Source organism: Trichosurus vulpecula, chromosome 5 (genome assembly GCF_011100635.1).
Source record: "Trichosurus vulpecula isolate mTriVul1 chromosome 5, mTriVul1.pri, whole genome shotgun sequence".
NCBI classification, from domain to species: Eukaryota; Metazoa; Chordata; class Mammalia; order Diprotodontia; family Phalangeridae; genus Trichosurus; species Trichosurus vulpecula.
In genome coordinates this window covers 102,811,861-102,956,039 of record NC_050577.1, presented here as the reverse complement: position 1 = coordinate 102,956,039, position 144,179 = coordinate 102,811,861, and the positions used below count along the sequence as shown (strand labels likewise).

At 38.6% G+C, this 144,179-nt stretch overlaps 6 protein-coding genes across 6 annotated transcripts; 2 read left to right on the top strand and 4 right to left on the bottom strand.

Moving 5' to 3' along the window:
* Positions 1-5,724: 5,724 nt before the first annotated feature.
* LOC118849905 (taste receptor type 2 member 134-like) lies at positions 5,725-6,627 on the top strand. Its single transcript, XM_036758997.1, has one exon. It carries the CDS (start codon positions 5,725-5,727, stop codon positions 6,625-6,627), a length of 903 nt encoding a protein of 300 aa, XP_036614892.1.
* An 18,185-nt stretch (positions 6,628-24,812) lies between these two features.
* Positions 24,813-25,742, top strand: LOC118850091 (taste receptor type 2 member 41-like). Its single transcript, XM_036759285.1, has one exon. The coding sequence runs from the start codon at positions 24,813-24,815 to the stop codon at positions 25,740-25,742; it is 930 nt and encodes a 309-aa protein (XP_036615180.1).
* Positions 25,743-41,423: 15,681 nt separating this feature from the next.
* Positions 41,424-42,356, bottom strand: LOC118850980 (olfactory receptor-like protein OLF3). Its single transcript, XM_036760583.1, has one exon. It carries the CDS (start codon positions 42,354-42,356, stop codon positions 41,424-41,426), a length of 933 nt encoding a protein of 310 aa, XP_036616478.1.
* A 16,727-nt stretch (positions 42,357-59,083) lies between these two features.
* Positions 59,084-60,016, bottom strand: LOC118850979 (olfactory receptor 2F1-like). The gene has a single exon (XM_036760582.1). The coding sequence runs from the start codon at positions 60,014-60,016 to the stop codon at positions 59,084-59,086; it is 933 nt and encodes a 310-aa protein (XP_036616477.1).
* Positions 60,017-81,932: 21,916 nt separating this feature from the next.
* On the bottom strand, positions 81,933-82,865 carry LOC118850978 (olfactory receptor-like protein OLF3). The gene has a single exon (XM_036760580.1). The coding sequence runs from the start codon at positions 82,863-82,865 to the stop codon at positions 81,933-81,935; it is 933 nt and encodes a 310-aa protein (XP_036616475.1).
* A 34,733-nt stretch (positions 82,866-117,598) lies between these two features.
* Positions 117,599-118,564, bottom strand: LOC118850977 (olfactory receptor 10AC1-like). The gene has a single exon (XM_036760579.1). The coding sequence runs from the start codon at positions 118,562-118,564 to the stop codon at positions 117,599-117,601; it is 966 nt and encodes a 321-aa protein (XP_036616474.1).
* Positions 118,565-144,179: the final 25,615 nt, after the last annotated feature.

Below are 144,179 nucleotides of genomic sequence, written 5' to 3'. Positions count from 1 at the left end.
AAAATTTTAAACAAAATACTAGCGAAGAGATTACAGCAATATATCACCAGGTTCACACACTATAACCAAATGGGATCTATAAGAGGAATGCAGGGTTGGTTCAACATTAGGAAAACTATCAGCATATTTGACCATATCAACAACAAAACCAACAAAAACCATTTGATTATCTCAATAGATGCTGAAAAAGCTTTTGACGCTATATACCACTAATTCCTTTTACAAATACTAGAAAATGTAGAAATAAATGGAGCTTTCCTTAAAAAAAGATAAGTAGTATCTATCTAAAATCATAACCAAGTATCCTTCCTAATAAGATCAGGGATGAAACAAAGACAACCATCATCACCATTATTATTCAATATTCTAGTGCAAATGCCAGCTTTAGCAATAAGAGAAGAAAATGAAATTGAAAGAATTAGAATAGTAATGAGGAAACAAAATTGTCATTCTTTGCAGATGATATGATGGTATAGTTAAAGAATCTTAGAGAATCAACTAAAAACTATTTGAAATAATTAACAACTTTAGTAAAGTTGCAGGCTATAAAATAAACCCACATAAGTGATTAGCATTTCTATATTAATAACAAAACTTAGCAGCAAAAGATAGAAAGGGAAATGCCCTTTTAAATCACTGTAGACAACATAAAATACTTGGAAGTCTACCTGCCAAGACAAACCCAGGAACTACATGAACACATTTACAAAACCCTTTTAAAAAATTGGAAGAAATAGTATTTCCTTATGGGCAGGCCAAGCCAATATAATAAAAATGACAATTCTACTTAATTAACTTACTTTTCCCCTCAATTCACTTAATTTACCACTCAAACTACCAAAAATTATTTTAAGAGCTAGAAAAAAAGTAAAATTCATCAGGAAGAAGAAAAGTCAAGAATATAAATGGAATTCATGAAAAAAATGCAAAGGAAGTTGGCCTAGCTATAACAGATCTCAAAATATGTTATAGAGTAGCAATCATCAAAGCTATCTACTACTGGCTAAGACATACAGTGGTGGATCAGTGGAATAGATTATGTACACAAGATACATTCATAAATGACCATAATAATGTACTGTTTGATAAACCAAAAGTCTCCAGCTTCTGGGATAAGAACTCACTATTTTACAAAAACTCCTGGGAAAATTGGAAACCAGTATGGTGGAAACTAGATATAGAATAACATCTGGCACAATATGCCAAGAGAAGGTCAAAATGGGTACATGAATTAGACATAAAGGATGATCCCATAAGCAAATCAGGAGAGAAAGTAATAGTTTATCTGTCAGAAACATGGAGAAGGGAATAATTTATGAACAAACAAGAGCTAGAAAACATTATGAGATATAAAATGGATAATTTGGATTATATTAATTCAAAAAGATTTTGCACAGATAAAACTGATGCAACCAAAATTAGAAGGAAATTAAAAAGCTGGGAAACAATATTTTTAGCAAGTGTCTCTGATAAAGGTCTCATTTCTCAAGTATGTTGAGAACTGAGTCAAATTTATAAGAATACAAGTCATTCCCAGATTAGTAAATGGTCAAAAGATATGAATGAGCAGGTTTCAGATGAAGAAATCCAAGCTATTTGTAATCATATGAAAAAATGCTCTAAATTGCTATTAATTAGTGAAATGTCAATTAAATCAACTCTGCATTACTGCCTCATACCTATAAGTTTGGCAAATATGACAGAAAAGGAAAATGCTAAATGTTGGAGAGGATGTAGGAAAATTGGGGCATTAATGCACTGTTGGTGGAGTTGTGAACTGATCCAACTATTCTGGAGTACACTTTCTAAACATGCCCCAGGGGCAATCAAACTGTTCATACCCTTTTATCCACCAATACCACTACTAGGTCTATATCCCAAAGAGATAATAAAAGGACCTACATGTACAAAAATATTTATATCATCTCTTTTTGTAGTGGCAAAGAATTGGAAATTGAAGGGATGCCCATCACTCCGGGAATGACCAAACAAATTGTGGTATATAGATGTAATGGATTACTGCTATTTTGTATGAAATAATGGGCAGGAAGATTTCATAAAAACCTAGAAAGACTTATATGAACTGAAGCAATGAAGTGAACAGAACCAGGAAAATGTTGTATCCTGTGACATCAACATTTTGAAATGATAAACTATAATTGACTTAACTTTTCTCAGCAATACAGTGATCCAAGACAATTCCAAAAGAGTCATTATGGAAAATGCTATCCATATCCAGAGGAAGAACTGATAGAATTGGAATATAGATTCAAGCATATTATTTTCACTTTTTTCCCATGGTTTATTTTCCCCACTGCAAACTATATATATATTTTTTCAAATTGTTTCTTCTTTTACAACATGACTAATATAGGAATAGGTTTTATGTGACTGCACATATATAACGTACGTCAAATTGCTTACCATCTTAAGGAGGAGAGAGAAAAGAGAAGGAGAGAGAAAATTTGGAATTAAAATTTTATTAAAATGGATGTTAAAATCGTCTTTACATATATTGCAAAAATACTATTAAAAAAAGAAAAATACTATTAAAGCTAACCAATTGGTATGCAGGTATTTTGTATTTAAGCCTGGGTACCTGCCCCTGGAAAGCTAGGAAAACAGAGAAAGCTGTTCCTGTTACTTATCTAGCCTTGAGTTTTTCTTGGAGCCTGAAAGAGAATCCCAGAATCTCAGAGTTGGAAGAGACCTCAGAGACCATCTAGTCCAACCCATGCTTCCACAAGAATCCCCTTTACAACTTCTGTGATAAATGGTCACCCGGATTTTGTTTGTATGCCTCCAGTGAAGGAGAGCTTACTGCCTCCTCTGCCTCCTCCTCAACAACATCAACTCAAAATCCAACTCATTATTCCACTTTTGGACAGCTTTAAATGTTATGAGGGGGGCAGCTTGGTGGCTCAGTGGATAGAGTGCTGGGCCTGGAGTCATAAACACCTGTCAATTCCAGCTTAAGACACTTACTGTAAGCTGTGTGACTCTGGGCAAGTCATTTCACCTCTGTTTGCCTTAATCCACTGGAGAAGGAAATGGCAAACCATTCCAATATCTTTGCCAAGAAAACTCCATTGACACCATTGGTGTGCTAAGATTCAGAAGATCATGAAGAGTTGGACACAATTAAAAAATAAGAAAAACAAAATTGTTAGGAAGTTTATCTTTACTTTATTCTTGAATTGATAATTTTTGCCAATTCCCCACCCCCTCACCCCATATTCTAGCCTCTGGGTTGAGAGGAACTAATCTAATTCCTCCTGTATGTGCTGGCCATTGAATCACTTCAAGACAGTTACATTGAAGTGTGTCAGTTTATCCTATTTCTATCTTATTAGCACATAGTTGTTTGCAAGTTGTCTCCCCCATTAGAATGTGAGCTCTTTGAGGTCAGGAATTGTCCTTTGCTTTTCTTTGTGTCCTCAGCATTTAGCATAGTGACTGCTTACAAAGTGGGTGATTAATAAATGCTTGTGGTAGTTAGCTCTCATGTCTCTCCCAAGTTTTCTCTTTTCTGAGCTAAACATCACCAGTTCATCAAATAGTCATGGCATCAATCTGAGGCCCTTCACCATCTGGGTTGCTCTCCTCTGGATGCATTCAACTTAAGGCCCCCGATACTGGCCATAGAGTGAAAGGATGAAACCATTCCTTCCTATTTTTCTATCACTAAAACCAAATGAATTTTGACTAATGAATCAATGACCATTGTGCTCCCTCTCCCTTGAATCAACAACATCTTATGGGTTTTGCTAGGGTACTCCGCTCCACTCAAAATCCAACTCATTAAAAAAAAAATTAAAAATAAATTATTAAAGATTTCTTAACAAAAAGGGGTCATGAGTGGAAAAAGTTGAAGAAGCCCTGGAATGAAGAATTAGGGAAAAGAAGTGGAAGACCAGTGGATATCAACTTAGTGAAAGCAATTCAGTAGAGCCCCCTGGAAGGGATCCAGATGGAACTAATAATAGACTCCTAAAGAACCTCAGTTCTGTGGAGGAAGCTGCTCCCCTTATCATACCACCAAAGGGTATTGGTTGGTCTGTAGGGAAACAAGTGTCAGCATTAGAAACATGGGTTACCCTGATGATACACTTTGTGCATACTTTCTCTCAGTGGAGATATGGCAGCTCTGTATATATGAGAATCTTTCTTGTCACTTCTTTTTCTGTGCTATCTGATTAAATGTCCTTTAGTTTGGATGAATGTAATCTCTGATTGGTTGGTAATTTCACAAGATATGATTTTTCCTGGACACTGACCCATGATGTGCCTAGACCTGGCTTAGCTATCAAGACATACATATGAGAGTAGAGAGCCAAGTACTCCCTTTGTCTCCTCCTTATTTCCCCTTTATCCCTGTTTTTTTTTTTAAATTCCCATGTCCTCCCTTAACTCTCTTTCATTGGCATACATAGAATAGGCTATTTGTGCTGACAGACCCTCTTCCACTTTGTTCTCTTGATGTCCTCTCACTCCTCCTATTATACCAGGCCATCTCCTGGCCTATCCATCCTTCTCTCAGTTCCTGAATTGACTGATATGAATTATTATCATAGAACCCCGATGGGACAAAACCATTGATTTAAAGTTGGAAGAGTCATCAGAGATCAGCTAGTTCAACCCCTTCATTGCACAGGTGAGAAAACCGAGGCCTAGAGATGTTGAGAAGTGTAGCTACTGGCAAAGCCAGGATTTGAATCCAGTTCTTCTGATTTCACATCTAGTATGCTTTCTTCTCATTTTCTGTATAGGGTAGAGTTGGCCCTGGGTAAAACGAGGTAGGGGAAATCTGTGCCTTCATTCCATGCCATCCCACACTCCTTTTTTCTTTTGATTACTCAAAACCTTTATATTTACTTATCTCCAGTCACTTTTTTCCCTGAGTAAAAACCTATCCTATCTCTTTCCTTTTCCCTTCATAGAAACTCACCAGTCCTATTTTACATTCCTCTAGGGCCTTGCTATGGACTGGAATCAGGAACAATTTAATGCCAGGTGTTAATATTATTCTTGTGGAAATATGGAGAGATGTGGGTTGAACAATTGTGCAATTAGAGAGATCCAGAAGTGGTTGGATGGTGGGGCTCAAAAAGTTCAATAAGTGGTTCAATGTCAACCTGACACCTGCAAAGTGGGATTTGATATGCTAATCACAGAGAACAAAATAGATACATGAACCCAGGGCATGAATGGACAACTAAGTGTTTACTTTCTAGACAGGAGGATGTTTAATAGTGTGTGTGGAGGAAGGTGGTAGATAAGGGAATCACTACAAGAACAGGAGAGGGGGAAGATCTCAGGGATACTTATAGCTAGACTTAAGGTAGGGAAGCAGGATAGGCAGGGAACAAGTGTGCATTTTTGGGTGGGGTTCATGAAAGGTACCAGGATCAATGGTTTATATATAAATATTTCCATGTCCCTGGCTCTGGTCAGGGGCAGGCAAATCTAGGATAAACAAATAGATACTGGGTTCAGTGAGTGATCTGTGTCAGATTTGCATCCATAGAGGTGTTAGGATTCTTTTCTAATCCACATTAGGCACATATAGTATCCTCCTGCTCATCCTCTGTTTCTTCCAGCTGAGCTCCTGAATGAAGCAAAGAGAATTGCTAAATCCTTGGGGAGTCTGGCTTGCTCTCAAATCTCTTCTGGGTAAGGTGTCCTCTAGCATCTGAGTCTCAGCAGATGCTCAACAGAGAAAGAATGCCCAGCCTACTCCTTCTCCTCTTCATGATCTTCTTTCTCCTGGAGTCTATGGCAGCAATCATAGGAAATGGTTTCATCATCATAGTACTGGGCAAGGAGTGGGTGCAATGTTGGACACTGCCTCCTGGTGACATGATCCTGGCCAGCCTGGGCATTTCTCGCTTCTTTCTACAGTGGGCAACAGTTCTTAGCAACTTCTACATGTATTTCTTCCCATCTAACAAAAAATTATACTTTGGAATTTTCTGGAGTTTTACTAATGTGGCCACATTCTGGTTTACCACCTGGCTTGCTGTTTTCTACTGTGTGAAAATTTCTTCTTTCACTCACCCAATCTTTCTCTGGCTGAAGTGGAGAATTTCCCGATATGTCCCCTGGCTACTGTTGTGGTCCTTAGTGATATGCACTTTGATATGCATCTCATCTTTTTTAAAGACCTATCTTGTTTTCCAACTGCCAGTCACTGGGAATCACTCAGAAAAGACCACTTTGGATGATAGGACACGTGCATTACAGATGCATTTTTTCCTACCATTGCAAATGTTTATTTTGTTAATTCCTTTCTTCTTCTTCCTAGTCTCCATCATCTTGCTCATTTCCTCCCTGTACAGACATATGGGGAATATGCAGCACCACAGTGCTGGGCCTCAGGACCTGAGTATGCAGGTGCACACTACAACCCTGAAGTCACTTTTCTTCTTTCTCATCCTCTATACATCATATGTTCTGCCTCTGATCATTTCCCTCAGAGCACGTATTTCAGTTTGCAGCTCTCAGTTTTGGATATCGCAGGTAGTGATTTATGCTGGCATCTCCATCCATCCTGCCTTCCTGATCCTGAACAACTCGAGACTGAGGAGGGCTCTGAAGAAGATGCTGCATGACCCAGAGGCTGCATGAGGGGAATTCAACTCTGAAGAGATCTATATCAATAACCAATATTGAGCATTACAAATATTGCTGTTTGTGACATGGATGCAGAAGTTAAAAAGCAAGAAAGAAAGAAAGGAAGGAAAAAAGTTCTTTAATTCTGTGCTTGTAATATTTTTGCCCTGTAATAAACATTGAGTATACAAATACAATCACGTAGGCACTGACTTTTCATCTGCTTTTCCTCTGTAATATTTCATAGTTAATTGAAAGGTATTTTGGAGGCTGACTTCCTCATTTTACAGATGAGGTACCAAGGTCATGAGAGATTAAGTAACTTGTTGAGGGCCGAAGAAGTGGTACGTGTCTGAGGCAGAATTTGAACTCGGCTCTTCCTGATTCCAAGTCTGGCATGCACTTCACTATGATTTTACGTTGTCTTATCTTTTATTCTCATACTCACCCCCACAGCCACAGGAATAGCTCTTGTCCTGGGCGCTAAACACCTTGTGCCCATATGGTGGTACGGTCTTTTTTACTGGCCTCTGTGCCCATCCTTCAAAGAATAGTTATATACACGTCAGTTATTGCCAAAGACAACTATGAGGTAGTCACTTAGCAATCTAAGCCTTGCTTATTTCATCTAGGAAAAAAATGTGCTGTGTATATGTGAGTGAGTGTGTGTTTGTGTATGTGTGTGTATGCAAGTTATACTTTATAAATATGTGCAACATGCATATGTGTATACAAGCACACATATGCATACATATATATACATATACCTACACACATATAAACATGGATACACCCATATATTCATATACAATACAGACATGCCCATATACACACAATGGAGATAATAGTATTTTGTCTACCTACCTTAGGAGGTTACCCAGAGAAAAATACTTTGTCCACCTCAAAGTGGAAGAGAAACAAGATTTCTTGCTATTCCATTTTCACCCTCTCCAGAAACCTAGAGTGACTGACTATTGCCTCTCACAGTCCAGCTAAAATGCATCATGGGCTCCAGCTGACCACAACTCCTTCCCATTTGACACAAACTAGACTGTTCTCATTGGATTCACCTCAGATGATTATACTTGAAAGACTTTTTTAATCATGGCCTGACTTTTTTTTTGCTTTCCCATCTTTAAAAACTCAGCTGCAGGGTGAGTTGAATATGAAGGGATGATATCTAAAAAAATAAAATAAAATTAAGGGATGAGAGAGGAATATATTGAGAGAGGGAGAGAAAGAGAGATAGAAGGGGGTAAATTATCTCACATAAAAGTGGCAAGAAAAAGCAGTTCTGTTGGAAGGGAAGAGGGGGCAGGTGAGGGGGAATGAGTGAATTTTGCTCTCATTGGATTTGACCTGAGGAAGGAATACCATACGCACTCAATTGGGTATCTTACCCCACAGGAAATGTTGAATTGCTTGCCTTCTTAGGGAGGGTGGGTGGTAAGGGAAGAGGGGAGAGAATTTGGAACTCAAAGTTTTAAAATCAGATGCTCAAAAGAAAAAGTTGTTTTTGCATCCAACTGAGAAATAAGACATATAAGGAATAGGGCATAGAAATCTATCCTGCCCTATGAGAAAGTAAGGGGAAAGGGGATGGAGGGGAGTAGGGTGACAGAAAGGAGGGATGACTGGGGAATGGGGCAATAAGAATATATGCCATCTTGGAGTGGGGCAGGGGAGGGTAGAAATGGGGAGAAAATCTGTAACTCAAAATCTTGTGGAAATCAATGCTGACAAAAAATATTAAATAAATAAAAAATTAAAAAAAAACTCAGCTGGAAACACACCTTTTATTCCCAGTACAATGTTACATCCTTGAAGACAAAATTTTGGTCACTTCCAGGAGTCAAGATGGCAGAGTAAGGAGTGAGTCACTTTCACCCTCCATAATTGACTTCCGAAAGCCTAGAAAACATTGCTCCTGGAAAAATCCTGTAATAACTGAGCCAGCAGAAAGACAAGGTGTGCCACTCTTGTATCCCAGGAAGCTTGGGAGATTAATGAGAAAGACACTTCTTGCTCTGAGGGAGGGGGGAACAGTACAGGATGGGAGGCATCCCAGCAAGCCAGTGGCAAACCCCACCTCAGCAACATGGGGGGAGATCCTGAGCCCCAAGGTGGTAGAGCAGGCAAGCTCCAACACCAGGATCCTCTGAGTGCCTCAGCACAGCAGGGGAACTGGTAGATGTGAGCTCAGGAACCACCATGCACACCTGTGGTCTCCAGCAGCCAAATCTCCTTGTTTCAGCACAACTCCAGGAAGCACAGCTACAGGCTAGCAGACATCATCCAGCAGCCAAACATTGAAGTGCAAGGCCTGGGTGAGCAAGTGTCCCTCAAGGGTCAGAATACCCACACCAACCTCGAGAGCTCCAGTATTAATGACTCCAGCTCAGCACCAGGGAAGCTGCCAAACTTCTACAGACTCCAGCTGCCTGCACTTCAGGCCCCAGCACACAAAGCCATGAACCAAGTCCCTGGCCCCAGCACAAGAAACTTGGGTCAGTGCCCCCTGCACTCCAGCAGGAGAGCTGAACTTTAAAAGCCAGGAATTAAGCAAATACCATAAGCAAAAGGAAAAATGGACAATGACCATAGATTGTTATTATGGGGACACAGAAGATCAAGGCACAGATTCAGAAGAGGATAACACTGTCAATATACCAATATCAAAACCTCAAAGGGGAATATGAACTGGTCTCAAGCCCAAAAACCTTCTTGGAAGAGCTCAAGAAGGATTTTAAAAGTCAAATAAGAGAGGAAGAAGAAAAATTGGAAAGGAAATGAGAGGTATGCAAGAGAAAGTCAACAGCTTGGAAAAGGAAGGACAAAAACTGACTGTAGAAAACAAGTCCTTAAAAAATAGAATTGGCCAATTGGAAAAGGAGGCACAAAAACTCACTGAAGAGAAGAACTCCTTAAAAACTAAAACGGGCCAAATGGAAAAGGAGGTACAAGATCTAATTAAAAAAAAACAATTTCTTAAAAATTAGAATTGGGCAAGTGGAAGCTCTATGGGACATCAAAAATCAGGCAAATGCATACAAAAGAATCAAAAAATAGAAGAAAATGCAAAATACCTCATTGACAAAACAACTGACCTGGAAAATAGATCCAGGAGAGATAATTTAAAAATTATTGGTCTACCTGAAAGCCATGATGAGAAGAGGAGCCTGGACAGCATCTTTCAGGAAATCACCCAAGAAAACTGCCCTGAGGTCCTAGAACCAGAAGGCAGAATAGTCATCAAAAGAATCCACCAATCACCTCCCCAAAGAGATCCCAAATGGAAAACACCAAAGACTATTGTAAGCAAATTCCAAAATTACTAGGTCAAAGAGAAAATACTGCAAGCAGCCAGAAAGAAACAATTTCAATATGTGGAACCACAGTCAGGATTACACAGGACCTCACAGTTTCTACATTAAAAGATCAGAGGTGTGGAATACAGTATTCCATAAAGGAAAGGAGCTTGAATTACAACCAAAGATCAACTACCAGCAAAACTGAGCATAATCTTTCAGGGGACAAGATCGATATTCAATGAGATAGGTGACTTCCAAACCTTCCTAATGAAAAGACCAAAGCTCAACAGAAATTTGATCTTCAAATACAAAACTCAAGAAAGGCATAAAAAGGTAAACAGGAAAGTAAAAACATGTTATTAATAATGGCAAACTGTTTACATCCCTACAAGGGAAGATGACACTTTTAGCTCTTGTCACCTATATTGTTATTACTCCATTTATTTTTTTTTATTTTGTTTTTTGCAGGGGGGAAGGCAGGGCAATTGGGGCTAAGTGACTTGCCCAAGGTAACACAGCCAGTAAGTATGTCAAGTGTCTGAGGCTGGATTTGAACTCAGGTCCTCCTGACTCCAGGGCTGGTGCTCTATTCACTGTGCCACCTAGCTGCCCCTATTATCCCAATTAAAAGGGGTATATATAGATAGAGGGCATGGGTATAAGTTGACTTTGATGTGATAATAAAAAATTCTAATTAAGTAGTGAAAAGGGATTGTACTGGGAGAAGAGGAAAAGAGGTGGCAGAAAAGGGTAAATTACATCACATGAAAAAGGTACAAAAACCTATTAAAGTAGGGGAAAAGAAGGGAGGGAGATGGGCATTATTTGAACCTTATTCTCATGAGATTTGGCTCCAAGAGGGAATGAAATCAGTTAGTTTTAGAAATCCAACTTACCCTATAGGAAGTAGGAAGGGAAAGGGAAAATAAAAGTAGGGATGAATAGAAGGGAAGGAAGAAGTAGTAAGGGTGATGGGGAAGAAGAAGGAGGGGGCTGATAGAAGGGAGGACAGACTGAGGGAGGTGGTGGTCAAAAGAGAAACTCTAGTGAGGAGAGAAAGGGAGAAAGGAGAGAGAAAAGTATAAACACGGGGAAAATAGGATGGAAAGACGTGGAGAGTAATCATAAATGTGAATGTGAATGGGATGAACTCTCTGTGTTAGGAAGGCATTAATGACAATATAGACGATAATTGTCAAAATGCCTATGTGGTTCTGCACCTCAAAATATAAGAGACTCTCCACATAGAAGGTAGAAGAAGTAAATCATTTATTCAGACACCAGAGAACCACATGCCATAACCAATAAGCCCAATTGATCACAGCAAAGAATTAAATACACAACAAGAGAGAAATAAGAATCTTCAAAGCAGAATGTATGGCCTATACAGGAGAAATAATTGACAGAATTGAAAAACTTGAATCTGCCTTAGCAAATCTCTCCAAAGAAGCAAAAGAGAAAAAGCTTTAATTCTATGAGGAACACAGAATAAAGAAGAAATAAAGATGTCTAAAGACCATGAATGAAAGAATAAAAGTTTAAAATAGAAAAGAGAATTGATGAAGATAATGATGAAGATAATAAGAAATCCTTTTTACAAGAAGACAAAATATTTAAAAACTAATAAAATAAGTTAAATGAGAGAAGAGGAAGGGAGGATTTTAGCCAACTAATGGAGAAAGAAAAAAGAATCAAATCATGTAAAGGGAAGAATGAAAAAAGAATGAATAAACTAAAAACTAATGGAAAAGATGAAAAACAGAGGGGGTGGGGAGAATGGAAGAATATTTATTTATTTATTTGTTTGTTTATTTATTTATGTGTAGCATTAATTTTTTTATATTTTGAGTCATCTTGGGATGGAGCTTTACCATCCCAAAACCATCTGCCTCCCTGCTGAGGCCTTCCCACAAATACACACACTTACAGCACAGCTAGCTCACCTGCATCTGCTCTCTCCCTCAGTTCTAACTGCTCTCTCTCTATTTCCTGTAACACATTTTCCTTTTCCTCTCAGCAAACTCCTCCCACCACATGTGACTTAAGCTTCCTGTGATGTAAGCAGTCATGTGGCCTATTAATGGGAAATTAATGGGAAAGATCTTCAAATCAAAATTGTCATTACATTTGGCCCCAAGATCTTTCTTATCCATTACATAGGTCAATGGGGCAATCAACAGGAGTTTTGGGATAACTGGTGTTGACAGAACTTTACAACAATATAACAGGGATAACACAAGATAAGAATATAAAACAATATCATCATTCCACCCTCAGACAAATGGTCCTCCACAGCTTCTTCCTGTTGAAATTGGATTTAGAGGTGTCCCTGCCCAAGAGGCAAAGAGTCCTATTCGAGAGGTCAGTTCTTTTGCAAGCTGGCATCTGGAACTCAGTCAATGCCAGGTCCAGGGATGAAGCATCATAGTTGTGGACAGGTCCAGAGATGACATTTGAACACATCAGAGGGTGACATCTGGCTTAAGCAATCAGGCATCTGCAGGTGGATGATACTAAGCCTGCAGGAAACAAATCTCACAAACAAATTTAACAGACAAAAGCCAAAAAGAAATGAGGAAACAATCATAGCCTCATTCACAATAGAATACATGAGTCAAGGATACAATTTGACAATGATTTTCTCCTGGGTAAACAACAGTTACAGTATTATCCTTCCCATGTACCATAATTTCTGCAGCCTTTGGAACCTCGTTCAGCTTCCATTTTGCCCATACTTTAGCTCCCAATTTTATTCTATCAATAGAACCAAACCCTTCATTGCCTGATAATTATTTCAAGAGGAGGGTCAGTTTTCACAAGGGGTATTGTTTCACAATGAATAATAATCACTTGAAATATTCTTTCATTTTTACAAAACCGTATGGGTTCTTTACTCAAATTCTGGAATGTCACAATAATTTCTCCTTGATAGTTAGAATCTATCACTCCAGCCAATACATATATTCCTCATCACCAAATGTATCAGCAAGGCAATAGTAACAATACAGATGATAATTGTCAAAATTCCTATGTGGTTCTGTATCATAAAATATGAGACTCTTCACATAGAAGGTACAAAAAGTAAACTATTTATTCAGACACAAGAGAACCAGATCCCATAACCAATAAACCCAATCCATCACAGCAGCAAAGAACTCAATATGCAACATCACAGCTTGGAGCTTCACCATCCCAAAATCATCTGCCAACCTGCTGGGGCCTTCCCACAAATACACACACTGACAGCACAGCTAGATCACCTGTATCTGCTCTCGCCCTCAGTTCTAACTGCTCTCTCTCTATTTCCTGAAACACACTTTCCTTTTCCTCTCAGCAAGCTCCTCCCACCACATGTGACATAGGCTTCCTGTGATGTAAGCAGTTAATATGGCCTATTAATGGGAAATTAATGGGAAAGATCTCCAAATCTAAATTGTCATTATACTCTCCCATAAAACAGAAGCAGAAAGCAGAGTGGATTAAGAACCATAATCCTACAATATGTTATTTACAAGAACACATTTGAAGCAGAGGGATATACACAGAGTAAAGGTAAAAGACTGGAGCAGAATATGTTATGCTTCAGTTGAGGTAAGAAAAGCAGGGGTAGCAATCCTGATCTCTGACAAAGCAAAAGCAAAAATAGATCTAATTAAAAGAGATAAGGAAGTAAACTACATCCTGCTAAAAGGTACCATAGACAATGGAGTAATATCATTACTAAACATACAGGCACCAAATGGTGTAACATCCAAATTCTTAGAGGAGGAGTTAAGGGAGTTACAGGAAGAAATAGATAACAAAACTATACTAATGGGGGACCTCCTCCTCCTCCTTTCAGAACTAGATAAATCTAACCACAAAATAAATAAGAAAGAAGTTAAGGAAATGAATAGAATTTTAGAAAAGTTAGATATGGTTGACCTCTAGAGCAAATTGCATGGGGATAGGAAGGAATACACCTTTTTCTCAGCAGTACATGGAACCTACCAAAAAATTGACTATGTATTATGGCATAAAAACCTCACAATCCAATGCAGAAAGGCAGAAATATTAAAGGCATCCTTTTCAGATCGTGATGCAATAAAAATTACATGTAATAAAGGGCCATGGAAAGATAGACTTAAAATTAATTAAAAACTAAATAATCTAATCCTAAAGAATGAGTGGGTGAAACAACAAATCTTAGAAACAATAAATAACTTCATCCAAGAAAATAACAATAATTAGATAACATACCAAAACTTATGGGATGCAGCCAAAGTGGTTCTTAGGGGAAGTTTTATATCTCTAAATGCTTATATGACTAAAATAGAGAAAGAAGAGATCATTGAATTGGGCATGCAATTAAAAATGATAGAATTAAATATCAAATTTGAAATTCTGAAAACCAAAGGAGAGATTAATAAAATTGAAATTAAGAAAACTATTGAACTAATAAATAAAGCTAAGAGCTGATTTTATGAACAAAAATAAATACATAAATCTTTGGTTAATTTGATTAAAAAGAAAGAAGAAAATTAAATTACCAGCATCAAAAATGAAAAGGGTGAATTCACCAACAATGAAGAAGAAATCAAAACAATAATTAGGCTAATTTTGCCCAACTGTATGTCAATAAATTTGACAATCTTAGTGGATGCAGAAAAAGCTTTAGACAAAATAAAACACCTATTCCTATTAAAAACACTAGAGAGTATTAGGAATATACACATGCTTGCTGATGGTTTTGGATAGACACTACATAACATTTTAATGAAGACTCCATTTACTCCTGTGCTAATAAGTCCTAATATTGAACCAGCCCTGCATTCCTAGTATAAATCCTGCCTGGTCATAGCATATTATCCTTATGAAACCTTCCTTAATCTCTTTGTTAATTCTATATTTAATATTTTTTCACCTACATTTGTTAGGGAAGTTGGTCTATAATTGTCTTTCTATGTTTTGGCTCTTCCCAGTTTAGGTACCAGCACCATATTTGTACCATAAAAAGAATTTGGTAGTACTCCTTCATCTATTTTCCCAAATAGTTTATATAATATTGGAGTTAATGGTTCTTTAAATGTTTGATAGAATTCACTTGTAAATCCATCTGGCACTGGTGATTTTTCTTAGAGAGCTCATTAATAGCTTGTCTGATTTCCTTTTTCTGAATGGGGGTTATTTAAATATTTTATTTCCTCTTCTGTTGATCTGGGCAATTTATGTTTTTGTAAATATTCATCTATTTCACTAAGATTGTCAAATTTATTGGCATAGAGTTGGGTAAAATAGCCTCTAATTACTGTTTTGATTTCCTTTTCACTGGTGGTGAATTTACTCTTTACATTTTTGATACTGGTAATTTGGTTTTCTTCTTTCTTCTTTTTAATCAATTTAACCAAAGATTTATATGTTTTATTGTTTTATTTTCATAAAACGAGCTCTTAGTTTTATTTATTAGTTCAATAGTTTTCTTAATTTCAATTTTATTAATCTCCCCTTTGGTTTTCAGAATTTCTAATTGGTATTTAAAGGGGATTTTTAAATTGTTCTGTTTCTGGCTTTTTTAGTTGCATGCTCAGTTCATTGATCTCCTCTTCCTCTATTTTATTCCTGTAAGCATTTAAAGATATAAAACTTTCCCTGAGAACTGCTTTCACTGAATCTCATAAGTTTTGGTATGTTGTCTCATTATTGTCATTCTCTTGGATGAAGTTATTGATTGTTTCTATGATGTGTTTTTACCCACTTATTCTTTAGGATTAGATTATTCAGTTTCCAATTAACTTTTAGTCTATCTTTCCGTGGCCATGTATTACATGCAATTTTTATTGCATCATAATCTGAAAAGGATGCATTAGATTGTGAGATTTTTATGCCATAATACATGCCCTAATACCTTTATGTCCTGATATATATGTATCTAATACATTTTTGTGTAGGTGCCGCGTACTGTTGAGAAAAAGTTATATTCATTTTTATCACTATTCAGTTTTCTCCAAAGGTCTATCATGTTTAAATTTTCTGAAATTGTATTCCCTTTCTTAAATTCTTTCTTGTTTATTACATACTTAGATTTATCTAGTTTTGGGGGGGGGGGGGTTGAGGTTTCCCACTACTATAGTTTTGTTATCTGTTCCTTCCTGTGAATCCCCAAACTTCTCCTCTAAGAGTGTGGATGCTATACCACTTGGTGTATATATGTTTAGTAATGATATAACTTCATTGTCTATGGTATGTTTTAGCAGAATGTAGTTTCCTTCCTTATCTCTTTTAATTAGATCTATTTTTGCTTTTGCTTTGTCTGAGATCAGGATTGCTACTCTTGCTTTTTTTAAAATTTAAGCTGAAGCATAATATACTCTGCTCCAGCCTTTTACCTTTACTCCATGTACTCTGTTTCAAATGTGTTGCTTGTAAAGAATATATTTTAGGATTATGGTTGTTAACTCATTCTGCTTTCCACTTCAATTTTATGGGAGAGTTCATGCCATTCACATTCAGAGCTATGATTACTATCTGTGTCTTTCTCTCCATCTTATTTTTCCCCATGTTTATGCTTTTCTCTCTCCTTTTTCCCTTTCCTTCCTCACTAGAGGGTTGCTTTTGACCACCACCTCCCTTAGTACTGCCCTCCCTTCTATCAGCCCCCTTCCTTTTCATTCCCTTTTCTCCTCCTACTTTTCCCCTCCCTTCTATCCACCCCTCCATTTTCTTTCCCCTTTCCTCTCCTACTTCCTATAGGATAAGTTAAATTTCTATACATGAATATGCTATTCCCTCTTTGAGCCAACTCTGTTGAGAGTAAGGTTCAAACAATGCTCATCTCCCTCCCTTCTTCCCTGTAAAGAGCTGTAATAGTTTTTTGTGCCTTTTCATATGATGCAATTTACCCTTTTCTGCCTCCTCCTTTCCTCTTCTCCCAGAGCAATCCCTTTGCACTCCTTAATTATATTTTTTTATCACATCAAAGTGAACTTATACCTATGCTTCTGTTTATGTATACTCTTTCTAAATGTCATCATAAAGATCCAATTCTCAAGAATTACAAGCATCATCTTCCCATGCAAGGATGCAAACAGTTTGCCCTTATTGAATAACATGGTTTTCCTTTTCTTTTTTCTTTCCTGTTTACCTTTTTATGCCTCCCTTGAGTTTTATATTTGAACATCTAATTTTCTGTTGAGTTCTAGTCTTCTCATCAGGAAGGTTTGGAAGTCACCTATTTAATTGAATATCCATCTTCTCCCCTGAAAGATTATGCTCAATTTTGTGGAGTTGTTGATTCTTGGTTGTAATCAAAACTCCTTTACTTTATGGAATATTGTATGCCATGCATCCAATTTTTTTTTTTAGATAATAATATTTTTTATTTATTTATTTATTTTTTAATTTAAATTTATTTATTTGACATATTTAGTTTTCAGCATTGATTTTCACAATAGTTTGAATTACAAATTTTCTCCCCATTTCTACCCTCCCCCCCACTCCAAGATGGCATATATTCTGGTTGCTCTGTTCCCCAGTCAGCCCTCCCCTCAATCTCCCCCCTCCCCTCTCATCTCCTTTTCCCTTCCTTTCTTGTAGGGTAAGATAAATTTCTACGCCCCATTGCCTGTGTATCTTATTTTTTAATTGCATGCAAAAACTTTTTTTTGTTTGTTTTTGAACATCTGATTTTAAAACTTTGAGTTCCAAATTCTCTCCCCTCTTCCCTTCCCACCCACCCTCCCTAAGAAGTCAAGCAATTCAACCTAGGCCACATGTGTATCATTATGTGTAACCCTTCCATAATACTCATGTTGTGAAAGACTAACTACATTTTGCTCCTTCCCAACCCATCCCGCTTTACTGAATTTTCTCCCTTGACCCTGTCCCCTTTCCAAAGTGTTTGTTTTTGATTACCTTCACCCCCATCTGCCCTCCCCTCCATCATCCCCCCCTTTTATTTTTTTTCTTCCTCCCTCTTCTTTCCTGTGGGGTAAGATACACAACTGAGTATGTATGGTATTCCCTCCTCAGGCCAAATCTGATGAGCGCAAGGTTCACCCATTCCCCCCTCACCTGCCCTCTCCCCTCCTCCCACAGGACTGCTTCCTCTTGCCACCTTTATGTGAGATAATCCACCCCATTCTATCTCTCCCTATCTCCCTCTCTCAGTATGATGCTCTCTCATCCCTTAATTTCATTTTATTTCTTTTAGATATCTTGCCTTCATCTTCAACTCACCCTGTGTCACACATATATATACACATAGATATATACATACATACACATTCATTTATATATATACATAAACATATATATATATATATATATATATGCATATTCCCTTCAGCTACCCTAATACTGAGGTCTCATGAATCATCCATGTCCTCTTTCCATGTAGGAATGTAAACAAAACAGTTCAACTTTAGTAAGTCCCTTGCAATTTCTGTTTCTTGATTACCTTCTCATGCTTCTCTTGATTCTTATGTTTGAAAGTCAAATTTTCTATTCAGTTCTGGTCTTTTCACTGAGAAAGCTTGAAAGTCCTCTATTTTATTGAAAATCCATATTTTGCCTTGGAGCATGATACTCAGTTTTGCTGGGTAGGTGATTCGAGGTTTTAATCCTAGCTCCATTGACCTCCGGAATATCGCATTCCAAGCCCTTCGATCTCTTAATGTAGAAGCTGCCAGATCCTGGGTTATTCTGATTGGGTTTCCACAATACTCAAATTGTTTCTTTCTGGCTGCTTGCAGTATTTTCTCCTTGATCTGGGAGCTCTGGAATTTGGCGACAATATTCCTAGGAGATTTCTTTTTTGGATCTATTTGAGGAGGCGATCGATGGATTCTTTCAATTTCTATTTTGCCCTGTGGCTCTAGAATATCAGGGCAGTTCTCCTTCATAATTTCTTGAAAGATGATATCTAGGCTCTTGTTTTGATCATGGCTTTCAGGTAGTCCAATAATTTTTAAATTATTTCTCCTGGATCTATTTTCCAGGTCAGTGGTTTTTCCAAGGAGATATTTCACATTGTCTTCCATTTTTTCATTCCTTTGGTTCTGTTTTATAATATCCTGGTTTCTCATAAAGTCACTAGCTTCCACTTGCTCCAATCTAATTTTTAAAGTAGTATTTTCTTCAGTGGTCTTTTGGACCTCCTTTTCCATTTCGCTAATTCTGCCTTTCAAGGCATTCTTCTCCTCATTGGCTTTTTGGAGCTCTTTTGCCATTTGAGTTAATCTGTTTTTTAAGGTGTTGTTTTCTTCAGTGTGTTTTTCAGTATTTTTTGGGGTCTCCTTTAGCAAGTCATTGACCTGTTTTTCATGGTTTTCTCGCATCCTTCTCATTTCTCTTCCCAATTTTTCCTCTACTTCTCTAACTTGCTTTTCCAAATCCTTTTTGAGCTCTTCCATGGCCTGGGACCAGTTCATGTTTTTCTTGGAGGTTTCTGTTGTAGGCTCTTTGACTTTATTAATTTCTTCTGTCTGTATGTTTTGGTCTTCTTTGTCAGCAAAGAAAGAATGCAGAGTCTGAGACTGAATCTTGGTGCGTTTTCACTGCCTGGCCATAATCCCAGCCAACTAACTTGACCTTTGAGTTTTTCAGTGGGGTATGACTGCTTGTAGACTACAGAGTTCTATGTTCCACGTTTGGGGGGGAGGTGCCAGCTCTGCCGCACCAGCACTGCTCCTTCCCCAAGGACCCCCAACCTGAACTGGGCTCAGATCTTCGGCAGGCTGTGCACCCCTGCTCTGATCCGCCACTTAATTCCTCCCACCAGGTGGGCCTGGAGCTGGAAGCAGCAGCAGCCGTAGCTGCCCCACCTCCGCTGCCCCCGGGGCTGGAAGCCGAACTGCGAACTCCTTCCACTCCCGCAGCTTTTCCCACTAACCTTCTCAGCAGTCTTTGGTGTTTGTGGTTTGAGAAGTCTCGTAACTGCCGCAGCTCACTGAATCAGGGCGCTAGGGCCCCCTCCGCCCGGCTTCTGGTCTGGATGGTCCAAGTCGCTCAGGCTGGGCTCTGCTCCACTCCGTTCCCAGCTCCCAGCTCTGTGTGGGATAGACCTCACCCAGAGACCATCCAGGCTGCCCTGGGCTGGAGCCCTGCTTCCCTCTGCTGTTCTGTGGGTTCTGCCGTTCTAGAATTGGTTCAGAGCCATTTTTTATAGGTTTTTGGAGGGGCTCGGCAGGGAGCTCAGGCTGGTCCCTGCTTTCCAGCCGCCATCTTGGCTCCGCCCCCCTGCCTCCAATTTTTTAATGTAGAAACTGCAAGGTCCTGCCTAATCCTGAACTATGGTTCCATGACACTGAAATTGTTTCTTTCTGGTTGTTTGCAGTATTTTCTCTTTGACCTCATAATTTTGGAATTTGGTTACAATAGTGCTTTGTGTTTTCGATTTGGGATCTCTTTCAGGAGGTGATTGGGGGATTCTTTCAATGACTAATTTACCCTCTGGTTCTAGGACCTCAGGGAAGTTTTCCTTGATGATTTCCTGAAAGATGCTGTCCAGGCTGTTTTTTCCTCCATGGCTTTCAGGTAAACCAATAATTTTTAAATTACCTCTCCTGGATCTATTTTCCAGGTTAGTTGTTTTGTCAATGAGGTATTTTACTTTTTCTTCTTTTTTTAAATTCTTTTGATTTTGTTTGACTGATTCTTGATGTCTCATAGAATCTTGAATTTCCCAATTCTAATTTTTAATGAATTGTTTTCTTCAGTTAGCTTTTGTACCACATTTTATATTTGACTAATTCTACTTTTTAAGGAGTTCTCTTCAGTGAGTTTTTGTGCCTCCTTTTCCATTTGGCCAATTCTATTTTTTTAAGAAGTTGTTTTCTTCAGTGTACTTTTTTTTTATTTGACCAACTGTGTCTTTTAAGGAATTGTTTTCTACATTCAATTTTTTGTCATTTTTCCAAGCTGTTGACACTCTCTTGTATACCTCTCATTTCTTTTCCCAATTTTTCTTCTACCTCTCTTATTTGACTTTTAAAATCCTTCTTGAGCTCTTCCAAGAAGGCTTTTTGGCCTTGAGGCCAGTTCATATTCCTCTTTGAGGCTGTGGATATGGGCATATTAACAATGTTTTCTTCTTCTGAATTTGTGTTTTAATCTTCCCTGTACCTAGGGAAAGAATCTATGGTCATTGTCCATTTCTGCTTTTTGTTCACAGTATTTGCCTAATTCCTGGCTTTCAAAGTTGAGCTCTCCTGGTGGAGTGCAGGGGGCATTGACCCAAGCTTCTTGTGCTTGGGGCCGGGGACCTGGTCCCTGGCTTTGTGTGCTGGGGCCTCAGATGTTGACAGCTGGAGGCTGTAGCAGTCTGGCAGCTAAACCTGATACTGAACTGGGGTCCTAGTGGTGGTGGCTGGTGTGTGCTGAGTCCAGATAAGGTTTTTCTGTGTTTCCCTGGACTTACATTGAAATTCTCAGGGTAGGCATGAGCATATGCCCTTTCAAGGATGCCTGCTCACTGGGTCTGTGCTGAAGCACAGGAAGGTTTGGCTGCTGGAGGATGCCTGCCTGCCCACCTGGAATTGCACTGAAGCATTCTGAGGTTCATCTGCTGGAGGAGGCCAGACCACTGGCACATGTGGTGATTCTCCAAGCTGTAGTCTGCCAGTGACATTGGCCATTCCAAGGCACTCAGGGGTATGGGTCCTGGTGTTAGCACTACCCTGCTCTACTACCCTGGAGCTCAGGATCTCCCATTAGTTTGCTGAGGTGGGGTTTGACACTGGCTTGCTGGGACACCTCCCATCCCGTATTGCTCCCCTTCCTACAGAGCAAAAGGGGCCTTCCCCGTTAATTCCCTGAGCCTCCAGGGCTAATAGACCGCTATACTCTGTGTTTTTGCTGGTTCTTCTGTTTCAGGTTTTCTTGGGAGCTATATTTTCTGGGTTTTTAGAGGTCAATAAAGGAGAGTGAGAATTGCTTACTGCTTACTCCACCATCTTGGCTCCTAGAAATTCCTGGCATATTTCTTCTAAAGCTTCCTGGGTAGGACTTTGATAACCAGCTCATGGTAGGAAATTCCTCCTCTCACTTGCTTGGTTTGAGAGAATCAGAGACATGAAGGAATTGAGTTCAATGGAATCAATAACTAGGAAGTACAGCAGAGGTTGTCTGGAGCTGAGAGACAAAGTAGACATAATTTGTTTGTGTACAATCCCTTAGTCCCAACCCCATTCACCTAGAGAGGGGAAGGTTTCAGTGGTGTGAACACTGATCTACATAAGAGGGGTTGCTGTGAGTGAAAACCTAGGGCACTATCAGCTCCTAGTGGGGAGTGGCTCAATTGAACTGAACTTCTGACTGTTGGCATAACTGAGGGTTGGGAGAAGGGGAGATAATGGAGATGGGGCAGCTCAGGAACATTCTTTCGGGGTGTATCACTGTTATTTTTTTTTCATTCGTTTCTAATAGTCTGATTACAAACATTAGTAAACCACCATGCTTTGAGAAGGGGAATCCACCAGCATGGGAACTTTAATCTATTTATCCAATTAGATAATCCACATGACAAACCATAAACTAATATGAGTCTGGGATAGCTCCCACAAAAGGGTGGCATCCAGAGGAGGGTGATAGCTGGCTCCTTAAAAGCATGAAAGATGCCCAAGGAGCTGGGATGACTCTGGGCACCTTCAGCTGTTGGGTGGTTCATATGACATGTATTGAAAGGATTTGATAGTATATGGAACATGAACCTTGCTACCAAGCAGTCTAAGGCACTGGTCACAGTACCCAACTTAGTGTCATATTAGTTACCGAGGATTTACCTGTTTGAATTTATCTGTCATTGTTGAATATAATAATGTCTGTATAGCTTATAAATACTCAAATAGTTCTGTGATCTTATCCAAAAGCAAAGGTTAAGTGACTTTCTCAGAGTCACGCAGATAGTAAGTGTCTAAAGCTGTACTTGAATTCAGGTCCACTTGACTGCAGCCCCAGCACTCTATTGTGGTACCAGCTGCCTCTTAAGGACAAAGATGGGCACCAGGGCACCAATTCCTGTGGCCTCAGAGGAGCAGAGCAAAAACCTAGCTAGTCATTATACAAGACAAACTTCAAAGCTTCTTAGCTTTTCTGTCCCTCATTCTGTCCCTTAGTTCCAAGTGTGTGCACCCAAGCTTGAAACTGGTGTTGTCCGTTCTGGTCTAAATGTTTAGATATTTAGAGTTTGAAGGGATCTCAGGGACTGCCCATGACAACTTACACCTGAGTAGGAACGCCTACTAAAATTTACCTGACAAATAATCTTCCAGCCTGTGTTTTAAGACTTTCACTTGTTTAGAACTCATCACCTCTTAAGGCAGTCTATTTAATTTTGAGATATCGTTATTTTTTAGGAAATTGTTCTTTCCATCAAAACAAAATCTGTCCCTTTTCAACTTCTGTCCATTGCTCATAGTTCTGCCTTTTCAGGACAGGTAAAAAAAGAAAACCAAAATAAATTCCACTTCAAGTTTTTAAGAACTGCTATTATTCCTTTTTCTTTTTTTCAAGGCTAACAGAGGCAATTCCTTGAACCAATTGCCAAATGGAATGGTTTCCTGTCTCTTCACCATACTGATGGCCCTTCTCTTTACAGCATTCTTCCTGAGATGTAGCAACTAATACTTATCATAATATTTAAAATATGCTCTGATTAGGGCAGAGAACAATGGAACTATAAATCTCTCTGATTCTGGACACTGTATTTCTACTAATGCACCTTAAGGTCACACTAGTTCTTTTGGCTGCCCCATAATCTATTGACTCAAATTGAGTTTTCATTTACTAACCCTGTACCCACACTGCCTTTTTCATACAACTTGTTCTCTGTTCATTCCACTTCTGGCCTTCAGGTCACCTCTAATTAATATGTTATTACTTTACTTCATTCTCCTGGATGTTTGGTGTCTTTGACACCTGGAATACTTAAAATACCTTTCACACATTTATCTCTATTTTGGTTTTCCTGAAGGAAATTTACTAGCTGGTTGTTATGGTTGGTTTTGTTCTGGGCTTCAATCTTCCAGGGGTCAACTGAAGGGATGCTTGCCTTCTCCATGTTATTTTCTGTAGGGGTCTCTGGCAAACTCTAATTATTTTCCTGTTAGAAGGTTGCCCTCCTTTCCTGGGCATCCCCTTTCCATGCTTCTTCTTTCTGGGTCAACTTGGATTCCTAGTTCATTTTCAAAACTGAGATTATTGACAGGTTTACCATTTGTACTCTCTTCTCTGTTTGTTCATCATTAGGTAAAGGCCCCTCCTGGAGGGGCCTTTTTTGCTTTTTTTCTCTGAAATAGAACATTTTGCACATGTAGTCTCAAAAAGATAATTGTCCTTTCTCTTACCCTTACTTATCACAAGCCCTTTACTCCAAGTGTTGGCAGGTCATCTGGAGGAATAGTTGTGTTTTCAGGGAGTATGTTTGGGAGGCAGCTTGGTATAGTGAAAGGGGCACTAACTCTCAAATTAAAGGACCTGGGTTCAAATACCACCTCTGATGCTTGATACCTGTCATTTTGGGCAATTCACAACCTTGTTGGCCCTTAATTTTTCATTCACAAAATTTGGGGATTAGATTAGATGGCCCCTCAAGACCCTTCCAGTTCTTGATCTATAATATTATGAAAGAAATGCTCAGTTTCCATGACAGGAGCCCAGAGAAATCCAGGCAAGGAATGCAAATAACATATATTTGAAAGGAATAATGGTAACTGAGACTGGTGGAGATTTGCATCCACACAGAACATCATGGACCTTTTCTCCCCAACCTCACATGATTTTCTAATTATACTTTGGCTTAGAAAGATAGGGCATAATATTCTCCCTGCACATCTTGTCAGGCAAAGCAGGAGCTCTATGAGTCAGAGACCAGCAAAAACCTAAGCAAGAGCAGTAATTCTAGGAAGGACTGAAATGCTGGGATCATTCACAATCTTTGCTATGGTTGCCTATGTCCTGTTGTCCTCCCTGGGGATCATGGTTAATGGCTTCATTGTTGTGTTACTGGGAAGGGAATGGGTTAGATGCCACCAGCTGTCTCCCTGTGACATGATCCTGATCAGTTTGAGTGCCTCCCGTTTATGCCTGTTGTGGCTTGGAATAATATACAACTTTTACAATTTTCTTCACCACCCACAATATTCCAAGGAGTTTACCCACCCATACTATGGGATTTACTTTGATTTTCTGAATATGCTTACAATGTGGCTTGCCACTTGGCTTAGTGTCCTCTTCTGTGTGAAGATCGCAAACTTCACTCACCCCATTTTCCTTTGGCTGAAGTGGAGAATCAAGGGGTTAGTACCCTGGTTCCTACTATTCTCCCTGATAATCTCTTTCATTTTCTCCGTGCTGTTTTTGGTGGCTAACAAATCTTTGTACCAGGCATTTTCTGGGAATGTAACCCTACATGGACTCACTAGGAAACTGGAGATCCAGTATTTTGTCCCTTCAAAACTCATTACTTTGCTTATCCCCTTTTCTTTGTTTGTATTCTCATTGGTTCTGCTGATTACTTCTCTGTGGAGACACTCTTGGAGAATGAAACATATTGCCAATAGTGCCCAGGATCCTAGCTTTCAGGCTCACACCCGAGCTCTGAAATTATTGGTCTCCTTCCTAGTCCTTTATACTCTTTCTTTTATGTTTTTTTTCATTGATGCCACTTTTTCTGGTTTTGGGATCATCTGGTACTGGCCATGGCAAATTGTGATTTACCTATTCACATGTATTCATCCGTTCATTTTTATCCTTGGCAATTCCCAGCTAGGAGGGGCACTCATGGAGTTTCTTCTTCTGCCTAAAACCTTCTGGAATGACAAGTGGACATCATCTCCTTCTTAAGATATGCACCTCTCTCTCCCATACCAAAGAAAAGACTCCACTGATGACTGGAGCAGAGCATATCCTTTGACTTCAAACTTTTCATCCTATTGAAGTCCAGATAGAAATTAAACATCTTTCTCATTCATTATTCCTGTACTTGGATATTCCCATGAACCTGTGATCTCATGGATTTAGGAATGTCTGACTTCCAGTGATGCCTCATTGATGCCTGTCTGTGCCTGCCCATCCTGCTTCACTCTTGTCCTCCCTTTAGTTCATCATACGGGGTCTCCAGCCTGCATGTTGGAATCCTTCCTTTCTCCTGACATTTGGAGAGTGCCAGTGGAATACTCTGGTTGTCTTCTTGTCATCTTTCACCCTTATCACTGTGTCCTCTTCTTCTAAACAAAAAAAAAGAAAAAAAAGAAAAATCAATCATGCAGCTTTGAAAGGACATTTTCTTTCTTTTTGAAATAGCCACAGTGACTTTCTTCATATGACCTTCAGAAAGGTCACCTCTAGGCTGTCCTTCCAAAAACTAAATGTTAAAGGATGTCATAGATGCTTAGTCTATCATAATGTTTATATGATGAAATTGCTTTATTTTTATATTTTATAAAAGTGTTAAATGTTATTTTAAAGCCCTTTTGTTCTAGCTATGACAGAAGCTGTTTGAAAAATTCAATGTGAGGAAATCTTGGTTAGAGCATTAATTGTTGAAGGCAGGCAGTAAGAAGCTCAGATTGATAGAGGCAATGCATGATTTTAGGAGAGCTACTGTAAGTACATTTCAAGGAATTTTTTTTTTCTTTATTGGGAGGGACAAAGTTCATGGAATCTTCTTTGATTTAGAATGCAAGGGAGCTTAGGAGCCATTTGTTGATCTCTTTATTCAACATGGGAGGAAAATGAAACCCACAAAAGTGAAATTACTCCAAAGTCACATAGATGATGAGTTACTGTGCTGCGATTTGAATTCAGGTCTTTTGATTTCAATTCTGCTGTTTTCACTAGACCAGTGGTTTCCAACTTTTTTGTTTCTTTAACTTCTTGCAACAACAACACAAAATGTATTATTAATCCCCTAGGTAATTTAATATTATTATTACTAATAATAATTAAATAACTTTTATCCTCAAAAACTCAAAATGAAAACATACGTTCTATAATTTTAAAGTACACGATTTATTTTTTACTTTTAATTATGAATACTAAATGTACAATTATAAAACTTTAATTATAAAACAGTTAAAATATTCTATTGTGGGAGATTTCGTAAGAATTGAAAGGCGTATTTCAGTAAGACTTCATATGCTTACTATGACCTGGAAGACTTCAGATTATATTTCTTTATTTTTTTTTGAATATAAATAACATTCTAACATGAATGACAACTTTGAAGATGTTTATAATAATGTAACAATCCCATATAAACAATTTGGATGTTGGATTTTTTAAAGAAAATTGAACACATTTTTGCAATATCTGATTCAGTGTGACACAAACGCAGTTTTGAGTGTGGTTTTACATTGATTTTATTTTTTCTTAATTTTGAATTAAAATAGGAATAAAGGGGGGGTGGAGCCAAGATGGCGGCTGGAAAGCAGGGACCAGCCTGAGCTCCCTGCCGAGCCCCTCCAAAAACCTATAAAAAATGGCTCTGACCAATTCTAGAATGGCAGAACCCACAGAACAGCAGAGGGAAGCAGGGCTCCAGCCCAGGACAGCCTGGATGGTCTCTGGGTGAGGTCTTTCCCACACGGAGCTCGGAGCTGGGAGCTGGGAGCTGGGAACGGAGTGGAGCAGAGCCCAGCCTGAGCGGTGTGGACCAACAAGACCAGCAACCGGGCAGAGCATGCCCTAGCGCCCTGATTCAGTGAGCTGCGGCAGTTACGAGACTTCTCAACCCACAAACACCAAAGACTGCTGAGAAGGTTAGTGGGAAAAGCTGCGGGAGTGGAAGGAGTTCGCAGTTCGGCTTCCAGCCCCGGGGGCAGCGGAGGTGGGGCAGCTACGGCTGCTGCTGCTTCCAGCTCCAGGCCCACCTGGTGGGAGGAATTAAGTGGCGGATCAGAGCAGGGGTGCACAGCCTGCCGAAGATCTGAGCCCAGTTCGGGTTGGGGGTTGGGTAAGGAGCAGTGCTGGTGTGGTAGAGCTGGCACCTCCCCCCCAAACGTGGAACATAGAACTCTGTAGTCTACAAGCAGTCATACCCCACTGAAAAACTCAAAGGTCAAGTTAGTTGGCTGGGATTATGGCCAGGCAGCGAAAACACACCGAGATTCAGTCTCAGACTCTGCATTCTTTCTTTGCTGACAAAGAATACCAAAACATACAGACAGAAGAAATTAATAAAGTCAAAGAGCCTACAACAGAAACCTCCAAGAAAAACATGAACTGGTCCCAGGCCATGGAAGAGCTCAAAAAGGATTTGGAAAAGCAAGTTAGAGAAGTAGAGGAAAAATTGGGAAGAGAAATGAGAAGGATGCGAGAAAACCATGAAAAACAAGTCAATGACTTGCTAAAGGAGACCCCAAAAAACACTGAAAAATACACTGAAGAAAACAACACCTTAAAAAATAGATTAACTCAAATGGCAAAAGAGCTCCAAAAAGCCAATGAGGAGAAGAATGCCTTGAAGGCAGAATTAGCCAAATGGAAAAGGAGGTCCAAAAGACCACTGAAGAAAATACTACTTTAAAAATTAGATTGGAGCAAGTGGAAGCTAGTAACTTTATGAGAAATCAGGATATCATAAAACAGAACCAAAGGAATGAAAAAATGGAAGACAATGTGAAATATCTCCTTGGAAAAACCACTGACCTGGAAAATAGATCCAGGAGAAATAATTTAAAAATTATTGGACTACCTGAAAGCCATGATCAAAACAAGAGCCTAGATATCATCTTTCAAGAAATTATCAAGGAGAACTGCCCTGATATTCTAGAGCCACAGGGCAAAATAGAAATTGAAAGACTCCATCGATCTCCTCCTCAAATAGATCCCAAAAAGAAATCTCCCAGGAATATTGTCGCCAAATTCCAGAGCTCCCAGATCAAGGAGAAAATACTGCAAGCAGCCAGAAAGAAACAATTTGAGTATTGTGGAAACCCAATCAGAATAACCCAGGATCTGGCAGCTTCTACATTAAGAGATCGAAGGGCTTGGAATGCGATATTCCGGAGGTCAATGGAGCTAGGATTAAAACCTCGAATCACCTACCCAGCAAAACTGAGTATCATGCTCCAAGGCAAAATATGGATTTTCAATAAAATAGAGGACTTTCAAGCTTTCTCAATGAAAAGACCAGAACTGAATAGAAAATTTGACTTTCAAACATAAGAATCAAGAGAAGCATGAAAAGGTAATCAAGAAACAGAAATTGCAAGGGACTTACTAAAGTTGAACTGTTTTGTTTACATTCCTACATGGAAAGAGGACATGTATGATTCATGAGACCTCAGTATTAGGGTAGCTGAAGGGAATATGCATATATATATATGTTTATGTATATATATAAGTGAATGTGTATGTATGTATATATTTATGTGTATATATATGTGTGACACAGGGTGAGTTGAAGATGAAGGGAAGATATCTAAAAGAAATAAAATCAAATTAAGGGATGAGAGAGCAACATACTGAGAGAGGGAGATAGGGAGAGATAGAATGGGGTGGATTATCTCACATAAGGTGGCAAGAGGAAGCAGTTCTGTGGGAGGAGGGGAGAGGGCAGGTGAGGGGGGAATGGGTGAACCTTGCGCTCATCAGATTTGGCCTGAGGAGGGAATACCATACATACTCAGTTGTGTATCTTACCCCACAGGAAAGAAGAGGGAGGAAGATAAAAAAAAATAAAAGGGGGGGGATGATGGAGGGGAGGGCAGATGGGGGTGGAGGTAATCAAAAACAAACACTTTGGAAAGGGGACAGGGTCAAGGGAGAAAATTCAATAAAGCGGGATGGGTTGGGAAGGAGCAAAATGTAGTTAGTCTTTCACAACATGTGTATTGTGGAAGGGTTATACATAATGATACACATGTGGCCTAGGTTGAATTGCTCGACTTCTTAGGGAGGGTGGGTGGGAAGGGAAGAGGGGAGAGAATTTGGAACTCAAAGGTTTAAAATCAGATGTTCAAAAACAAAAAAAAAAAGTTTTTGCATTCAATTAAAAAATAAGATACACAGGCAATGGGGCGTAGAAATTTATCTTGCCCTACAAGAAAGGAAGGGAAAAGGGGATGAGAGGGGAGGGGGGTGATAGAGGGGAGGGCTGACTGGGGAACAGGGCAACCAGAATATACACCATCTTGGAGTGGGGGGGAGGGTAGAAATGGGGAGAAAATTTGTAATTCAAACTATTGTGAAAATCAATGCTGAAAACAAAATATGTCAAATAAATAAATTTAAACTTAAAAAAAATAGGAATAAAGAATAAAATGCTTGCTCACACCAATATATGTAGCAAACAGTAGGATAATTTTAAAAGCTCTCTTGCTGAGTGATGAACATTTTATTTTATTTTTAGCCAAAAGTTTATAAGACCATCAGTTTTCAATAATTGTGGTCTAAAACCCACTGTTATGTTAATACAATTTTCTTTTTCATCCATTATCAATACATTAGCCAGAGACATAAAAACATATCAAATAGGTTGCAATTCAATTTAATTCATTGGAATATGCAGGAAAATTTTTGTTGAAAGTAATTTTTAAAAATTTAAATTTTTTTTTAAAATAAAATATCATTCACATCATTTTTTTTAAAAATCAGATTTATACCACTCTGTGCATATTAAGAATTATATATGGAAGTCGAAAAAAACACTATGCTAACTGCTTAAGATTAGTTTATACACACACACACACACACACACACAGAGTAAAAAACAAAACAAAGTAGCTCTTAGTTTTTCCATGAAGTTTTGCAAAAGTAGTGCAAACTATTTAAAGTAGAAAGCAAAAAAACAGCTTTGAAAGGACCCATTAAGGCTTAAACATGACAATAGATGCTCAATTTCACAGCCTTAGAGCTTTCTTCACCAGACAATTCCCCTCTCTACTTATTTTGGATTCACTTTTTCTTGGGATGAGGACTTTGGAAACAGAGGACTAAGAAAAGCAGGGGAAGTAAAATGTATTCCTTCAGGACATGAACTGGGGGTTTTGTTTTATTTTGTGTCCCCAGAGTGTAACACAATACTTTGCACATGATAGATGCTTATACTGTTGGTTGAGTTTAATGGAACACAGTTGAAGGAGAAATATGTAGGAAACTACATCTTTAGATTAACTAGGCTGATGAGGCAAGACAGATGTCTTTTTTGATAAACTGATTCAAAGGCAGTTCATTTTCTAATAAGAAATTATGTAATGTCATAAAGTACTCAGTATTGTTCTTAATTTTATGGCTCCAAAATTTTAGGTTCTCAATCATACTTTTTCCTTTATCCTGAACATTAGACATATTTGTACTTTTACCCTGTAATGATGTATTGAGTTCATTAGATTTTGAAACAATGACTGCTCTATATACTAATTCTTGTAGCTGTGTCATACCACTTAATCCCTTGTATACTCCATCAGGGGCAAAAGATGATCAGTAAAGATTGAAACTGTCTTTTTTTTCAGTTCAATTAGATGAGTAATAACTTCCCTACAGGAAAGCCATCAAACATCTGTGTGTGTTTAAAATGTATCATGTTTGATGAACATCTCCTTGCATAAAATAGTAAATAATTAAAAGTTAGTTTTGATTTTATAAAATTAATTATTTTGAAAGCATTATCTAACACATTTTTAGGTTGTGGTATTTTCCTTGATGTTGAAACATGGTTGTGTATGTTGCAGTATATCCATAGTATATTCGTGTTTTTTTTAAACATGACAAACAACATCCTCAGGTTTCCCAGTTGTTGATTTTGTACCATCTGTATAAATTCCACAAGAGGAATTTTTGATTTGTTTTCTGTCAAATTCATTATTAAGAATTAATTAGGTTAAAAATATCTCCCTAGTTGTATGTCCTGTTAAATGATGATAAAATAGCATATTGTCTTATACTTTACACCATGTCTAGTTCTTTGTAGACACTAATAGTTTCACCTTGTTGACAGTTGCAAAAACACTCACTTGACAAACCATAAATGAACATGAATGTTTAAAAGGGAAATTGTTTCTAAAACAAGCAAACATTAAAAAATTTAGTTGATAAACATTTCTTAAGTGCTCACTATGTCTCAGTCACCTTGCTAAGCACTCCAAAGGAAGTCAAAAGACAATCTTTGCTCTCAAGGAACTCACAGTCTGATGAGGTAGACAACATGAAAACAACTATGTACAAACAAGCTATATACAGGAAAAATTGTAAATAATCAACAGAGAAAAAACCCTAGAATTGAGGGGGATCTGGAAAGGTTTCCTGGAGAAAGTGGGATTTTAGTTGGGACTTAAAGGAAGCCAAGTGAAGGAGGTGAGAAGAGAGAGAATTCCAGGCAAGGAGGGGTGGGCAGCCAGTGAAAATATCTGGAGTCTGGATATGGACTGCCTTATTCAAGTAAATTGCTGTAACTCTCCCATGTTCACCTTCAAACAACCATAAAATATCACCTCAAAACAAATCCTGGAAAACCAGAATCAGAAAAAATATGGGGTAAAACAATCTTTTAGTCCAAGAACCTTGGAAGATCAGCAAGAAAGGTCTATCTAATTCAGGTAAAAGAGAAGTGCATGGTAAGACAGGAAGATTCCCAGCAAGCCAGCAGCAAGGTTCACCTCAGCAAACCAGTGAGAGATTCTGATCCCCAGTGTGGTGGAGCAGGCAAACACTAACACCAGGACCACAGAGGGTATGGTTATAAGATGAATTTGAGGGAATAACATTAAAAATTAAGGGATGAGGGCAGAGCCAAGATGGTAGCTGGAAAGCAGGGACTAGCATGAGCTCCCTGCCGAGTCCCTCCAAAAACCTATAAAAATGGCTCTGAACAGTTCTAGAACTGTAGAACCCAGCAGAGGGAAGCAGGGCTCCAGGCCAGGATAGCCTGGATGGTCTCTGGGTGAGGTCTATCCCACACAGAGCTGGGAGCTGGGAGTGGAGCAGAGCCCAGCATGAGCAGCGAGGACCAACCAGACCAGGAGCCAGGTGGAGCGTGCCCTAGCTCCCTGAATCAGTGAGCTGCAGCAGTTACCAGACTTCTCAACCCACAAACACCAAAGACAACAGAGAAAGTTAGTGGAAAAAGCTGCAGGAGTGGAAGGAGTTCGTGGTTCAGCCACCGCCCCTGGGGCAGCAGAGGTGGGGCAGCTACAGCTGCAGTTGCCTCTGGCCCCAGGCTCACCTGGTGTGAGGAATTAAGTGGCAGATCAGAGCAGGAGTGCACAGCCTGCTGAAGATTTAAGCCCAGTCCAGGTTGGGGGTTCTTGGGAAGGAGGAGTGCTGGTGTGGCAGAGCTGGTACATCCCCCCAAAAGTGGAACATAGACCTCTTACTCTACAAGCAGTCATACCTCACTGAAAAACTCAAGGGTCAAGTTAGTTGGTTGGGAATATGGCCAGGCAGCGAAAATGCACCCAGATTCAGTCTCAGACTTTGGATTCTTTCTTTGGTGACAAAGAAGACCAAAACATACAGACAGAAGAAGTTAACAAAGTCAAAGAGCCTACAACAGAAGCCTCCAAGAAAAACATGAACTGGTCCCAGGCCATGGAAGAGCTCAAAAAGGATTTGGAAAAGCAAGTTAGAGAAGTAGAGGAAAAATTGGGAAGAGAAATGAGAAGGATGTGAGAAAACCATGAAAAACAAGTCAATGACTTGCTAAAGGAGACTCAAAAAATAATGAAAAATACACTGAAGAAAACAACACCTTAAAAAATAGACTAACTCAAATGGCAAAGAGCTCCAAAAGCCAATGAGGAGAAGAATGCCTTGAAAGGCAGAATTAGCCAAATGGAAAAGGAGGTCCAATGGACCACTGAAGAAAATAGTACTTTAAAAATTAGATTGGAGCAAGTGGAAGCTAGTGGCTTTATGAGAAATCAAGATATTATAAAACAGAACCAAAGGAATGAAAAAATGGAAGACAATGTGAAATATCTCATTGGAAAAACCACTGACCTGGAAAATAGATCCTGGAGAGATAATTTAAAAATTATTGGACTACCTGAAAGCCATGATCAAAAAAAAGAGCTTAGATATCATCTTTCAAGAAATAATCAAGGAGAATTGCCTCGATATTCTAGAGCCACAGGGCAAAATAGAAATTGAAAGAATCCATCGATTGCCTCCTCAAATAGATCCCAAAAAGAAATCTCCTAGGAATATTGTCACCAAATTCCAGAGCTCCCAGATCAAGGAGAAAATACTGCAAGCAGCCAGAAAGAAAAAATTTGAGTATTGTGGAAACATAATCAGAATAACCAAGATCTGGCAGCTTCTACATTAAGAGATCAAAGGGCTTGGAATACGATATTCCAGAGGTCAATGGAGCTAGGATTAAAACCTAGAATCACCTACCCAGCCAAAACTGAGTATCATGCTCCAAAGCAAAATATGGATTTTCAATAAAATAGAGGACTTTCAACCTTTTCAGTGAAAAGACCAGAGCTGAATAGAAAATTTGACTTTAAAACACAGAATCAAGAGTAGTATGAAAAGGTAATCAAGAAAAAGAAACAAGAAAAGAAATTGCAAGGGACTTACCAAAGTTGAAATCTTTTGTTTACATTCCTACATGGAAAGATGATGTGTATGATTCATGAGGACCTCAGTATTAGGGTAGCTGAAGGAATATGCATATATATGTGTTGTGTATATATATATATATATATATATATATATATTCACACATATGTTTATGTTTATATGTATATATATATAAGTGAATGTGTTGTATGTATGTACATATGTATGTGTGTGTGTGTGTATATATATATATATATATTTATATATATATATATATATATATAGAAAGAGAGAGAGAGAAAGAGAGAGAGAGAGAGAGAGAGGACACAAGGTGAGTTGAAGACGAAGGGAAGATGTCTAAACGAATAAAATCAATTAAGAGATGAGAGAGGGATATATTGAGAGAGGGAGATAGGGAGAGATAGAATGGGGTGGATTATCTTGCATAAAGGTGGCGAGAGGAAGCAGTTCTGTGGGAGTAGGGGAGAGGGCAGGTCAGGGGGGAATGAGTGAATCTTGCTCTCATCAGATTTGGCCTAAGGAGGGAATACCATACTAGTCAATCGGTTATCTTACCCCACGGAAGCAAGAGGGAAGAAGATAAAAAAGGGGGATGATGATGGAGGGGAGGGCAGATGGGGTAGAGGTAATCAAAAACAAACACTTTCAAAAGGGGACAGGGTTAAGGGAGAAAATTCATAAAGGGGGATAGGTTGGGAAGAGCAAAATATAGTTAGTCTTTCACAACATAAGCATTGTGGAAGGTTTATACATAATGATACACATGTGGTGTGTGTTGAATTGCTTGACTTCTTAGGGAGGGTGGGTGAAGGGAGGAGGGGAGAGAATTTGGAACCTCAAAGTTTAAAAACAGATGTTAAAAACAAAAAAATAGTTTTTTGCATGCAATTAGAAAATAAGATACACAGGCAATGGATATAGAATTTATCTGCCCTACAGAAAGGAAGGAAAAGGGGCGGGGAGGGGAGTGGGGTGACAGAAGGGAGGGCTGACTGGGGAACAGGGCAACCCAGAATATATGCCATCTTGGAGTAGGGGGGAGGGTAGAAATGGGGCAGAAAATGTTGTAATTCAAACTCTTGTGACAATCAATGCTGAAAACTAAATATGTTAAATAAATAATTATAAAAGATTGGATTGGAGCAAGTGGAAGCTAGTGGGCTTCATGAGAATATGAGATATTATAAAACAGAACCAAAAGGAATGGAAAAGTGAAAGACAATGTGAAATATCTCATTGGAAAAACCACTGACATGGAAAAATAGATCCAGGAGAGTATTTAAAAATTATGTGGACTGCCTGAAAGCCATGATCAAACAAGAGCCTAGATATCATCTTTCAAGAAAATTATCAAGGAGAACTGCCCTAATATTCAAGAGCCTGAGGGTAAAATAGAAATTGAACAAATCCACCAATCTCCTCCTGAAAAAGATCCCCAAAAGAAAACTCCTAGGAATATTGTCACCAAATTCCAGAGCTCCCAGATCAAGGAGAAAATACTGCAAGCTGCCATAAAGAAACAATTTGAGTATTGTGGAAACACAATAAGGATAACACAAGATCAAGCAACTTCTACATTATGAGGTATTGAAGGAATTGGAATATGATATTCCAGAGGTCAAAGGAGCTAGGATTAAAATGAAGAATCATCTACCTAGCAAAACTGAGCAAAATGCTTCAAGGCAATGTATGGATTTTAAATAAAATAGAGAACTTCCAAAAAAAAATTAGGGATGAGAAAGAGGAGCATAATGAGGCAGAAGGAAGGGAAAGGTAGAATGGTGTAAATTATTTCATAGGAAGAAGCATGAAAAACTTATTACAGTGGAGGGGAAGAGGGAAGTTGGCCGGTGAGCGTTGCTTGAACCTCATTCTCACTAGTATTGGTTCAATGAGGGAATCATACATACAATCAGTCGATATAGAAATCTATCTTACCCAAGAGAGAAGAGAAGAGATCAAATAAAGGGGATGTGGCTTCTGACAGAAAGGAAAGCAGAGTAGGAAAAGTGGGGGACAAAAGCAAGCACTTAGTAATGAGGAAAAGGGTGAAAGGTGAGAGAGGACAAAGGAGGAAGAATAGGATGGAGGAAAATACACAGGTAGTAATCATAATTGTGAATGTGAATGGGATGATCCTCTCCCATGAAACAGAAGTGGATACTGGATAGGAATACCAGATAGATATCTGATAGGATACCCGAGTCCTACAATATGCTTTTTACAAGACACCACATTGAAGCAGAGAGCACACGCTGAGTAAAGGTAAGGGGCTGGAGCAGAATCCTATTATGCTTCAGCTGAAGTAAAAAAAAAACAAAAACTGCAGGGGTAGCAATCCTGATCCTCAGACAAAGTAAAAGCAAAATAGACCTAAGGTAAAAGAGACAAGAAAGGAAACTACATCTTGCTAAAAGGTACTATAGAATATGAAGCAATATTAATACTAAATAAAACATCCAAATTCTTAAAGGATAAATTAAGTGAGTTATAGGAAGAAACAGACAGAGAAACTATACCAGTGGGGGACATCAGCTGTCCTCTCTCAGACTCAATAAATCCAACCAGAAAAACAAACAAAAAAAAAAAACCAAAGATGTAAATAGAATATTAGAAAAGTTAGATATGACAGACCTTTGGAAAGATTTAGACATATAAGGTGAAACTAAAAGCCAAATGGAAGAGCAAAGAATAGTCTACCTGTCAGATTTATGGGGAAGGAAGAATTCATGACCAAATAAGAGATAGATACCATTACAAATGTGAAATAGATAATTTTGATTATATTAAATTAAAAAGCTTTTGAATAAACCGAACAAATGCAACCAAGATTAGAAGGAAAGCAGAAAGTGAGAAGCAATCTTACAGCCAGTGTCTCTGATAAAGGCCTCATTTCTCAAATATGTAGAGAACTGAGTCAAATTTATGAGAAGATAAGCCATTCCCCAATTGATAAATGGTCACAGGATACAAGCAGGCAGTGTTCAGATGATGAAATCAAAGCTATGTATAGGCATATGAAGAAGTGCTCTAAATCACTTTTGATTAGAGAATGCAAATTAATACAACTTGGGAGGTACTACCTCACACCTATAAGATTGGCTAATATGACAAAAAAGGAAAATGATAAATGTTGGCGAGGATGTGGGAAAATTGTGACATTAATGCGTTGTTGGCAGATTTGTGAACTAATCCAACTATTCTGGAGAACAATTTGTACGTATGTTCAAAGGGCAATCAAACTGTACATTTGATCCAACAATAGCACTGCTAGGTCTGTATGCCAAAGAGATCATTAAAAAGTAAAAAAAGGACAAATATTTATAGCATCCCTTTTCATGGTCATAAAATATTGGAAACTGAGGGAATGCCCATTAATTGGGGAATGGCTAAACAAGCTGTGGTATATGAATGTAATGGGATACTATTGTGCAATAAGAAATGATGAATAGGCAGATTTCAGAAAATCCTGCAAAGACTTGAATGAACTGATGCAAAGTGAAATGAGCAGAACCAGGAAAACATTGCACACAGTATCACCAACGTTGTGTGGTTATCAGCTATGAATAACTCAGATCTTCTCAGTAACACAATGATCCAAGATAAGTACAAAGAACTCATGAAGGAAATTGCTTTCCATAATCAATTAAAGAACTGATAGACTCTGAATGCAGATAGAAGCATATTTTTCACTTACTTTATTATTTCTCATGTTTTTCCCTTTTGATCTATTCCTTCTTTCCCAACTGTGACTAATATGGAAATGTTTTGACATGACAGCACATTTATAAACTATATCAAACTGGCTACCTTTTTCAGAAGAGGGGAGGGAAAGAAAAATTTAGAACTCAAAAATCTTATAAAAATGAATGCTAAAATTTCTTGACCTGTACTGGAGAAAAATACTATTAAAAAAAGAAAAAAAAAAAGAAGTGTATAGGGCATCCATTTTGAGATGTCCACTAGATAATTGGAGATGGGATTCTGGTGGTCAGGAAAGAAGTTAAGGTTGGACAAGGAGGTATGATTATTATCAGCATAGGGATGATAGTGAAATAGTAAAGGGAGAATTGCACTCAGTAATTTCACTGTTTGGAGTTCTTAAATTGGTCAAAAATTATATAATATATATATGTATATATATATACAGTATATATTACTGAACTATTGATATTATGTGTGCATGTGTATGTAGTGTGACAGTTCATAGAAATCTTCCATGTTTCTCTAAAACTGTTTCTTTCATCATTTCTTACAGTGAAATAATATACTTTTCTATTCATATATGGTTTTTTGGGGAGCAGGGCAATTGGGGTTAAGTGACTTGCCCAAGGTCACACAACTAGTAAGTGTGTCAAGTGTCCGAGGCCAGATTTGAACTCGGGTCCTCCTGACTCCAGGCTGATGCTCTACTCACTGCACCACCTGGCTGCCCAATAATATGATAAGCTTTGCTGTAGCTCTGCTTTTAAGGTGTGCTGAGCACTTCTCTTCATGAAAATCTTTTTTTTTCTTTGAAGGGGGAAGGCAAGGCAATTGGGGTTAGAGTGACTTGCCCATGGTCACATAGCTAGTAAAGTGTGCCAAGTGTCTGAGGCTGGGTTGAACTCACATCCTCCTGACTCAGGGCTCGTGCTCTACTCACTGCACCACCATATATGTTTTGTTTAGCTTTTCCTCAGTTGATGGGTACTACTTTTGATTCTAGTTCTTCACTACAACAAAAAGAACTGCATGTTTACATACATATGCACATATGTGCATATATATGTGAGTCTATATATGTGTGTATATATGTATATACACATATAAATGTATGTGTGTAAATATAAATATCTCTCTCATATAAACACACACACATATATATGTATATATATATATATGTATGAGTTTTTTCCTTTTGATCTCCTTGAGGTGTAAGTATACTAGAGTGTATAGATGTTTAAAACACATGCATAGTTAAATGACTTTTTGGGCACATTTCTAAATTGCTTTCCAGCATAGTTTGGCCAAGTTTTAGCTCCTCTAAAAATCCACAAGTTTGTTGATTTCACAGTTCCTTCAGCAATTATCATTTTCCTTTTATGTTATCTTTGCCACCTTGATGGGCATGAGGTGGAACTTCAGAGTTGTTTTAATATGTTTTCTCTAATAGCGATTTAGAACATTTTTTTTCATGTAGCTATCAATTGCTTGGTTAATTAACATTTTCAAATTTGCCACTTGCTGTATCATCTCTAGGGAAAGGTTATAGGACTGCATTGGTCATGGATACCATTTCCATCTAGATAAAATTGACTTAGTGTCTTCCTTCCTACACATTTTTATTCCCAGGCCTCTCTTTCCTCCAGGCACTCAGTGCCCTCATTTAGTTGTCTATTCCAACATCCACACTATGGTTCCAATAGTCCCCAAGCCTGTCCTTTTCCTGATGTATCAACTTTCCAAAATTTCCTCTCCTTTTCAATCTTTCTCATTTTGTTCTTCTCTCTGCCCAGTTACCAAAACACCTGATTACTCAGATGTCAGGGGTTATTTGAGAAGTATCAAGAAAGGAAGCCATCCAATGAAACAAATTTATATTGAGGTATAAATTAATGAAAGCTACCCCCCCCAAAAAAAAACACTTCCCAGCGGTTATCTCATTTATAAAGAAAAGCTCATTAACCAAGTGGAATATTTCAGTGGTAAAATTTCAGATAATATGGAGGAAGATACTTTGGGGATAAAATAATCTTTTTTTGATCATTCTATAGGTACAATGCCACTTAGGTCTTGAGGATTATGAAAAATATTCAAAGGAACCTCAGAGCATTGATCTCTCTTTCCATTCTTCTCTCCCCTCTCTTGAAGATGATCTGAGAAATATTTTCTAGATCCAGCAACAATTGTCGTCTCTTCCCAGGAGGAGCTCTTCATCCAATGGAAACGTCACCACTGAAAGTTGTTGTAGATGGATGGGACAATCTTTGTCTTGGATGCTCTGGGATCAGTGAGAGAATTCACATTCGAGGCTTTGTGTGCCCATTTGTTTCACCCATACATATGTGTGTTTGGCCCCCCCCATGAGGCATACCCAAAGAATTTATACATTCTATTTTATTGAAACTTTCTCCCTGCTCCTTAAGCCTTGATGTTTGTTCATCATTGCATTATAATACTTTGCAGTGTGGTGTAGTTGATAATAAATATGGGTGCTGATTTATTGGAGAGGAAGTGTGGTATCATGGAAAGAATACAGGACTTGGATTCATGTCCTGTCTTGGTCCCTTACTAGTTGTATGACGTTAGAAAAGTCACCTGACCTTTTCGAGCTTATTTTCTCGTCTAAAACTGGGGATAATAATACTTCAAAGGATTGTTGTAAGGATAAAAGGAGATTTTTCGTATATATACATAAATGTATTTATGTATATATTTCTACACACACATAAACGTAATATACGTACACATACATCATAATGATATACCACTGGCATAACGCTGTCTATAGGACATGGAAACCGTAGTGAGGTGGGAGGTAGGAGTCTTAAGGCACTGTATCATCTCCGCAAGAAATGGTTGTGAAGGATAGCTGCTATGATGTGGACACAGAAAAGGGAAAAAGTATGTAAATAAATGTGTTTTTACTGATTGGAAAACAGCTTGTGATCATAGGACGTAGGAGCATCCATGTAGAACTGGGGAATGACCTCAGATGTTATTTGGTCCAACTCCCTCACTTTACAGCTGAGGAGTCTGAAGCACAGGGAGGTTAAAGCTGCTTGTTCAAGGTCACACAGGTACATCATTTCCCTAAAGCAAGGTGGGCCCTTTGCCACGATGCCAGGCCACTTAGCAAAGTGTCTAAGGTCATTATTGCCATTCTTCCTCTAAGTACTCACTGTGCAGATCCCCAATACCTTCCCATCCTTCCAGAGGTCACCTTGAGTCCATGCCCTATTGTTCATGGGAAATTCCTCCCTCCTTTGTTTAGCAATAATCTTTCTCCCTTCCTCAAGCTGAGCTCTTTCCTATCACTTTGTTCAGGGCAGCTTTCATATCCTTGTTCCTGAGGCTGTAAATCAGGGGGTTGAGCATGGGGGTTACCACAGCATAGAATAGCACTATCATTTTGTCCTGCTCAGCTGAGGCAGTGGCACGGGGTTGCATATAGGTAAATAGGGCCATCCCATAAGACATGGAAACCACAGTGAGGTGGGAGGTGCATGTCCCAAAAGCTTTGCAACGTCCTTGGGTGGAACGGATACGTAAGATAGCTGTTACAATGTAGACATAGGAGAGGGAAACCAGGCAGCAGGGCACCAGTAGTACTATGATACTAGATATTAAAATGATAATCTGATTAAAGGTGATATCTACACAAGCCAGCCTCACCATGGACAGGGTCTCACAGGCCACATGGTTCAAAACATTTTGCCCACATGTGGGGAGTCTCATTGTGACTGCTGTTTCCACTGCTGAATTGGCCAGGCCAATGAGCCAGGAGACTATGGCTAGGCCCACATACATTCCTCTGCGCATGACCATCACGTATTGCAAGGGGTCACAGACTGCCACATAGCGGTCATAAGCCATTGCTGCCAACAGTAGAAACTCAATTCCACTCATTGCCAAAGAGAAGAAGAGCTGGGTTGCACATCGGGTGTAAGAGATGGTCTTTTTTACCATGAGAAAGTGTGCTAGCATCTGTGGGACCCCACTGGTTGTGTAGCAGATGTCAACAACTGAGAGATTGCAGAGGAAGAAGTACATGGGGGAGTGCAGTCGAGCATCCAGCCAGATCAGAAGGATGATCAACCCATTGCCCAGCAAGGTCATCAAATAGGTGGCCCCAAACACCACAAAGAGCCCAACTTGAGTCTGCTGGTCAGTGGAGAGTCCCAACAAGACGAACTCACTGACCCAGGTGATATTATCACCCCCCATGGAATAGGGAAGGTCAGGCTGCCAGAAAAAGGGAAGCAATAGCAAAATATCACTGAGAATAGCATTTGAGGGCTTCTGCTTAAGTCTACCAAATTGAATAGGACTCTATACTGGGCACTAACTTGAGATCCTTGACCTGGGTTTCAAAGGGGAAACTTTTGGTGGACCCCTGTATTAGGAGGGCAGAGTTTATAATCTCAAAGAGGATCATAAACATGTTTGAAACGTTCGGAACCGCCGGATATAAGAAACTCTCAAAGTAGAAGGCAGAAGAATCAAAACATTTATTTAGGCTCCACAGTAACCAACCCATGAACCAGCAACCCCATTTTGATATATTGATCAAAAGCTTCCAGGCCCAATAAGTACGCCTTGAAAGAGTAACCAGGAGGCTACAGAGAAGCATGATTGCGTAAAGCAAAATCATGTTTCCCCCTCTATGGTAATAAGATTACCCACTGGCCTGAAGTCTTTGTTCAGCTTTCTCCCGTAGGTCAGCTCTGCTACTGGCAGCTCCTGCTTCAGCTGTGGCTGTGGCTGTAACTGTGACTGCAACTGTAACTGTCGCTGTAACTGTCGCTGTAACTGTCGCTGTAACTGTCGCTGTAACTGTCGCTGGCTCCAACCGGAAAAGGAAAAGAGGATCTTCAAGCTGTCCTCTCCCCTCTTATAGAGTTTTTGACATCATCAAGCACCGCCTGAACGACCAGGGCCGATTGGTTCTTGACTTGGCCCCTCCCCCTAGCATAGCCGTTAACACCTCCCCTCAGCCAGCCCCATGACTCATCACACAGGAAGTTGTCTGCTTCCTGGAATGCTCTTTGGGCTTCCTGCCCTGGAAGAGCAAGCCACAGTGTCCAGAGGCTCAATGAGGTAAGCTGAGTCATTCAAAGAAAACAAAGGCCATTCTGGCTACAACCCCCCAATGTTAATCCTTGAGTGATAAAAGTGACCCCACTTTTAGGCTGCTAACTACAATTATCTCTATGGTTCTTCAAACTATTCTATTTTATTAGAAAAACCTCGGCATTTATTTGACTATTTAAACAAGAAATTAATAAAAGATGAGTGCACCAATATTTCACTTGTACTGAAAAGATTTGGCAAGCTTAGTTACAGATGAAATCAGCAATACGAGAAAACCTAAGCTCTTAGGAGTTATAACAGCCCAGTCTTTCTAGACTTTCGGTGTGAGGGTCATTCATCTCACTGGTAAGACCTGGGGCACCTAGACAGAATACCCTTCTTTGTTTTTGTTTTTCCTTGCTGACCAGTTCCCCTAGAAAAAAAATCTCAAAAATGACACCACCATTTCTTTTCAGTCTTATAATTGTATTGATACATTCCAACACAACGTTTAAGGATTCTATAAAAGTCACTCCATTAGAGAATCATTATGACATAATGGAAAGAACATTGATGTTGGAGTCAGAAACCATGTATTTTAATCCCGACTCTGCCAGTAATGAGTTATGTATAATTTACCTTTTGGCATCTCATGTCCTTCGTTGGTAAAGCAAGAACATTAGACTCAGGGATTCTTAACTTTTTTTTTGATGCCATGGATCATTTTGACCCTGTGGTGAAGCCTATAGACCTCTTCTCAGCATAATGTTTTAAGATGTATAAACATAAAATACATATGAATATAAAGGAAATAAATTTTATTTTAATACATGTGTCAAAATTAAAAGAAATAAATTTCTAGGTTAAGAAACCTTAGTAATGTTATTTCCCACTCTAATGTTCTTTAATACCAATGTACTTGTATGTAGCCCTGAACTGCTTCTCTACCATTTCTTACCTCCCTGTCTTTGCCCAACCCAGAAAAAGCAAACATTGTTATTGGTCATTATTTGGCCAGAGACTGGAAAGAGTAAAGTCAAATTGATGACAATAGCAGCAAGATTTGGGTCAGCAGAGAAGAGTTCAAAGGGACCCAAGAGGTCATCCAGATAGGCCGGCCATGATTGAATAGGAATTCTCTCTAAAACACATACCGGACAAGTAACATTTCTCTTTTACCTGAAGTCCTCAAATGAGCCCTTTTCAAATGAGAGAGCACCCATTGCCACCCATTCCTCTTTTGGATAGCTTTTATTGTTGGGAAAATCAAAGCAAACTGAAATAAAAAAAATAATTTGACACAATACAATTTGAGTAAAGGTTTGTGTGTGTGTGTGTGTGTGTGTGACAGAGAGAGAGAAAGAGAGAGAGAGAGAGAGAGAGAGAAAGAGAGAGAGAGAGAGAGAAGGGAGGTAGTAGTGGAGAGGAGGTATACAGGAGCTGAGCAACCTACTAATAGACTCAGGCTACTAAAAGAGCCCTGAGAGTAGCCAAGCTCATTCATTCATTATTTATTCTTTCAATGGTTCAATGGCTAGTTCATTTATTTCTGCATTCAATAAGGATTTATTAATTGCCTATTACGAGTCTAAGATTTTGCTAGGCACTGGATTATAGAAAGTAAAAAACAAATACATCCTTGCTCTAAAGGAGTATATATTCTAGTGGGGTGGGGAGCAATATGTACCAAGAAACATAAATAAAAGGTAATATCATGGAGACAGGAAGACCTTAAAAACTGTAGTGATAAGGCTTGTAAGAGGTAGAGTTTAAGCTATATGTTAAAGAAACCCAGAGTTTCTGAGGCAAAGATGAGGGAATTCTATGAAGGAATGAATTTCTGACGTTTTGAGAAAAACATTTACACATCAAATTCTCCTTTTACTTGCCTTCTTCTGCTCCTTTTATTTCATTTAATTAAATTAAAAATATACTAAGGTTCTACTAGGAAGAAAAAGGAGAGAACCTGGCAGTCAACAAGCAGACCTAGAGAGAAGAGTGCTCTTATAGACATTACAGAGAATAGAATGCTAGAAATGGAAAGAACCTGAGAAATGACCTAATCCAAGACCCCCATTTTATTGATGAGCAAGAATTAGCATCACACTCTCATTGGACTCCCAATTATATAAAGGATAAAAAAACATAACCCCCTTAGCTTGACATTTAAAATTTTTCCACAATATCCTTGGGGCATATCTAGAACTCACATTTCTATCTTTATTTTACATTATTCCCCTTTAGGTACACCATGTTTCAGTTAAATTGCCTCACTAGTGCTTCCTCTAACTTGTCTTATAGTTTTATACTTTTGGCCATTCACATGTGGCTGTTCCCCATGCCTGAAATGAAATTCCTCATCTCTAAAAGTCCTTGTTTTTCTTCAAGGCTTAGGATAGGTGTCACCTCAGCAGTGATAGCTTCCCTAATTCCTTCATTTGAAATGGCTTCTTCCTCCTCAAATTTTCCTTTCTCCTTTGTCCCTATCACCTTGTACCTTATGTTATACATATCTTTGACCATGTCTTTCCCCTTCTTATTGACTGTAACTCTTTAAAGGCAGGAATGTTGTGGTTTTCCTAACATATAACAAATTAGTGTGTGTGTGTGTGTGTGTGTGTGTGTGTGTGTGTGTGTGTGAGTGTATACCCATTAAACACATTTGCTTCCTTGGGTAAACTCGAAACTTGAAAGAGATTTGTAAGATTGCCTAGTGATATGGTCATAGGATCACAGATTTAGAATTGAAATGTACCTTGGGTGTAATCTAGTCCAATCACCTCATTTGTTTCCAGTGAGGAAACTGAGGGTCAGAGAAGTGAATTTGCTAACTCAAAGTCAAATACATTATGGAGCTAATATTTGAACCTAAATCTTTTAATTCCCAATTAAGTGTTTTCTTACAATATCACTCACTATATACCTATTTCCTGCCATTTCTGATCCAGCTTTGAACAATGAAACACGATGAGCTGAAGACTAGGTTCAGCATGAGTTTCTGTTTTCCTCTTCCAAAGTTATTCTCTCTCCAAGGTGATCTATTGCTTTTGTCTGCCTAAAACTATTGAATCATAGAATCTTAGAGTTGGATGCCTTGCCAGATATGATAGTTCTACAAAGATCTTCATAAGCTGGCTCTATCCTACTTTTCTAGCCTTTTGCCATCTTATTCCCTTCCATGTGCTCTATGATCTAGCTACAAAGGCCTACTTGTAGCTACTCAAATGTGACACTCCATCTCTGATCTACATGCCTTTGTAATGGTTATTTCCTATTCCTGGAATACTCTGCCTCCTAATCTTTGCCTCTTAGCTTTTCTTATTTCCTTCAAGAGTCAACACATCTTACCTTCTGCAGGAAGAATTTTGTGGTTCTCACAACTGCTAATGCTTTCTCCTCTCAGACTGTCTTTCATTTATGCTATGTAAATCTTGTATGTCCCTGGATATTTACGTGTCTCACCCCATTAGAATATGAGTTTTTTAAGAGCTGAAATTTTGTATTTACCTTTCTTTGTTTCCCCAATGCTTGGCACGTAGCACTTGGTACATGGTCAGTTCTTAATAAATGCCTGTTGACTGAATGACTACAATACATCCAAGTCATCAGCCAGCCTCTTGATTGAGCACCTCCACTGACAGGTAACTTACCGCTTCTAGTTCACCTAACTTTTGAGTCATTCTAATTGTGAGGAAGCTCTTTCTTATAGCAAACACCATCTGTCTCCCTGCTTGAAACTTGAAGACTGCCCTCATGCTCTTCTGGGTATTCCTAAGGCTTCCTATCTCAAGTTACATCAAACAATCTTCATTCATGTGTAATGGTTTCAAAATCACCCAATACCTTGACTGTAGTCCTTTGAATGTGTTACATCGAGACAATGTTCTTTCTAGAATGTGGCTCCCAGAACTGAACAAGATGCTCTATTGTGCTACAATCATGGAGGAATACAGAGAATGATCACCGTCCCCATTGTGAATGCTCTATTTTTTTCTAGGCTGTATTGTATAGAGATACAAGAGAAAGACTTGACAATGGAAGACTTGAAGTCAAATTCCAGCTTTTCCACTCACTGAGGTAAAAGCTCCCTTTCCAGTGTCTCAGTTTTCTTATCTAGAATATAAAAGTTAGACCAGATGGTCTATTTTTTAAGCCTATTCTAGTTCTAAATTTCATGATTATATTAATATACTCCAAGACAACATTTATGTCTTAAACATTTCACCTCTGAAGTGTCCAGGATACGTGAAAATATCTAAGGATAGAAATTGGTTTTTGGTGACTGGGAAAGAGCCACTGTTTGCAAGAGTCAAAGTTGAGTGTTTGGTGGTTGGGATTTTAACATCTCATTCCTTGCTAGAAGAGTCTACATTATCCATCAGCACAGTAGTTAGTCATTTATTGGGTATGATTTTGGAGTTGTCAGTCTGCCTTATCCTCAAACACCTTATTGATCACTTGAAAATTCAGCCAAAGCAGGTGAAGTTACTGGATGAATCCTTTCATATTAAATCTGTATTCAGAAGCCCATATATAAATGCAAGTATCTTACCCATCAAGACCAATCAGCATGCTTACATAATTTTGCTAGCATCACCTAAGAGAAAGAAAAGTTTTGAATGAACAGGACAAAGAATGGCTGAGTTTTGATGGGGAATGGAAGGAGGTCAGAAAAGGTTTGGAACTTGGGAGAGTGATAAGAACCAAGCCAGAATCCAAGATGGTGAATGACCCCTCTTAATCTGGAATAGTCTTACCCTTAAAAAACTGGTGTAGTGTGGGAAAATGAGCCTTTGTTTGGGAGTTAGAAATCTGGGTTCTATGGCTTTTTCTGTAATTATTCTATTAAAATCAACAAACTTGAGTTAAAGGTTAGGAAGGTAGTTAGTCAAGTGGATAGAGTGAGTGCTGGGCCTGGAGTCAGGAAGACTTGAGTTCAAATCTATCTTCAGACAGTTACTAGCTGTTGGATCTTGGGCAAGTCACTTAAACACTATCTGCTTCAGTTTCCTCATCTGTAAAATGGGAATAATAATAGTACCTTCCTCCCAGGATCAAATGTGATCATATTTCTAAAGCATTTAGAACAGTACCTGGTACATAGGAGGTGCTATATAAATGTTACATGTTATTGTAATTATATTATATATAAATTATTGTAATCATGTTACTTATGAAGAATCATTTTATGTCTTTGGGTTCCAGTTTTCCCATTTACAAAATGAGGAGTTTGGATTAGATGATATCTAAAGTTCCTTCCAGTGCAACCATTCTAGGTTCATAATTAGAGTACTGTAACAGTCAATGTTGAGAAGCAACATTTTATAGTGGAAAGAACACTGAATTCGTAGGCAGAAGAAGTAATTTTTCTTACTTAGCTGTGTGGTGTTGGGGAAGGCACTTTGTCTTTCTAGGCCTCACTTGAAAAATAAAGGGGTTGGACTAGGTGATATTTCAGCTATATGATTCTAGGAGATATCCACATATTTTGTATCCAGATGTTTTATAGTTGTAAAAAAGATAGAAAAAGGGACAAATATTCTCTTGGTCTTTTCTCATTCAAGACTACATACCGGAGACACGGAGCAGTGGAGTTTGGTGCCAAGCAATGCATTTTTGCTACAGGTTGTTTCGGAATTCAATTTATCAAATCAGCAATACGTTGGGTTGGGAGACATCATACCCACAGAGATTGAGCTCACTGGGGTTCTCTGTTCAGAGTGACTGGATCCTGAGGTTCTTCCTATGGGCTCAAAGCTAGCAAAACTAGTGCTGAGGTGTTGCTGTTATTGCTGTTTAGTCATTAGGTAATGCTGTGGCTTTAATAAATGAGATTAATATTGAGGCAAAGCAGCTTCATTCAGCAGAACAGGATAGGAGCGAATAACTCAATGTTGCTGTTCAGTCATTTCTGTCATACCTGTCTCTTCTTGACCCCTTTTGGGATTTCGTTTGTAAAGACACTGGAGTGGTTTGCCATTTCCTTCTTCAGCTCATGTTACTGATGAGGAAACTGAGACAAATAGAGTGAAGTGACTTACCCAGGGTCACATAAGTGTCTAAGGCTGGATTTGAACTCAGAAAGAGGAGTTTTCTGACTCTAAGCCAAGTACTGTATTTACTGTGCCACCTAGATGCCCAAGGTTGAGACTAAGGTAGTGAAATGCCTAACGAATTCTTGTTGAATTGAACTGAGTTGAATTGGCTTCTGGGGCCCTCTTCATTCTGTAGCTGAGAGGGAGAAGTAGCATACTTTAGCCAGAGCCCATCCTGATTTGGTATCTTTGTTAAACTAAGTTTCTTTGGGACAGGGGTCTTATTTTCTGTAGTATTCTTTCCTGGTATTTTCTAGAAGATTCTGTATCCCTTATGCACTCTGTCAATGGGAGTGTTGATTGGTTGACTGATTGGTCTGTTCTGGTTCAGAGGAGAAACCTGAAGAGGAATTGTATCCAAGCAGTAATTTATGTCACCTATTTATATCCCCTTATGGGCAGTGAGAAATGACAGGGCAGCTCCTGCTGCTCCTAGGTGGGTCAGTATCTCATCCCCTTCTCACCTTCATCCATCCCTTTCCCGCAGTATCTCACCTGGTCTCAATGACTTGCCTTGGGCAGCAGACAGGTCTCACAGGAGGGGCAGCAATTCAGCCAAGGCAGATTTTAAAACAGATGTCATCTCCTTCAGTCCCCTAAGAGCTTGTGTGTGTGTGTGTGTGTGTGTGTGTGTGTGTGTGTGTGTGTGTTTTCATGGCAGGTAACTTCACCGGGGCTAAGAGTCCCTTGAGGGCAATTATTCTGTCCTAATGCCTTCTTCTTCCTTTTTCCCTGCATTCTTTTCAAACATTTATTTCTCCGTGCTCACAGCTTCCCCTCCTCTCAATTCCCTTTGGAATAAACACTTTGAAAACATTTTATCTAAACTTTTAATTGTGCTCCAGATTCCTAGCCCAACAAACACTTCTCCATTTCTGCTTCACCCCTACTCCTCTAGGAGCCCTTTGAGCGTTAGAGAAAGAGAAAGTTCTTGTCCCTATTACTCCACCTGGGAGTGAGTGATGGCAGCTCTTGGTGGAGCAGAAGCGATGACTGCGCCTCTATAAGACAAGGCCTTGAAGCAAATTCATACGGTTATACTCATGAACAAGAATCATAGAGTTGGTGATGGCTGTGGGAGAAAGGGGGGCATATATATAATTTTTGACTCTTGGACCTTTGAACGCTATAATGACAACAATAATGATAGTATTCGTAGAGCCCTTTACTCATAATACTTAACTCTAACCATTTGGTCTGCAGGTATTTTACATGTAACGTTCATCCCACTGGAAAGTCAGGAAAACAGAGAAAACTGTTTCTATTGCTTGTCTAGCCTAGAGTTTCTCTTGGAGCCTTAAATAGAATACCAGAATCTCAGAGTTGAAAGAGACCTCAGGCCATCTAGCCCAACACATGCTTCCACAGAAAAAAAACACCTCGACAACTTGTCTGAGAAATGGTCACCTAGATTTTGTTTGTATACTTGTAGTGAAGGAGATCTTATCACCTATGCTGGTAATCCATTCCACTTTTGGAGAACTCTAAAGTTAGGAGGAGGCAGCTATATGACTCAGTGAATAGAGTGCTGGGCCTGGAGTCATAAAGACCTAAGTTCAAATCTGGCTTCAGATGCATATCAGGTATGTGACTCTGGGCAAGTCACTTAACCTCAGTTTTCCTTAATCCCCTGGAGGAGGAAATGGCAAACCATTCCAATATCTTGTCACAACAATTGGACTAGCAGCTGCTGTGGGGTTGAAAGACCAACACAAGCCCAACAACAAGAAGGCTGCCAGCACAGTTTCTTTTGATCTGCTTTACTCAGGAAAGCAATGTTAAGGGGTTAACAATCTTCTTTCAATCCAACATACAAACATCATTCACTTAATTGAGGGGAAAAAGCCTGAACTTCAGAGCAAATAGAAAACAATTACAAACATACATTATAAACAGACCAAATACAAGAAACCATCAACATCTGGGTGAGCCGGGAGGCTCTTAGAGCAGCTGCCCAGAGTCCTGTGCCTCCAGCAGTGAGAGCCCTCAGGGGCAACGCCAACCTCTGGGTTTATATACCTTGTTCAGGGTCAAAGGTGAGTCACACATGTGACTCACCCAGAATGACCTAAAAGCATCACAAAAATGCAACTTAAACCCATGTGGTCTAAAAGCCTCTGATGTCACAAATAAGTCACTCAAACCCATGTAAACTAGGCTTTCCCTTGGGGCAAGGTCATCAAGGACTCCTAATTTAATCAAGGAAACAAAGGCCAAACTCTTCAAGGGCACTTGGTTGAATAAGTGCTAAAAGCCCTCCTTAATTGCCAATACATATCTTTGCCAAGAAAACTCCATTGGCAGCACTAGCGTGCTGTGGTCCATGGGCTCAGGAAGATTTGGACACGACTGAATGAGAAGAAAACCAAAATTGTTAGGAAGTTCATGTTTACTCTAACTTAAACTTTTGCCAGTTCCCCTGCCCTCTCCCCAACTATTCTGCCCTCTGGGTCAAAAGGTACAAATCTAATTCCTCTTCTATAAGCCAGCTATTCATTCACTTCAAGATAATTATATTCAAATGTGCGAATTTATCTTGTTTCAATTTTATTTGTACATAGTTGTTTGCATGTTGTCCCCCCCATCAGAATGTGAGCTCTTTGAGGCCAGGAGCTGACCTTTGCCTTTCTTTGTGTCCTCAGCACTTAGCAAAGTGACTGATATATAGTGGGTGATTAATAAATGCTTGTGGTAGTTAGCTCTCATGTCTCTCCCAAGTTTTCTCTTTTCTGAGCTAAACATCACCAGTTCATCAAATAGTCATGGCATCAACCTGAGGCCCTTCACCATCCTTGTTGTTCTTCTCTGGATGCTCTCAGCTTATTAATATCCTCCCTAAGATAGGCCATATAAAACTGAAAGGATAAAACCATCCCTTCTCATTTTTTTTTATAACTAAAACCAATTGCGTTTTGATTGTTGGTGTCATTGTGACTATTATGTAACTGATGAACCCACTAGATGGTGCTTAGGAACTGCAGTGGCAGTTCCACCCCACCAATACACAATGGTTGTTTTTAGGTTCCTGAAAACGAGTAACATCAGTGTGGCCATCCCTCCATGGAAACCATTCTGACTTGTCAATATAGGTGCAGGTTGGAATGAGTGAGCCCCAGACCAGGAAGAAAGATAGCCTGGAGAGAGTTTGGGTTGATGCTATGCCTGAGACACATTTGAATTTAGAGGTTCTTGGAAGGGGATATAATTTTGGGAGTCTAGCTCTCCTTGATAAGTTTTCTAAGGTTATACGAATTGGTGTCTTCTTTTCCTCTATAAATTTTCCTCTAGCAATCTAAGTCATTCTAATGGTTTTAGGGTTACCTCCATTTGACTGCTTTCTTCTCATTTTAGTACAATCATTTTATTTGTACAGTAGTTTTTCAGTTTCATGTAATCAAAATTATCTATTTTATCTTTTTAATGGTCTCTATCACTTATTTTGTTAATAATACATCTCTTACTCATAGTTGTGAAACTTATTTGATCTATTTGTATTCTATTTTTTTTTGGAGGACAGAAGACAGGGCAACTAGGGTTAAGTGTCTTGCCCTAGGTCACACAGCTAGTAAGTGTGTTGTCTCCTATTTTCTTATAGTATGAGCTTTAATATTAATCAGATGGATGGCAGCTCAGGGTTAATTAACTAAAGAGACTTTTTGCATTTTTAGTAATTTATAAGGAAATAGAATATATTCTTTCATTGCTTTTGAACTTGGTGAGAAAATTAACAAACTAGTAGCAGACTGAGTGGTGGGAATTGGTTGTGTTTGTCCCCAAGGGCACCTGACAGTGATTTGTCAGTGTCCTGCCTTATTAAGATATCCCAGAACTCCATGGGATTGCTACAGTTAGGGGTATCAAAAGTCACAATGCTTCATTGCCTCTTTTCTGGCATCAAGATTGATCTCAGTCACTGAAACACTTTCAAGTTCAGTTTCTCTGTAGTGTTCTTTCATTTACAATATTGTCTACTCGTGTTTGATTTTGGGAGTGAATTTTTTGGTTGGAGTTTTAAAATGCAGTTATTTATTTGGTGGGATTTTTTGGTGCAATTTGAACAGAGAGAAATAAAACTGCCTCTTAAGGCATTAGAAGTTTTCATGTGAGCAGTGATGTGTGGACACTGTGGACCTACTGATGTAGTCATAAATTTATAAACATTTGCAAATGTGTAATCTTTTGGGGAACTGGAAGGGTGGGCAGCATAGTATAGTGGAAAGAATGCTGGACTTGGAGGCAGATGACCTGAGTTTGAGTCCTGGTCCTGTCAGTTACAATCTGTGTGACCTTAGACAAATCATTTTACTTCTCTGGGACTAAGTTTCTGTATTTGTTAAATGAAGGGGGTTGGACGAGATGGTATTTAAATTACCTACCAGCTCTAACATTCTGAGACACATGCCTTAAAAACTGAATCCGCATTGTGATACTAGTGCAAGGCCTCGAACCTGCAAATGAAGCACAGACACCATGATTAAGCATGTTGATATTCTCCTAGACACACCTTAACAATCCAGGAGGGCTATGGAACAAAGTTTGCAAACTTTTCATATTTACAAGGGATAGATATGATGCATACAGAGTCATAAGAAGCAAATGTTATTTTTTCTTTGATATTTATAAACTAAAATATCACAGGAGTTCAGTACTCATGTCCATTTAGTCAACATTTTTATTCACTCATATACATGGACCAAAGATAGCAGACAATCATACACGTAGAGAACTAATTACTTTTTTGGGCAAATGGATTAGAATCACCAGGAAAATATCAGGAGGAATCCATGATTTATATTACTCTTGGATTATATTAATAATCTTTTCACATTATAATTGTCCTTGACTTGTTTATAGCAGGCCCTCCTTGAAAGTCCTCTTTTGGTTTCTTTGACAGGACATCCTGAATGTCATTCTCTTTCTATAATATCTTTGTTTCTTTATTTGTTTCTTCTTTTTTCTATCTCTGAAATGACAGTCTTCCCTAGGGTTCTATCCTTGATAATCTTCTCTTTTTTCTATACCCCTTCTACTCTCCCTGTTTTGATCTCATCCATTTCCATGGCATATTCTTCATCTCCAGCTCTTATTTTTCTCCTGAGCTCCAGTCTCAACACTGCTAACTGCCTGCTAGATGTTTCTGTCTTGGTGTCCCACTGGTAGCTAGAGTTCACCATATCTGAAACTCAATCATTATTTTCTCTCTCTCCTTTAAAACCAATTCTCCTGACCTTCCCATTTTTGTTAGTCACATCATAATTCTCCCAATTCCCTTAATTTCTTCATTCCTTTCTCCTTCTTCCTCTACTACATAAAGACTTTTATTTTCCTTACAATAAGAGTTTAGTGACTTTCCTTTCTACTTGCATTACCAGGTTAGACCTTTCTCTCTAGTCATGGCTAGAGAATCTCCTTAAATTCATTCTTGAACCCTTCAAAAATCTAGATTGAACAAAGATTAATTTTCATAGGACATTACTTTGGCTATGGAACTCCCTCTTTTTAAAACCTTTCATGTCTCCCCATGCTTATTATGTAAAATTAAAACTCTTTAGGCTAACATTCAAGGCCTCTGATATTCATATCCTGTAAAATGAAGGTCCAAATAGGAAGAGACTAACGTTTCCAATTTGCTCTGAATCTCCCTTCCTGAATTCTCACTCTTCATGTACCCAGGCTCTTCTGGGTACACATTCAGAAATCCCTATCTCCTCTTACTGTTACATCCAGTCACAAGGTGACACATTGCTCCCCTTTGTCCATTCCTTATTGAGGTGTGGAATAAAATCTTTTCAATTGGAACAATGTTGGAGCTTTTCAAAAACAATTTTTGCCACTACCATGCCTAGTCACTTGAAGCCACTAATAGCCTTTCTTTTTTGACCTAGTTGCAAAAACACCTATTTCAGAAACACATAAACAACCTGAAAGTTTAAAGGGGTAATTTTTACTAAAACAAGTAAATACTGAGTCATTCTGGTAATAAACATTTACTAAAAACCTACTATGTGCCAGACACTGTGCTGTGCTTTTGGGATACATAGAAAAGCAGAAGAGAGTACTGCTCTCAAGGAGCTTACAATCTAATGGGGGGAGTTACTGTGCAAGTAAATACATACAAACAAGTCATATGGAGGATAAATTGGAAAAATCAAGAAAGGGAAGGCCCTTGAATTGAGGGGGATCTGGAAAGGTTTGTGGTAAAAAGTGGCATTTTATTTGAAACTTAAAGGAATCCTGGGAGGCCAGGAGGCAGAGATGAGGAAAGAGAGCTTTGCAGGCAAGGGGGACAGTCAGAGAAAATGTCTGGTGTCTGGAGATAGAGTGTCTTATTCAACAAACAGGAAGGAGGCCAGTGCCAGTATATCAGAGCATGTGGAGAGGTAAAAGGCATAAGAAAACTGGAAAAGTGTGTGTGGGGGTCAGGTTATGAAGGGCTTTGAATGCCAAATAGTGGATTATATTTGATCCTGGAGGTGATAGCCACTAGAGTTAATTGAGTAAGAGGGACATGGTCAGATCTGTACTTCAGAAAGATCTCTTTGACAAATGAATAAAGGCTGGACTGGCATGGGGGAGAGACTGCAGTGGCAGGGAGACCAAACAGTAGGCTTTTGCTATAGTCCAGGTATGAGATGATGAGGGCCTACACCAGGGTGCTGGTTATTGTCCTTCATTCTTGGAGAAGACTGAAGTGACACTACTTTGTTGGAATCAAGGTACAGTGTGTCTGTCTGTGGCTGATTAGACCAGTATGAGCTCAGAAAGCTCTACCACAGATCAGGAAGAAATGGTCCACATGGACATTTGAAGAAGAAATGTCTCTAAATTTGTACATCTCACATTTCTTTTGAGCTACTGCAACTGTGCTTCACGTATAGAGCACAGCACTTTCTTTGATACAGGCATGCCCTGCTGGATGGTCCTTTGCTAGTGTCTCTCATTTCATGTAATCTATTCCAAAGTTCTTTAGAGAGACCATGAGAGTGCACCACAGCAATGATGGTGTCAAAGGAGAGAAGGAAGTATATTTGAGAAAAGTTACAAAGGTAAAATTGACAGGCCTCAGTAACAGATTGGATATGGGGGTGATGGTGAGATTGAGGAGTAGAGAATAACACCTAAGTTGCAAGCCTAGGTGAATGGGAGGATTCAACATTATAGAGAGGATATCAACAATAATAGCGAAATTAGGAACGGGGGAAGCTTTAGGGGAAAAAGTAATAAGTTCAATTTTGGACATGTTGAATTGAAGTTGTCAAATAGGACATCTGGTTTCAGATGTGCAGTACGCAGTTGGAGATGGGATTCTGGAGGTCTGGAAAGAGGTTAGGGTTGGATAATTAGATTTGAAAATTATTAGCATAGAGATGGTATTTGATACCAGAGGAGCTCATAAGATCACCTAGCAAATGGGGCAGCTAGGTGGCACAGTGATCAAAGCACTGGCCCTGAAGTCAGGAAGACCTGAGTTCATATCCAGGCTCAGACACTTGACACACTTACTAGCTGTGTGACCTTGGGCAAGTCACTTAACCCCAATTGCCCTGCCCTTCCCCCTGCAAAAAAAAAGATCACCTAGTAAAATAATATTAAAAGATAATAGAAGAAGGCAGAAGATAGACTCCTGTGGGGCACTCGTGGTTAGTGGGCATGACCTAAATGAAGATCCAACATGAGAAGGAGGAGTCGTGCTAGACAGCCCAGGGCCAAGCATAGACCTATGGGATACTCTACTGGAGACCTCCTGCCATATTGACTTGAATTAGCATGTGACCATCAACTATTTCTTTATCTAAATGTACTATTGTCCAAATCAAATTAGTCCGTCTTCTTCCTAAGAGTAGTAAACATATTTTCTCTAATAGTCATTTGGATAATTTTTTATGGCTTTTGATTTCTTCATTTTTCCACATTTTCAAATTTATGCTTAGGTGTGAAGTAATGAAACCTAAAAATGGAACAAGCTTGCAATACCTCCTAAGGGTTATCTGCATTTGGAATATTTCAGTGGTAAAATTTCAGGAGGTGTGCAGAAAGATATTTTAGGGATAAAATAGTTCTTTTTTAGCCCTACTAGAAAAGGGGAGAACCTGTACCAATTGGGTCCTGAGGTTTAAGAAAATCCAGAAATGTCCAGAGGATCCTCAGAGCAATATTCAGTCTCTCTAAGTCTCTTTTCCTACTAAGAAATGTTTCCTAAATCTCATGTCCCTCATACTTTTTTATAACGTTTTCTTCTGTTCCCATTTGCTAAATACCCACAAGATACAAACATGACACATGGTATCAGGTATGTGTCCTGGTGGATAGTGTGCCACACTTGGAGTTAGGAAGACTGAGTTTAAATCATGACTCAGATACCTATTCACTATATGATCCTAGGTAACCCTTTCAGCCTGAGTTTACGTATCTGTAAAATGGAGCCAATAATAGTAGCTCCCTTACAGGATTTTTATGAAGATCAAATGAGATGACATATGTAAAGCAGTTTTCAAACCTTAAAGCCTTATGAAAATGCTAGTTTCTATTACTGGACTTGGAATTAGAAGAGTTGAGGTTCTGATTCTACAACTTATAGCTACATGACTTTGAGCAAGTAACATCATTTCACTGAATCTCAGTTTCCCCATTTACCTCCTAGGGTTGTGAGGATCAATGAGATACATAAGTGAAAGCACATTGTGCAATATAAAATACAATACACAGATGAGACACTTTTTAAAACACGCGAGATAAAAGAAAGACTTAGGAGAACTGTAATCCACTTAGTTTGAAGAAATGAACATGGTCTCATTTCAGAGTGGGTTTTAATGGGTTTCATAGATTGGTTTGGATAGTGAAGGTCTTAGATAAAGCTGGAGCCACCAAGAGATATGCTCAAAATCAATTGCCATCTCACAAATAAATCTCAGGTCATCATAGTCATAACACAACTGTAATATAAGGGACAATTCAAACAATGTCATTTGTGCCCACCATTGTGCTCTGACACTTGAGGTAAGGTATAGGACACTCAATAAATATGGGTCCTGATTTATTGTAGAGGCAGAAGAATATCATGGAAAGAATACTGGACTTGGATTCATGGTCTAGCTTGGTCACTTACTAATTATGTGAATTTAGAAAAGCTATCTGTCCTTTGTGAGTCTGTTTCCTTATCTAGTTTTCCTTTATCTATCTCAAAAAGTCATTTAAGGATCAAAAGAGCTAATATGCATAAAGACATTATAATGATAAGTCACTTGTATGAAGCCATCTATAATTGAAGGGAACCATCCTATAGGTCATGGAAACCCTAGTGAGTTGGGAGGTAGGAAGCTCAAGGCACTATATCATCTCTGGGTAAAATGGTTGTAAAGGATAACTGCTATGATGTGGGCACAGAAAAGGGCAAATGTGTGTAAATAAATGTGTTATAACTGACATGAAAGCAGATTGAGATCATAGGACATAGGAGGATTGATGTAGAGCTGGGGAAGGAACCCAGAAGTTATTTGGTCCAACTCCCTCATTTTACAGCTGAGGGGTCTAAACCATAGGGAGGTTAAAGCTGCTTGTTCAATGTCACACAGGTAGATCATATTCTCAAAGAAAGGGGGGCTCTTTGCCGTCATACCAGGCCATTTAGCAAAGTGTCTAAGGTCATTATTGCCATTCTCCCTCTAAGTACCCACACTGCAGATCCTCGGTACCTTTCCATCCTTCCAGAGGTCACTTTGAGTCCATGCCCTATTGTTCATAGGGAATTCTTCCCTCCTTTGTATAGCGATAATTTCTCTCTCTTTCTCAGGCTGAGCTCTTTCTTATCACTTTTTTCAGGGCAGCTTTCATATCCTTGTTTCTGAGGCTGTAAATCAGGGGGTTGAGCATGGGAGTTACTACAGCATAGAATAGCCCTACAATTTTGTCCTGTTCAGCTGAGACACTGCCATGGGGCTGCATATAGGTAAACAGGGCTATCCCATAAGACATGGAAACCACAGTGAGGTGGGAGGTGCATGTCCCAAAGGCTTTGCGACGTCCTTGGGTGGAACGGATACGTAAGATAGCTGTTACAATGTAGACATAGGAGAGGGAAACCAGGCAGCAAGGCATCAGTAGCACTATGATACTAGATATTAAAATGATAATCTGATTAAAGGTGATGTCTACACAAGCCAGCCTCACTATGGCCACGGTCTCACAGACCACATGGTTCAAAACATTTTGCCCACATGTGGGGAGTCTCATTGTGACTGCTGTCTCCACCGCTGAATTGACCAGGCCAATGAGCCAGGAGACTATGGCTAGGCCCACATACATTCCTCTGCGCATGACCATCACATATTGCAAGGGGTCACAGACTGCCACATAGCGGTCATAAGCCATTGCTGCCAACAGTAGAAACTCAATTCCACCCAAAGCCAAAGAGAAGAAGAGCTGGGTTGCACATCGGGTGTAGGAGATGGTCTTTTTCTCCATGAGAAAGTGTGCTAGCATCTGTGGGACCCCACTGGTTGTGTAGCAGATGTCAACAACTGAGAGATTGCAGAGGAAGAAGTACATGGGGGAGTGCAGTCGAGCATCCAGCCAGATCAGAAGGATGATCAACCCATTGCCCAGCAAGGTCATCAAATAGGTGGCCCCAAACACCACAAAGAGCCCAACTTGTGTCTGCTGGTCAGTAGAAAGTCCCAACAAGATGAACTCACTGACCCAGGTCATGTTATCGCCCCCCATGGAATAGCAAAGGCCAGGCTGCCAGAAAAAGGGAAGCAATAGCAAAATACCACTGAGCATATCATTTGAGGGCTTCTGCTTAAGTCTGCCAAATTGAATAGGACTCTATTCTGGGCACTAACTTGAGATTCTTGACCAGGGATTCAAAGGGGAAACTTTTAGTTGACCCCCCCTATGTTAATCCTTGAGTGATAAAAGTGACCCCTCTTTTAGGCTGCTAAATATAATTATCTCTATGGTTCTTCAAACTATTCTTTTTTATTAGAAAATCCTTGGCATTTATTTGACTATTTAAACAAGAAATTGATAAAAGATGAGTGCACCAATATTTCGCTTGTCCTGAAAATGCTTAATCACAGATGAAATCAGCAATATGAGAAAACCTAAGCTCTTAGGAGTTATAACAGCCCAGTCTTTCTAGACTTTCAGCGTGAGGGTCATTCATCTCACTCGTAAGACCTGGGGCCACTAGACAGAATGCCTCTCTTTGTTTTTGTTTTCCCTTGCTGACCAGTCCCCCTGGAAAATAAAATCTCAAAAATGACACCACCGTTTCTTTTCAGTCTTATAATTGTATTGATAAATTCCAACACAACATTTTAGGATTCAACAAAAGTCACTCCATTAGAGAATCATTATGATATAATGAAAAGAACATTGGTGTTGGAGTCAGAAACCATGTATTTTAATCCTGACTCTGCCAGTAATGAATTATTTATAATTTACGTTTTGGCATCTCATGTCCTTCATTGGTAAAGTGAGAACATTAGACTCAGGGATTCTTAACTTTGTTTTTGATGCCATGGATCTTTTTGACCCTGTGGTGAAGCCCATAGAACTTTTCTAAGCATAATGTTTTAAGATGTATAAACATAAAATACATGTGAATATAAAGGAAATAAATTTTATTTTAATACATGTGTCAAAATTAAAAGAAATAAATTTCTAGGTTAAGAAACCCTAGTAATGTTATTTCCCACTCTAATGTTCTTTAATACCAATGTACTAGTACATAGCCCTGAACTGCTTCTCTACCATTTCTTACCTCCCTGTCTTTGCTCAGCCCAGAAAGAGCAAATATTGTTATTGGTCATTATTTGGCTGGAGACTGGAAAGAGTAAAGTCAAATTGATGACAATAGCAGCAAGATTTGGGTTGTCAGAGAAATGTTCAAAGGGACCCCAGAGGTCATCTAGGTAGGCCAGCCCATGATTGAATAGGAGTTCTCTCTAAAACACATACCTGACAAGTAACATTTCTCCTTTACCTGAAGACCTCAAATGAGGCCTTCTCAAATGAGAGGGCACCCATTGCCTCCTAAGAGAGATCATTTCTCTTTTGGATAGCTGTCTTTGTTGGGAAAATTTTTCTGACAGCCAGCAACTTCTACTCATTGCTCCTAGTACTGCCCTCTGGGATTAATAACAAATTTAAGACCTTTGTCTTTCTACAGCTCTTAAAATGCCAGAAAATAGCTATCTCTACTATATTCTCCCCGTTAAGTCTTCTAGACGCTAAAAACTCTGACTTCCTTTAGTTAATGTTCATATTCGAGGATCTTGAGGCCTTCCCACCTCTGACACTAACTTAACAGTGTTATTTGTGTGATCTTGAGTAAGATCCCTTAACCTTCCTCTGCAATTTCCTCATTTGTATGTAAAATGAGGGGGCTGGACTAAAGATCTCTGAGATCTCTCCTAGTTCAAAATCTATAACCCTGTGATCCTTTGCCATTCTGCTTCTCCTCCATTGAATGTTTTCTAGCTTACTAATGTCCTTCCTAAAACATGGCACCCAGAACTGAATACAATCCTTGAGATGTGATCTGACCATTATAATTGGACCCTTGTCCCTAGGCCTGGACACTACGCTTCTCAATACCGATTACCATTTCATGAGCTTTTTGGCCTCCATATCACACTACTGACTTGTATTAAGTTTGCAGACCACGAAAACCTGAGGTTTTTTTCTAAACTGACTCTTGTCTAGCCTTTCCTCTCCTATCTTATACTTGGGAAATTGACTTTTTGAACCCAAGAACAATTTCTTCCTATTAAATTCCTTCTTACTTGATTCTGTCCAGTGTTCTAACCTTATCTTTTTGAATCCTGGTTGTCACCCAGTGTTTTAACTATGTCTTCCTTCTTTCTACATCTGCCAACTTGACAAGCATGCCTTCTATTCCTATATCCAAGTTATTGATAAAAATGTAAGTAGCAAGATGTTAAACATCTTTGAAGCTGACATTGAACCATGAAAAACCAATCATCGGATCCATCCATTTAATCAGCTCTAGACCACCTAACTGGGTATTTTCTGGCCCACATCTCTGTCCTTTCCTCAAGAATAGCATGAGATACTTTGCCAAATATTTTGCTAACATTTAAGCAAACTATCTATAATGAATTTCCTTCATGCATCAGTTGAATAACCATGTCAAAAAAGCGAAAGAAGATAGGCTAGAACAAAGGTTCCCCAAGTTATTTGGGCTACTGCCAGAGTCCTTGGAAATTTACTTTCTTTAACCCTGTAAGGTTTTTAAATTTTTTTTTAATTTCCAAAAAATATATGAATTTCTTTAAAAATGATGCTTCTTAAATTTAATAATTTATTCTAAATTTGTGTTATTTTCTCCATTGAAATTTTGATGACATAATATTATGTCATATAACTGTATAGTATTATACTGTAAACAAGTCATTATATGCACATATTCCTGCCGATGCATGCTGGACTTATGGACAATGCTCGTGTGCCAACTACTTGCTTGTTAAGACTTGTTGGAAGACTTGAACACTAATTGGTTATAACTTTCATTTTGTGTGTTTATTTGGAAAATAATGTTATTACTTTGACCTTAACTCTGTTATACAACAGATGAAACATATACCAATGGTTTTTCAAATTTTTCTTCTCTTCTTTCCTTCTGCTCCCACCACCCCCTCATTTTTATTCAATTGCACTCAAGGTTACTATCACCCTTCCCCCTCCCTGGATTATTCCAGCACCCTGCCAGGGTACCTTTGATCTCAAATGACCTGGACAGGATTTGGTTGTAGCTACTGATAAAGTGGAAAGGGGGGAGGGGTAACTGTTAGAAAATGGCCTATATCCTTAGAGGATGGCTGGGAAATGAAAGGTGGGACTTTCATGGGATCATGAGCTGTAAGTGACTTCAGAAACCATCTAGTGTGGCACCCTTATTCAGGAGGGGACACGGGGATAATCTACTAATTTCTAGGGTGTGTGTGTGTGTGCGTGTGTGAAATACAGAGAGAACATTCATCTCTTGACTTAAATGAAACAAATCATGATGCTTACTCTACTTATTCTTGACCACAGCATTTCTCCGAAATGTATTGTAGTGTGAACAGCTGGTGTAAATTAAGTTACTGGAATAACAGGATTTTTCATCTAGGTGGGACCTTAGTGATCAATTAGTCCAAGTCCCCTTATTTTATAGATGAGGAAACTGACAGGTAGAGAGAGAAGACTCCTCTGACATCTTCTTTTGCCTTCAGATAAAAGGAATTAATCATTTCTCATAATTCTTATAACACTTTGCACAGATACATCTGGAATATGTTTCTCACATTATCCTTGGATTGATTTGTGATTTGTGCATTTATCCTTCCTTCCCATCCTCACTATTATCAGATTTTCCTTGAAAGCAAGCCCTGCATCGTGTGTGTCTTTCTATTCCCATCTTTGACCCCTTTTAGCTGTATGACTATGGGCACTTTTTCTATATCTCATTTCCCTCATCTTTCCACTGTGCCTAGCTCACCAGCTCATTGAGGCTATCAAATGAGATAATTTATGAAAAGACCTCTATAAAATTTAAAGCACTATTGAAATGCTAACTATTATTTCTTGTCTATTTGAGAGGCACCATGGCGTAATGGACAAGGGGCAGTCCTTTAGTCAGGAAAACTTGGATTCAAATCCTTCCGATGTACACTAGATGTATGACTATGGATAAGTCATGTATGATTTCATTGTTCCAGGTAGTTAATTTTCTAAGATTGCAAGTTTTAGACCAATTGCCTATTTGCATCCATGAAGGGAATTTCCACACTAGGAATTCTCCCTAATGATGTAATCACAGGTCTGGGCTTTCTTTAAAAAAAAAGTATTCCTAGCATGTTAGGGCCTAGTACAGTGTCTTGTGGTCAGCAATTGCTTAATCAATGCTTATTGAATTGTAGTGATAACCAAGGTCACACAGCGATCTTGTCCAGTCTGATACAGTGAATGAGAGTGGATTGGAGGTATTTAATTCTCATCTTTAGGCTTTTCCTATTTTCCTAGATTTCTTATGTTTGAATCAGAGATATTTTTGAACATATTTTGAAACAAGATAAAATAAAATAGACAAAAGTTTGATTTATAGAAGTCACAGAACCAAAGCAAACTGAAATAAAAAATAGTTTGACACAATACAATTTGAGTAAAGGTGTATGTGTGTGTGTGTGTGTGTGTGTGTGAGTGTGTGTGAGACAGAGAGAGAAAGAGAGAGAGAGAGAGAGAGAGAGAGAGAGACAGAGAGAGAGAGAGAGAGAGAGAGAGAGAGAGAGAGGGGAGGTAGTAGTGGAGAGGAGGTATACAGGAGCTGAGCAACCTACTAATAGACTCAGACTACTAAAAGAGCCCTGAGAGTAGCCAAGCTCATTCATTCATTATTTATTCTTTCAATGGTTCAATGGCTAGTTCATTTATTTCTGCATTCAACAAGGATTTATTAATTGCCTATTATGAGTCTAAGATTTTGCTAGGCACTGGATTATAGAAAGTAAAAAACAAATACATCCCTGCTCTCAAGGAGTCTACATTGTAGTGGGAGGGGAGCAATATGTACCCAGAAACATACATAGAAGGTAATATCATGGAGACAGGAAGACCTTAAAAGCTGTAGTGATAAGGCTTGTAAGAGGTAGAGTTTAAGCTATACGTTAAAGAAACCCAGAGTTTCTGAGGCAAAGATGAGGGAATTCTACGAAGGAATGAATTTCTGACTTTTTGAGAAAAACATTTACACATCAAATTCTCCTTTTACTCGCCTTCTTCTGCTCCTTTTATTTCATTTAATTAAATTAAAAATATACTAAGGTTCTACTAGGAAGAAAAAGGAGAAAACCTGGCAGTCAACAAGCAGTCCTAGAGAGGAGTGCTGTTATAGCATTACAGAGAATAGAAAGTTAGAAATGGAAAGAACCTGAGAAATGACCTAATCCAAGACCCCCATTTTATTGATGAGCAAGAATTAGCATCATACTCTCATTGGACTCCCAATTATATAAAGGATAACAAATCATAACCCCCTTAGCTTGACATTTAAAATTTTTCCACAATATCCTTGGGGCACATCTAGAACTCACATTTCTATCTTTATTTTACATTATTCCCCTTTAGGTACACCATGTTTTAGTTAAATTGCCTCACTAGTGCTTCCTCTAACTTGTCTTATAGTTTTATACCTTCGGCCATTCACATGTGGCTGTTCCCCATGGCTGAAATGAAATTCCTCATCTCTAAAAGTCCTTGTTTTTCTTCAAGGCTTGGTATAGGTGTCACCTCGGCCGTTATAGCTTCCCCAACTCCTTCATTTGAAATGGCTTCTTCCTCCTCAAATTTTCCTTTCTCCTTTGTCCCTATCACCTTGTACCTTATGTTACACATATCTTTGACCATGTCTTTCCCCTTCTTATTGAAGGTAACTCTTTAAAGGCAGGAATGTTGTGGTTTTCCTAGCATATAACAAATTAGTGTGTGTGTGTGTGTGTGTGTGTGTGTGTGTGTGTGTGTACACCCATTAAACACATTTACTTCCTTGGGTAAACTCGAAAGTTGAAAGAGATTTGTAAGATTGCCTAATGATATGGTCATAGGATCACAGATTTAGAATTGAAATGTACTCTGGGTGTAATCTAGTCCAATCCTCTCACTTGTTTCCAGTGACGAAACCGAGGGTCAGAGAAGTGAATTTGCTAACTCAGTCAAACACATTATGGAGTTAGTATTTGAACCTAAATCTTTTAATTCCCAATCCAGTGTTTTCTTACAATATCGTTCACTATATACCTATTTCCGGCCATTTCTGATCCAGCTTTGAACAATGAAACTCTTAAAGCGAAACACGATGAGCTGAAGAGTAGGTCCCCATTAGGATGGAGAAGTGCTTCAGCCTGAGTTTCTGTTTTCCTCTTCCAAAGTTATTCTCTCTCCAAGGTGATCTATTGCTTTTGTCTGCCTAAAACTATTGAATCATAGAATCTTAGAGTTGGATGCCTTGCCAGATATGATAGTTCTACAAAGTTCTTCATAAGCTGGCTCTATCCTACTTTTCTAGCCTTTTGCTATCTTATTCCCTTCCATGTACTCTATGATCTAGCTGCAAAGGCCTACTTGTAGCTACTCAAACGTGACACTCCATCTCTCATCTACATGCCTTTGTAATGGTTATTTCCTATTCCTGGAATACTCTGCCTCCGTATTGTTGCCTCTTAGCTTTTTTTATTTCCTTCAAGAGTCAACACATCTTACCTTCTGCAGGAAGAATTTTGTGGTTCTCACAACTGCTAATGCTTTCTCCTCTCAGACTGTCTTTCATTTATGCTATGTAAATCTTGTATGTCCCTGGATATTTACGTGTCTCACCCCATTAGAATATGAGTTTTTTAAGAGCAGAAATTTTGTATTTACCTTTCTTTGTTTCCCCAATGCTTGGCACATAGCACTCGGTACATGGTCAGTTCTTAATAAATGCCTGTTGACTGAATGACTACAATACATCCAAGTCATCAGCCAGCCTCTTGATTGAGCACCTCCACTGACAGGTAACTTACCGCTTCTAGTTCACCTAACTTTTGAGTCATTCTAATTGTGAGGAAGCTCTTTCTTATAGCAAACACCATCTGTCTCCCTGCTTGAAACTTGAAGACTGCCCTCATGCTCTTCTGGGTATTCCTAAGGCTTCCTATCTCAAGTTACATCAAACAATCTTCATTCATGTGTAATGGTTTCAAAATCACCCAATACCTTGACTGTCATCTTTTGAACGTGTTACATCGAGCCAATGTTCTCTCTAGAATGTGTCTCCCAGAACTGAACAAGATGCTCTATTGTGCTACAATCATGGAGGAATACAGAGAATGATCACCATCCCCACTGTGAATGCTCTATTTTTTTCTAGGCTGTATTGTATAGAGATACAAGAGATAGATTTGACAATGGAAGACTTGAAGTCAAATTCCAGCTTTCCCACTCACTGAGGTGAAAGCTCCCTTTCCAGAGTCTCAGTTTTCTTATCTAGAATATAAAAGTTAGACCAGATGGTCTATCTTTTAAGCATATTCTAGTTCTAAATTTCATGATTATATTAATATAGCCCAAGACAACATTTATGCCTTAAACATTTCACCTCTGAAGTGTCCAGGATACGTGAAAATATCTAAGGATAGAAATTGGTTTTTGGTGACTGGGAAAGAGCCACTGTTTGCAAGAGTCAAAGTTGAGTGTTTGGTGGTTGGGATTTTAACATCTCATTCCTTGCTAGAAGAGTCTACATTATCCATCAGCACAGTAGTTAGTCATTTATTGGGTATGATTTTGGAGTTGTCAGTCTGCCTTATCCTCAAACACCTTATTGATCACTTGAAAATTCAGCCAAAGCAGGTGAAGTTACTGGATGAATCCTTTCATATTAAATCTGTATTCAGAAGCCCATATATAAATGCAAGTATCTTACCCATCAAGACCAATCAGCATGCTTACATAATTTTGCTAGCATCACCTAAGAGAAAGAAAAGTTTTGAATGAACAGGACAAAGAATGGCTGAGTTTTGATGGGGAATGGAAGGAGGTCAGAAAAGGTTTGGAACTTGGGAGAGTGATAAGAACCAAGCCAGAATCCAAGATGGTGAATGACCCCTCTTAATCTGGAATAGTCTTACCCTTAAAAAACTGGTGTAGTGTGGGAAAATGAGCCTTTGCTTGGGAGTTAGAGATCTGGGTTCTATTGCTTTTTCTGTGATTATTCTATTAAAATCAACAGACATGAGTTAAAGGTTAGGAAGGTAGGTAGTCAAGTGGATAGAGTGAGTGCTGGGCCTGGAGTCAGGAAGACTTGAGTTCAAATCTATCTTCAGACAGTTACTAGCTGTTGGATCTTGGGCAAGTCACTTAAGCACTTTCTGCCTCAATTTCCTCATCTGTAAAATGGGAATAATAATAGTACCTTCCTCCCAGGATCAAATGTGATCATACTTGTAAAGCATTTAAAACAGTACCTGGTACATAGGAGATGCTATATAAATGTTAGATGTTATTGTCATTATATTATATGAAAATTATTGTAATCAATTGTGTTATTTATGAAGAATCATTTTATGTCTTTGGGTTTCAGTTTTCCCATTTATAAAATTTGGAATTTGGATTACATTATATCTAAAGTTCCTTCCAGTGCAACCATTCTAGGTTCATAACTATAGTACTGTAACAGTCAATGTTGAGAAGCAACATTTTATAGTGGAAAGAACACTGAATTCGTAGGCAGAAGAAGTAACTTTTATTACTTAACTATGTGGTCTTGGGGAAGGCACTTTGTCCTTCTATGCCTTATGTAAAAAATAAAGGGGTTGGACTAGGTGATGTTTCAGCTCTATGATCCTAGGAGATATCCACATATTTTGTATTCAGATATTTTATAGTTGTGAAAAAGATAGAAAAAGGGACAAATATTCCCTTGGTCTTTGCTCATTCAAGAGCACATACCGGAGACATGGAGCAGTGGAGTTTGGTGCCAAGAAATGGATTTTTGCTACAGGTGCCTGTGTTTCAGAACCGAATTTAGTCACGTCAGCAATATGTTGGGTTAGGAGACATCATATCAATAGAGATAAAGCTCATTGGCGTTCTCTGTTCAAAATGACTGGATCCTGAGGTTCCCCCTATTGGCTCAAAGCTAGCAAAACTAGTGCTGAGGTGTTGCTGTTATTGCTGTTTAGTCATTAGGTAATGCTGTGGCCTTAATAAATGAGATTAATATAGAGGCAAAGCAGCTCCATTCAGCAGAGCAGGATAGGAGCGAATAACTCAATGTTGCTGTTCAGTCATTTCTGTCATACCTGTCTCTTCTTGACCCCTTTTGGGATTTCGTTTGTAAAGACACTGGAGTGGTTTGCCATTTCCTTCTTCAGCTCATGTTACTGATGAGGAAACTGAGACAAATAGAGTGAAGTGACTTACCCAGGGTCACATAAGTGTCTAAGGCTGGATTTGAACTCAGAAAGAGGAGTTTTCTGACTCTAAGCCAAGTACTGTATTTACTATGCCACCTAGATGCCCAAGGTTGAGACTAAGGTAGTGAAATCCCTAATGAATTCTTGTTGAATTGAACTAAGTTGAATTGAATTCTGGGGCCCTCTTCATTCTGTAACTGAGAGGGAGAAGTAGCATACTTTAGCCAGAGCCCATCCTGATTTGGTATCTTTGTTAAACTAAGTTTCTTTGGGACAGAAGTCTTATTTTCTGTAGTATTCTTTCCCAGTATTTTCTAGAAGATTCTGCATCCCTTATGCACTCTGTCAATGGGAGTGTTGATTGATTGGTTGACTGATCAGTCTGTTCTGATTCAGAGGAGAAACCTGAAGAGGAATTGCATCCAAGCAGTGATTTATGTTGCGTATTTATATCCCCTTATGGGCAGTGAGAAATGACAGGGCAGCTCCTGCTGCTCCTAGGTGGGTCAGTATCTCATCCCCTTCTCACCTTCATCCATCCCTTTCCCGCAGTATCTCACCTGGTCTCAATGACTTGCCTTGGGCAGCAGACAGGTCTCACAGGAGGGGCAGCAATTCAGCCAAGGCAGATTTTAAAACAGATGTCTTCTCTTTCAGTCCCCTAAGAGCTTGTGTGTGTGTGTGTATGTGTGTGTGTGTGTGTGTGTGTGTGTGTCTGTGTGTTTTTCATGGCAGGTAACTTCACTAGGGCTGAGTCCCTTGAGGGCAATTATTCTATTCTAACGCCTTCTTCTTCCTTTTTCCCTCCATTCTTTTCAAACATTTATTTCTCCGTGCTCACAGCTTCCCCTCCTCTCAATTCCCTTTGGAATAAACACTTTGAAAACATTTTATCTAAACTTTTAATTGTGCTCCAGATTCCTAGCCCAACAAACACTTCTCCATTTCTGCTTCACCCCTACTCCTCTAGGAGCCCTTTGAGCGTTAGAGAAAGAGAAAGTTCTTGTCCCTATTACTCCACCTGGGACTGAGTGATGGCAGCTCTTGGTGGAGCAGAAGCGATGACTGCGCCTCTATAAGACAAGGCCTTGAAGCAAATTCATATGGTCATACTCATGAACAATAATAATAGAGTTGGTGATGGCTGTGGGAGAAAGGAGGGTGCATATATATATATAATATATATATAATGTGTATTATATATATATAATGTGTATATCTATATAATGTGTATATATGTGTGTATATATATACGTATATATATATATGTGTGTATATATATATAATCTTTAACTCTTGGACCTTTGAACGCTATAATGACAACAGTAATGATAGTATTCGTAGAGCCCTTTACTGATAATATTTAACTCTAACCATTTGGTCTGCAGGTATTTTACATGTAAAGTTCATCCCACTGGAAAGTCAGGAAAACAGAGAAAACTGTTTCTATTGCTTGTCTAGCCTAGAGTTTTTCTTGGAGCCTGAAATAAAATACCAGAATCTCAGAGTTGAAAGAGACCTCAGAGGCCATCTAGCCCAACACATGCTTCCACAAAAACACACCTCTACAACTTGTCTGAGAAATGGTCACCTAGATTTTGTTTGTATACTTGTAGTGAAGGAGATCTTATCACCTACCCTGGTAATCCATTCCACTTTTGGAGAACTCTAAAATTAGGAGAAGGCAGCTATATGGCTCAGTTGATAGAGTGCTGGGCATGGTGTCATAAAGACCTAAGTTCAAATCTGGCTTCAGACATGTCCCAGCTATGTGACTCTGGACAAGTCACTTAATCTCTGCTTGCCTTAATCCCCTGGAGGAGGAAATGGCAAACCATTCCAATATCTTGCTGCAACAATTCAGCATCTGCTGTGGGGGTGAAAGACCAACACAAGCCCAACAGCAAGAAGGCTGCCAGCACAGTTTCTTTTGATCTGCTTTACTCAGGAAAGCAATGTTAAGGGGTTAACAATCTTATTTCAATCCAACATACAAATATCATTCACTTAATTGAGGGGAAAAAGCCAGCACCCTGAACTTCAGAGCAAATACAAAGCAATTACAAACATACGTTATAAACAGACTAAATACAATTCATAGTTAGCAAGAAACCATCCACATCTGGGTGAGTCGGGAGGCTGTTAGAGCGGCTGCCCAGAGCTCTGTGCCTCCAGGAATGAGAGCCTCCAGGGAGAATGCCAACCTCTGGGTTTATATACCTTGTTCAGGGTCAAAGGTGAGACACACATGCGACTCACCCATGTGACTTAAAAGCCTCACAAAAATGCAACTTAAACCCATGGTGGTCTAAAAGCCTCTGATGTCACAAATGTCACTCAAACCCAGGTAAACTAGGCTTTCCCTTGGGGCAAGGAGGTCATCAAGGACTCCTAATTTAATCAAGGAAAGAAAGGCCAAAGTGTTTAGGGCACTTGGTTGAATAAGTGCTAAAAGCCCTCCTTAATTGCCAATACATATCTTTGCCAAGAAAACTCCATTGGCAGCACTGGCGTGCTATGGTTTATGGGGTCGGGAAGATTTGGACATGACTGAATGAGAAGAAAACCAAAGTTGTTAGGAAGTTTGTCTTTAAACTTAAACTTTTGCCAGTTCCCCTGCACTCTCCCCAACTATTCTGCCCTCTGGGTTGAAAGGTACAAATCTTATTCCTCTTCTATAAGCCAGCTATTCAATCACTTCAAGACAGTTATATTCAAATGTGTGAATTTATCTTGTTTCAATTTTATTTGTACATAGTTGTTTGCATGTTGTCTCCCCCATCTGAATGTGAGCTCTTTGAGGCCAAGAACTGACCTTTGCCTTTCTTTGTGTCCTCAGCACTTAGCAAAGTGACTGATACATAGTGGGTGATTAATGAATGCTTGTGGTAGTTAGCTCTCATGTCTCTCCCAAGTTTTCTCTTTTCTGAGCTAAACATCACCAGTTCATCAAATAGTCATGGCATCAACCTGAGGCCCTTCACCATCCTTTTTGTTCTCCTCTGGATGCTCTCAGCTTATTAATATCCTCCCTAAGATGGGCCATATAAAACTGAAAGGATGAAACTATCCCTTCTCATTTTTCTATCACTAAAAACAATTGATTTTTGATTGATGTGTCAATGAACACTGTGAACAAGTTGTGAAGGGACAGTGTAAATGTTATATTAAAAAAAAAGAGACAACCTGAATTTAAGTTGTGGCTTTACCATGTGGGTAAAGTATTTAATTTCTCTGGTTCTCAGTTTCCTTATCTGCAAAATGTGACTGTTGTAATAAATGACTTCTACAGTCACTTCTAGCTCTGAATCTATGATTGTATGATTTGTGTGAACTTGGGAGAAATAATTTAATTTCTTTAACCTCATTTTCCTCATTTATAAGATGAGGAATTTGGAGATGACATCTGTGGTCCCTTCTAGCTATAAAATTGTTTAACTGAAGAGGAGAGATTATGGGGATCATTTCTTAACTCTAAAAGTATTTTTTAGTGGGAGAAATAGCATTGTCAAAAGCAAGAAATAGAAGAAATTAATAGAAGCTTTTTTTTTAAAGAGCTGATGGTTTTGACGGAGGATTCTGTGAAGATGGTGGAATGAACTGGAAATTTGGAAATTCCACTGCAGAAAATTTAAAATAATGTCTCGAAGTGAACTTTGAGTATCAGAAATAATGAAAAGTAAGTGTTAAGCAGTTGACTAGCCTAAGACAGCTTGGGAAGATATTAGCAAAGACCTGACCTACTGGGGTGGTGGTCCAGTGGGATTGAAGTGCAGGACATATCTCCAGGCATAGCGAACTGAATCAACTAACAACATGGGAAATGGGGGGGGGGCGGCGTGGCAGGGTGGGGAGTGTTGGGGCCCAGGCAGCTGGGTTTTCAGCAGCTTCAGCTTCAGGAAATTTCCCTGGGACAGTGGGGGTGGGGGATGGGGGGGGGAGGTCACAGACAGCTGAACTGGGGAAGATTGGAAGGCCTTCCAAGAAGCTGAACTTTGGGCCCAAGTGTACTGACCAGAGGTGAGGAGGAGTGAGCACACATCCATAAGCGTGGTCACAGAGGGCAGGACCTGCTGGTTGTGGTCACTTGTAGGAGAGAAGAGTCCCTTGTTTTAGTTCCAGGTCAGGGGGGTGAGTTGAAGCTTGTAGCCCAGGGAGAGACTACAGAGAGTAAGAGTAAGAGTGTTTGTGGTGACAACATTGCTAGGAGCCCTGGTTATAGCTCGGGGCACAGAGGTCACCTGAGGTCAGGCTCCAAGATACAGCTCAGAAAACAACAGGATAAAAAAGAAGCCTAAGACATTATCCCCCACACTTTGGACTAGAGTCAACTCTAATACATGGTTAACAGCCAAGAAATAAGGCTCTAAAAAAATTGAGTAAGCAAAAGTTAGTAACTATGGTGATAGAGAAGATCTGGGTTCGAACTTAGAGGAAGATAGTGAAATTAGAAAAGCTACTTCTACTTAAAAAATATGTAAAATAGTCACAAACTCAAAAAGAGCTCTTGGAAGAGTGTAAAAATGTCTTTAAAAGTCAAATAAGTGAGGCTGAGGAACAAATAGGAAAAAAATAAGAGTAATGCAAGAATATTATGAAAAGAAAGTCAACCAATTGGAAAAAGAGATACAGAAGAAAATAACTCCTTAAAAATCCGAATTAGGCAAGAGGAAACTAATGACATCACAAGACACTAAGAAATAATAAAACAAAATGAAAAGAATGAAAAAATAGAAGAAAATGTGAAACATCTCAGTATAAAAACAGCTAACCTGGAGAACTGGAGAAATGGAGAACAGATTGAAGAGAGATAATATGGGAAGTGTTAGACTACCTGAAAGTCACAATGAAAAAAAGATTCTAGACACTTTACTTCAAGAGAGTTATGATAGGAAAAAAAAGGTCTTCAAGAAGTTATCGAGCAAAATCACCCTAGTTTTAGACCTAGAGGGTAAAATAGACGTTGAAAAAATCCACCAATTGCCACCTAAAAGAGATCCCAAGGTAAAAACTCACAGGAACAGTATGGTTAAGTTTTGAAGCTCCCAGGTCAAGGAAAAAGTAAGCGATAAGAAAAAAAATTAAATACTATGGGACTATTGTCAGGATAATACAAGATTGATCAGCTTCTACTTTAAAAGACTGAAGGTATGGAACATTATATTCTGAAGACCAAAGGATCTAGGTTTGGAACCAAAAATAACTTACCCAGTAAAGCTAAGTGTAATCCTGCATGGGTAAAGGAATTCCAGGACTTCATGAGGAAAATACCAGAATTGAATGGAAAATTTGACTTATAAGAATCAGGATAAACATAAGGTAAACAAAAAAGACCAATTATAAGGGATTTACTAAGCTTAAACTGTTTGTTTCTTATATGTGGAAAATGTTATTGATAATTCTTATGAATGTCATCATTTGGGTAGTTTGAAAGAGCACATACATGGATGGAAGATATGGGTTAAGTTGAATATGATGGGATGATGCTAAAAAATAAAACTGGGTAGGGAGAGGTAAAATGGAACAATTATCTCATACAAAGAAGGCATGAACAGAGAAGAGCTATTACAGTTGAGACAGGAGGGTATAGAGGGCTGATAGTGTTAGAATCTTATTCTCAGCAGAACAAGGTTAAAGAGGGAATAACGTACTTGTAGAAGGGTATGAAAGTCTTCTTAACTTACAAAGAAATAGAATGGTGAGGGATAGAGTAAGGGAGGGACTCAGAAGATTGTGCAGATCAGGAAACAGAAGGGTAAGGGGAGAGGATATCAGAGGGGCTCAGCAAATTACTAATTGCTAGTACTAAAAATGAAAAGGGTGAATATACCACTAAGGAAGGTGAAATCAAAGCAACCATAAGGAGTTATTTTGCTCAATTATATGCTAATAAATGAACAATTTAAGTGAAATGGAAGAATATTTACAAAAATATAAATTGCCTAGATTTACAGAAGGGTAATAGAATATGTGGGGTCATTGTGACTAGTGTGTAACTGATGAACCCACTAGACAGTGCTTAGGAGCTACAGTGGTAAGAAGGAGGAGTGTATCCTCCTTCTCACCCCACCCATACACAATGGTGGTTTTTAGGTTCCTGAAAATGAGTAACATCAGTGTGGCCATCCCTCCATGGAAACCATTCTGACCTGTCAATATAGGTGCAGGTTGGAATGACTGAGCCCCAGACCAGGAAGAAAGATAGCCTGGAGAGAGTTTGGGCTGATGCTATGCCTGAGATGCATTTGAATTTAGAGGTTCTTGGAAGGGGATATAATTTTGGGAGTCTAGCTCTCCTTGATAAGTTTTCTAAGGTTATACAAATTGATGTCTTCTTTTCCTCAATAAATTTTCCTCTAGCAATCTGAGGCACTGATCCTAATAGAAACAATGAATAATTCTAATGGTCTTGGGGTTACCTCCATTTGACTGCTTTCTTCTCATTTTAGTACGTTCATTTTACTTGTACAGTAGTTTTTCAGTTTCACGTAATCAAAATTATCTATTTTATCTTTTTAATGGTCTCTATCTCTTCTTCTGTTAATAATATATCTCCTACTCATAGTTGTGAAAGTTATTTGATCTACTTGTCTTCTATTTTTTTTGGAGGAAAGAAGACAGGGCAATTGGGGTTAAGTGTCTTGCCCAAGGTCACACAGCTAGTCAGTGTGTTGTCTCCTATTTTTTTTATGGTATGAGCTTTAATATTAACATAATCAGATGGATGGGAGCTCAGGATTAATTAAAGAGACTTTTTGCATTTTTAATAATTTATAGGGAAATAGAATATATTCTTTCATTGCTTTTGAACTTGGTGAGAAAATTAACAAACTAGTAGCAGACTGAGTGGTGGGAATTGGTTGTGTTTGTCCCCAAGGGCACCTGACAGTGATCTGTCAGCATCCTAACATTATTAAGATATCCCAGAACTCCATGGGATTGCTATGGTTAGGGTTATCAAAAGTCACAATGCTTCATTGCCTCTTTTCTGGCATCAAGATTGATCTCAGTCACTGAAAAACTTTCAAGTTCAGTTTCTCTGTAGTGTTCTTTCATTTACAATATTGTCTACTTGTGTTTGATTTTGGGAATGAGTTTTTTGGTTGGAGTTTTAAAATGCAGTTATTTATTTGGTGGGATTTTTTTGGTGCAATTTGAACAGAGAGAAATAAAACTGCCTCTTAAGGCATTAGAAGTTTCTGTGTAAGCAATGATGTGTGGACCTACTGATGTAGGTCATTAATTTATAAACATTTGCAAATGTGTAATCTTTTGGGGAGCTGGAAGGGTGGGCAGCATAGTATAGTGTAAAGAATGCTGGACTTGGAGGCAGATGACCTGAGTTTGAGTCCTGGTCCTGTCAGTTACAATCTGTGTGACCTTAGACAAATCATTTTACTTCTCTGGGACTCAGTTTCTGTATTTGTTAAGTGAAAGGGGTTGGACGAGATGGTATTTAAATTACCTACCAGCTCTAACATTCTGAGACACATGCCCTAAAAACTGAATCCACGTTGTGATACTAGTGCAAGGCCTTGAACCTGCAAATGAAGCACAGACACCATGATTAAGCATGTTGATGTTCTCCTAGACACACCTTAACAAACCAGGAGAGCTATGGAACAAAGTTCGCAAACATTTCATATTTACAAGGGATAGATATGATGCACACAGAGTGGTAAGAAGCAAAAGTTATTGTTTTCTTTGATATTTACAAACTAAAATATCACAGGAGTTCAGTACTCATGTCCATTTAGTCAATATTTTTATTCACTCATATACATGGACCAAAGATAGCAGACAATCATACACATAGGGAACTAATTATTTTTTGCGCAAATGGATTATAATCACCAGAAAAATATCAGGAGGAATCCATGACTTACAATAATCATGGATTATATTAATAACCTTTTCACATTATAATTGTGCTTGACTTGTTTATAGCAGGCCCTCCTTGAAAGTCTTCTTTTGGTTTCTTAGACAGGACATCCTGAATGTCATTCTCTTTCTATAATATCTTTGTTTCTTTATTTGTTTCTTCTTTTTCCTAACTCTGAAATGACAGTCTTCCCTAGGGTTCTATCCTTGATACTCTTCTCTTTTTTCTGTACCCTTTCTACTCTCCCTGTTTTGATCTCATCCATTTCCATGGCATATTCTTTTCCCCCTTCATCTCCAGCCCTGATTTTTCTCCTGAGCTCCAGTCTCAACACCGCTAACTGCCTACTAGATGTTTCTATTTTGGTGTCCCACTGGTAACTAGAGTTCACCATATCTGAAACTCAATCTTTATCTTCTCTCTTTACTTTAAAACCAATTCTCCTGACCTCCCCTTTTTGTTAGTCACATCATAATTCTTCCAATTCCCTAAATTTCTTCATTCCTTTCTCCTTCTTTCTCTTCTACATAAAGACTTTTTCTTTCCTTGCAATAAGAGTTTAGTGTCTTTCCTTTCTACTTGCATTACCATGTTAGACCTTTCTCTCTAGTCATGGCTACAGAATCTCCTTAAATTCATTCTTGAACCCTTCAAAAATCTAGATTAAACAAAGATAAATTTTCATAAGGCATTACTTTGGCTATGGAATTCCCTTTTTTAAAAACCTTTCATGTCTCCCCATGCTTATTATGTAAAATTAAAACTCTTTAGCCTAACATTCAAGGCCTGTGATGTTCACATCCTCTGACATTCACATCCTTCCAATTTGCTCTGAATCTCCCTTCCTGAATTCTCACTGTTCATGTACCCAGGCTCTTCTGGGTACACATTCAGAAATCCCTATCTCCTCATACTGTTACATCCAGTCACAAGGTGACACATTGCTCCCCTTTGTCCATTCATTATTGAGTTGTGGAATAAAATCTTTTCAATTGGAACAATGTTGGAGCTTTTCAAAAACAATTTTTGCCACTACCATGCCTAGTCGCTTGAAGCTACTAATAGCCTTTCTTTTTTGACCTAGTTGAAAAACACCAATTTCACAAACACATAAATAACCTGAAAGTTTAAAAGGGTAATTTTTACTAAAACAAACAAATAGTCAGTCATTCTGGAAATAAAAATTTACTAAATACCTACTATGTGCCAGACACTGTGCTTTGCTTTTGGGATAAATAGAAAAGCAGAAGACAGTCCTGCTCTCAAGGAGCTTACAGTCTAATGGGGGGAGTCACTGTGCAAATACATACGTACAAACAAGTCATATAGAGGATAAATTGAAAAATTAATAAAGGAAAGGCCCTCAAATTGAGTGGGATCTGGAAAGGTTTCTGGTAAAAAGTGGCATTTTATTTGGAACTTAAAGGAATCCTGGGAGGCCAGGAGGTAGAGATGAGGAGAGAGAGCTTTGCAGGCAAGGGGGACAGTCAGAGAAAATGTCTGGTGTCTGGAGATAGAGTATCTTATTCAACAAACAGGAAGGAGGCCAGTGCCACTATATCAGAGCATAAAGGTAAAAGGTATAAGAAAACTGGAAAAGTGTGTGTGGGGGTCAGGTTATGAAGGGCTTTGAATGCCAAATAGTGGATTATATTTGATCCTGGAGGTGATAGCCACTAGAGTTAATTGAGTAAGAGGGACATGGTCAGATCTTTGCTTCAGAAAGATCTCTTTGACAAATGAATAAAGGCTGGACTGGCATGGGGGAGAGACTGCAGTGGCAGGGAGGCCAACCAGCAGGCTTTTGCTATAGTCTAGGTATGAGATGATGAGGGCCTACACCAGGGTGGTGGTTATTGTCCTTCATTCTTAGAGAAGAGTGAAGTGACACTACTGTGTTGGAGTCAAGGTACAGTGTGGCTGATTAGGCCAATATGAGCTCAGAAAGCTCTACCACAGGTCAGGAAGAAATGGTCCATATGTACATTTGAAGCAGAAATGTCTCTAAATTTGTACATCTCACATTTCTTTTGAGCTACTGCAACTCTGCTTCACTTATAGAGCACAGCACTTTCTTTGATACAGGCATGCCCTGCTGGATGGTCCTTTGCTAGTGTCTCTCATTTCATGTAATCTATTCCAAAGTTCGTTAGAGAGACCATGAGAGTGCACCACAGCAATGATGGGGTCAAAGGAGAGAAGGAAGTATATTTGAGAAAAGTTACAAAGGTAAAATTGACAGGCCTTGGCAACAGATTGGATATGGGGGTGATGGTGAGATTGAGGAGTAGAGAATAACACCTAAGTTGCAAGCCTAGGTGAATGGGAGGATTCAACATTATAGAGAGGATATCAATAATAGTAGGGAAATTAGGAAGGGGGGAAGCTTTAGGGGAAAAAGTAATAAGTTCAATTTTGGACATGTTGAATTGAAGTTGTCAACAGGACATCTGGTTTCAGATGTTCAGTAGGCAGTTGGAGATGGGATTCTGGAGGTCTGGAAAGAGGTTAGGGTTGGATAATTAGATTTGAAAATTATTAGCATAGAAATGGTATTTGATACCAGAGGAGCTCATAAGATCACCTAGTAAAATAATATTAAATGATAATAGAAGAAGGCAGAAGATAGACTCCTGTGGGGCACTTGTGGTTAGTGGGCACAACCTAAATGAAGATCCAACATGAGAAGGAGGAGCCATGCTAGACAGCCCAGGGCCAAGCATAGACCAATGGGATACTCTCCTGGAGACGTTCTGCCATAGTGACTTGAATTAGCATGTGACCATCAACTATTTCTTTATCTAACTGTACTATTGTCCAAATCAAATTAGTCCGTCTTCTTCCTAAGAGTAGTAAACATATTTTCTCTAATAGTCATTTGGATAATTTTTTATGGCTTTTGATTTCTTCATTTTTCCACATTTTCAAATTTATTTTTAGATGTGAAGTAATGAAACCTAGAAATGGAACAAGCTTTCAAAACCTCCTAAGGGTTATCTGCATTTGGAATATTTCAGTGGTAAAATTTTAGGAGATGTGCAGAAAGATATTTTAGGGATAAAATAGTTCTTTTTTAGCCCTACTAGAAAAAGGGAGAACCTGTAGCAATTGGGTCCTGAGGTTTAAGAAAATCCAGAAATGTCCAGAGGATCCTCAGAGCAATATTCAGTTTCTCTAAGTCTCTTTTCCTACTAAGAAATGTTTCCTAAATCTCATGTCCCTCATACTTTTTTATAACGTTTTCTTCTGTTCCCATTTGCTAAATACCCACAAGATACAAACATGACACATGGTATCAGGTATGTGTCCTGGTGGATAGTGTGCCACACTTGGAGTTAGGAAGACCGAGTTTAAATCATGACTCAGATACCTATTCGCTATATGATCCTAGGTAAACCTCTCAGCCTGAGTTTATGTATCTGTAAAATGGAGCCAATAATAGTAGCTCCCTTACAGGATTTTTATGAAGATCAAATGAGATGACATATATAAAGCAGTTTTCAAACCTTAAAGCCTTATGAAAATGCTAGTTTCTATCACTGGACTTGGAATTAGAAGAGTTGAGGTTCTGATTCTACAACTTATAGCTACATGACTTTGAGCAAGTAACATCATTTCACTGAATCTCAGTTTCCCCATTTACCTCCTAGGGTTGTGAGGATCAATGAGATACATAAGTGAAAGCACATTGTGCATTATAAAATACAATACACAGATGAGACATTTTTTAAAACATGCGAGATAAAAGAAAGACTTAGGAGAACTGGAATCCACTTAGTTTGAAGAAATGAACATGGTCTCATTTCAGAGAGGGTTTTAATGGGTTTCATAGATTGGTTTGGATAGTGAAGGTCTTAGATAAAGCCGGAGCCACCAAGAGATATGTTCAAAATCAATTGCTGTCTCACAAATAAATCTCAGCTCATCATAGTCATAACACAACTGTAACATAAGGGACAATTCACACAATGTCATCTGTGCCCACCATTGTGCTCTGACACTTGAGGTAAGGTATAGGATACTTAATAAATATGGGTCCTGATTTGTTGTAGAGGCAGAAGAATATCATGGAAAGAATACTGAACTTGGATTCATGGTCTAGCTTGGTCACTTACTAGTTGTGTGAACCTAGAAAAGCTATCTGTCCTTTGTGGGTCTGTTTCCTTATCTAGCTTTCCTTTATCTATCTCAAAAAGTCATTTAAGTATCAAAAGAGCTAATATGTATAAAGACATTATAATTATATGTCACTTGTATGAAGCTGTCTGCAGTCAAAGAGAACCATCCTATAGGACATGGAAACCCTAGTGAATTGGGAGGTAGGAGTCTTAAGGCACTGTATCATCTCCGCAAGAAATGGTTGTGAAGGATAGCTGCTATGATGTGGACACAGAAAAGGGAAAAATTATGTAAATAAATGTGTTATTACTGATTGGAAAACAGTTTGAGATCATACGATGTAGGAGCATCCATGTAGAACTGGGGAATGACCTCAGATGTTATTTGGTCCAACTCCCTCACTTTACAGCTGAGGAGTCTGAAGCACAGGGAGGTTAAAGCTGCTTGTTCAAGGTCACGCAGGTACATCATTTCCCTAAACCAAGGTAGGCTCTTTGCCACGATGCCAGGCCACTTAGCAAAGTGTCTAAGGTCATTATTGCCATTCTCCCTCTAAGTACTCACTGTGCAGATCCCCAATACCTTCCCATCCTTCCAGAGGTCACCTTGAGTCCATGCCCTATTGTTCATGGGAAATTCCTCCCTCCTTTGTTTAGCAACAATCTTCCTCCCTTCCTCAAGCTGAGCTCTTTCCTATCACTTTTTTCAGGGCAGCTTTCATATCCTTGTTCCTGAGGCTGTAAATCAGGGGGTTGAGCATGGGGGTTACCACAGCATAGAATAGCACTATCATTTTGTCCTGCTCAGCTGAGGCAGTGGCATGGGGCTGCATATAGGTAAATAGGGCCATCCCATAAGACATGGAAACCACAGTGAGGTGGGAGGTGCATGTCCCAAAGGCTTTGCGACGTCCTTGGGTGGAACGGATACGTAAGATAGCTGTTACAATGTGGGCATAGGAGAGGGAAACCAGGCAGCAGGGCACCAGTAGCACTATGATACTAGATATTAAAATGATAATCTGATTAAAGGTGATATCTATACAAGCCAGTCTCACTATGGCCAGGATCTCACAGGCCACATGGTTCAAAACATTTTGTCCACATGTGGGGAGTCTCATTGTGACTGCTGTCTCCACTGCTGCATTGGCCAGGCCAATGAGCCAGGAGACTATGGCTAGGCCCACGTACATTCCTCGGTGCATAACTATCACATATTGCAGTGGGTCACAGACTGCCACATAGCGGTCATAAGCCATTGCTGCCAACAGTAGAAACTCAGTTCCACCCAAAGTGAAAGAGAAGAAGATCTGGGTTGCACATCGGGTGTAGGAGATGGTCTTTTTCGCCATGAGAAAGTGTGCTAGCATCTGTGGGACCCCACTGGTTGTGTAGCAGATGTCAACGACTGAGAGATTGCAGAGGAAGAAGTACATGGGGGAGTGCAGTCGAGCATCCAGCCATATCAGAACGATGATCAGCCCATTGCCCAGCAAGGTCATCAAATAGGTGGCCCCAAATACCACAAAGAGCCCAACTTGAGTCTGCTGGTCAGTAGAAAGTCCCAACAAGATGAACTCACTCACCCAGGTGACATTATCACCCCCCATGGAATAGCAAAGGCCAGGCTGCCAGAAAAAGGGAAGCAATAGCAAAATATCACTGAGGATAGAATCTGAAGGCTTCTGCTCAAGTCTACCAATTTCAATAGGACTCTATTCTGGGCACTAACTTGAGATTTCTTCACCAGGATTTTGAAGGGGAAGATCTTGGTTGACCCTACCAATGTTATCTTTGATGAAAGTAGACCCTTTTTGAGATTGGTAACTATAACTCTAATTTTTTGAATTATGCTACTTAATTAGCAAAAGCTCATATTTGTTTGATTATTCAAAGAAATTAATAAAGGTCAATGCCCTAGTATTTCACTTGTACTGAAAACATTTGGGATAAGCATTCACAGATGAAGTTAGTGATATGAGAAAGTTGAAGCTCTTAGGAGTAATGGCAGCCCAGCCTTTCTTGACTTTCATTGTGAGGATCAATCCTCTCACTCCTAAAACTTGGGGCCACTGGATAGAATACATCTATGTTTGTTTTAATTTTTTGCTGACTTGCTCCCCTAGAATAAAGAGCTCTAAGCAGCACATAAGTATTTATTAGATTTGTAGTTGTACTGATACCTTTCGACAAAAATATTTTATGATTTTATAACAGTTGCTACTTTAGAGAGAGAGGCATAGTACTAGTATATAACCTTGATTTCCTTTTCTACTATTTTTTTTGCCTTCCTACGTGGTTAGCATCAAAGAAGTAGATACAATTAATTCTCATGATTTGGGTGGAGATTGAAAAAAGAAAAGTGACATTGATGACATCAGCAGTAGCAGCAAGATTTTGGGAATCACAGAAATGTTCAAAGGGACCCCCCAGGTCATCTTAGTCTACAACTGAACAGGAATTCCCTCTAAACCATTCTTGACAGCTGACCATTCCTCCATTCCTCCTTTACTTGAAGATGTCAAATGAGAGGGAATCCAATGCCTCCCAATCTAGAGCATTCCTCTTTTGGATAGCTTTTATGGTTAGGAAAATTTCTCTGACAACCGTGACTTCTACTCACTCTTCCTAGTACTGCCTTCTGGGATCAAAAAGAACAAGTTTAAGCTCTTTGTTTTTCAACAACTCTTAAAATACCTGAAAACAGCTATCTTTGCTAAGTTTTCTCCATTCAGTCTTGTCTTCTGGAGACTAAACACTCTCATTTCTTTTAGGCAATCTTCATATTGGATGATCTTGAGGCCTTCCCACCTCTGACACTAATTTGTTAGTGTTATTTGTGTGACCTTGAGTGAGATCCCTTAACCTTCCTCTGCGATTTCCTCATTTGTATGTAAATTGAGGGGGCTAGACTAGAAGTCTCTGAGATGTCTCCCAGTTCTAAATCTATGACCCTGTGTTCCTTTGCCTTTCTGCTTCTCCTCCATTAAATGTTTTCTAGCTTATTAATGTCCTTCCTAAAACATGGCACCCAGAACTGAATATAGTCCTTGAGATGTGATCTGACCATTATGGACTCTTGTCCTTAGACCTGGACACTATGCTTCTCAATATAGTTTAAAACTGCATGAGCTTTTTGACTGCCATATCACATTGGTGATTTGTATTAGATCTGTAGGCCACTAAAAATCCCAGATATTTTTCAAACTAACTGTTGTCTAGTCTACCCTCCCCCTATCTTATACTCAGGAAATTGACCTTTTGAACCTAAGAATAACTTATACCAATTAAATTCCTTTTTACTTGATTCTGTCCAGTGTTCTATCCTTATCTTTTTGAATAGTGGTGGTCACCCACTGTTTTACGTATGTCTTCTTTTACGTCATCTGTCAATTTAGTAAGCGTGCCCACTATTCCTATATCCAAGTCACTGGTAAAAATATAAATAGCAAGATGTTAATCATTGACCACCTATGAAGCTGACATTGAACTGTGAAATACTTACTACTCATTGGGTCCATCCGTTCAACAAGCACCAGATCACCTACCTGGATAATGCCTTTCCCATATCTGTCTTTTCCCTAAGAATAGCATGAGACACTTTGCCAAATGTTATGCTAACATTTAAGCAAACAATGTATAACATTTCTCTCATCTATTAGTCTAACAAACCTGTCAAGAAGCATATGAGGTTAGTCTGGAACGAATTATAAAGCTTCTTTTCGTAGTCAGTGGCAACGGGATGGGGGATCACCTATCATTAGAGTATGGCTAGGGAATGAGCAGTGAAACTAGATGATATTTGAGCTGTATTATCCTACATTAACATATTTTGTAGTTGTGAAAAAGGTAGAAAATAGGCAAGTAACTCCTTGGCCTTTGTACATTCAGGAATACATTACCTGAGACAAGGAACTGTGGAATTCAGTGACAAACAATGAATCTTGCAACATGTGTCTATGTTTCAGAATTGAAACTAATCCCATCAGCTACATTTTGGATTGTTTTTCTTTTGTAAAGTTGTGTCTGACTATAGATGACCCTATGGACTTTGTCTGTGGGCTTTACTTCACAAAGATACTGTATTGGCTTGCCATTTTCTTTTCCAGTGTGACCCCATTTTAAAGATGAGGAACTGAGGTAAATGGCATTAAATGACTTGTCCAGGATCCCATAGCCAGTAAGTGTCTGAGGTCAGATTGGACCTCAGATCTTCCTGACTCCAGGTCCAGTGCCCTATCTACCCCACCACCTACCTGTCCAGATATTTTGGATTAGGAGACATCATATTCATAGCAATAAAGCTCATTGGGGTTCTCCCTATTGGCTGAAACCTAGTGGAACTCAGACTGGACTGAGATGCTTAATGAATTTTGAGATGAGTTGAGTTGAATTGAATTATGGGGCCCAATTCATTCTGTAATGTAATTCTGTAGGAAAAATTTATTCATTCTGTAATAAGAGGGAGAAGTGGCATACTCTAGCCAGGTCCCATCCTTACCTGGCATCTTAATAAACTATAAGTTTCTTTGGGACAGGGATCTTATTTTCTGTACTATTCCTTTCTGATTCTTTCCTGTGCTCCTTAGGTACTCCGTCAATGGTTTATAGATTGGTCGACTGGTCTGATCTGGCTCAGGGTAGAAACCTGAAGAGACATTGTTTCCAACCAGTGATGAAAGGGGGGTGTGCAATGTTAGGGTGGCTCCTGCTGCTCTTAGGTGGGCCATCCTCTTCTCACCTTCATCCATCTTTCCCTTTCCCTCAGCATCTTACCTGGTCTCAGCAACTAACCTTGGGCAGCAGACAGATTCTCACAGGAGGGGCAGCACTTCTTCCAGGGCAGTTCTTAAAGTAAATGTCTTCTTCTTCAGTTCCTGAAGTTTTTTGTGTGTTTGTGCCATTCATGATAGTTAACTTCTCCAGGGCTGAATCCCTTGAGGGCAATTATTTTGTCTTGATTCCTTCTTTTTCTTTTTTCTCTTCTATTCTTCCCCAACAGTTATTTCTCTGCACTCATAGCTTCCCCTCCTCCAAATTCTCTGTGGAATAACAAGTTGAAAACATTTTATCTAAACTTTTAATTGTGCTCCAGATTCCCAGCCCAACCATCATATTACTCTGTCTCTTTTTCCCCTCATGGCATTGCCTCTTTAGGAGCCCTTTGAGCATTAGGGAAAGAGAAAATTCTTGTCCTTATTAATCTACCTGGGAGTGGGTGATGGCAGCTCTTGGTGGAGGGGAAGAGGAGACTGGGTCTCTATGTCTGGGTTGTCCTCTATAAGACGAGACCTAGAAGCAAGTTCTTATAGTCATAGTCATGTGCAGTAACCATGGAATTGGTGGTGGTTGTAGGAGAAGGCAGGGCACACATTTGTAATACTTAACTCATGGGCCTCTGAATGTTGTTATCAACGATAGCTAGTATTTTTAGAACTCTTTCAGCTTTGCCAAGTGCTTTGCACTGATATGTTACCTTATTTGGAGCTACAGGACCAAGGTTTGAATACTGACTTTCCAATTATTAGTCATTTTATCCTTCTAGGTCTCAGTTAACTTATCTGTAAAATGGTGGGTTGGCCTAGATGACCCATGTGCTTTTCTCCTCTTAGTTCTATGAACCATTTAAAAATGTTAAAAAGGGAAGGGACCTTCACAGCCATCTGAAGAAAAGTCTATAAAGTAGGGAAGATTTTGACAGCCTGAAATTGCCTCAATTCATACTTCTTGAAAAGATGGAAGAATAAAGTATAAAAGCAGAGGAACTCTTCATATTTTCCCTCACTCTACCAAGATTCTAGCCCAGGCTTCAAGCTTATAGACAGCTAATTGACACAATGGATAGAATTCTGGATTCACAGTCCAAGAGACTGGGGCTCAAGTCCTGCCTTACCCTTACTGGTTGTGTGATCCTGGACAAGTCAACCAATCTTTGCAAACCTCATTTTCTTCATCTATAAAATGGAGACAACAGTATCACTTATGTCATAGAGTTATTTTGTGGACCAAATGAGATAAAATATCCATATAAAGCACTTCACAGAACTTACAGTGCTCTGCAAATGCTGGCTATTATTGTCATCATCAGCATTATTTTATTAGAGTATTAAGAGGCCAAAGGGATAAGAATTATAGATATGTTCTCTGCCTTTCCCACTCCACCCCCTCTAATTCCATGGTTACTGTACATGAATATGACTATGAGAGCTTCCTTCCAGGCTCTATCTTATAAAGTATAACCCAGGCATAGAGACCCAGTCTTCTCTTCTTCTCCACTGATAGCTACCATCACCCACTCCTAGGTGGAGTAACAGGGACAAGTTTCTCTTTCCTTGATGCTCAAAGGACTCCTAAGCATCCCAGGAGTATGAATGATTCTTTAGGCCCTAACCTGGTTTTGGCTGATTTTTGAGGTAATGAATTCCCTTTTATAGGAAGTATTCAAGTGGAGACTGGCTGCTGGCTTGTCTGAATCATTTTAGAGGTTCCTGACCAGACAGGGATTGGATTAAATGAAACTGAGATTCTTTCTAGCTCTGGGGCTCTATAACAACAATAGCTAACTTTTACTTTACTGTTTATAAAGCACTTTATGTATAGTGTCTCAAATGATCATCAGAAAACCTTGTGAAGGAGATGCTATTGTTATCCTCTTTTTATGAATGAGGTAATTGAGGCTGAGAGAAATTGAGTGATTTGTCTGCATTACATGACTAGTAAGTGTCTTAGCCAGGATTTGAACTCAGGTCTTCCACACTCCAAGTCTAGAATGCTATCCACAACTCCCTAGTTCACTCAGATGCAGATCTTTCTTGGTTCTTACCTTCCACAGAACTCTGATCCTAATCCCTATGTGACTCACTGTTTTTCTTTTTACTATATTGTTCTATCTAGGCACTTGGGCTCCCCCAAGACATGATATACCTAATACTGTATGGGATGTTCAAGGAGGACTAACACCTACGGTGTGAGGGCCCTTTCCAGGGCTGCTCATCCACTTTTGGTGTCTACCTAGCACTCAACTTTCACCTGTGTTTCCAAGAAGCTGTAGCATACTCAGTGACAACACCCAGTAAATCATCTCAATAGACAGGCTAAACCTGATTGAGAACAACCGAGGGGTTTCAAACATATTGGTGATTGGGGGGGTGTCTACCCCAAGTATGTGAAAACTTGTCCTGGAAGAACGGGCAGATGAGAACAATTTGTTCCAATGGCCATGACGGTGGTTGAAGCAGGTGCTGTGGAGTGTGTTGAGCTTGGTCAGACATTGAAGAAATGTTAAGGTCATCCACTGCATCCTGGGCCATTGCCAGTCATCCTGCCTTTTGTCTTACCACTAGACTTTGATGATTCTTCCTCACTTAAATCCAATTCAAACATGAGTCAAAACATCATCTCATGATGTCATTGATTTCCTTTGAAAATGAAGGACAAATGACAGAACAACCTGATACTAGCTTAAAAAGAATAGACTTTACTCAATTCTCTGTTTCACATTTTCTCCAGTTACAAACTCAACGTTGCTACAATCCATTCTCCACCTCAAAGAAAAGGTTTTTAATTTCATGTACATACGTCAGTCAATGGTTGTCAACTTTCTGCTCAACCTGAGGCTAGCAGTAGACGAAGTGTTTTCCCTCTTGACCTTTTGTCTCTTCTTGACTGATCCGCATTAGGTGGTCCTGTAGATAAAATGTTGGACTTGGAATCAGGAAGTTCTGAGTTCAATTTCTGCCTCAGACTTTTTGAAGCTTTGTGATGTTAGCCAGTCACTTAACCTTGCTTTGCTTTGGTTTCGCCATCCATAAAACGGAAATAAAAATGGCATGGACCCCCAGGGTTAATGTAAAAAAATGAGATAATATTTGTAAAATGCTTTTGAAACCTTAAAACACTGTATAATTGCTAGTTATTATTGTTGTGTCACTGCTTAAAGCTACATCCTCTTCTTTTTACAAGCATTTCTGAAAATTTGATTTCAAGGTGAAGAAAACTCAGATCTATTGGTTCTGTTGCATCAAGTCTTTCACATTTTTCTGTCTCAGGCTCCATACCTGTATAATGGAGATAATTATACCTAGTGACCTACCATGTTTGTTTACAATGACGAGATCATATATTTAAAATGCTTTCAACTCTGTAAGTAAAGGTGCCATCTAAGGTATTATTCTGAACAAATAAGAATTTAATTTCTCTTCTACATCCACTCTCAACCTGTTTTGGAACCCCAATAATCCTCTACTTTACTACTTTACTATAGATAGGTAATTATAACTGTTTTGCCTCTTTGCATATTGCTACGTATTCTTCTTTTTGTGTTGCCTCGTTAATATACATCCCCCATTTCTCTTAGCATTTGTCCATTCAATTCTATCCATCAGAACAAAAGTAACAACTGGCATTATCCATTTCCACAGATATTGTCTTATTGTCTCTTTTAGGAATTATGTGAGAATTGCTTGCAAGCTCCTTTTAAAAAGTCCCCTCTAAGCTGGTTATTGTTTTTTATGGATTTCCAGCAAACTGATAGATGTCATTTATTGTTCAAATACTAATGGTATCAGATTATACCCCAATGTTCTTTATTTGCTCAAATGTTGATTATGGCTTGAATAATTAGAAGTAGAAAAGGATATCAATAAGTTATATCAGAAAAAAATGGAGTCAGAACCTGAGTTTGAGTCTTGGGCGAGTTATGCAATCTCTCTGGGTATTAGATTCTCATTTTAAAAATCAGAGTATTGGAATAAATGATTTCTAGAAACACTTCCATCACTCAACCCATGATTGTATGAGCATGTAAACTTGAGCCAAATAATTTAATTTCTTTGAACTACATTTTCCTCATTTGTAAGATGAGGGAATCAGACTAGATGATGTCTAAGGTCCTTTCCAGCTTTACAGTTGTATAGGTGAAAAAAAAGAAATTTTGGGTCACTTCTTAACTCTAAAAGTACTTTTCAGTGGGAGAAATAGCATTACCAAAAGCAAGAAATAGAAGACATAAACAAAATCTAGTAATAAAAAAGAGCTAATGGTGTCATTGTGACCTTTGTTACTACTAGGGGCTCAGGAGCTACAGCAGTAGGAATCTACCTTCCTTATACCACAGCTGTCCCTATTGCTCTGAGTGAATAATAGCAACATGGCTGCTGCTATGAGAAAATTATGTTGACTTGTCAGTGTTGGGATGAGTGAGCCAATCCGAGACCAGGAAGAATGAGAGCCTGGAGAAAATTAGGGTAGTGTCCTACCTGAGGCACATTAGAATTTAGAAGAACTTGGAAGGGGATAAATTTGGGGGGATCAAATAATCCTTAAACATCTAAGATGATATATAAATTGATGTCTTCTTTTTCTCTCAGTAAATTTCCTTGTAGTATTTATTCTGAAGCACCGTAGATAATTCTAATAATTTTAGGGTTACCTCCATTTGACTGCTTGCCTTTTTATCCTAGGCACATTAATTTTGTTTGTGCAGAGACTTTCAGTTTCACACAATCAGAGTTATCTATTTTATTTTTGTAATTGATTCTGTCCTTTGGTTAAATATATATCCTACCCGTAGTTATGAGAGACATATGGTCTGTTTCTCTTGTAATTTTTTATGACATAATCTTTAATATTAAGGTCATGAACTTAGACTGCATCATAGAATATGGTGTAAAGCACTGATTTAAGCCTAATTTCTGTATGATTGCTTCCTAGTTTCTCAGCATTAAAGGAAATAGGTAGTTCTTTCTGCTTTGTCAAACACTGAATTTTTTTAGTTTCATTGTTTCTGATTCTCCCTTGTCTAGTCTGTTCCTTTCTTTTCCATCTCTATTTTTAAACCAGTATCTTATGGTTTTAATGATTGCTACCTTATAACATATTTTGGAGTCTGAAAGCTCTATTTCTCCTTTATCTCTACCTCTTTTCATTATTTTCCTTGATATTCTAGAGCTTTTATTTTTCAGACATGAATTTTATCACTACTCTATCAAATTCTATAAAGTATCCCTTTTTGATAGGTATAACATTAAAACTATAAACCAACTTTAATATTTTTTCTATTTTTATTATATTAATATGCCCCAGGCATTAGACTGAATATTCTTCTAGCAATTTCATTTGTTCCTTGTTTCTTTAAGGAGCAGTTTGTAATTGAGTCTGTACTTCAGTAGATTGATCTAAATATGCCTTATGAATTTTGTGCTTATTTGGAATGGGATGTCCATGTTATTCCCTTTGGGATTTTGTTGTTATTGTTATTATTAATATGATTATTATCATCATATAGAAATGCTGCTGATTTTTGAGAATTTGTTATGTAGCCTGCTATTTGGTAAAACTATTAATTGTCTCAATTTTGTCATTGCTGATTAGGATTTTCTAAGTAAGCGATCATATCATCAACAATTGGGTATAGTTTTATTTCCTCTTCACCTATCTTTAACCATTTTATGTCTTTCTCTGTTTCATTGCTATTGCTATTATTTCTAAAATGAATCAAATAATAGTGGGAAGTGTGGGCATCTTTGTTTTACTCCTGTATTTATTGGGAAGGCTTCTAGTATATCCCCCTTGCATATGATATTTGATTTTGGTTTTAGATAGATGCTTTCTACAATATTAAAAATGTTCCTCTATTGAAATACTTTGTAGAATTTTTTAAAGTATAAGTGAATGTTGTATTTTCTCAAAGGCTTCTCCACTGAGTCAATCAGGTAGCTTTGGATGTTTTTGTTATTAATATATTTAATCATGTTGATTGTGATACCATTAACCTTTAAAAGAGAAGACAAAAGGAATAATAGGACTAATATACCACTAATTTAATAGGAGGCAAAAAATCAGGAATAATAAAAATAATAGTCTACACATAGACATGGTTCGCATTCTCCCACCAATGCACACATTGTTCATGGAGGAGGGTGAAGACACTATTAGGAAACCTAATAGCAAGACATATGAGTAAGGAAACTCTTGTTCTTATGGCAACTTGCAGCTCTGGATGACCGGCTTGGATGCTGGTGGTCATTTTAAGGCATAGGTGGTAAAGTATGATAGAGTGCTGGGCCTGCAGTCAGAAAGCCTCATCTTCCTCACTTCAAATCTGGCCTCAGACACTTTCTAGCTATGTGATCCTGAGCAAGTCACTTAACTCTTTTTGCCTCACTTTCCTCATCTGTAAAATGAGCTGGAGACTTAGGGCTTAGTGCTAAGTGGTGATTATATTTGACCCATTTAACAAATAACTATTTTCAAGAACAATTGAATTTTTATTCTAGGTTTATATCAATGATGGTGGCCCAGCTTGGATTTCAGCAGTTTTATCAAAGAGAATGCATTTTTGCGGACTTACATTAACTCATACATTTCTCTGAGCTTGGTCACATAGTCTGAAATGTTGGGTGGCTAGACTATGAATTAATTTGTATTAATACAACAAATTTTTCTTTACTTAGAATCTCATATGGGTAACACAGGGCATTTGATTCTAGAACCATGCTTTGGATGTTCAGGATTTTGAGCATATTTTTACTATTTGTAAATGATTATTGAACTTTATCTTTGGTATAGTAAGTCAACTAATATTTATTTATGACTTATTATATACCAAGTACTGTGCTAATCATTGATACAAAACACTGGCATTAAAGTCAGAGCACCTAGGTTTGAATTACGCCTCTAATGTTTAGTACCTGGGTGATCTTGTTCAAGTCATTTAAACTTTATGGGTCTTAGATTACTCATCTATCAAATAGCTGGGATCTCAGGTCTCTCTAGATTTTTGTTCCTCTGACATAGGCAATAGACATTCTTCTTTCTTTCAGTTAACCTGTGTGCATGGACAAGCCAAACAATATTGAGTGATTATCAAGCTCTTCCAGGGGGCCCTACATTATCCTGGGACTTGTTGAATCATCATAATGCCATACAGAAACAGTATCATCCCCAGGGAATCCCTTTTTCACCTGGCCTGTGCTCTGGATCTCCTCCAATAAAATGGTGAATGCCTTTGATAAACCTTGATTTCCCCTTTTAATGCCTTGTTTGATATTCATTACCAGAAGGTCATTGAACAAGATTATTTATGTTGCTCCATCTAAGAAATCCTGAATGAATTTAATATATGGTTAGGAGACATCTTGTTGAAAACAAACAAGATGTGGCAGGAATACTACTATCTCTGAAGAACTAAAGATGAGTATCACCCAGAGGGCAGTGTAGAGTGCATGGGAGAGGTATGCTGCTTCTCATAATCAACAAAGAACTCTGAAAAAGTAAAAGATATCACTTAGACACTGTATGACAGGTAGACAAGATGGGCTGGCCATATGGTGATAGTAAGAGGCAACAGGTAGGGAACTAGAGTATTCTACTGATATCTTCATGATGTCAAAGGTAAAGAAGGCCTTCAGAACACTGAGTGGATAAACTTTTGGGAGAAAATGGACAAGGATCCCATGAGATGGGGAGGCATAGCTGGGTGGCAATATGCATCATTGATGGGACCTCCTAATGTATGAATAAGTGATCTGTTTGAGTTCATGCTTCTGGGGGCTTTGCCCTGATGACATACTGTTGGTCTTATCTTGCAGTTATCTGGATGCATGGCCCTTGGTCAGTAATAGAATTTTTCATCAAAACACATTTTTCCTTTGGGGAAATAAACCATGCTTTTTTACAAATGACTTAATAATGATGCAATTTCCTGGAGTACCCTGCTATGAAAAGTGAGATTTGCCTGTGTTTATTTTTTAAAAAAATATTTTATTGATGCTTTTTTATGCAATAGTACACATTAGTTTTATACATTTTATGCCATAGAATACATAGTCATTTCTAGAATGCAACCAATCTCCCAAACCCATCCTGGAATAAACTCCTCTTTGTCACAGAGAAAAATAGTTAAGTATAAACAAGAAGTGAACTAACCGTATATGACAATATATGTGATTTGCTACCTCTACAGTTTCCTTGCTTTTCTGCCTAGAGAAATAAGTATTTTTCTTCAATACATACCGCATTAGGCCCTCTCACAGAGACTGTTCTATATTTAACAAAAAGGGAAATGAATATTGGAAAGAGACAGTTAACTGTATCCGGGGAAACTTGTGCGAGGCACTGAAAAGGAAATAACAATGTTTTTCCTGAGGAGACCTGGAGTGTTAATTGTTATGGAGAAAGAATCTCCAAAATACTACAGATACCTGCCATGGAAAAATGAATCTGTGCAGGACTTGGAGTGTTAACTGTAATCTCTGAGAAAATCTGAAGTCACTTTAAGGGAAGTGAGTTTATTTGCCATTTTGGAGGGAGAGAATTGAACTGTATTTCATTCTTGATGAGAACTGAGCTGAATTAACATTTATTTTCTGGAAAAGAAACAAGACAAAACAAACTTCTGTGAAGAAGACATTCTGAAGAGAGTTCCTGAGAGACTTTAACTGGCATTCCAGAGAGTACTGAATAGTAGGCCTGTTTTCAATGTTTTAGAGGCAGTGGTTGCAGCTGTTTGTGGGAAGTGACGCTGGTTGTGACTTTCCTCAAAGCCAATGCATTGTGTAAATGTCTATAACCCATTGTAGATTCTGGAGATCCTTTTCTCAGTTCCCAGTTATAGGTAGAGTCCTCCAAAGCAAGGAAAGCTCTTGGTTGGAGGGTTCTCTTGGGAGCTTATAAGGGACTTTCCAATGATATTGGCTTGAGGCCCCATTCCAGTCTGTTTGCCTCAGTAGCAATTGACAATTACAGTTAGTGCTTTATATCATTTGTTGATCCAGTCATTAGCATCCCAGTATTATTTAATTAATTAACATCAATTATCTTTTTACAAAAGGTATATTTATTGAATATATATAGCAAGAACAGAACTAGCGGGAAAGGACAAGAATTTATTAAGTGACCATTATATGCCAGGCCCTGTGCTAAGAGCTGTATAAATATTATCTCATTTGATCCTCACAAAAATCTGGGGCTATAAGTGCTATCATTATCCCAGTTTTATAGATGGGGAAAGCCACAAAGTTACCTTCCAAATGCAGTACAGCTGATGGTTGAAGTTACTCTTACTTATAGGCAATGGTGTGTTGGCTGCCAGGTCTATTCACTGGTGCATTGGGTCAGGCAGGTCACTCCTAGGAGCTGTGCTATTGTACTGGATTCAGTTGCTGGCAAACTTGGGACTCCCCTTAATGGAGCTGTGGTCCTTTGACCTTTCATATCCCACGAGGTCACTCTGTCTCTAATACTTTACCTAAGAACAGGAAAGAGTGTATATAATAAGGACAGAACTAATATAGGTCTCATGTGGCTTTGAAGGTGGGGGAATGCTTATAGCTTTTCATCTTTCCTCCACAAAGTTGATTAGACAGAGATTAAGTTTCCCTGTCAAAGTCTTTTGTATATACTCTCATTTCTGCCTCAGAGACCAAATGGCTTTTTCTTCACCATGCAATAAGTGAACAGGAAATGGTTATAGAATACATATATGTGTCCCGAGTCCATGTATTGCTGAATCCATGCACAGAATGTTGTGTATTCACAAGGACTGAGTTCTCATTGACCAATTCCCACTTACATATTTATCTGTGTTTTTGCATTGTTACTATTCATAAATATATATGGCCAGTAATATTGATGTTTGGCTGAGTCTAGCAGTTTAGAGTTGGAGAATAAGAGAAGAAAAACAACTTATAGAAAATAGTTTTTTTCATGTTTTTATACACTGAAGTGGGGGCTTGATGCTAATTTACAAAACTTTTGGCAGAGAGTCCACATTCCCTTCTGTATGATTACATTCAGCATTGTAGGGCAAGTTATTTTTGGTTGTAAACCTTTATCATTTGCCCTTTGGGATATTATATTTCAGGATCTCTTCCAGTTTTAGAAGAATTTTCCAGGTCAGTTGTGATCTTGCTAACAGTCCCTTGGTACATAAAACACTGCTTTTTGGGTGCTTGCATTATTTTTTCTTTTATGTAAGAGCTCTGGATTTTAGTTATGACATTCCTGGGACTTTTCCTTTTTGGGTTTCTTTCAAGAGGTGAATAATAAATTCTACATCTTGTTCTATTGCTCTAATTGAACTGGGCAGTTTTAATTTATGATTTCTTGAAATCTAGGCTTAAAAAATCATTGTTTACAGGAACTCTAGTGAATTCCTAAATCATCTCTCCTTGATCTGTTTTCTAGTTAGTTTTTTTAATTTCGGATTTCTTACATCATCTTCTATTCAAGTTTTTTTTTTTATTTTGTTGTAATATTTCTTACCATCTCAAGGATTCATTGACTTCTGTTTATTTTATTCTAATTTTTAGGAAATCTGTTACTTGGATAAGTTTTACCACTTTCTCTTCAAAGATATTTATTCTCCCTCTAATTCTTTCCTCACAGCTTTTATTTAATATGTTTTTAATCTCATGCTTCATTTATTTTATGTATTCATGTGGTTCTTGTAGAAAATTCTTTTTTCCCTTTCAGAATTTTGCGATTATTTGGGATTATCTCTTTCTTTTGGGGTAATGTCTAGATTTATAATACATATCATATATACATATATATACACATATGTATACATATTTAAACTTTTGGTGGATATCTTCTTCAGTTTACTCATCTTTCTACCTTTAATTCCTGAACTGGGGCTTTGCACCAGGGCTGACCTTTGTCCCCTGTTGCAATTTTGGGTGGGTGATTAGCCTTGCTTGGTTTTGACCTGGGTCATCTGAACTCTTGTGCGGACCTTTTCCTCTTGGGGTCAGTCTCCCATGGATCTTTGAGGTTCATAGTGCTGGATCTTCAGTGCCCTTTATGATATCTCAGGACAGGGTGCTAGGAACCTCAGATCCTTGTGAAGCTCTGCTCCAAGCTACATTCGCATCGGTTGTGGATGCTCCCTGGGTTTCCAAAGGCCCCGATATAATTTTATAACCATTCTGAAGCTTTACTTGGGGAGACTCCCCTACTATTTTGGTGCTCTTTATGGAGAGTCCTGAACATTTTTTTGGCCCTTCTCTGGTCTTGGTCTGAGGTTAAAGGATTGTTTGATAAGATTGGTCCTGGCTTTGCAGGCAGTCCCCTACTGTATTGCCTGTGGGCTGTTGGCTGACTTTTTGTGTAGTTCAGGATTTCAAGAAGTCACTGTAGTTTCTCACTGGATTTCTTGACAATTATTCAGTCTGGTACAAATTTGAGATTTTTTTAGTTGGGGAGTTTGGCAGCTTGCCTCTGTTCAGACAGCGACGGTGGTCAGAAATCGCTTTTGTAGGAATCATAAGCATCCCAGTCCAACTAGAGCTCTGGATGCCCTTTGGTGGAGTGATCATAGACAGTAAGGTCAGATAGTATGTATTCCTTTATCAATTAATTCATTCACCAGATATAAAGTATCTACTATAGGAAGTGGACTGTGCTAGTCTATGTAAGAGATACAAAGTTTATATAAAATACAATCTCTGCCCTTGTAAAATTTAATTCTCTGGGGCAGCTAGGTGGCACAGTGGATAGAGTGTTGGGCCTGGAGTCAGAAAGACTAATTTTTGTGAGTTCAAATCTGGCTTCAGAAACTTACTAGCTGTGTGACCCTGGGTAAGTCACTTAACCTTGTTTGTCTTGGTTTCTTTATCTATAAAATGAGAAGGAAAGGGCAAATTACTCTAATATGTTTGGCAAGAAAACCCCAAATGGGATGATCAAGAGTTGGACATGACTGAAAAATGACTGAACAACAACAGAAACAACAAAATAAAAACATATTCTGATGAAAATGATATCATGAGATTGTAGTATTTAGAACTGGAAGGGATGGGACTGATTATCTCATCTTTTATTTTAAAAAATTATTGACAGCTCTTGTTTTTCCCTTTCCAACTACAGTTATGCCTTCCACATCATGACTTTCCCCATTGCAGTTTTGATATATATCGAGTTGGGATAAGAAAGAAAGTGGGAAATTTTGGGGAGTTTTGAGGAAGCCTCAGATGATATGTGAAGGCTAGCAGATGGCACGGAAAACATTTAGAAACTCAGAAGTACATAAAATTTATGTATAGTATTGTATAACATCAAACTAAATTCTACAAGGTATTATAAACATAAAAAGAAAAAAATTCAGATGTCTTTTTTGATATGAAGGGAGGGGCAAAAAATTTTACACAGATTTTCCAGATCACCAGGGCACTATATCCCCAGAAGGGATAACTGTATACTCCTCTCCTACTCAGGGAGTCATTCTTTGTGATGAAGATACAAAAGAAAGAGGCAAGAAAAACAAAATGAAATAATTCAGCAAAACTAAGCTGTATATTAACTGAGCCAGATAATGTGTATAATATTCCACTCTCCTAGTCCTCCACCTCTGCAAAGACCAGAGGGAGATGCATTTCCTCAACAGTTTTCTAGGGCCAATATTCTTGATCATTATAATGAAATAGAATTCAGTTTAATCTTACTCATGTTCTTGTCCAGAAGAAACCATCTAGTTGTGCTCCCCACTTAACAGATGATGAAACTGAGGCCTAAGAAAGTGAAATGGTTTTCCTGAGGTCACACTGGTGATAAGAAGCAGGGCTGAAATTCAAACTCAGGTCTTCCAATTCCAAATTCCATGAATCTTTTGTTTGCAATGAAGTTGGCTGTTTAAAAGCAAGCCTTTCTTTCAAAGTCTACCTGGACTCCTTCCCCTCCCCAACCATGGAGGCCTTTTAAAAACTCTGTAAGACAGGACTTTTTTTTTTTTCAATGCAACCTAAATAGTAAGTCAAATAGATAATTATTAAATACATACTATGAGTCAGATACTGTACTAGGTTCTGGGATTAAAAAAGAGGCAAAAGACAGTACCTGCCCTCAAGAAGCTCACAATCTAATTGAAATTCATACTCTCTAAAGGCCTTTCAACACCACAGTTCAAACATCTGTAGAGGAAATTAAAAGATCATTTTGCAGATCAAATCAGAAAATGTTTGTTTTTTTAAGTCAAAACTAGTTTTCCAATAGCATTTAATTTTCAACATCTAGTCTTATGATATGAGACTATTTTCAAGTTGATATCTCATTGTCCTTTTAGTTCTATTTGCAACTTTAAAAAAATTTGTGGGTTTCTTTTTTTTTTACTTGTTGTAGTTGTCACATGCATTTGGGATTTGAAAACACTCTTTAAGCACCCCCTCCCAAACTCAACCTGTCCTTATATCATATTTTATCCATAAGTTAGAAAATGAAAGCTTATTGCAAGTGCTTTTTACATTTTACATGGTTAAATCCACCTCAACTAGCAAGATTTTCGCCTATTATAAGCATGCGCAATTTTTGTTTTATTTAGTTTAATCTTCTAATGAACAGATTCATAGGAGGCCAGATTTAAAGCCAGAAAGGACCTTTGAGGTCAACCTAGTCCAGCTGCTCATTGCATAGATGAAGAAATGAGAAATAAAAGGAGCTTTATTTCCTTCTGCTGGTTTCCATGGTTATTGGATAGCTCTTGCCCAAAACAGCTGTGAAATTCCTCTCTCAGAGCTTCAATCACCGTAGGTGTCTTCATGAGCAACCTGCTGTCTGGCTTTCATAAAGTTCTGAAGGTATGGAGCTCTGTCTGGTTCAAAATTTGAAGGCAAAAACATCAAGAGTGATCTACAGACTAGAGATTTTCTGAGTCTTTTGGGGGAAAACTATTTCTACAATGTTCTGTTCAACTCATTGTCTAACATATGCACTGGGGTAGTCTAATATAATGTGAAAAAATCATCATGTAACTCAGGTTAATTATTAGATATGGTTTCTGTAATTCCATGGGGAGCTGAGATACCCAGGACCATTCCTTGGACTTTATCTGCATAGCACTCCTGTGCCTTATGGGAGAGAAAATAAAGAGGCATTCGGGTCTACTGCTAAATTCTTCGCATGTCTGAATCTAGACTCTGCCAAGAGGGAATGATGGGTTCTCCTTTTGGGTAGTATAAACTGTCAATCTAAGCTGAAGGAAGATATCCTGAACTTTGGCATACAAGAAAATAAAACTCAAGGGTAATTGGGAGTAATATCATGCAAGATTGCTTTCTTACTGAAAGTCTAGAGGGCAGTAAGCCAGTTTGTGGAAAGAACTGTTTGCTTAAAGATGTGTATAATGCCATAGCTGCCCCCAAAGGCCATTTCAGAACATTATTCCACATTGCTCTCTAATGGTTCTGAGAGAATATCAATCCTTGTGATGTCTAAATATGATAGATTGAGGATATTGGGAGTTATCCTAGCCAAACAATTCACCACCAAGCATCTATTAAGTTCCTATTATATACTGATCCATGTATTAGGAGCTAGAGCTATGAGTACAAAGAATAATAAAATGACCCCTATTCTCAAGGAGCATAGAATTCTATCAAAATATGAGGAACTTCCAGAAAGTAAAAACAAACAAACAAACCATTCAGAGTAGACAAAGTAGATTGGCAGTTATTGATGGAGGTGACCAACTAGTTCTGTATAAGGAGCAAATGAAAGGCTCAGCTATGAGAATTTATTTGGGAAGGTGTCAAGTCTATAATATTAAGAGCTTTGCAAGGAGAGCAGAGAGACCTTAGGCATGGAAAGAAACTAGGAACGGTCTAAGGAAATTATAGCATGGTGTTGGGCAAAGAAAGGTTTTGCAAATTGGACGTCTACATCTTCTACTCAATTTCAACCCCATCTTTCACTCCCTCTACCCTACAAAAAGGGCACCCTTTATCCTCTTCCTTACAAAAGGGAAAAAGACTTTATCCTACTGCTTTATAAGCCTTTGCTCTCTGGCTCCCTGTCTTTCTGGACTTGGACCTTGTTATTTTTCACTGTGCCTTGGAATCACTCTCCAAGTTTTTGGTAGTTCGTTATTTTGGGCCTTCTGAGTTTGAGCAGATAACCTTTAAGTTGATAGAAGGTTGGACTTGGAGTCAAGAAGATACAAGTTCATATTCTTTGATACTGGCTAGTTTTGAGACCATAGGCATACTACTTCCTGAGCTTCAATTTCCTCATCTCTAAAATGGCGATAATAATACTGATAGTTCCCATCTCATTTAGGTTTTACAAGGCTTAAATGGGATAATGTATGTGAAGTGTCTGGCTAACTTTAAACCATTCTATGAATGTCAATTCTGTCTTTGTGGTTCAGTTCCCGTTGCTCTTTAAGCAGGAGGTTTGGGCATGGCCTGACCCTGAGTCACACTGGCAATTGCTGTTTTGAATTTTTTCTTTCATGTCTTTGAGCTTAATAGATCACACATGATAACCTTGTCTAACCATGGTCACAGTCCTTACTCCCAAAATTCATTCTCTCTGGGCATTTCTCCGTAGTGTTGTGTACAATCATTCTCCTTTTTTTTAACTTTTCAATCACTTGTAGGCAAAACTTCTTTGGTGAATTCCTTGGGTCTGATTCTTAAAGTTGGCATAGGTAGCTTCTCTCAGGCTCCTCCATGCTTCACTTGGAGTCAATCAGTTGCTAAGGTGAGGGACAGGGGAAGGAATGCTTCATCAGGAGTGTCAGGCAATAGGTCTGATATGGAGGGGAGAAGGGTAGAGAGTTTGCCATGTGCTCCACAGAGGAGGTGCCAGTATTTGAAAGGAGATATTTGTTATCTCTTCATATCTCTTCAAGGGGTCCATGAACTCAGATAGGAAAAAATTACATCTTTATTTTCCCTAAACCTTGGCTTCATTTGTAATATGACATGTTTTATTTTATATAATAAAAACATTTTTTTCTGAGAAAAGCCCATAGGCTTCACCAAATTTTAAATTGGTCCAAGAGCTGACACTTCCCTAAGGTACTAGCTGAACTTCCTTCATAGAATCTCAGAATTAGAAGGGAGCTCAGAAGATATCTAATCTACCTTATCTATTTGTAGGGATCCCTTCCACCAAAGAGGGTAACCCATCTGAACCTCAACATCCTCTATAATACTCATTTAAATCCTTCCCTCTGATCATAACTCAAAATTATTAAAATTATTAGTCTTTTCTTGGGAAGGGGGACTGAATTTCCTTATTTCACCCAGGCTGCAAATGAAGAAGCCATTTAAAGACCCAATCCTAGTACTGATCAGCACAGAAGCTTTGGCCTTTTTGATCTGGGTCACTTTTCACCTCATCTCATGGGATCTTGGAGCTGACTTTAGCACGGGCACCATTTACCCTATTGTAGCTCAAAGCTCCCAAGCTCAAGTTATCCGTGAGCCTCAGCCTCTTTGTAAGTAGGGCTTACACCACTGTACTCACCTACCTATTTTTTTTAAAATCTAAATCACCCTGAAACATATATGCTTTAAAGTTCTTTTGGTTGTTTCACTAAAACCTAACACATTTAGCATTTCCTTGTTGTTGTAACTTCTTGAACAAACATTCCCCTGCTCTGAAACATAGGCTGTGACAGTGAGGATACCTGAATGAATGAATTAATTTCTTTATCCTTCACTTCTATCACTATTAGCACATCATTCCAGGGCAGGGGTTCATGGAAATTTGTTTTGGTAAATATTGTTTACTATAGTTCATCAAACGGAAATTCATGTTTCAATTCACATCCTGCCATATATATATATATATATATATATATATATATATATATATATATATATATATATATATATATATATATGGCAGGATGTGAATATATATACACATACACACACACACATACCTACATGCATATACATACACATACATATATACATACATATATATATATATATATATATATATTTCAATAAGGCCAAGTAAAGGTAGATATTATCCAATTTTTTGTCTTTGGATGCCTAACACCTAGCGCTGTTCCTTGAATGTAGTAGGTGCTGGTTGAACAGGTCTCTTAACTGGTTTTTTTTGTTTGCATTTTTTCTCCATTCCATTTCCTCTATTGTAAGATTAATATTCCAAAAACAACACTTTGCACACAACAGGACCTTACTCAAAAACCTTCAATAGCTCCCAGTTACCTATAGAATAAAACTCAACCTTTTCATTGTAGCTTTAAAAGACCTCTACAGCTTGTCAAATTGAATTGAATCTGCATATTTCACAATGCACTTGCTATGTAACTTGGATAAACAGTGTGAAGAGCACTGGTTCTGGAGTCAGTAATACCTGGGTTCAAATTCCGCTCCACCTCGTGATCTTAGGCAAGTTATTTTTTAAATTAATTTATTTTAACCTTAAATACTAAAATAGAAAATAAGAAAAAAAAGCATTGGCATGTGCACAGCAGAACATAAAGAAGATTCAAAATATACAGCAATAAATTTCCATTTCAAGAAAGTCTACATAATGAACACTACACATTGTTTTCTGAACTGTCTATCTTTTCTTTGCTTCCTTGTAAATTTTCTTTTGTCCTCTGCTGTGTACTTTTTACTTTGTTCTTTTTTCCCTTTTCCTCTCCACTCCCCCAAGAAGGCTACAATTAATTTTATATGTGTGCGTGTGTGTGTATGCATGTATACATACACTCATACCTATACACACAAACACATATTTATGTATACATACATATATGTACCCTTACATACCCACATATTTAGATATCTATAATCATACTCATATATAGACATATATATTCATATGCAACTATATAAGACAGTACTATACTTGTTTGTTTCTCTGAAAGGAGATAATATCTTCCTTCATAGGTTCAAGTTGTTCCATATTTTTCTAAGTGCAACTCATCATTTCCTATGCCACAGCAATATTCCAACCTTGTACTGTCTAGTTATTTTAAACAATCTAAAACAGTGTTGATCAATATGGCTGAAAAATAGTGTAGTTTCCCTGATTTTTCTCTTTTGATTAAATCTATTTTAGCTTTAACTTTGAGATCATGATTACTACTCCTGCTTTTTTCCCTAATAAATTCTACTTCTGATCTCTATTTTATGCTTCTGTGTATATTTTGTTTCCCACTGACTTCTCTACTTTACTTCTCCCCACTACCTTGTCCAACTATTCCTTAACCTACACCCCCACCAAAGATCCCTCCCTTACCCTCTCCTCCCTCTCTAAAATTCCTCCTTTATCCTCTCCCCATCCCCTTCCCCTTAGCCTTTTATTTTTTACTGAATTTGGAAGACTTGTATGCCCTTCTAAATATATATATGCATTGTTCCCTTTTTAACCCATTTCCACTGAGAGTAGGGTTATAGAACTACCAGCCCTCCTCCCCCATTCTAATTCCTGTGTATCAGTTCTTCCTCCTGCACCTCATTTGTATGAGATAATTGCTCTTTCTCTCTTTTCCTAGACAGTTTACTTTTTAGTATATTATACTGAGCTTTATTCCAGTCTTTCTTTTGAACTACCCAATTACTAATAAAAATCTTAGACATATGATTTACATTTCCTTGCATAAAATATAAACAGTCTGTCCTTATTGAGTCCTTTGTTAGAAGTTTTAGATGTTTATCTTATATTTCTCTTGGACATTGAATATCAAATTTTCTATTGATTTCAGGTCTTTTGCAACAAATTCCTGAAAGTCTGGCAATTCATTGAATATTCATTTTTTTTTTGTTCAGGATTCTGCTTAACTTTGCAGGTTATGATATTTTTTGGTTGCAATGCCAGTTCTTTTGCTCCTTGATATATAGTGTTCCAAGACCTGCATTCTTGTAGTGTAGCTGCTACTAGGTCTTGTGTGATTCTAATTGCGGCTCTGACATATTTGAATTGTTTTTTTTTTCTTGTTGCTGATAATATTTTCTCCTTGAGCTGGAGTTCTCTGAATCTAACTATGATATTCCTGTAGGTTTTGCTTGTAGAATCTCTTTCAGGTGGTGATTGGTGGATTTTTTTTTCTACTTGTGTTATCCCCCCATATTCTAACACTTAAGAATGTTTTCTTTATTTCTTGTATTATTGTACCAATATTCTTTTTTTTTGTTCATAGCTTTCAGGTAGTTTGATTGTTATGTTTTCTCTTTTTGATCTGTTCTCCAGATATTTCAATTTCTATTTTATCATTCTTTATACTTTGTATTGTTATTTCTTAGTCTCTTATAACTTCATTGGCTTCCCCTTGCCCAATTCTAATTTTCAAGGAGTCGTTTTCTTCCTTAAGAGTCTGAATCTCCTTTTCTAGTTGGTTCACTTTTTTTGGTAACCTTGTTTTTCTTGGATTGTTATTTTTTAAAAAAATTTCCTCAAACTCTCTCAAAAATTAAAAAAAATGATTTTAAAAGTCTTTTTAAAGCTTTTCTATGAATTCTTTTTGGGCGAGTAATCATTTAATGTTACTCTTTGGAGTAGGAGAGGCTTTTTTATTTTGCTTCCATAACCTCATCTGAAGATAAACCTCAGTCCTGTCTATTCCCATGTTAACTTTCTATGGCTGGGTTCTTTCTCCTTTACCTGTTCTTTCTTTATTTAAAAAAATTATAGTAGCTTGTTATTGTAATCACCTCTAGACCTGGGTTATGGGGAATGTCTCTGACCTTAGATGCTCCTTTTGTTTTCCCCTCTGGCCTAGAACTGAAGCAAGAACTCTGCCCTCCTATAACTGCCCATAGCCAGCAGAGTCCCCACCCAACTGCTTCTGCACTCACTGAGCATGTGCTGGTTCCTTCTCACCCAGGGCTGCATCTGGCATCCATTATCAGCAGAGGTTCCCTCAGTCTTCCATCACTCAGACTCTTTTTTTTAATTGTCTTATATTTCTATTTATTTTGTTAAATATTTCCCAATTATATTTTCCCCCAATGGTGCTGTTTTTTTAAATAAATTTATTTATTTAACATCTTTAGTTTTCAGCATTGATTTTCACAAGAGTTTGAATTACAAATTTTCTCCCCATTTCTACCCTCTCCCCCACTCCAAGATGGCGTATATTCTGGTTGCCCTGTTCCCCAGTCAGCCCTCCCTTCTGTCACCCCACTCCCCTCCCATCCCCTTTTCCCTTCCTTTCTTGTAGGGCAAGATAAATTTCTACGCCCCATTGCCTGTGTATCTTATTTTCTAGTTGCATGCAAAAACTTTTTTTTTTGTTTTTGAACATCTGTTTTTAAAAACTTTGAGTTCCAAATTGCCTCCCCTCTTCCCTTCCCACCCACTCTCCCTAAGAAGTCAAGCAATTCAACATAGGCCACATGTGTATCATTATGTATAACATTTCCACAATACTCATGTTGTGAAAGACTAACTATATTTTGCTCCTTCCCAACCCATCCCCCTTTATTGAATTTTCTCCCTTGACCCTGTCCCCTTTCCAAAGTGTTTGTTTTTGATTACCTCCACCCCCATCTGCCCTCCCCTCCATCATCCCTCCCCTTTTTTATCTTCTTCCCTCTTCTTTCCTGTGGGGTAAGATACCCAATTGACTATGTATGGTATTCCCTCCTCAGGCCAAATCTGATGAGAGCAAGATTCACTCATTCCCCCCTCACCTGCCCACTCCCCTCCTCCCACAGAACTGCTTCCTCTTGCCCCCTTTATGCGAGATAATCCACCCCAGTCTATCTCTCCCTATCTCCCTCTCTCAATATATTCCTCTCTCATTCCTTAATTTGATTTTATTTCTTTTAGATATCTTCCCTTCATCTTCAACTCACCCTATGTCCGCTCTCTCTCTCTCTCTCTCTCTCTGTATATATATATATATATATATATATATATATATATATATATATATATATAAACACACACACACATAGATATATACATACATACACATTCACTTATATATATATATACATATACCCTAATACTGAGGTCTCATGAATCATAAACGTCATCTTTCCATGTAGGAATGTAAACAAAACAGTTTAACTTTGGGAAGTCCCTTGCAATTTCTTTTTCTTGTTCTTTTTCTTGATTATCTTTTCATGCTTCTATTGATTCTTGTGTTTGAAAGTCAAATTTTCTATTCAGCTCTGGTCTTTTCACTGAGAAACTTGAAAGTCCTCTATTTTATTGAAAATCCATATTTGCTTTGAAGCATGATAATCAGTTTTGCTGGGTAGGTGATTCTAGGTTTTAATCCTAGCTCCATTGACCTCTGGAATATCGTATTCCAAGCCCTTTGATCTCTTAATGTAGAAGCTGCCAGATCTTAGGTTATTCTGATTGTGTTTCCACAATACTCAAATTGTTTCTTTCTGGCTGCTTGCAATGTTTTCCCTTTGATCTGGGAGCTCCGGAATTTGGCGACAATATTCCTAGGAGATTTCTTTTTGGGATCTATTTGAGGAGGCGATCGATGGATTCTTTCAATTTCTATTTTGCCCTGTGGCTCTAGAATATCAGGGCAGTTCTCCTTGATAATTTCTTGAAAAATGACATCTAGGCTCTTTTTTTGATCATGGCTTTCAGGTAGTCCAATAATTTTTAAATTATGTCTCCTGGATCTATTTTCCAGGTCAGTGGTTTTTCCAAGAAGATATTTCACATTGTCTTCCATTTTTCCATTCCTTTGGAATGGAAATTTATAATATCTTGATTTCTCATCAAGTCACTGTCTTCCACTTGCTCCAATCTCATTTTTAAGGTAGTATTTTCTTCAGCGGTCCGTTGGACCTCCTTTTCCATTTGGCTAATTCTGCCTTTCAAGGCATTCTTCTCCTCACTGGCTTTTTTGAGCTCTTTTGCCTTTTGAGTTAGTCTATTTTTTAAGGTGTTGTTTTCTTCAGTGTATTTTTCAGTATTTTTTTGGGTGTCCTTTAGCAAGTAATTGACTTGTTTTCATGGTTTTCTCGCATCCTTCTCATTTCTCTTCCCAATTTTTCCTCTACTTCTCTAACTTGCTTTTCCAAATCCTTTTTGAGCTCTTCCATGGCCTGGGACCAGTTCATGTTTTTCTTGGAGGCTTCTGTTGTAGGCTCTTTGAATTTATTAACTTCTTCTGTCCGTATGTTTTGGTCTTCTTTGTCACCAAAGAAAGAATCCGAAGTCTGAGACTGAATCTGGGTGCATTTTCACTGCCTGGCCATATTTCCAAGCAACTAACTTGACCCTTGAGTTTTTCAGTGGGGTATGATGTCTTGTAGACTGAAGAGTTCTATGTTCCACGTTTGGGGGGATGTGCCAGCTCTGCCACGCCAGCACTCCTCCTTCCCCAAGAACCCCCAAACCAGACCGGGCTTAGATCTTCAGCAGGCTGTGCACTCCTGCTCTGATCCACCACTTAATTCCTCCCACCAGGTGGGCCTGGGGCCGGAAGCAACTGGAGCTGTAGCTGCCCCACCTCTGCTGCCCCGGGAGTGGTGGCCAAACCGTGAACTCCTTCCACTCCCGCAGCTTTTCCCACTAACCTTCTCTGCTGTCTTTGGTGTTTGTGGGTTGAGAAGTCTGGTAACTGCTGCAGCTCACTGATTCAGGACTCTAGGGCCTGCTCCACCTGTCTCCTGTTCTGGTTGGTCCGTGCGGCTCATGCTGGGCTCTGCTCTGCTCCCAGCTCCCAGCTCCCAGCTCCTAGCTCCATGTGGGATAGACCTCACCCAGAGACCATCCAGGCTGTCCTGGGCTGGAGCCCTGCTTTCCTCTGCTGTTTTGTGGGTTCTGCAGTTCTAGAATTGGTTCAGAGCCATTTTTTATAGGTTTTTCGAGGGACTCCGCGAGGAGCTCACGCTAGTCCCTGCTTTCCAACCGCCATCTTGGCCCTGCCCCCCCCTTCTATCCATCACTCAGATTCTTGACTCCCCACACTGTTGTAGGGTGAAAATTCCTTTGGCTGGGGCAAGGCTACCATCTAGCACATAATGGTAACAGCTTTGTGCAAAATCTCTGGGGACCAAGTTACATATGAGGAACTCTTGGAAAGGTTGGGTTGACAGATATATTGGAGGCCAATTATCATATGAAAAATATTGGGGGAGGAATGCAGCCAAGATGATGAGAACAGAAAGGACCACTTGACTAAGAAATTACATCCCACACAATTAGAAACAACCATTTAAGAGCCTGGAAATAAAGTGAGATGAACTATTTGGAAGAAAATATCAAGAGGAAAGATCTTAATGCTGACAATTAATGGATCCATGCTTGCATTATGATTAGAAAATTCAGGTATTAAATCATATTAATATATTACATATATGTGTAAATGTATATGTATGTATGTGTGTATATGTGTATCTACACATAGATAAACACTTTTGACTTGATCTTTATAACAGCTTGATCTTCTGTTGCGGTAGGCAAGACATGTGTTATTATTTGCAATTGAAAGAAAGGTAAACTGGGACCTGGAATGATTTTATAACTTGCCCAATATAATTTAGCTGCTAAGTAGAGTAGTTGGACTGTTGCTATTTAGCACGGACTATTTCAGTAATCTCCTAATTGGTTTTCCTGCTCCCCCTTTCTCTCCTTTCCATTCCCTCCTAAATACTGTTGTCACATTAATCTTCTGAAAATAACATTTTGCAAACAGCAGAGGCTTGCTCAAAACCCTTCTATACTCCCAGATGCCTATGGAATAAAGCCCAACCTTTTCCTTCTAACTTTAAAGGCCCTGTACAATCTTGCCTCTTCCTGTCTCTCTAGTCTTACTTCCTACCATTCCTGTACATGAACTCTCTGCTCCAGCTCACCTACTTAAAGCATCTTTCTTAAAGCCCTGTACACATTTTCATCTTCATCCACTGCTCTTCCCCTCAATAGTTTAAGTCCTCCTAATCCTTTGAGTATTTGTGTAGGTCCTACCTTCTCTAAAAAGCTTTTTCTAAGTTTACCAATCCCCAAAGAATTCTCTTCTGTGAAGTGCTATAACATTATTTCTAATCCACCCTGCACCTCCTCCCCCAATTTGGCACTTACTCCGTACTCCCTTGTATTATTATTGAATCTGTATGTATTTTATCAGTATATCATATATGCTCTAATTTCTCAATTGGTTCTCAATTTTTCTCAATTAGAGAGTCAAGTTATGTGAACCCCTGAAGAGAAATAACTTTGTCATATCCCTTTATGCCCTTGATACTCAGAAAACTCCTTACCCTTATTATCTGTTTAATAAATATTTGTTTTTTCTGTTGTTGATGATGATATGCCTTGGTAATCTGCTTTGTTAGACTTTTACCTATGGCGTTGTGGATGAGACCTCAGGACCTATACACTGGGTACTCATGTTGCAGCGGGAAATGGATTCATCTTAATGTGGGAGTTATTTTGGGGTATAGGTTTGACTAGGTGGCCACTGAGATCCCTTCCACCTCTGAATTATGTGCTTCTGTGATCATTGGTGCTGGGCATTTCTTCTTAACTGAAAATTTTCCATAACTCCATAACTGCATGGATACCAATTTATGAAAATGTCATCTAACCAGTTATTTCGTAGTCTCTCAAAACTGGCCACAAGAACATACTGTTGCTATGAAAAATGATTTTTTAATCTCTTTAGAGTTATCTTGCTTTTCATTGGGGCTAATGTGAGGTTTCATCTCCACAGAAATATTAACCTATAAAAAAGCTACAAAGAAATCTCCAATAATGTAATTCAACAATTTTTAAAGTATTACTGATGTATTCTACTAGTAGCCTAAGCTTATGTTCAGAGGTCATATTCTATCACAGAATTCCTCATCTTAGTGTTCAATTGATTTCTGGGCAATTCATGACTTTTCATAACGAAAAACTAGACCAGAGTTGGCGACCTGTCAGAGGTGGCTTGTCAAGTGTTCACCTATTTGTTCTTTCACTGTAGGGATACAGTCACAATGTTAGCTCCTCTTCCCAGAGGGCACCTTTACGTGCCTGCTGTCTACTTCAGGACCTCTCATCTGACTGTTGGGAAGCTCTATTATTTAGGTAGTTTTCCTTTACATTAATGTGAAATTTACCTCTCTTCAACTTCCACCTATATTGCTGCTGGTTCTGCCCTCTGGAGCCATGAAGAGCCAATCACTTTGGGGATGATGGTAGAAGAACCTTCATCTTAACATGATCTATTCAATCCATGGAGACAGAGGGAGGACAAGCAGAGGAAGAAGTGTAAGAGTATAAGTCCCTTAAAGATAGGCATGATATTTTAAAAACTTCATACCCGTTGTAGCATCTGACATGGAACTTTGTACCTAGTGACTTCTCTCTCAGTTGAACTGAAGAGATAGGTTTCTTATGATCTACCAGCAGTCTGAAAAATCTCCTGTTTCATAGGCTACAAACCTCATACTAGCCTACACCAAGGTCTCCCACCCTTTAAGACTGGACATGCAGCATAAGATACCCTTAACTTCCTTTCCTGGGGACTTTGGGAAAAATAAATGGTGTTTCTGGGTCAAGTTACCCACAGGCTCAATTTTACTTGTAAGATACACCTTTTGATATCAGGTAACTCCTTAGAAGTACCTTAGATGTGTTGCAAAATCATATTATACAATATTTTGAGTCCATAATATGTGAGAATTCAGAGATGGACTCCCATATATAAAATATCAATCTATTCTAAAGTTATTTTCCAAATGGAAAATAATGGGGTCCACAGGGACTCCAGTAGTGATAACAGCAAATACTCCAAAATGTTATGGCTCAATGCAATAATGCTCTTTGAAAATTATAAAGCATTCTATAACTATAAGATGCAAGTACTAATTATTATAATTCCAGTTCCTGAGGGATGACTGTCAATCGAATGAAATAATGCATAGAAACTCTTTTATAAATAAGTTAACACATGTAGATCATTTTGCAAACCACAGAGTACTATATAAAATACTAGCTATGTTATTATAGTAGTTGTTGCTATAAACCTTAAGGAGCTATATAAATATAATGGTTGTTAAGTTGATGACAAGTAAACACGCTAACTGAATGTTCTGGATAGAGAGAGATCACTGAGAAATTGCTCTGTTAAAGAGGAAGGAACTGTGTGCCCAGGACCCTTCGTTGTTACTGAGTCACATCTGACTCTTTGTGACCCCATTTGGGGTTTTCTCGGGCAAAGATACTGGAGTGGTTTGCCATTTCCTTCTCCAGCTTGTTATACAGATGAGGAAACTGAGGCAAATGAAAATTAAGTGACTTGCCCAGGGTCACCTAACTAGTAAGTGTCTGAGGCCAAATTTGAACTCAGGAAGATGTCTTCCTAACCCCAGGCCAAGCAATCTATCTACTACACCAGGGCTTCTTAAACTTTTCCCACTCGCAACCCCTTTTCACCTGTTTTTACACAACCCCTGGCGCATAGGTATATAAAATAGGTATACGAATCAGACATTTACTGAAAATAAATCATAAATAAATTTATTTTAGAACAATTATTTGTTATACATATAATTTTGCCATTTATTAAAGACAAAAGCAAATTTGCACGCTAATGAGATGGATGTGCTTGTTTATTTTTATATAAAGAATTAAATCTTACTGGAATATTTGACACTGTAGGATGTAGAGCATCTTCAACATTTTTCAGAGTTGATTGATATTTTGATTTTATAATCGTCAGCGCTGAGAATGCCACTTTGCATAAATACGAGTACAAAATGGCAGAAGTATGTTTAGGACCATTTCAGAAACTGTTGGAAATTCTGTCCTAATCCCAAGTCAAAATTCATTTAGTGCTTTTGCGTGTACAGTAAAAATGCTGCCATTCTTAAAATTATAGTTTTGAGTCTGAACAGTGGTGTTTTTGGCAGCATTTTTTCACATTGAATGGCGTGAGGACATGTGCAGTGCAAAGTGTGCCTGTTGTATGTTCAGAATCAAGGCCGCAGTGAAGTTGCACAATGCAACGTTGGCAAGCACTGCCAAAAACACCTTGGATTCATTATGTGTTTGATTTTGAATTAATTTTTGGTCATTGCACATCCAGAAACCTTTTGCTGTTGCTAAATTTTTTGTGATCCCCACATTCAGTTATTTGACCCCATATGGTATGGTGACCCACAGTTTAAGTGCTGTAGGGGCAGCTAGGTGGCACAGTGAATAAAGTACCCGCCCTGGGGTCAGGAGGACCTGAGTTCAAATTCGGCCTCAGACACTTGACACACTTACTAGCTGTATGACCTTGGGCAAGTCATTCAACCCCACTTGCCCTGCCTTCCCCTCTCCAAAGGAAAAAAAAAAGGAAAAAAAGTGCTGTACCACCTAGCTGCCCTTAAGGGAAGGGATGTGTGCCTAGGACACTTTAAGACTTAAGATTTCCAAGATAATATTGCATATTTTCCTCAATGGTTGGGGGAGGGGCTGGAGGTAGAGAGATAATGTGGAACTCAAAATTAAAAAAAGAAATGTTCCAAAATTGTTACATGTAATTGGGAAATATTTAATGAAATAAGTAAAATATATTTTTAGAAGACTTTATATTTCTCACCGTCACTGAGGTTATGTGACTTACACAAAGGTTATTTTATTATTTAGCTAAGTAAACCTTAGATGTTATTTTATTTGTGTCTTTGAGGTCTACTCTCCTGTCTCCCAAGGGTCTTGATTTTGAGTTGCACTTAAAGTCAGCAAAAATAATCAAGATCACAGAATATTGCTTGGAAGCAACCTCTGGTTGAGGCCACCTAATCTAACATTCTTAGCCAGTGATTGGTCATCTAGCCTCTACCTGGAAAAGCTCTACTGATGAAGATCCTGCTTACTTCCAAGACAGTCCATTCCTCTCTGGGAACAGATCTAGTTATTAAAAAGATTCATTGTTTTCTGTTCTCCCACCAAACAACTTAACATTCCCAGTTCTTCCAGCCTATTCCCATGTGCCAGAGTTACTGGTCCTAGCAGCCTCCTGATCACTCTTCTCTGGCAGCTCTCCAGCTTGCCAAAGCCTTATTTGAGATTACTCCCAGAATTGAACACAGCCCTCCAGATGTTGTCTGAGTAGGAGGTGTGTGTGTGTGTGTGTGTGGCTACTAACAAATTTCACGTTTCTGAGTGTTATTGCACCAAATACTGCTTTTGCACCCAGAGGATAACTTTTTCTTTAATGAGTGGCTCTTGTTACCCTATTCAGATTCAGAAGAGAGCATTTGAAGAGAATTTGAAGAGCTCTGACTAGTAATGAATTAGCCAATCAACATTTATAATGATAATGAAGAACTGACAGCCTTCTGAAACCTATAGCCTAAGTGAATTAGCAGGATCCGTTAAGAGCTATTTGCCTGAAATACTTCCCTCTAGGTGTCTCTCTGTCACTCTTGTGTGTGTGTGTCTCTCTCTCTCTGCCTCTGTCTTTCTCCATGTCTCTCTCTCTGTCTCTGTGTCTCTGTCTCTCTCTTTCTCCCTCTCTCCCATATACATGTGTATGTATATCATAGCAATATAACAGTCTATTATTATTTAATAATATATATTTATATTACATATGTAATCTCTCTCATCTGTTTCCTTGCTGAATACTTTGAAACATTTTTCTTTTCCTCTTCATTAGCTTATGTTTTTACCCTGTGTGTCTCATTGTTCCCACTTTTCCTTTCCTTCTTTTCCCCCTTCCTTTCTCATTCCCAATGTTCCCTCCAAAAAAACCGACACTAAACCAACATACCTGATCTTTAATGGGCCAAAATACAGACCCGAATTCTAATTGAAAATGTTTATATTTATTTTATACAGCTTTGGATTCTGTTCTAATTCCTTGCCTATATAAATTATATGTAACATTCAAGGTATAGCTTGGGTTTTCCTTGTTCAGAAAACCTATCTTAATTATTTTGGCCAATATTCATCTCTTCTCTGACATATGAAACTATCATCTGATTTTTTTTTTCTGAACCTCGCTCCCTCGGTAGCCCTAAATTAAAAAAAAAGGTACCTTATGTTGGAAAGTAGAATACCTTAAAACACCTGTTAATCTTTGCATTGGCATTTCTGGACATGTGTATTTTGGTGTCCTATGGCACCGGACTTTTTTTTAAACTCCATTATAGCTAAATATAATATGATCAGATGCAGAATTTGAAAGTGTTTTTTCTTTCACTAGAGCACACTGAAAACACATCTTAGACTCTTCCCTGTCCCTTTCTCTTCACCTCCTGTTGATTTAGTTTTGATCTATGGTAGCAGTTTGTGAACTTTCAAGCAATATTAAATTAAAACCAGTCAGCACGCTGAAGAATTTGTAGCTTATTTCTATGCCTACACTTGCTACTTAATTAAACAATGTGCATATCTTTTCTGCATTTTCCCCTGAAGATTTTTTGAAATTATGTAAAACTTCTTCCTCTATTGCTGAGTCTGTTGTTGAGTCTAGCTTCCAGACTACTCTTGCAAGCCATCAGAAGCTAGCAGAAGGGCAGCTATGGTAAAGAGATAAAGTCTTGGGTAGAAGAAGGTATAAGTAGATAGAAGTTTGGTTACATTGGATTAGATTAATTTTTTTTTTACCTGGCTGGCAAGTATTGAGGGTAGCTGTTATCTGTAGTTGGAACAGTGGTTACAGTGGAGTTCTGCTATATCTGATATTCCTTATTATAATGACATTATAGATTAGAATGTGCTGGTAACCCTTTCTTGTTCACTTTGAAATATTTAAGACCTTATTAGAAAATATCAACCTTGCTAAGAAAATACATTACCTCAATATGCCCTTTATTTTCCCAGAAATCTAAATTAGTTTGTACAGATCTGATTGTAGGCTCAACCCCATTGGTTATTGATTTCTTTTTGGTATTTATTAGGACTCCATGTTAACCCTTGAACTGTGTAACTTTGGGTCTAAATACAATAAAGAAGTACCAGTGTTTATTGACAAGTGATCTGGGCCAAGAAATTCCTAAGATTTTGAAGAAAACTCATTTAAAATCTAAGGATGACAAACATCAGTTTGTGGAATGGTAACAGTTTGGTGTATTTTTCTGCAAAATTTTGACTTATCTCATTCTAATTCTTGAAACGTTCACTGGATATACTGCTTGCATATCTCCTTAGGAGCACAATCTGGGGTCCATAATGGGTAACACAAGGCTGGAGAGCTGCATGCCTGAAACAATATTCTTAAACCAATGATGTAGCATATAACATTTTCTAATCAATTCTTTTGAATAAACAGAATAATTACATTTTTTTAAAAGGTTCCCTGATTCTTATCCTCATTGTTTAGCCTCAGCACATATCTCTGGAGCCTTTCTGACCCAGTTACTTTATTTCTGTGTATTCATAGTTTCTGGCTTCAAGTTTGTGTGTTGAACCTATTCCTTGGCAAGCTGAAATTGAACCTGTCAATATTGTCAGATAAAGAGAGATACTGTGAGATTCACGGTCCTCAGAAAATGGACTAATTCCAAGGCCTCTTTTGCTGTGGCCTCAGGAGCAAGGGATCACAGATTAAAAACTGGAAGGGACCTGAGAAATCATTCAGCCCAGCTCACTCATTTTATAGACATTTTTACAGAGAGACTGACTTATCCAAGGTCACACAACTAGCATGTGGATATGAACCTGGGTGCTCTCACTTCAAATCCAGTCTTCTTTCCTTTAGACTATTCTGCTCTTCTGGGCTACTTTCCCTCATCATAGACCCAGAGCCTTGTAATCAGGACCAAGCAAAATATGTGGTCAGAGTAGAATTCAACTCAGGATCACCTGTTAAGAATTTAGCCCTGTTAGGCATTTTCAGTAGGGGATCAAAGGCAGCTGGCTGAAACAGAGAGAGTAGCACTAAGGAACTCAGTGCTATCCTGGGCTCAGTCCATTCCTCTCTGTCCCTAGCAGAATCCAACTTTGGCATATATCTGGAAGGACCAATTCCTCCCTCTACCATTAGGTAAATATAGCAAATGTGCATAAGCCGTGGGGAATGAAATCTCAGAACAATTGGATTCAGTCCCTTTCAGCTCCAGGATGAAGGGGACAGAACTCCAAGCAAGGGAAAATGAACAGGACAGAGAGGTCTTCTCACATTGACAGTTTTCAGCTTTAAACAGCAAATACCAAATAAAGTGCATCTTTCGTTCAGTTCCAAGGTAAGGCTTTAATGACCTCAATACCGGCTCATATCCATCAGTTTCAAATCAAAAATCTAACTCAGAAAACTTACCTCCTCCAGGAAAGCCGTGCTCAGTGACCTCACCCCACCTCAAAGCTGTGCTCACTCATCTCACTTCATTCTGTCCATCCTAATCTTCCTTCACTCTCAAACCCTGTGCCCCTCCCCCCACATTGCCTTAGCAGAAGGGCAGTGAGTCTGAGGTAATTCATTTGCACATTTTGGACTTTGTAAGGATGTCTTGTGTATAAGGTACATTTGTGTCCTATTTCTTTGATGTGATGAGATATCTGTAGTCAGGGCTTGGGTCTGTCCATTAGCATGAGGGGGTTAGGACAGAGGATGCAGAGAAGAATTGAATCATTCCTTTCTCAGTCCTGAACACTAGATGCTGGTGCCTAAATGACAGAACAAGATGGGAAGAAGGATAACATCTTGCTTTGTATTGAACCTAGGGTTGGAGGAGGTGGGTCACCCAGTAACCAGGGAATGACTGTCTCCTTTCAACCTCAGTACCCTGTGTATGGCTGTGGTGACTTCCCGATTACGGAAACTGTAGATGAGTGGGTAAAGTAGGGGTGTCACATTGGTATAGACAAGTGCCAGTGTCCGGTCCTGCTTTGGGGCATAACTGGTCTTGGGTCGTGCATACATGAAAGTGGCACAGCCATAGTGCAGCAGAGTAACTGCCAGGTGGGAGGCACAAGTGGATGCAGCCTTCCTGCGGCCCCCAGATGAATGCAGGCATCTCAGGGCACCCACAATGGCACCATAGGAAGTCAGGATCAGGAAAGAGGGCACCAATAACAGCACAATGCAGGCCACAAGTAGGGGCAGTTCCTCCACATAGCTGTGGGTACAGGCAAGGTGTAGCACAGCAGTGATGTCACAGAAGAAGTGAACCAACAGGTGAGAACCACAAAAGGGCAATTGGAAGACAGCCACTGTGAGAAACAGGGAGACTGCCAGTCCCCCAAGGCAGCAGCTTATAGCCAGCCTCCCACAGAGTCCTGGAGTCATCATGGCTGGATAGCGCAGAGGGTGGCAGATGGCCACATAGCGGTCGTAGGCCATGGCTGCTAGTAGGAAACACTCGGCTCCTCCAAGGGCCACAAACATCTGCATTTGCACTGCACAGCCCACAAACGAGATGGGGCTGCCTCGGTTTTGGCCCCTGGCTAGGTCAGCTAGGCAGCGGGGCACTACTACCAATGTATAGCAGAGCTCAATAGCTGACAGCTGGCACAGGAAGAGTAACATTGGGGGGCGACTGGCAACTGAGGCCACAGACACAAGGATGACCAGGTTTCCACTCAGGGTGGCCAGATGTACGACTAACAGGAGCACAAAGAGGAAAGGCTGTAGGTGAGGGAATTCAGAGAAGCCTTGTAGAAAGAAGTCAGGAGGCATCTCTGTTTCATTCCATGCACCTTCCATGTACTGCAGCTGATAGCCGTGATGCCTATGGGAAAAGAGGGAGATGCCAGTTTGGAGAAATGATCTGTTGGGTAAACAGCATTGGACTTGGAGTCAAATGACTTTGGCTTGAATCCTGGTTCTTCAACTGAAAAGCTATGGGACATTGGACAAGTTACTTGTCTCTGGGCCTCAGTTTCCACAGCTCTAAATCTAAGGACTCTATAGTTGCTATCAAAGGGGAACAGGGGTGGGAGAAGGGAAGAAAAATGGCGGAGAATCTATAAGAAGAATTTCCTGAGAGAGAAACACTTGAATATATGACAATTTAATGAGAGGAAGTATGGTGTAGTGGCAAAAGCCTCCTGAACCTAAAGTCTGACCCTTACTGGCTATGTGACCATGGGAAAATCATGTAACTTTTCTGATTCTTAGTTCATTTGTAAAATAGCGATAATGATTAATAGCTAACACAAAGCACTTTATATAATATCTGATCCTTGCAACAACTTTGTTGAGATAGATGATATACTTATTCCCATTTTATGGGAACTTGAAGTTGAGAAAGGTTATATGACTTACCCAGGGTCTCAGAAGTAGTAAGTGTCTGAGTCAGGATTTAACCTGACTCCAACTCCAGCACTTTATGCAACAGCTACTTGGCTGACTACTAATATATATACCACTTATCTCAAAAGATGGTCGAGCATCAAGTTCTATGGAAAGTGTGCCTCTCTTATGAAGCCTTTCTGAATTGCAGGAGCATTGCATTTGAATTCAGAGGACTTAGTTTTAAGCCCCCCAATAATGCTTATTAGCTGTGTGATCCCTTCCAAGTGTAGATCTCTGAGTCTTCATTCCCTTCTATTTAAACATTTCCTTAACCCACTCCCCTTTTGCCCCTTTCCATCACCTTAACCCTTTCCCATAAAACATGCTTCTGATTTGTGCAAATATTTCATGATCTATTCATGTTCTGGCTTAACATTTCTGCTTGTTTTTCCTACATTCTTGTGGTCATGTCAGCAATTAAGAGATCAGGGGTCGTATTTTTGTCCTTCTTTACGCCTTCTAATTAATATCCTGTTTGATCTGGGACTGAGCTATTCTTTTTATTTCTTTTTCTAAGCACAGAATCACAGAAATCTAGGGCTATGGGAGATCTTAGATCACCTAATTTGATCACTCCCCCCCCCCCCCCACCAATTTCACAGATGAAAAATAGTAGACTCATGTCACATGCTACTTAAGAGTCAAGCCAAGATTAAAACCCAGGCCTTCTGCTTAATTACTAGTCCAGTGTTTTTTCTATGCCAAGACATTGTCTGCCTTCGTGTATCAGGGATATTATCAATGTTCCTGACATTTTAATTTAGAACCAAATGATATATATTGCTTTACAAACATTAAATTGTTTTATATTTGTTAGATACTATTTAATTAAAACAATTAATAATTTAACAGTGTTTCAAGCAACTCTGACAAGAGAGTAGATGATGTATACATTGGGATATACCTTTCAAATTCATCAGTGGATTCCAAATTTTAGAAAAGAATATATTATCTTTGTATATAGTATCTTTGAATATTATACATATCCCAGAATATCAGAAGTAGAAGGTATCTTTGACACCACCTCCTCCAAACTATGCATGAGCAACCATGTCCTTGATAATGTTATTGACAAGTGATTCTGTATCCCCCACTAAAGACTCCCAGTGACAAGGAAATCATTACATATTCATTCTATTTTCATGTCGCATTTGGATAGCCCTGATAATATTATAGACAGGCTTGATGGAGTAAAATGCTGTATTGTGAAAGGTAATACACACCTGCCCTGGCCATTGGAAAAATGGATTTTAAAAATTTGTTTGATGATGGAGGTAGTGATGGGGAGGGCCAGAATGGCAACTTGTGCGTGTTCAGTCATTGGTCTTTGTACTAAGAGACCAATAACCTCCTTCCCCTTATCCATTTAATTGAACTTACACTGAGTTTATTAATTTTGCTACTTCTTATTATGAACTATTAGTATATCAAAGCAATGTGAAAAATGTAGTTTGCCAATTGAGTGAACCATGCCAATCATAGAACCCTTGAATGTTAGATTTGGAAGAGGCCTTACAATTCTCTACCTAATGCAGAGAATCTCTTCCTGTGGCACACCTGACAGATGATTATCATATCTCTGCCTGAAGACTTCTAAGAATGACTATCTTACTACTTAACTGTGCAGCTGATATAACTTTCAGATAGTTCTAATTGTTAAGATTTTTTTTCTTCCATTGAATTGAAATCTGCCTGTCTCTAATTTCTACCCATTGTTCCTAGGTTTTCTCTCTAGGACAAAGTAACACAAATACAATCTCTCTTCCTTGTGTCTTTCTTTCATATACTGAAGACAGTTATTGTGCCTACTCTGTTTTCTCTTATGCAGGCAAACCATCACTAGTCCCTTCAACTGATCCCCATGTGGTATGATCCTAGGCACTTCAACATGTTGGAAACCCTCCTATACCCTCACTTAGCCATCTTTCTGCCTTGTCAATATTTGCCCTAAAATTTCCTGCTCCACCCTGAATGCATTATGCAAGATGTAGTCTGACCAGAACAGAGCTTAGCAAGACTATAACCTCCATTTCCATACACAGAAGGCACTAGTGATCAGTGAGAGCAAGAGATGGTATTAATAATATGAATAATAATATAAAATAATTTGATGATCGAAAGAGAAGGTTAGTGAGTCCAATAAATTTTTAGAGCTGCATAAAACCATATAACAAGGAAAACAACAATATAATTGCATTATCTAAACAATGGGAGAGAAGACTGTCTCCCCCTTCCTATTTATATATTTTATCTGTAAAAGGATGGCAGTGGTTATTAATAACTAAAACAATTAACTAATTCATAGTTCAAAAGGAAAGAAAGAGTGAGCTCACCTTTTCTCCCATATCCCAATCAGGGAATAGGTCATTTTCTTTTCATTATTTGGCATAAATTTAGGGGGTAATCCTCTACAACTTCCAATTGTTCCCTATGCCTGCTCTTTCATACCCCCTATTTTCATATGACATTCTACCATAATTCACTCTCTCCTCATTTGCAAAACCCTCATATATGAGCCCAGAAATACTCTGAGGGGTACATAATGTTGTTCAATTTTTACCTTATTTGGGGTTTTTTTGGCAAAGATACTGGAGTAGTTTTCCATTTCCTTCTCCAGATAATTTTATAGTTGAGGAAACTGAGGCAAACAGGGTTAGGTACCTTGGCCAGAGTCACACAGCCAGTAAGTGTCTGAGGTCAGATTCGAACTCAGGAAGGTAAGTCTTCCCGACTCTAGGCCTGGCACTCTATCCATTGCACCACCTAGCTGCCCCAACAATATTTAGAACAAAATATGGAAAATAATAATAATAATGATGAGAGCCAGCATGGGTGTGATGACTAGAGGCCTTCCCTGGGAGTCAAGAAGACTTAAGTTCAAGAAAAACCTTTGACACATACTGGTCATGTAGGTGACCCTGGGCCAGTCACTTTAACTCTCGGTGTCCCTAAAAGGGTAAGTTGTAAATCAGGTATGTTGGTAGAGGAAGTTCCTCATTGGAAGCTCCACACACAGATTTGGTATAATAAATGACAACAGCAACAACAACATATAATAATGTTACATTTATATAGGACTTAAGCGACACTGAGCACTTTCCTCATATCTACCTTTGAGGTAGATAGTACAAGTATTTTTTATCCCTGTCTTGGAGGTGGGAAACCTGAAGCTCTGAGGGTAAAGTGCTCTTTATTAGTGTCAGAGCTAGGCCTCAAACTCAAGTTTTCTAATTTCAACACCAACGAATGCCCTTTCCACACAGAGTCCTCATGGAAACTTGGTCCTTTGTGGTCACCCAGGACATATACCCAGTCCTGTCCATCACACTATGCCCTACGAGCCCATCCACACTGTCCTCTGGTCATCTCTCTGTTCTTTCCCATACTCTTCTGCTCATGTATTCCTCCTTTTTCTCTTATTAGGTATGGAAAGACAGTATACAGCTTTCCTTTATGCTTAAGAGTTCAGACAGTTTCCTCTTTTTTATAAGTTCTCAGAAACTCCCTACAGAACCTCTTTTTTTTCTGAATGGAGGTAGAAGTGACCATTGATAATCTGGTGCTTGGGCATTTGTAGTGAGAAAGTTTGTCACTGAGGCCAACAATTTCATCCTCAAGTTTCTTTAACACTCAGAAACACTTGTCCTGATGATTTATTGACAACTTACTTGTTAATTGTTGCTAAGAATACCGGGTACTTTTATCACCATTTCATCTAGCTTTTCCAAAAGACACCTTGGGAATGGGAATCCAAGTGAAGAGGGAAACAAACATTCAGTCATAGTCTCCACTCTCTTTTTCTCTTCCTAGAGGGGATGTTTTGCTCCTGATTCTCCAGCTGGATTTCTGCCTTTGGTATATTTTAAGACTCTTTCCAAACGAAGGAATGAACCAGCAGGGCCTTAAAAACACATTTTCCAACCATCACTCACAGAAGAGGAGGAGAATTAACTTCAAAGAAAATATAAAACCCAACATTAGAAGTTTCTGGCAGGAAGATTGTTTCTGTTCTAAAAACCAAAAGGCTAACCTCATTGCTTTTAAGTGCATAATCACTGCCCTGTCACATTTTGATAGGTATTCTAGATGCTAGCTCTCCTGCACTGCAAAATGTCAGCATCTTTTCTATAAAGAACACTTCACGTCAATTGACCAAACATTTATTAAACCTCATTCCAAAGATGAAAAACTGCATAGTCCCTTCCCTCAAGGAGGTTACAATCCAACAGAAATATTTTATTCTCAAACTGCCTTTGAAGTAACCTTTTGTTTTCCTTGCATTGATTTTTTTCAGTAAGAATTTGTGCTAGAAGGGGCCAGTTCATATCCCTCTTAGTCTTAAAGGTCCTCCTTCATAGTGATAATGACTGAACATTTTTAGGTTTTTGGTGCATCTGAGTGCAGTGGGTACTAGGTGCTAGAAACATGGCAGGTAAGTAGGCAGCCAAGAGGGGTGAAGAAACTCAGAACATCATTATGCCATCAGAGCATCTTTATGGTAATCAAACTTGCCAGTCACTGATTAGGCTATTGGGCTTCAATATACTTGTGCCCCAAGCTGGATCTCAAAGAGAAGCAGCATTAGACTCTGGGAACAACGTGTTCCTCTGGGACTGCATTTCTTTAATCCAGGGAGAGTTAGGGAGGAGTGCCTTTTAGTTCAAGAGTCCTGTGGAGAGGCTTCTTTCTGCCCTACTCCATTGCTTCTCCCACTGATGGGAAATAGGATAGATGTGATGAAATTCAAGGTAATGAATAGCCTGAAATAACACCATTCATTGGAAAGAACACTACACTGTGTATAGAGATCTGGGTTCTAGTTTTACTTCTGACAGTTACCAGTGGGGTCACTTGGACAAATTTCACTTCTCTGGATCTCATCTAATACTAATATCTCTACTCAGTCTCTACTCATTCACTCCTCACCCCCTTCCAATATGGCTTCTAACCATACCTCTCTACTGAAGTAACTCTCTCCAAGGTCAGCATGATCTCTTAATCACTATGTCCAATAGTGGTTGACAGGTCTCATTCTCATTGAGCCTTCAGAAGCATTTAAACTAGTGAACCACCCATTTTTTTTCTCATATTCTTACTTTGGATTCTAGTCTTTTCTGGGTTTTTGTCTCTCTTTTTTTGTTTGCTCCTTAATGGTCTTAGTTTTATTTTTCCCTTCTTCTATACCCCAAGTGCAGGATCTACTCCAGTCTTCTCCTCCTCTCTTTCTAACACTAACTCACTAATTCACTCCTGTGATATCATTGCTCATCTCTAAGCACAAAATTTGCAGATCTATATATTCAGTACAGATTTCCCCCCTATATTCTAGTCCCACATCAACTGTTTGATGGACATCTCTTCTACCAGTACCTAAAATCCTATTTGTCCTAAACTAAACTTACCAATTACTATCCTCAATCTGCCTCTCCTAAAATAGTTTCCTTGTTGCTATTAAATTCACCACTATCCTTCCATTTGCCCATGCTCAAAACTGTGAGTTCATCTCCATTCTCACATCTAATTCAATCACAAAATCCTGTCAAGTCTGTCACCTCAATAACTGACCTCTCACCTGAGCTCACATGATCATCACCATAATTCAGGCCCTTATGACATAGAATTTTTAGGATCCTCCTACCTGATTTCCTGGACTTTGGTTTCTCCCCTCTCTAATCCAGACTACACAAAACTGCTAAAATAAATTTCCTAATGAATAGGTTTCACCATGTTACTTTTCCCCTAAAAGACCCTTCATTGGGTCCTTTCTGCTTTTAAGATTAAGTATTGACTCCTTAGCCTGGCTTTTAAGGCCCTTCATGGTCTGATCCCAGCTTATCTTTGTAGTTTTATTTCACACTACTCAATTTCTTGCCCATCGTTGCCTAGCTAAAATGGAACTAGCAGCTCTTTCCTTTTTTATCCTGTGACCATATCTTTACTCAGTTATCTGCATATAGAGAATGCAGAGTCAATTTTTTTTCTCCATTTGTTGAAATACTTTTCCCCTTAAGCACCTAGGTCCTGAAAAAAGTTTGCTCTGATCTTGTCAGTTGAAAGTAAGATTTTGCTCCTTCAATTTTCTTAGAATATTTTGTTGGAATCTCTCCTTTGCCTCCATCACCTTCTACCTTATATCATAATCTCTTATGTTTCATATTCCTCCTATTATACTGCCGTCTCTTTAAGGCAGATATTGTGTCATTTTTCATCCTTATACCCCCAGCAGATAGCAAGCTGCCTTGCACTTTGATTGTAGTGCTTTAAAATTCTTGTTGACTTGAGTTAGATTGAATTTCTAACATCCTTTGTAGTTAAATGATTTTGTAGTAATTGAATGAAAAACCAGCTTTTTTAAGATAGAAACTTCCATGGATTAATGTGGGAAGGGAAGAATCCAGCTATTATTTTAGGAGCAAATTGAAGATCTCGTCCCTCTCCACCCCATTTCAAATCCCCAGCATCCTCAGTGGGAACATTTTTGCACCTTATGGAACTGGAAGGGCAAAATGAGGAATCACATTTTTTTATCACCATATATATCCTGCAACAAGGGCTTAAAGGAACATTATTACTCAAACTGCTTTCTTACTAATGAAGGAGAATAGCCTTCAGATATGTCCTTGTTTTTTGAAGGTATTTATGTACCTTAAACAGAAATACCACTGTCCCCACTTTTCAGATGGGCTTGCTGAAGCAGAAGGATGTAGCTGGGCAGAGCTCCCCAGGAAAAAAATAGGATCAGAGCCCAGGAGTCCTTGTGTCCATAGCCAGCACTTTTATTTCTTCTTCATCTACTTCCTCCATCCACCCCCCTCCCCTGCCTATAACCTATTTAGAATTATAAACTTTTGGAGGTGAAAGAGACCTTAGAGACAATTTAGTGCAAGCCTTCTCGTTTTACAGTTAAAGAAACTGAGATCTTAAAGGTCAAACACATAGACATAGGCATACATGGAACTAGACTCCAATCCTCCTGATCCCCAGGCCAATGTTCTTTCAATTCAACACATTGTACATTGTGAAGATATGTCTCCGTTTTGTGGGGCAAGGGGCTATGACTGAGAGTAGGTTAACTAGATAGGCATTACTGCCTTAGATTCCCTCTTTTCTGGAAAGGGAAATGCGTGTTTGTAGGGTGACTCAATTTCCCTGCACTGCAATGCAACCCTCTTTCCTCTACCTCTGTTCTCCTAAACCGAGAGCCCTCCTTACCTGTGCTTAGGGCTAGGAATGTCTCGGTGATGGATCCAGAGAAGGCTTAGATCATTGTGGTAAAAGAATGGGGAGAACACAGTAACAATGAAAAACCATGAATTACAAAAGTAAAGAGAATAAGGGAAAGAGACATAGAGAAAGGGAGACATATAGAGACAGAGGCAAAGAAAGTATGAGCGGGAGGAGTGCCTTAAGGTGATTTTCATTGTAACCCCATAGAGCAGATGGCTGGATAGGGCCTTAACTTGATTTATATCCCTTGGGGATAGGGCAGGAGGGAAAAGGAAGAGGATGATTGTCACTTTTTACATGGCATCCAGAGGGAGGGCAAAGGAAAAATAGCTGGTGATTAATTTCCTCTCTTAACAAAGACTTTTTCTTTCTTTGAGTAAAGACATTAGGGGGAGATTTGGTCCTTACAATCATAGTACATAGACTGCTAGAACTGGAAAGGACCTTAGAGACCATTTATTTTATCCCCCACCTACATTTTACACGTAGGACACTAAGACCCAAAGAGTTAGAGAGACTTGCCCAAGGACACTCAGCTTGTTAGTGACTGAGGAGGGACTAGAATCTCCTGACTGAACACTTATCTCTATCCCATGGTTAGCCTCATCCTCCAGGGCTACAAACCCTGTGACTGCTGTACCGAAGTGCTACCTCAGCTGGTACCACTGTGCCCATCTTCAGATGACTGCTTTTAAACTCTGCAGTAATGTCCTAGACCATGATTGAGATCATCCATTTTGGGGGATATCTGAAATTCAACTAACATGAAATACCTACTCTCTTCAAGACAGTCTGCTAGGATACAAATGAAGCCAATAAATATTTAATAAGCATTTACTATGTGTCAAACACTGTGCTAAGTGCTAGGAAGATAAAGATGTCAATACAAAGGTAGAGATTACACAGTACTTTCTTTTTAAAATTAATAAAAATAAATATTTTCTTTCCCTTTTATCTCTTAACTCTCATGCCCCCACTGGGGAGGAGGGAACAAAATAAAACAAAAGCCTGATAACAAATATGCATAGATAAAGCAAAACAATTTCACACGTCAAAATGTGTTTCATTCTGTATTTGTAGTCCACCATCTCTTTCAGGAGTGCATTTTTTATATCTTTATATCCAAATTTTATGGTTGGTCATTGTGTTGATCAGACGTCTTAGGTCTTTAATTTTTTTTTTACAGCAATGTTGTTACTGTATAAATTGTTTACCTGGTTCTGGTCACTTTACTTTGTTTCATGTCATACAAATCTTCCAAGACTTTCCTGAAACAGTCCCTACCATCATTTCTCATAGTGAAATATTGTTCCATCATATTCATATTTAATGGTGGCTTTGCTGCACATGGCCAGATCACCTAACATGGAGCCACTCAACCTCTGGAAAGTGACACTATGTTCTCCTATCACATCACTGAGAGTAGCCTCCATTGATTGGCATTGTAGCTAGAACAGTTCATGTTTTTGAAATGACCAGACTGAGACAGTCTCACTCTCTTTCCAGAGAGGGCAAAGTTTAACCCCTAGCATAAGCCTCGTGAAATGAACTGGTGAGAGACAAAGGGGAGCTTCCTTCTCCTGCTCTCCCTCTTACTCCGTGACTCTGAGGAATAGTCCTAAGTTTCTGTTTCATTTGACCTTATCAGTTTCTAGGTACATTCAGCAATTTCCTATCCTACCCTGATGCCTTGGAGCCAGGATTCTAGGCAGCCAGCCTGGCAGAGAAACCTGGGGAAGTCAGGGAGGCTGGACCTCAAGCACAAAGGTGAGGGAGTGCTTTGGACTTGAGCACCATTGCCCCATATTTCCTTTCATTTTCAAACTCATTTACCTGTTAAGCCCCTCAGGTAGGAAGGCGACCTGAAAGGGAGTCTGTCAGGATGACCATTCTGGGGTGGATTGGTGGGAATCAGGAGGAGAAAGCAGGAGGAAATGAAATATGAAGAAGTGTGTTCCCCCATGTCAGTTCCTGGGACAGAGCCCCAGTCACTCCGTATAGTTTCAGCTCTTACTTATATTCCCTTGCAAGATGGCTCCTCTTCCATGCACTTTTCTGGAAATAGGGGGAGCATGGCAGAATTTAGGAGATCAGTTGCAGGAGTACTTAAAGACAAGAATTTGAAGTGAAGAAATCACCCAATGCAAGTCACATTGTTGCCTGGTATCCTAATTCTAGCAACTCTGGAGGAGCCAGAGATCCTATCCTTCTTGCTTATTTTCCAAAAGTGGGGGGAAGACTGGTGTTTGGGGACAGGGCCACTTGGTGACACTTAGCATTTATAGTATAATGTTCCCCATTTGTAACTGAATGGGGCTGGGTAGTCTGCATCATAAGGCAACTCATGAGCACTATATTAGATCAGATGTTGCTTTTAACAGAGGAGATGAACTTGTTGCTAAGGAATTATCAGTGCTCAGAAGCTTAAATAGGGAGATATTTGGGTACCCACATAGGACATGGGATACTTTCAGTCCACTACGCTGAGAGTCAGATATTTGTGACGAGCCTAGCTTAATAAATGTGCTTAATAGATATGTCTTGACTATTGACTGACTGAACTGATGCACCTAGAGCAACCCAGTTATCAAGTGGTAGAGCCAGGTCTAGAACCTGGAACTTTGTGGCCATTTGCTCTTGCCACTAAACCATGCTGATAAACTCTGACATTATCTGTGTGAATATAGCTTACTCTTTTAGCAGATAATAATGAGCATGTACAGCTGGACTGTACCTCCAAGCTCCTCTTTTCTTTTGCTGCTAAAAGTTCTGGGGATGGTCTTTACTTATACTGTCCATTTCCTGGCTACTCATTCATTCCTTTTGTTTTCTTTTGGACTGGATCTATGGTTTCTTTGACATGGGAAACTCAATGAGAAAAATCCCCTTTTATATGTGGATCCATAGCTATTCTTTAGTTTGTGGCCTTCGAGAGTTGTCCAGGGACACACAGCCCAGAATCACACAGCTAATATCGGTAAGAGGTGAGAGTTAAATCCAGATCTTCCTGACATGGAAGCTTCCTCTCTGTCAACCACATTATGTTGCCATTCATTCATCCCTTAACCCTCTGTAATCTGGCTTCCGTCTTCATCATTCTATTAAAATTGCTTCTCCTGAAGGTCACTGATGACCTCCTACTTACCAAATCCAATGGGTATTTCCTTAGTAATCATCCTTCTTGACTGCATCATTTGGCATTGTGCCCAATCCATCCTTTCTCTTTATTTCTTTAGAACAGAAGACAATTTTGATCCTTTCTCCCCCCACCCCCAACCCTGCCCAATCTATGATTTTTCTTTCTCTTTTGGTTGAGAGCACTAAATAAGAAGTCAAGGATAGGAAAACAGCACTAACAAAATATAAACATGTGTGGCCTATGTTGAATTGCTTGCCTTCTTAGGGAGGCTGGGTAGGAAGGGAAGAGGGGAGAGAATTTGGAACTCAAAGTCTCAAAATTGTATGTTCAAAAAAAGTTGTTTTCTGCATGCAACTGAGAAATAAGATATATAGGGAAGAAGGCATAGAAATCTATCCTGCCCTGCAAGAAAGTAAGGGGAAAGGGGATGGGGCGGAGTGGGGTGACAGAAGGGAGAGCCGAGTGGGGAATGGGGCAATCAGAATATATGCCATCTTGGAATGGGAGGAGGGTAGAAATGGGGAGAAAATTTGTAACTCAAAATCTTGTGGAAACCAATGTTGAAAACTAAAATATTAAATAAATAATACAATTTAAACAAACCAATAATAGGGTCAAAAGTAAGGTAAGTAAACATAAGTCAGTAAATGGGATACAGACACTGGAAGGCAGAACAAGATAAGAAAGAGAACTGAAGTCTATACAAAGAATCTTAACCACAATTTTAACTGGGAAATCTGTAAGGTAAGGTGACCAATCAGTCAGCAATCCCTTGTCTTCCTTTCCATATGGCTATAAGAACTCTTACCTAACCAGTCTCCATTTCCACTCCCAGACCCATCTCAGAGGATTACTACCTATTTCTCATAAAGATTTTGGTTACCAGGTTGTTAGCTTGCTCATCTGTCCTCTTCTCTACTTCAGTGCCTTTATTTGTCCTCATCCCTTCTCTCCTCCTTCCCTCCAGTCTCAGAGAAGGAAGTGACCCAGTTTCCTTGTCAAGGTTAACCCCTCCATATGTGCTTTACAGCATGTTCCCACCTGTCTTAATAATTTATTCTCATCTTCAATCTCTCCCCCCGTATTGATTCTTTAACCGCTACTTACAAACATTCTCTTATCTCCCCGCTTTCCTGAAAAACTATCCTTGATGCTGCTGTCTCTTCAAGCTATTGTCTTATATCTTTTCTCCTCTTCATTGAACTTCTAGAAAGAGTAATCTATAACTCCCACCTTGACAAACTTGATAAACATTTTTGTACATATAGGTCCTTTTTCATGTTTCTTACATATAGGCTTACTACTACCCACTCACTCTTCAGCTATCTGCAAATGTGCAACCATGCCCACCACCTCTCAACTAAACCTGCTCTTTCTAAGGCCATGAATACCATTGTAATTGACCTATTCTCTATCCTTACCTTCTTTTACTTCTCTGAAGCATTTGCCATCATCCAGAAGTCAAGACAACTGTTGATGCTTCAAGACACAGCAGATAACCTTGGAGTCTTTGATATCTGTGCAAGCCCTAAGAGCTCTGCAGCACCTGCTTCAGCTGCCTTCATGGCTGTTGGAATAAATTGTTCTCATCTGTCCATTCTGCTGTGAAAAGTCTTCATGTGTTTGGGGTAGATATCCCTCTAACTCACCAATGGTTTTGAGATTCTTTGGTTACCCTCGACCTGGTTTAGTCCATGTGCCAAAATGTTTTACTGGGTGTGGCTGCTATCCATGTTACAGCTTCTCAGAGCCACAGGTGAGAGTTGGGTGAATCAGGTGGACACCAAAGGTGGAAAGTAGTCTTGAAAAGGGCTCAGAAGCCCTTATACCAGAGGAATAGTCTTCTCTGAAGACACCCTACACCCCTACATGGGTTAGGGAGACCATGGAAAAGTTAATAGACAGTGTCTGCCTCCAAAGCATTTATTGTGTTGATGAGGGGTTGTTGGCAGTGCTCCTGATGGCATGGGTCCCCAGTTTCCATTTCTTTGGCACCACAGAAAAACCTACTACAAATATTTTTGTACATATAGGTCCTTTTCTTTTTTGATCTTTTTTGGATATAGGCCAAGGGTGGAGATCCTGTGGCCTTGAGGCCACATGTGACCTTCTTGGTCCTTACATGTGGCCTTTTGACTGAGTCCAAGTTTTATAGAACATATCCTTTGTTCTATAGGATTGTTGATCATGCCTAGTTTTTGACTTCTCTGTTTTGACTTCGGTGACATTGCTTTCATCTGCTTCCCCTGCTACCTGTCTGAAAGATCTTCCTTTTCCAGTTCAAGCTTCTCCTACCCTCTAAGTATTGGTGTCCCTCCTGATACTATCCTTGGCCTAATTCTCTCTCCACATTCTCTATACTTTGAGTTCTCATCCACTTCCAAGGTTGTATCACCTTAATGCTGATGACTCCTAAATACATAGATTTGGCATCAGCTTTTTCCATAAGTCCCAATCCTGATTTAGAATTGCCTGCTAAACATACATCTCTACATGGCTATCTCACTGGAACTATGGACTCAGCATTTCTAAAACCAAACCAACTTTGAGTAGTAAAGAAAAGAAATTGTGTTTAATTGCTCACTGGGACTTCTTGAGGAAGTATGGTGGCTTGCTACATGGTGAGATTAGGCCTCAAGACCAGTTAGATGGGAATGGGGTTAATTAATGCTGAGAAGCTATGAATTGATTAACTCTCATCTGCAAATGGACTAGGGATACCATAGGAGGACATGTTAATAGTTTCTAACTCACAAATTCTGTGTTCCATAACATATTTAATTTTTACCCCTTAGTTTACTTTTTTAGTAAGCCACACTATTTTTATTTAGAAAAGCAAAAAGACAAACTTTCAGTGCAATAGTCATTTTCCTTAAATTACAATACTATTCCTGAAGTTTGAAAATATTCACCACCATTGCAAGCGACACTTCATGTTGGGCCAAATAGTCTTCCATGTTGAATGAAAAATGGCTTCTTTCTAAGTTTTGATAAGGGAAGGAATTCTTATGCAAATGGAAAAATGCTTTGTTTTAACAATAAATTCAGGATGTGGCTGGTTCTTCTTTTCTTGATTGACAAGGTCTTTCTTGGGTCAATCAGGGAGGAGAATGTACCAGTGATTTAATTTTATCAGTTTAAGGGGAAGATAAGGTTAAGTGGGTAAAAACAGTGACATTATTAGAGTGGCTTGTTGAGAAATAGTTAACATCAAACTGTGGGTCACCAACTTTTATTTTTAAATTTAATTTTATTATTTTTCTAATTAATAAGTATTTATTCTCTCTCTGAGCCATGTCCACCCTCAATGAATAATAAAAGAACAAGAAAAACAAAGCCTTTATAGTTAATAAATATAGTTAGGCAAGTTTCTTCGTTGGAAATGTTCAAAAATATATCTCATTCTGCATTTCAATTCAGTCATGTCTCCTTCTGGAGGTGGGTAACATGTTTCATTTTCATTCCTCTAGAATTACTTTACTGCTTAGTGGTTAGTAAAAATTCCTTTCTTGAAAGCTTAAATCAAGAATATGTATTGTACTGTAGTGGACCCATAAGGAGGTCTAACCAATAGCTACAAATATGAGCAGTATATGGAATGGACTAGTCAGGGTTGGCATGGGGTCAGTCTGCTAAGGTAACAATTTAACCAAAAACAAATGTTGGATGAGTTGAAGAAGGATCAATTCTCCAGGTAGGGACCCAACAAGCATCAGAGGTAGTAAGCGTGTCCAAAGCCCAATATGTAGCTTAAAAATGAGTTTGAGCACCTAGGTGGCACAGTGGATAGAGCACCAGCCTTGAAGTCAAGAGGACCAGCCTTAGATGCTAATTAGCTGTGTGACCTTGGGCACTTAACCCCAATTGACTCCAAAAAAGAGGAAAAAAATGACAGGGACAAGGCAGCTATATGAGGCAGTAGATAGAATGCTAATAGATTCAAAGGCAGGATAACTTGACTTTGAATCCCGCCTCAAATATTTACTAAATTTATGACTATGGGCAAGTTACTTAGCCATTGTCTGCCTCAGTTTCTTCAGCTGTAAAATTAGAATGATAATAGCACCGTATCAGGGGATGTTGTACTGAACGAGTGAGGTAATGCATGTGAAGCATTCTGTAAACCCCAAATCCCCAAATTTTGTGGGGAAAGGATCTCTTGGTCAGGATCTCACTGGTCAGGTTATAGAAGATCAGGGCTTGGGCAAAGACACACTTTTCAGGCAAGTATCTTTTTCTTTTCCTTCCTTGGCTGGTTCTTAATCATAAGCTAGGATTTAACTTGAGGCCTTCTGTCTCTTGTTTCTTTTATAATGTGGTACACCACAAAAGTCTCTGTGAATAGCAGCCAACCTGATTGTTACCCTCTGACAACACTAGAGAGCAATGGTTGCCAATCACGCCTTAGCTCTGTTACAAGGTCTCTAACATGTCATCAGTTGAGAGTGGATTTGTGTTTCTACTAATTAGATCGCTTATATGCCTACATTTACTTAGTACCCCTTTCCATATAGAGGATACTGTATCTCTTGGTCATCTTTGTTAATGTCACTTGTTTATATACCATTTATTCAAAATTTCTAAAATAAGTAACACACAGGCTAACATCAATGCACCATGTGTGCTTATTTTTAGTCCATGATCCTTCCATCTCTCATTGGCAGCAAGGGGAGAACTGTCTGGAGGTTCAGTTCTCAGTCGTTTTCAGCCAAGTGTTGCCAAAGGCTTTCACTCTGACATTTTTCAGTCTGAAACTTCCTAGACAGATTGGCTCCATGTTGATGCAATGCAGGAACTCAAAGTGCCTGGAAATCTCTCCCAAGGGTAGTAGGGAGTTGAGCAAGCAGGATTGTACCAGGTGCTGTGTTTGTTCCCAGGTGGTTGTGTTTCTGCTTTCCATCTCCATTTTCCTGCCCTGCTATCAAGTATGTGCATATAATTACATCTGTTTTAGAACCAAATAAGTCTGGCAAGGGGATGGGAATCCTTCATGAGATGCAGACCGCTGAGATATCATAGCTCTGCCAAAGAAAATAAAATGAGGGTAGGGCTGGGGAGAGGCATTCAGGAACTTGAGCACCATTGCCCCATATTTCCTTTCATTTTCAAACTCATTTACCTGTTAAGCCCCTCACCCTACCTTTCTGTGTCATGTCTCTGTGACCTCTGGGAGGGACAGTGGTGCTCCAGTTTAATTATCAAAAGGATCTTTGTAAGAAGGGTCCTGAAAGGCTGAAGGAGGTGCTTTTTTTTTCTGGACACATTTCAAACATGGACATTCTCTTTAATTCAGCTCTGTGTGAAACTTGGGTAGGTTGGTAGCTGAAATGAATTCTTGTTATTGATTCCAAAGCCTGCAAGGGATTTCCCTCCACAAAGCCATTGGCTAGAGAAGAAGTATTAGAATTCCTCTTTACATTGTCATTCCAAACTTTCTTCTATTCTTAAGCCTTAAGGTTCTGGAAGAAGCTCTGTAAACAGGTGTATGTAGGCCAACCTTCTTTGTTGACCCAAGTCTAATCATGTCCAGACTTAGGAAAACTTTTACCTCTTTATAACCAGTGGCTTTTACAAAATTTATTTCATATAGTTAACCTATATATACTTCGGGCTTAATCTTCTCGGTAGGGGGAGATTTTTTTCTTGGTTCCTCTGTTTACTTCAAAGTATGAGGACATATATCAGGGGATGTCCGACACCTGTTTCAGAATGTTTCCTTAATGTCAACCTCCTTAATTAGGCACAGAACAAATACTGTGACCAGTTTAATCTTTTAAATAATTTAAATTCATTTTCACCAGGATTCTGGTTGCAACTTCTCCTGGCTATATTTCACTCACTCCTACCATTTCATGGAGCAGGTGATTCCTGAGGTTTTGAAAGGTTACTAAAAGAGTATTATTCTGGCCCCATTTTACTGGTGGTACTAGAACAAAGCCAGAATATATAGAAGTGTTACTTCTTACATAAATCTACTAAGAGGCTATTTGGTTCTAAAAAAGTGTTGTAGACACCCCCTCAAAATATAGGAGTTTCTACTTGAGGTTAGAGGGATTTTTGGTATGGTGACTTCCACGTAGGAGGTCAGGCTCACATAGAATAATAGGACTTAAAGTTGGAAGGGAACTAAAATATTCTAGGTAAGAAGTCCTTTACCTTTTTATGTGATGGACCTCTTTGGCAATCTGATGAAGCCCTATGGACCACATCTCAGAATACTGACTTTAAATACATAGTATGAAATATATAGAACTACAAAGGAAACCAATTTTTTAAAATACAATGATTAAAGTTTTAAAAAAAGTTTATGGATCCTAGGCTAAGAACCTCAGATTTAGTCAAACCCCTTCATTTCATAGATGAGGAAATTAAAACCCTATGCAGCAGAAATGGCTTTCCCAAAGTCATGTAGTAAAGTTAGAGAGTTAGGATTTTCATGAATTTTCTTTGACTCTAAATCTTTGATCAAGTATTTATTTCACTCCAGTGTTTTTCAAGCCAAACTTTTGCTGTTATTCAGTGGTTTCCAGTCATATTTGACTCTTCATGACCCCATTTGGGGTTCTCCTTTTCTCAGAGAGGAAAATATCTTTTATTTTACTTCTACCTATTACACTGGTTTCCAATTGACTATTTCTTGGCTCCAGCCAGCCCCAGAAAATTTCATGGCATCAACATCTTTCAAAGTTTTTCATGGCAGTTGTGCCTCTTCACACAGCAACTCCCTTTTTCCCACCCACTTCCATCTCCCTTCCATTCTAAAAATCCAAACCATAAGATCAATTTTACAATGTCTTCAGCGTTTGTGGGTTGAGAAGTCTGGAGAACACCACAGCTGCCAGTGATTCAGTCTTCAGAGGTCTTCTCCAGCCCCATCTGTGCCAGTGTGGGCCACACTGGGTTGTGCTTCGCTCACAGCCCAGCTCAATAGAACCTTCCCATCAACCTTCCAGGCTGTCTTAGGCTGGAGATCTGTCTCACTCTGTCATTTTGTGGGTTCTGTAGCTCTAGAATTTGTTTAGAGTTATTTTTACAGATATTTGGAGGGGCTTAGGGGGAGCTCAAGCAAATCCCTGCTTTTACTCTGCCATCTTGGCTCTGCCCATTTGGGGTTCTCTTGACAGAGATACAGGAGTTGTTTTCCTTTTCCTTCTCCAGCTCAATTTACAGATGAGGACCTGAGGGAAACAGAGTTAAGTGACTTACCCAGGGTTCCACAGCTAGGAAATGTCTGAAGACAGATTTGAACTCAGGAAGATGCATCTTCCTGAGTCCAAATCTGGCATGCTATCCTGTGCCACATAGCTCCCCTTTAAGTCAAAGTAGCCTACCTGTTGTTTGCCAAACTTGGCACGCTATCTCTAGTTTCCAAGTCTTCACACAGGTTTTTCCTCATGACAGGAATGCTTTCCCTCCTATCTTCTAACTCTTAGAATCCTTAGCTTCCTTTAAGACTCAGATCAGATGATGCTTCCTGTGCAAAGACTTCTCAGATCCTCTCAATTGTCAATGCTGTTTCTCTCCTCAATTTTTCTTGCATGTTCTTATTTTGTTTATGCATTGCATCCCCATGTAGAAGGTAAGTTCCTTGATAATAGGGTTTGTTTTTCCTTTTTGTCTGTGCCTCTAGCACTGAGAACAAGGCTTTAGACATAGTAGATGTATAATAGGTGTATGTTAAATTGAAATCTTTCCCATCAGGGTCTCTGCTTTAAGATCTATAGGACTTGCTTATAGTAGGATGCTTTAGATATGTCCATTCCTCTTGCCTAACACTGTGTCCTTTTTCTAGAATCTTCTATGTCTGGTGCGTTCCATACCAAATACTATAGGTTTAGAGGTGTGTGTGTGTGTGTGTGTGTGTGTGTGTGAGAGAGAGAGAGAGAGAGAGAGAGAGAGACAGACAGACAGACAAACAGACAGACAGACACAGAGAGAGAGAGGTTAATTATATGAAAAAATGGAAGAACACAGGGATTGGAGAAAGATAGGGCTAAGTTGGATAGGTATGAATACTAGAAGAGGGGTTCCTGCTTTGGAAGGTAATTTTTAATTTTAGAGAATTAAGGGAGCTGGGTAGGAGTTCACTACCCAAAGAACAAAGTGAGTTGATCTGTGAATTTAGAGAAGTGAATGTCAAAGGTGAAGATAATACTGGTCAGGAAGACCATATGGTACAAGATGTCTCCAATTTCAGGTACTGTTTCCATTCTTCTGTACCTCACCACCATACTATCAATGATGGACCAGATGCTTACTTATGGTTGATTATAGCTAAAATTAGCCATTCAGTGATTCCATATAATAGAAGGATAGTGACAAAAATGGATGCCAAGGCTTAGAAGGAAGTATGAGATCCAGATGATTTCATGTTTTAATCTTTCATAATGATCAATAAATATGAGGCTATGCATCAGGATGATCTCATGAGTTCTTTGGCCTGATGACAGAGGATCACTTGATTTACCTTTGTGAGAACTGCAACAATCATAAGTCCTGTGGTAAAGTTTGCATAGTTCATGAATGGCTAGGTCATGAAGTTGGAGGGGCCTGAGTCGACTATGAATGTGTAACAGGATTGTACATCCCCCTGGGAATTTAGAATAAAATCCTCTGCCTTATTCTATTCTCCTTGTAGACTGTCTTGAAGAACTCAACTCAATTGTTGAGTATGAAGAAACAATGGGTATGAGGTGTCTAGCACCAATACTCTCATTAATCTCTGTGACCTTGAGCAAATGTGACTTTGAGGTCCACCTGGGCCTCAGTTTCCTTCTCTGTGAAATTAAAGGATTAAATTTGCAAATTTCTAAGATTTGTTCTAGCTCTCAAATCCTAGACTTCTACAGTTCTGATTTCAATTTTTTATTTCCATCCCTAGTCTACAACCTAAACTCTAGCCAAATACTTCCAGGTGTATACCGAATCCCAGAAACACTGTGGAGTCTTCATTTGTATTATCAGTCACTTACTAAGCCATTTCATCTATGTAGCTCAAGCCCATTACTTTATGCTTTATCTATTTCATTAATCTACTGACTTAAGGTTTCACACTTAATAGGGCAGACTTTGAATCATTCACCACAGCCCTAGCACATGGTTTTTGGGTTAGGGACAGAGAACAGGGAACAGAAAGGAAACAAGATGTAAGGAGAAAGAAGTTTCTACGATCTTTCTTCACTTGTAGCTTAGTAGAAAGTACACTGGTTTTAGAGTTAAAATACCTGGGTTTGAATGCATACTTTGCCCAGTCCACATGATTTGGGCAAGTCACTTAACCTCTCAAAGATCTTATTTTCTCACCTGTAAAATGGGGATAATAATACTTGTACTGCTTAATTCACAAGGCTATTTGAGCATAAAGTGAGACAGCAGGTAATAGATGCTCATTGAATTAAAAGGTTATAATGGCCTCTGTCAATTCCAGCTATTACAATTTTTTCATTCTATTCTGCCTTCTGTGGCAGAATGAATGAAGCTTTATTCTCTATGGTAAAATGTCCCCTCTTCCAAAAGTTCATTGAAGGGTGACAACCCTTCAATTTTCCAAATTTGGAGCTAGGGATTTTTCTATCATAATAGAAATATGATTTCTTTATTTAAAATATTTTAAGGGAAGACAATGAAATTTCTTTGGAAAGATAGCTTTTATTCAAATGTAAATGTTTATTATGAATATCCAAATAGAGATACTTTAAAGGGGGTAAAGTGAATGCAATAGAAGAGAACCAGGAGATTTTATGTTTTGGGGATGGAATTGTGAATACAAGTTTTAGAAATAATTTTTGTTTGTTTATCAGCAACAAAAAAATTGAACTAAGAGACTAGGAGAGAGATAGATTAGTTTACAGAGAATTTAGAATGTGCTGGAAAAACAGAGTGCTGGAAAACCTGTGGCCAAGAGCCGGAAGATCAGAGAAAATCAAAGATAGTCTGATTCAGAATGCAGGATGCAGCAGAGGGAGAAGCCTGTGGATGAAGGACAAATGGCAAGAGTTGGAGAGAAGATGTAAAGACAGAATAGGATTCCTCAGGTCAGTGTTGAGGTGATGGACACCAGCTGGTGAGGAAGGTAATTGTGTAGACATCAATTTTCACTATAATCTAGAAACAAGTGAGTGGGGGCTACCTTCTTTTTTAGAAACCAAAAGTGGAGACAGTGGAAATAATTGCGTTGAAGATTAAAGTAGATTAGCCAGAAGACAATAACTTTAAGGTCAAGGTCAAGAGAAAGGACTGACAGACTAAAAGGAGAATGATGACAGGGAGGGCCAGGAAGGGGCAATTTAGTGTTTCAAGTAGTTTCAAGTTGTTGTTATTTATCTTTTGTTTTTGAAGAGGACCGATGAAATCATGGGGTGATGTCTTGATCCACGGGTGGATTGGATTTAAGTGAGGCAGAGTTGCACAAATTTGTCAGCCTCACTCTTTTCCTCAGAGTCAGAAATCCAGTGGCAAGAAAGAACTCAGGACAATTGGTGATGGCCCAGGAAACAGTGGAGGACCTTGGAATCTTCAGTGTCTGACCCAATTCTAAGCATTCCACAGTACCTGCTGAAGCCGCCTTCTTGGCCATTGTGATAAATTCTCCTCTGCTAGAGGAAATCTTCACAGGCTTGGGATAAACATCCCCTTAAGTCACTGATAGGTTTGTGGTCCATCAGTTATCCTCAACCTGGTTTAGCCTTTCTGCCAAGATGGTTTTACTGGTGTGTGACTGCTGCCCATGCTACAGCTTCTTGGAGCCACAGATGAGAGTTTGGGATTAGCACATCTGGTGTAAGGGCTTGCTGAACCCTTTCCAGGGCAGCTCATCTACTTTTGGTTCCAAGCTAAATAACATGCAATAACTCCACCTATATATGATTTGTGTTCTCAGTGCTCTAATGTTATAATAAATTTCAGTTATTCACTTGAACCAACTGAGCATGATTGGCAGTGAGAGGTAGGAGAAAGGGTTACTTTTATAGTAGAGGAAAAAGAAAAAAAAACAAGCAGGATTTAAGATTGAGGTTATACATACATATCCATCCATCCTTCCACATATATACATACATAGACACACACACATATTAGCTAATAGTAGCTAAAATTTGGTCATTGACATAACATTTTCGAGCTGAAGGAAAAAGCACCAGGACCAGATGGATTTACAAATGAATTCTATCAGACATTTAAAGATCAACTAATTCCAATATTAAATAAAATATTTGGAATAATTTGGCAAAGAAGGGATCCTACCAAACTCCTTTCATAAATATGATTCTGATACCTAAACCGGGAAGAGTAAAGAAGAGAAAGAAAATTATAGACCAATTTAATTAATGAATATAGATGCAAAAATCCTAAATAAAATACTAGCTAAAGATTATGTATATATTATATATATGTATATATTATATACAAAGATTATGCATTACGATCAAGTGGGATTTATAGAAGGAATGCAGCGATGGGTTAACATAAGGAAAACTATTAACATAATTGATTATATCAATATAAAACATAATAAAAATCACATGATTATATCAATAGATGTAAAAAAATCTTTGGATAAAAGTATAACACTCATTTCTATTAACAACACTAGGAAGTATTGGTATTTTCCTTAAATTGATAAAAAGCATTTCTCTAAAACCATCAGCAAGCATTATTTGTAATGGGGATAAGCTAGAAGCCTTCCCAGTGAGATCAGGTATGAACAAAACATGCCCACTGTCACCAATATTATTCAGTATTGTATTGGAAATCCTAGCAATATCAATAAGATAAGAAAAAGAAATAGAAGAAATCAGAATATGTAATAAGGTAATAAAACTATCTCCTTTTGCAGACAATATGATGTTGTACTTGGAAAATCCCAAAGAGTCAATTTAAAAGTTAGTTGAAACAATTGATAATTTTAGCAAAGTAGCAGGATATAAAGTAAATCCACATAAATCAGCACTCCTATATATCGTGAACAAAAGCCCATAACAAGGGAGAGTAAAAGATACCCTATTTAAAATAACTCTAGACAGGATAAAATACCTGGTAGTACATCTGCCAAAACAAACTCAGGGACCATGGGACTATGTAAACAAAATTATAAGAAACTTTTTATATAAAGAAAATTAAATAATTGGAGAATTATTAATTCTTCATGGTTAGGCAAGACCAGTATAATAAAAATGACAATTTTACTTAAATTTACATATTGAATATAATCCTAATTAAATTACCAAAAATTATTTCACTAAATTAGAAAAAAATAATAACAAAATTCATTTGGAAGAATAAAAAGTAAAGAATGTCAAAGGAACTAATAAAAAAAGTAAAGTAAGGAGGTTTAGCCGTATCAGATCTTGAAGTATATTATAAAGCAACAATTATCAAAATTATCTGTCACTGGCTAAGAAATAGGAAGGTAAATCAATGGAACATAGTAGGCATACAATTTATAACAGCAAATAAATATAATCTTGTATTTGACAAGCACAAAGACTTGAGATTTTGTGATAAGAATTCATTATTTGGTAAAAATTTATGGGAAAACTGGAAAACATTATGGCAGGAACTGGACATGGACCAATATCTTACACAATTTGCCAAGATAAGGTCAGAATGGTTACATGACCTAGATATATAGTGAGATATTAAAAGAAAATTAGAAGAATATGGAATATATTACCTATCAAAATTATGGATAAGAGAACAATTTATGAATGAAAAAGAGAAAGAGAACAAAGTTTGATGTAAATGCATAATTTCTATTACATTAAATTTAAAAGGTTTTGTACAAATAAAACAAATGTAGCCAGGTCAGAAGGAAAGCAGAAAATTGGGAGGACATTTTATAGATAATTTTTCAGATAACTCTCTCAAATCTAAAGCATATAAAGAACTTTGTCAAATCTATAGGAATATGAGTCGTTCCTCAATTGATAAAAGGTCAAAGGACACTTTTCCAGTGAAGAAATCCAAACAATTTATAGTCATATAAAAAGCTCTAAATTATTATTGATTAAAGAAATGCAAATTAAAACAACCTTGAGACATCATTTTACACCTATGAGATTGGCTAAAATGATAGAAGGGGAAAATGACAAATGTTGGAGGGGACGTAGAAAAATTGGAACAATAATTCATTGTTGGTGGAATTGTGAAATGATCCAACCATTTTGGAAAGTGATTGGAATTATGCTCAAAGAGTTATTAAACTTCTTATACTCTTTGACCAAGTAATACCACTGCTTGGTCTCTTTCCAAAGATGATTAGGGGAAAAACAAAAAGAACCTATACGTATTCAAAAATGTTTATAGAAGCTCTTTGTGGGGCAAAGAAGCAGAAATTGCAGGATGCCCATCAATTGGGAAATAGCTGGACAAGTTGTGGTATATGATTGGAATGGAATACTGCTGTGTTATATCAATGACTTCAGAAAAACATGAAAGACTTCCATGAAATAATGAAGAGTGAAATGAGCAGAGCAAAAAGGACATTGTATATAGTAACAGAAATAATGTTTTAAGAATGACTTTGAGCAAGTAAGTAATTTTGACTATTATAAATTAACTATAAAGGACATGAAGAGAGATGCCATCGGCAACCAGAGAAAGAGATGATAAGTATCTTTGACCCAGCAATACCACTTCTAGATTTATATCCCAAAGAGATCATACAAATGAGAAAAGGTCCCACGTGTACAAAATATTTATAGCAGCTCTTTTTGTGGTAGCAAAGAATAGGAAGTTGAGTGATGCCCATCAGTTGGGGAATGCTGAACAAGTTGTGGTATATGAATGTAACAGAATACTATTGTGCTATAAGAAATGATGAGCAGGCAGACTTCAGAAAAACCTGGAAAAACTTAAACGAACTGATGCTGAGTGAAGTGAGCAGAACCAGGAGAATGTTGTACACAGTAACAGCCACATTGTGCGATGACTGACTTTGATAGATTTATCTCTTCTTAGCAAAACAAGGATCTAAAACAACTCCAAATGACTCATGATGGAAAATGCTGTCCACATCCAGAAAAAGGCCTATGGAGTCCTAACATAGACTGAAGCATATTATTTTTCTCTCTCTCTCTCTCTCTCTCTCTCTCTCTCTCTCTCTCTCTCTCTCCCTGCCCCCCCCCCTTTCTTCTTTCTTGTGGTTTCTCCCACTGGTTCTAATTCTTCTTTACATATTACAGGCTGTCTTGGGGCAGGGGGAGGGGAGATATGGGGAGAAAATTTGGAACTCAATCTTATGGAAGTGAATGTTGAAAACTAAAAATAAAAAAAAGAAATAAGTAGAAGTATGTATAGGATCATTTGATATAGGTGTGTACATGCATGTATATATATGCATGTTTATATATACACACATATACACACACACCTATGTGTGTCTAATGATAGCTGTCACTAGGTCAGGGGGCATAGAAAAAAGGGAAAATTTTTAAAAAGAAATTTGTATGATAGCTTTCATTGGCAATGATCTATTTATTATACTAAATTATAGATATGCTTGTTTTATTTGATAAGTTAAAATAAAATTTAAAAAATTTTCAAGCTGAAAATTACTGTTGAGTTTACAAATTTAGCCTATTATTATAGATGGCAACAAGAAGTGAGGTCATTCTAAGCACAGTGAACAGAATTAGCAAATGTGGGGAGGTGTGTGTGTGT

Excerpts from the sequence above, each read along its gene's own strand:
- LOC118849905 (XM_036758997.1), top strand. The coding sequence starts at position 5,725 with ATGCCCAGCCTACTCCTTCTCCTCTTCATGATCTTCTTTCTCCTGGAG.
- LOC118850091 (XM_036759285.1), top strand. The coding sequence starts at position 24,813 with ATGCTGGGATCATTCACAATCTTTGCTATGGTTGCCTATGTCCTGTTG.
- LOC118850980 (XM_036760583.1), bottom strand. The coding sequence starts at position 42,356 with ATGGGGGGTGATAATATCACCTGGGTCAGTGAGTTCGTCTTGTTGGGA.
- LOC118850979 (XM_036760582.1), bottom strand. The coding sequence starts at position 60,016 with ATGGGGGGCGATAACATGACCTGGGTCAGTGAGTTCATCTTGTTGGGA.
- LOC118850978 (XM_036760580.1), bottom strand. The coding sequence starts at position 82,865 with ATGGGGGGTGATAATGTCACCTGGGTGAGTGAGTTCATCTTGTTGGGA.
- LOC118850977 (XM_036760579.1), bottom strand. The coding sequence starts at position 118,564 with ATGGAAGGTGCATGGAATGAAACAGAGATGCCTCCTGACTTCTTTCTA.